This window comes from Bactrocera tryoni, unplaced genomic scaffold (genome assembly GCF_016617805.1).
Source record: "Bactrocera tryoni isolate S06 unplaced genomic scaffold, CSIRO_BtryS06_freeze2 scaffold_11, whole genome shotgun sequence".
Classification (NCBI taxonomy): domain Eukaryota; kingdom Metazoa; phylum Arthropoda; class Insecta; order Diptera; family Tephritidae; genus Bactrocera; species Bactrocera tryoni.
In genome coordinates, this window is record NW_024395824.1 from 4,180,960 (window position 1) to 4,325,138 (window position 144,179).

The 144,179-nt window shown below is 38.8% G+C and overlaps 1 protein-coding gene across 10 annotated transcripts; it reads left to right on the plus strand.

Moving 5' to 3' along the window:
* The first annotated feature begins 2,083 nt into the window (after positions 1-2,083).
* On the plus strand, positions 2,084-101,733 carry LOC120779509. 10 transcript variants are annotated; one of them, XM_040111827.1, is made up of 3 exons: positions 2,084-3,338; positions 98,724-99,935; positions 100,023-101,733. In XM_040111827.1, the coding sequence occupies exons 2-3, from the start codon at positions 98,900-98,902 to the stop codon at positions 101,162-101,164; spliced, it is 2,178 nt and encodes a 725-aa protein (XP_039967761.1). In that variant the 5' UTR covers positions 2,084-3,338; positions 98,724-98,899; the 3' UTR covers positions 101,165-101,733. The 10 variants fall into 10 exon arrangements, with proteins under 10 accessions (XP_039967761.1, XP_039967756.1, XP_039967753.1 ...); XM_040111822.1 differs by having other exon boundaries at positions 2,085-3,338; positions 98,724-98,772; positions 98,837-101,733; XM_040111819.1 differs by having other exon boundaries at positions 2,085-2,629; positions 2,909-3,338; positions 98,724-101,733.
* The last annotated feature ends 42,446 nt before the right edge of the window (positions 101,734-144,179 follow it).

Genomic DNA, 144,179 nt, shown 5'->3' on the forward strand with positions numbered 1-144,179 from the left:
AGCCCAAGGCAAAGCAAGGCAAGAAGTACTCTCAGGATGCGGTGCCCTACGTGCGGAATTATGGATATCGGTCAATCAGCAAGCGATCGTCACGATGTCACAGCACAACTTTTCAAGTAACAGTTACGATGTTTGATGGACTTTGTCTTGAAGCAACGTATACATATGTGGTGCTGTTAGATGTTAGATGTACTCTGTTGAGTGGCAAAAAAGAGATGTGCCGCACGCACACATTATTATTTGAATGGTGGTGGTTACACCAGATCAAACTGTTGAAATCATTTCTGTGGAAATTCCTTGTGTAGAGAAATATCAAGTATTATACGAAGTGATGAAAACCAATATGGTTCATGGACCTTGCGGACACTATAATCTCACTTCGGTTGGTATGTCTGACAATAAATGCACGAAACACTATCCACGTGCTTTTCTTTCGGAAACCCAAACTAGAAATGATATATATCCACTCTATCGCCATCGCTCACCAGACGACAATGGCAGAACATTCAGCATTCAATTCAGAAGAGTGAATATCGAAGTTGACAACCCACGAATCGTACTATATTCACCATTCACGCTTTGTAAGATATTTACTTTTACAATTCATGAACGTTCACCATTCACGCTTTGTTAGATATTTACTTTTACAATTCATGAACATAGAATAGAACATAGAATACAAGGGGGCAGAATGCTTGATTCTTAGAATTCCTTTGAGTTCTAACGATTTGCCATTTCGGTTCAAACGTATTCCGTTTCCAGTGAAAATTGCATTTGAGATGACAATCAACTAGTGTCCAATCATAATGTGTGGCATAAATTTGTAAATGCTATGTTTTTGACTCGGTCAGATATATGTATGTATGTACATGGCGTTCTCACGAGTTGGAAAACCATCTTTTCTGTACACCGGAACAGAAACCAAAAAATGTTGTTTATTAAACTGCGTTACATTGAAAAAAAAAATGAAATGATAAAAATAACTTTCTTTTCATTTCAAAACACATAATTTCACGCAGGACAACGGCTGCGGTGTCAGCTAGTTAATCATATAATTATTAATTAATTTATGCTTTTGAATCGCACGTTTTATAGATAATTCATATGTAGTACTTTTCCGCATAAGCATATTTAAGATTTGGCGGTTTTAAGAAAGTAGGATCGAAATTAATGCTATTTTAGAAATATTGCAGGAAATGGTGTCAGGTTGAACTGGTCTGAACGCTAGTATTAAATAACAATAATAACAATTACTCCAATATAACTAGATTCATATAACAAAAATAACGTTAGCAGCTGGTAGTGGTAGTAGTGCAACCTATTGTTCTAAATGGACATAAAAATACAAGATACCTATGTATATACCTTTGCTCATATGTATATATTACGCGTTTATTTATGTTTGTAATAACACACATCATAAATATTATATAAGAGGGCCAGAATATTGCAGAATAAGTTGTTAAGCGATTACTTATGTTTTTAAATAGCAGCAATATTAAAGGAGGCATGCCTATACCAGTACGCAGATATTGTTACGGCCAACCAAATTTCAGTTCTATCATAATAAGAGAATATACATTCTCTTTCACTCTACAATATTTGAATGCATTTATATGTAATGATAAGAGAGGCTTGAACATTAGCAGTTGTAAAATAACAACAGCACCTGTTCATTGGATAAGGCAGAGCGACAGAGAGATTGCAAATAAATATTTTGTAACAAGTGCTTCGTGAATGGTACACCACCAGCTGCTTTTCGCTTATGCTTGTAACAGTTGTCACCATTGAGAATTACGAATTTTAATGGAATACTGTACACACATATATACATTTGTTCGTTGCAAAAATATATTTGTGATAATAATTGGAGATTGAAGTTTTTTTGTAGTTTTGCATTTTATTCGTTGAGTATGATTTTCTTAAGTAGAAAAACTGATATTTAAATCTGTAAAGCGTTTTATAGCTTGTTCTTGTTATTGGGCTATTATTATACTAGCTAGGTATTAATTTTATATGTTACCAGTTATCATTAATGTTGGAGGAAACAACATTTGACGTGAATTTGATGATGCTTTTGTTTTAATTGTGTAATTGCATCAGAGCATTTAGGTTGCACACAAGCCACGCCAGCACGCAGCCTCAGTGTGCCACAAATATCGAAGTGAAGTTGACCTCTTGCACATGAGCGCCCTTTCGTAAGGTTTTCTAACAATTCATTTGATAAATACCAATGAACCATTGTAAGATGCCATTAAGAAAATGAAAGAAAATAGTTACATTATACTGTTGTACTTACCATTTTGCCCCTCATCTTTGACAATAAACTTCGTCGGCCTCATTTGAAATTCGATGACACTTTTCTCTACGGCGCCAAGCATTGATGCAATACGCAGTCAGAAACACTACAGTGCTAGTTTCACTTTCGGCGAAAGAGTATCAGCATTTCCCGAACGCATTTCGCCTACATTTGGTTTATGTACACGCATCTCACCAAAGTAGTTAACCTGCTACTCAAACGATGTCTTAAGCAGTAAAAGTAGTGCTATGCTGCTATGATGACGCGGCTACGTATGATGATGGAGGTGAGAGCTGCCGGTTTTAATACGTTATACACACTATTTAAAAAGTAAACAACAAGTTTTATGAATTCAAATAATTAATGAAATAGTGCTATGGAAAACTAAATACACAATTATCGCATATTATATGATGCAAATCAATAACTTCTCGCACAGTGAATAATTAAACCAAAGTATTACAGCACAAGTGATGTGTCAAATTTACTAAAACAATTAACAATTCGTGTTCAAATAGCAAAGGAAAATAAAAATTAATTGTGAATCTATTAAATTAATTATTTTGGAGTGTAATAAGTGTTATACATGAGTTTATCCTCTGATTTCAGTTTAAACCAAAACATAAAAGTAGGGTGTGAAACTTTGTTAAATGTTAATTATAATGATGATTCATTATTTGTGACAGAAATTTCGTTGGTGTTTTCAAATAACAAATAAGAATGAATTTTCATTTGTCAAAAAATTTGTTAGACAAATAAGGTGTTAACTTTCCCAAATATAAAATTAGTTAATTGGTAGTCTGCAACTAATTATAAAAGATCTAATATTTGGCAATGTTTATTCTTATTGAAACTTTTAATGAAATTCTGTGGTGAAAATGGTTGAAATATTTTAAGATATAACTGGTGCAAAAATGGATAACACAACTATAAACCACACCATGTTTGCATTAAATAATTAATATGTACGGGAATTGTACCGAAGTAGCTCATTAAGCGACAGGACAGAGAGACGAATTTATCGAATAATATGTTATATGTATGTATACAATTTAAATTTTATATAAAAGTATTTTTGAAAGATTCCTTATGTAAAATAACTAGTACATATTTTTCTAACAATTTTAATGTGTACGCGTTTTTACCTGTGCAAACACGCCATTCATTCTCGTATGCATATACATATTTGTTTAAATATGTTAGACTTCCGAATGTAAGCGTACATATGTATATATAATAATTGCTTTGAGTGTTTACGTTTACGTGGCGCTGTCATTGGCTGTGCCAATTGAAAGAGTAAGTGCATTTGTGTGAATAACCGTTAACAAAAATAGACACAACTATACTGATGTCATTTACAAGAATTAGCTATATTCAATATTAGTTATCAAATAACCAAAGCATACCAAAACTTTAATTCTATATTTCAACAAACATACTTTTATATTTACGCAAAATGTTCCTATAGAGTATAATAGTTTTGTTCACCTAACCGTTGTTTGTATCACTTATATATATATATTTTTATATATGTTTATATATATGAACGATCAGAATCGTATCATCGAGCTGGTATCTAAATAAAACTAGGTATGTTGCTATTGCAGATGGGATGAATCGGACCATTGCCACGCCCATAAAACGCATCTAATCGAAAACGTATACAATTCCATGACTAAGCTCCACAGTAAATTTAGGAAGGTTATTTGGTATGACGTACCGCATTAGAGAAGGGCATATGCTGTTTGAAAGATATTGAAAAATTGCGCCTCCAGAATCAGCCAAAATGTTGTCTTAGTACATCCGACAGTGTTAAATTGAACAAAATCGAATTGTAACTCCGCCCACTCCCTATAAAACAGTTGTGGTAAAACTACTAAAAATGGTATAAATTAATAAATTAATAAATAAACGTGTCAGAGGCGTTAAATGTAACACCCAAAATAACAAGAGAGAACTTTATAAGAGACGGATGCCAAAATGGAACTATGGATGTGACACCGCACACTTTTAGGGCAAACACACGTCTCCGGATCTTCTACATCACTTTTAATCAAATACGGTACGCAACATTATTCTGGCATTATAACATTACGTTTGAAAATGGGCGATATCGAATCACAAGTACACCTTCTTTCCATATAACACAAATGTTATAGATTCTCTCACTTTCTAATGAATATATCGGAATAGAACTCTACACAACTCCGGCACACTAGTTGTGCCTAAAAATTGTCAAAATCAGATCATAACTCTTTAAGCATTAGAAACCGAATATGGGGATTCCAGTGCCTATTGCTATCTGTTTAACAAACATATCGGTTAATCTGTAAAACTAGTGCTTCTAAGAAAAGTCTGTCAAAAACGAACCGTACCATTCAGACACTGAATATGGAGACCCCAGTGTACATTGCCAACTTTTGAACGAAAATAACGGTTTTTTGGTAAAATAATGTCTGTATATGGAAAACGGATTAAACCAGGTTAGCTCTCAAATGCCTAATATAATCATTTTCGAACTTCCCGTTGACTTAAGTCCACATATATAAAAAGTTGTGAGTTATCGTAATGAAATTAAGAAAGCGTCTTTTCATAATAATAGTATACCTTAGTGGCTAAAATGAAAGAGATTGGGTGAAAAATTCAAGACCAAGTCTTCACATAATCCATGTTCAAACATCCGGTCGACTGTACTCCTTATATATGGGAGAGGATATATGTATGTGGTACTTTTGCAAAACTAAAAAAAACATATTTTTCTCTAAATAAGTATATATTATATCTCACAAAAACTATATGAACTGTTATACAATACGTAGATATAATATATAAGTAGTTCGGTACTATACATATGTGAAATTGGTTCACGAATTAACCAAGCTTCAATATGCTACATACATATAATATATATGGTGATTTTATTATATTTTATTCTAATTAACCTTATACTGAATATGTCTGCCTGTGCATGAGTATACCTCAGAAATGTCAAAATATATAGAGATTTCCGATTTCCACCTGATTTTAAACCTTTGAGGTTGGTCAAAATTTGTGATGTTATAATAAAAGAAAGTGGAAAAGTTTGTTAAAAATTATGTGATCCAAGTAGAGACACTTTTTTCAAAGCTTTTTTTTTGACATATCACGTGTGTCGTACAAGTTGTCATGTTAGTTTTGTTCAGTATTGTTTAGCATTTCGTCATAGAAAGACTTACGCCTGAACAACGTTCACAAATCGTTCAATTTTATTATACAAATTCGCGTTCTGTAAGGAATGTGTTTCGTGCGCGTTTGGCCAACTTATGGTCAATATAATCGGCATACTGAGTATACTATCCGCAACATCATCACCCATGTAATAGATCCCGTCTAGCAGGCATTGAAGAAAATATAGCAGCCATAAGTGAGACTGCACACGCAGACCGTAGAGAGAAGATTCGGCAACGTTCGCAGCAACTCCAACTGACGTATGGGACAACTTGGCGCTTTTATCGTGATCTTAAATTGAAATCGTACAAAATACAGCTTGTGCAAGGATTTATTCGGACATTCCGAAGCGCCATCACTTTGTTTTATGGGCTCTTGAAAAGTTTCAAAAGCACCTGACGTTTTTTAGGCAAATTTGGTTCAGTGATGAGGCTCATTTCTGGCGCAATGGGTATGTAAACAAGCACAATTGCTGCATTTAAGAAGAAGAAGAACCTGATGAGATTAAAGAGCTACCATTTCACCCTAAAAAACAACGGTATGGTATGGTTTGTGGGCCAGTGGAATCATCGGTCCATATTTCTTCACAATTGATGTCAATGAGAACGTAACCGTCAATGGCAACCGTTATCGCGATTATTTGATGCCTGAAATTCAAGTTCGTGATTTCGGCGACATTTCTAAGACGGTGCCACTTTCCACACATCGCATCAATCATTGGATTTATTGAAAAAGCACTTCGGTGAGCAGATAATTTTACGTTTTTGACCGATCGATTTGCCACAAAGATCGTGTGATATCACACCGTTAGATTTTTTCCTGTGGGGATAGTAAGTCCATGCGGATAATGTCGCTTCAATTCAGGCCTTGGACCAAAGCATCGGGGGTGTCTTTAGCCAGTTACCAGCCGAAATGCTCGCACGAATCATAGAAAATTGGACTCACCGGATGGTCCTAGCCACGGCCAATATTTTAAAGAGATTAAAAATAATGCCTAAACATGTTTTTTCGAATGATAATAAGCATTCCCCTATAAATTTGTAATTTGAGTTTTTTCTTTAAAAATGTAGGGAACTTCGAAACCTTTATAACCGAGGAAGTTCTAAATACATTGACCCGACTTCGTGGGATCCTAGTGGAAAATAAGTAATTGTGCACGGTTTTTGATATAAAATGAACCTAATATATAGATTACTCATACGTTCATAAATTTGCCACCAACCTGTAAATTCTTTACTACATCAACAGTTCATATATCAACGCAGCAACAGCAATTCACAATTTGTCCTCACAATAACAACAACAGCAAAATTGAATAAAGATACGTTACAGCAGCAACAACAACACCAGGTGCAGTTCATTGCATCAGCGATAGTAACACCAAAATTGTGCCAAGAGTAGGGAATAGCAAATAGGGTTTATATTTTTTATTTTTAGTTCTAGTTTGGATTTTAAATAAAGCGCACGCTCCTACTGGAATTCACAATCTTTTAATAAGCACATAGTGCTGAAATCATAATTGGAGTCGAACGCGGTTTCAGTGAAAACTAATTCCTGAGGACTACAGACAAGATCTTTTATAAATTTTTCATGTGACTTGGTGTAAAAAGTAAAAACAAAGCAAGTAAGGAAGGGCTAAGTTGTTACGGAAAAAACGGTTCAAAAGGATCTAGATCCAAAGTTTTAATAGATAATAGGAAGGCTCACAAGAGTAATCTCAGGTAATAATTTTTGATTTTATTTTCCCCTTTACAGAGTTATATTACCACTTTTTCGTACTCGGGGATCCGACAGCATAATTATCAAATTTGCAAAAATCCAACTACATACAAGTTATTGACGGAAATATAGCAGTTTCGGACAAACATGACTTCTTAACGCATCGAATAAATTTGATAAATTACCTCACCGTTTTGAGAGAAACGGAAAATATATTTCACGTTTTCCTCAATCACACATGACTAAAGTTCTTCAGGCAGACATTGATCAAATTTATCGATTGATTGACACGGTGAAAATTCACAATAGATAAGCGCGAAGCATATATATAATTGACACTGCGCTAAAATACAGGGCTGGAAGTCCAGATTTCGACAATTTTAATGATCTTATATTTAAAGCACAAGAATTTATGGAATGATCGTCAACTTTTCATAAACTCTCAGATACAACAGCATATCGATAAATTCATTGAGACTGTTAACAAATTTTATTCTTCTTCTTTATTGGCGTAGACACCGCTTACACGATTATAGCCGAGTTAACAACAGCAAATATTATTGCCAATACAAAACAAACCGACGCTATCACTGGTAATCTCTTCGAATTGCTAATGGCCAGAAATAGAGCAGTTATAACAAATTTGGACAGTATCATTTACTCCGACCGATACCGTTGCGGATCGCGGCAACTCAACGTTTTCAGTTACAAACTGCAAGCTTTTGTAAAATAAGAAAAAAATTCTACAATTGTGTGACAACTATTCAACAATAATAAGGCGTCATGAAAAACTACCTCCAATAACCTTGATCCTAACATCGAAGTTGGCATTGGCTTACTTATCATAAACGACCAAACAGTCGAAGTTCGGGAAGAAGAAACTTCATCGATTACAATAACCGGCACTTATTTAGTAACATTCGAAGGAGAAGTTTGCATTAATGGTACGACGTTTTTCAACGAAACCTCCGACCTGCAATTCCTTCAACACAGTTTTTCAACTTGTGATACTGGCTGTTGCTACCATTATAGGTGAAGCATTAGTATTTTGGATGTACAGGGCGAATAAACGCATTCAGGACAGAGATAATAAGAAGAAAGCGGTAGCCAATATCATGAAAGCGGCCGCGGCCGGCCTTGATTTAGACGGGGCAGTTAACACATTAGAACGCAAATTTTTCGCTACATCAACAGTTCATATTTCAACGCAGCAACAGAAATTCATCATTTGTCCTCACAATAACAACAACCTCCAAATTGCATTAAGGTACGCTACAGCAACAACAATATTAGCAGGTGCAGTTCATTGCAGCAGCGGTAGTTACTCCAAAATTGTGCCAAGAGTAGGGAAAAGCAAGCAGGACTTATATTTTAAGATTTAGTTTTAGTTTGGAATTTAAATAAAGCGCATAGCGTTCGCTCCAGCTAGAATCCACAATCTTTTAATAAACACATAGTGCTGAAATCAAAATTTATATAATTTCATTGTATCCCATTGGTTCTTATTAATATCAACTATTTCACTTTAACTGATCGGCAAATATCTATCCCTATGTATGCTTAAATTTAGAAAACAATGTAACGGATTTTGATACAGTTTTTTTTTTTATAGATAGAGTGATTGAAGAGGAAGGTTTTAAAAATAAATTAAATCGTGGAGAAATGCTGTTATTATTGAGGTTTGGTTTTTAGGAATGTTCAATTCCATTTCCATGAATTTCAATGATGATTTCGGCTGATTTTTGATGAATTCACGCATAGTTTCGATGGAATTTCCGGTGATCACGAATCTTGATCGGCCCACATGTTAATCGTCATTTGTGTCCTCACGACCACTTTGAAAACGTTGAAACCACTCGTGCACTCTGCTACGGGATAGGCCATAAACTTGTGTCATCAACTGAAACGTTTCGGTAAAGGTTTTACCAATTCTAAAACAAAATTTAATTTTGGCTCTTTCTTCGCAGCTCATTTTCGCACCGATAACACAAACATACTGACATTTAAAACGCAATAACTTCGCTTCTAATCGTTGAAATGTTTTGAAATTCTCACTGGACAATCGATAAAGATAGCTGATTCTAACGCATCAGTGGACCTCCAAAAGGAGGCGATTCAAAGTCCTGTTTACTTCGTCGTCCTTCTGCTGAGGCGGTGTGTCCTAGGAATGTAATTTCGGACTTTCGAAGGACTGACTTTGTAGTATTGAGTCTTTGGTTATGTTTTTGTAGGCGCTCAAAGAGTTGACAGAGGTGACATAGATGTTTATTTAAGGATGATGATGCGGCGCAGATGTCACCCATGTATGGACATGTAAAATCTAGTTCTCGTAGGACATCATGTATGAATCTTTGCATGTCTGCGCTGCGTTGCGAAGACCGAAGGGTCTTCCGAAAGTCGAAATGATAGCTGCTTTCGGAATATCCTCTGGATTTACGGGAATTCGGAGGAAAGCTTTTTGCGGATCGATCTTTGAAAAGATCATCTTACCTTTTAAATTGTATATCTTTATTTATTAAAGGAAATACAATTATGAATAATTATACTGCCTATAAAACATAACAGCACTAGCGACAGGGCCTTCGGCTGAATACCTTTTAAATTATAGGTAAAGTCCAGTAGATATGGAATTGGATATCGGTCTGGATCTGTTACACTGTTGAATGCCCTGAAATCTCCACATGGTCGCCAGGTACCGTCTGTTTTCATTACCATGTGAAGATGGCTGGCCCAACTACTGTTCGATGGGCGGCAGATGCCCAATTTGATTATACTTTCGAATTCTGCTTTAGGCGCTGCCAGTTTATCTGGTGAAAGGCGTCTTGGTCGTGTAGATAGAGGTAGATTCAGCGCATTCTGCGAATTTTATTCTATCTCTTCGATCGACGGATAATGGGTTCCCCGGAATGGCAATTTCAGTTTGTTTTTTAATGGTTGCCATGAATGCGGGAGCAAGAAGGCGTTTCATACCCAAAATATCCACCAAAATCGTTCGAACCGACTCATGAGAGATGTCGAGCTCTCTTGCCATCTCTTTAACACGTGCTTGACGATTTTCTAGCGCGATATTCTTTACTTTTTTAATATTTTCATCAATTGAAGAATTTTAAGCGGCTGCTTTAAAAGTGCACTTTCTATAAGGGCGGATATGCAAAATTTTGTGGGTTTATATGGAAAAAGCACAGCCAAAAAGTCACCATTCACACAAAGGAAGGCTGCACGACTTTATCGGATAACAAAATTGGAATCAATATAATTGGCAAAAGATTATGTAGTTTGATGAAAGCAAATTTAATTTTAAGCTCTCAAATTTACGTTACGTGCGGCGTTGAGGTAGTCAGAGGTTGCATGATAATAGTACACCCAACTCTTTTTTTACACGGTAGATACGTTCCTCAGAAATCCGTGTGAAAAAACGTGTAAAAAAAGAGGCGTTTCCTATAGAAAATGTCATCTGAAAACCGTGTAAGATTAAATAAAGAAAAAGTTTTACTTCGAAAAACCGTGTAAAAAATGTTGAAAACTATGAAAAATCGGATATGCATACAAATTGTATGTCCATATGGCATTTTATTGAGCATTAAAACTTAAAATACATAATTCATACGGGTGAAAAATTGGTATATTAAGCAAAAACAAAAGAAATCTGTTAATCCAGAACTAAGAACAGAAAAATTAGAATAGAAATAAGGAAAACATATTTACATTGCTACATAATTATTCGTCGCTACTTGAAAACAATTGTTTGCGACGAACTGGAGTAAAGTCGGTATCATCGCTGGAGATATCCATTTCAGCAATTTAAATATCATATGAACAAGATGTGTAGGTAAGAGTTATCGAATAAAGGGATTTCCCAGTTACTACTATGTATGTTCATTTCAGCAATGGTGCTAAGTGTGGTAAAAACAAACATAATGACAAGACAGTGATTTAAAAACCGAAGTAGATTAAAAATTTTTTACAAAAAAAAATTTTCTCAACCGTGTAACTTCAAGTCCGTGTAAAAAGAAACCGTGTAAAAAAAGAGTTAGGTGTATAGTAAAGAAAATTAGGTTTTCAAATGCTAATGACCTATACACCTTTCTGATGAAATAGTGAATCCATAATTAAAGTGCCTTATCCTTATATCGATCACCTAATATTCCAGGATGACTCAGCGCCATGCCATCGAGCAAAATGGCCAAATTTCGATTCGAAACAAATCTTCGTTAAAACATCTGTGCAATATTGGTGTATAGTATATTAAGCTCGAGTTTTTATTTTTGGTTGACCGTTAGTGGTGAAAATTATTTAGTCGCTATAAAATAACTCCATATTTTTTTCAAGGATTAAACATTATGGTTGTTTTTTGTTATTGGTTGACCTCCATGATGAAACATCTCCGATCATGTTGTGATAGATAGACGCCAAGTCTACTGTTTCCTTGACGTGCGTACGTTACAAGGTTTTTACATTGATTTGGATCATTCTCTTGATGTAGCAAAGATACGGGCTCGCCTCTGTATAGCAAAGCACACCCGTCAGCAAACAAATGAAAGGTACGACGTTCAGAAGTTGGAATCACAACCGACATCTTACTTACAGCTGGTGCAATAAGGGATGGTCGTGTCGCAGCCTACCTCGCAATATTACGATTGACTACAACACGAGCGGGGTAGGATAGATAACGATAGTTGAAGATGTAAATGAAATGCATGCGCTCAGAAACAAAGAAAGAAGCCGAAATGCGTGAGTTTGAAAAGATGGAGGCTGGCCAACAGTGGTAATGTTCGAAATTTCTATGAAATTGCCTAATCCACAAAAAGGGAGACCCCACAATAATACGCATATAAGGTCTTATGAAACATAGTGTAAGAAAGACCGAAGCCCACCGCCAATAGGACCTTATCAGTGTGACTTTAGACCTGAAATATCTACCCTCCATCAGATTTTCGCTATGCGCCATATCTTGCACACCAACTTTTCGTCGATTTTAAGGCCGCCTTCGTGCCGCTATGTCTAAATTTGGTATTCCCACAAAGCTAATGCAGCTGTGTAAGCTGACGTTGAGCAACATCAAATGCTCCGTCAGAATCGGGAAATACCTCTACGAGTCGTTCGATATCAAGAAAGGTTTCAAACAAGGAAACTTCCTATCGTGCAGAATAGAAAAAGTACAATCTTCTATAAGAGTGCACAGCTGCTGGTGTACGTCGATGATATTGATATCATATTCCTCAACAACCGCGTCGTTAGATCTGTTTTCTGTAGAAGCGCATCTAAGGAAGCGAAGCGTCTGAATGTGAACGACAAAAAGACGAAATATCTTATCGTTGTGGACACTCATAATTTGAAGTCATAGATAATTCCGCTCAACAGCAATGTCAGCTTAGAAATTCAACTCTTGTCCACAGGTGCTACTTTGGACTAAGTACGCAATCAAAATGGAAGTCTTCTCCGTCTGTTGTTCCCCTCCTGCTATATGGTCTGATCACTTACACGGAAAGGTTCTCCTGACGGAGCTTTTGGCATTGCTCAACGTCAGTTTACATAGCCGTATTAGTTCCGTGGGGATACCAAAAGCAGAAGTCGCGGTATAAAGGCAGTTCCTTTTTGTGCTGTAAAAAGCAGCTTTGATATCGACAAAGAGGTGGTGCGTGTCGATTCTCTATTCACGGGTCTTTTCCAAGATTTGGCGTATGGTAAATAACTGGTCAGTTGTTGATTTTCCAGGCCTAAAGCCACACTGATATGGTCGAATCAGTTTGTTGACGGTGGGCTTTAATTTTTCACACAATACGCGCGATAGAACCTTATATGCGATGATGAGAAGGCTTATCTCTTGTTAGTTGGCAGAGCATACATAAATTCAAAATGTAGGACATGCTATTCTACAAAGAAGCTGATGCATGCTCCTTATCAGTTCTTCGCCGCCGTTTCTTAATGTGTAAGCAGGCAATCCATCAGCCCCCGCCGCTATGTTGTTCTGTAATTGCTATTCGGACTTCTTCATGGTCGGGCAATGGAACGTCTACTCCATTATAATCGACTCGAGAATCGGGTTCACCATCTCTTGGTGTTATGATTTCAATGCCATTCAGCAGGCTGGAGAAGTGTTCCCTCCATGATTTAAGTATGCTTTGGCCATCAGTCACTGGGTGTTCTTCAAGAGTATGCTCCAGTCTTTAAACCTTCTGTTAGTCGTCGCATCTTTTCGTAGGATTCTCGAGCATTACCCCTGTAGGTCAGCTTGTCGAGCTCTTCGCATTTACGCATTTCGGCAGCTCACATTTTTTGTCTGCAAATGCGTCTCGCTTCTTTCTTCAACTATCGGTATCTATCCCATCCCGCACGTGTTGTGGTCGGTTCTAACGTCTGTTTTCTCTCCACTGCGAGTGCTTAAGGGATCTGTCTTGAACGAATTTGGTTATTTTAGCTTGATGGTGTGAGAGATATGTAGATTAAACATCACACAGGGCGGGGCTGCGCCTATTTTCACACATTTTTTTGTGCAGGATTGTCCTTTGTTACTTTTATTTCTTGTGCCAAATTACAGTTTTGTGTCCTTATTTCTTGCTTAGTTATGGCACTGTATAAGTTTCGTTTTTCGTTCTTTCTCTTTTTCTATGAAACACTATACCAAGTTTAATTCGAGCTTCTCAATTTTTACTCAAGTTACAGCTCACACGGACAGACGTTCGAATAAAGAGTCACCCGAATTTCAACTCCGCTTTTCATTCGAATCCTACTTATATACATGTGTATATATATAACGATATATGCTCCGTACATCCGTTAGGTGATCAAAACTACTATAATCTGTAGCAACATGTTACAAAAGTATAGAAATATGACAGACTTCCTTCCCGGTCAGTGAAGTCGAAATAACATCTTTCCACAACTTTTCCCGGATAAGGGAATCATTATCTTCGTTAGTATTATTGGTGAATATTGTCATCTTAACAGTTTTTGGTGAGAGCACAACGCAAAACTCGCATCAAAAATGTTGATGCATAAGTTAAAGCGACGAGTCCCTGATGAACTTTATTACTCATAAAATTTACCAGTGCACAGTAGCCGATTTTTAAAAAAGCTGGCCAAAACTCAAAAAGTCCTTTGATCGCACCGAAACTTCGTGTATAGTAAGCTTTTTCTAAATTTCAAATATGATATGATACCAAATAGCAGACGTGGACTCTTCAAATTTGGGGTACGTGTTCCAATTGGAGCCAAACATCCGTTATTCAAACCTATACTTAATAATAAGTTGTAAGTTTTTGACGTGATTTTCTGGTAAAATTTGAATTACATCCCATTGCACATCTAAAATTCTGCATGTCAAGTGATCAAAAATTTATTGATAAATAATGTGCTTCGGCGAAAAATTAATCAACTTGGTCAGTATTTCCTTTAGCGCCAATAAAACTTTTTTGTTTGTTCTTTGTTCAATGCTTTATAAAAAGTGTTGCAGTGATCGGATTTAGTTCAAATATGCGCCGTTTCTTTCGATAATCTGTTTCCATCCAGACGGCAACTTCATAATATCCCCCTCTCCTTATTTGCGAAGAACTCGAACAGCCACTTTTCACAAGCCTCTTTTGAGTTCAACTCTAAACCAACATGGACAGGAATAGGTGGTAATCACTTGGCGCTATGTCCGGGCTATATGGTGGATGCGATAAAACCTCCCATCCGAGCTCCCGTAGCTTCTGATGAGTCATCAACGAAGTGTGAGGTCTGGCGTTGTCCTGGTGGAACACTACACCCTTCCTGTTGGCCAATTCTGGACGCTTCTGGTCGATCGCCTGCTTCAAGCGGTCCAATTGTTCGCAGTATATGGTAGAATTAGGCGTCTGGCCATATGGGACCAGCTCATAGTGCCACATGCCGATCTTATTCGAGGTTTTCCATGATTTGATCGGTGGCTGGCTTAACCATGGTGTCGTTTTCACCCGCTCTGAATCGTCGAAACCATTCTTCCGCAGTTCGAAGTGATAAAGTTCCATCCCCCAAAACACCATTAATCTCACGGAACGTTTTTCTAGCGGATTTGCCTTTAACGAAGGAAAACTTTAAAATAGCACGAATTTCGGCGTTAGTGAACTCCATGTCTACACATCTATAACTGTTGAACGCAATATCCAAACTAATCACGCATAGCGTCGTTTTGAAGGTTTTGTCAAGACCTTTCAAAGATGTATATTATTGCCAGATACGAGCTCTGTAGCGCTTTATACATAGCCGCGAAATTCAAAAGACAAAAAGGCGAAAGAGAGAATTTGACCTAATACAAGCTTATAAAATCAGTTAATGCATTACTCCAGCGTCCATGTACCACATATGTACAACAAAAAGTAGTAAGAGTTTTTAAATTTCGAGCGGAGACCCGCTCGTTCAAATGTTTTTTTCTAGGGTGGTATGACTGTCAGTGACATCTGTACCAAATAATACTCATAATTTCCTAAGTACATAAAGTGCATTTGGCGATTTTTACGATGAGTAAATTATTCAACAAAGAAGTTTCATCAAATTCTGTGTGTGGAAAAAGATTTGTGGTGACGCTACGTTCAGAATGTTGAAGAAGGCCTTCAGTGATAATTGTTTATCACGCGCTAGTGTCATTGAATGGTTCAAATTATTCAAAGAGAATTGGTTCCAAAATCACTCAATTTTTTCAGCGTCGTGTTAACGTCTGCAAAACAATGCTTTCCACCTACCAGGCTGTCAGGAAACGTAAAATAAAGGAATTGGTGCTTGAGAATCGACGATTAACAGTCGATCTAACTGACAGTGAGGTTTAAAAAAAAATTGGCCTGATTTAGCTCCGTGTGACTTCCGGCTCAAACGACCACTCCGGTAGACCACTTTAAGTCAATTAAAGACTTACGCTACGAGCATTGAATGCTATACCGGAAAATGACTTTAACAACTGTTTCAAAGATTTGAAAAACACAAAGAGTATTTAGGCCAAGGACGATTACTTTTAGGGGGACGACATGGATTTTAAAGAATAAATTAAGAATCTTGAAATTATGAACAAAGTTTTACTCTTTTCTGATCAAAGTAGTATATGTGTGAAAATCTGCGGAATTGGACTTCAACCACGCCTACTTCCTATATTAAAATATTTTAATTTCCATCTGATGTTTTCACTTTTTAGTATACAAATCAAGATGTAATGAATATATCGAAAAGCTTTTCCTTTTAGGTTTGCCACCTCAAGTGTAAATATTGTCAATAACTGTCCAAGCCTCTACATACCCAAAATATGGATCCCAGTGATTCGAGCGGACTTTTTACGGAAAATATCAATCAATGTTTGTGATAAACAAGTGAAATATAGACAGAGTCCGTTTCTGCTAATAGTACGACTGTATGTCAAAAATGGACCGGATCGGGTCAGTAATTCCCTTATCTCCTATATATATACATATGTATAATATAAAGGTTCTTGAACTTTCGGCTTATATGTAAGTTATTCTAATGAAAATGTGAACGCATGTTTTTCCAACCACGGCACATACTTGTGCATAAAATGGATACAATCGGATGAAAACTTTATCTAGCGCTAAAATACAAAAAATTAAAAATTTCGGAAAACCCGCTGACTTGACTCTTATATATTTGTGATGGGCTGTGAAGTACTTCAATGTCTCTCAGGAATACAAGTATTATGTGGTGACGCAAAAACTAGAAAAAAATGGTGCATAATACGCTTGTCATCCGTAGGTGGTTTGAAAAAACAAATCGACAGCTGACATTTTAGGCTTAGTAAAAATGGAGAGCTACGCGATGGTTTATTATTAAACAACATCTCAAAAACAAAAAAAGGCCTCAGTTCGATATTTTTAGACAAACTATGGTTAGAAAGTAATAGAGTTAAGTCCATTTAAAAAAATTTAATGAACCAGTCTTTATAATTCTTTAAAAACTTTCAAAATAGGCTCCTTCTGCGTCGATATAGCGCTGCCAGCGTGATTTCCAAGCATTGAAGGCGTCACGGAAGGCATTCTTCGGAATAGGCTTGAGAGCCGAGGTGCACGCTGCTTGGATTCCCTCTGTCGTCTCAAAATATTTGATTTTCATCGGCCTTTTAAGGCAAGGAAACAACAAAAAAAGCCGGGAGCCACATCTGGGCTGTAGGGCGGCTGCGGTAGCGTCGGAATGTCGGCCTTGGTTAGGTAGCTGTTCACAAGAAAGGCGGTGTGAGCCGGGGCGTTGTCGTGGTGAAACTTCCAATCGTCTGCGGTGTCTTGTCGTACCCGATTGACCCTTCGTTTGAGTCTCTTGAGGACTTCCACGTAAAACTTTTTGTTGACGGTTTGTCCAGGAGGAACAAATTCATGGTGAACGATGCCTTTGATGTCAAAAAAGACAATGAGCATCGTCTACAATTTGGATTTGCTCATTCTTTCGTTTTTTTGGCCAAGGAGATGCAGGCGTGTGCCACTCGGAAGATTGTCACTTTGTCTCGGGATCATACTCAAAGATTCACGACTTGTTCCCTGTAATTACAATATTCAAAAATTGGGGGTCACTTTGACACATGTTCAAATTTTCTTGGCACACTTCAACTCGCTTCACCAGCCACTCGTTCGTTAGCTATTAACGCCTTCTATCCAGTCGGTCCGCGCAAGTTCCGAAGTACAGTCGCGGCGGAATAAAATCAGTCCAATAAAAGCCCTGTAGTGTTTTAATTTCCTCAGCTGGGAAGGTAGATAGAAATAGCGGTAAATTTAAATGTTACGTTAATTTTGGGACACTCTGAGTTTTAAAGTTTCCTATTGGCTTTATACCGTATACTTATATCAGTCAATTGAAATATACTTTAGCAAAATTAGCTGAGCACATAACATTGGATATAACGGGTGATCCAAGTAGAGGTACTTTTCATTAGCCTCTTACTGGAAGATCAGTAAGGAATGTGTATCGCACAAGTAAATTTTTACATGAAGTAAAAATGAATCGAAAGTCAAAAGAATGTATTTTATGAGCTGCACCGAAATGTTTACTCTTTATTAATACTAAATAAAATGTTGACTTATTACTAATTGATAGTTTGTTTGGATACAGATGTATATTATATTATTTGTTTTGGTTTGTTTACATATACATATATTGTTTGTTTAGATACATTCCCTTTATTCTAAGATAAGGTTGTTGTGGTACTCAAACTCAAGTTTGTTTTCATGTTTGTTAGTTGTAGTGATAGTGCATTTCTATTGTTCCAACGCAAGATCGTTTTGATGCATTTCCTTTAATGCTATTTTGATAAATTCTGTTTATATCATAAGGCATACGTTCCTTAACTCGCGCTTCGCTCAACTTAAGGTCAAAATAATCGGACTACTGAGTATACTATTCGCAACACCATCACCCATCTTGAGACCCAGCATTAGGAATTGGATAATATTCGACCGAATAAACCACATTAGCACGAAGCGCGAACTAGCCGCAGCTGATAGTGTATACGAAGACCGTGGAGAGTCGATTCGGTGCTCTTCGAAGCAACTCGGACTGATGTATGGAACGACGTGCCGCATTTTACGTCGAGATTTTAAAATGAAGTGTACAAAATACAGCTTTTGCATGAACTGAAGCCGCTGGACCTTCCCAAGCGACAACGCTTCGTTTTATGGGCTCTTGAAAAGTTCCAAGAGGATCCGCCTTTTTTGAGCAAAATTTTGTTCAGCGATGAGACCTATTTCTGGCTCAATGTGTATGCAAGCAAAATTGCCTCATTTGGGACGAAAAGAAACCAGAAGAGATTCAAGAGCTGCCATTTTATGCAGAAAAAAGAACGGTTTTGTGTGGTTTGTGAGCCGGTGGTGTTATACCGACCATATTATGCTTGAAATTAAAGCTCGTGATATCGGGGATATTTGGTTTCAACAAGACGGCACCACTGTGATATTATACCGTAAGACTTTTTCCTGTAGAGATATTTATGTATAAGAAATAAATGTCAAAGACAGTGCTTTCAAATGATAATAAACATTCCAGATTAAAGGCATCACCTTTACTATAGGGTAATACCAAATAAAAGTGAAATCGATCTACAAATTAGCCCAACTCCCATATACTACAAAATATATTTATATTTTAATAAATTGCATGTTAACATCTTATAGAGTAATAGTCAGAAGTTGCTGGAATTTGCCTAGAAATTTTTCTGCTACAAAGATACCTTATATAATGATTTGCAACTTTTCATCTTACTTTAAACCATTTAGGCTGTCCGTCTTTTCGTACATTTGCCAACTTGAAATCGAGATATGTATCTTGACCTAACTAATTCTTTTGCACCCGATGGTGCTTGGTAATCGGAAGATTCCCATGCTTACAAAGTGCAACTAAACGAAAATTTATAAAAATAAGTCATGACAAGCTTGACATCTGCGGTGACAAAAATGTGGGCACAACTCCGCCCCGTAATTAGTGTAATATACATTTCTCCAAACCCTTTAGAGCTTGAACTACAAAATTCATATAATTTAGTACAACTATTTTTAGCATACGTTCTCATAGTGTGGAAATATGTAGGTGAAATTGTATAAAAGTCACGCCCACTTTATACGTAACCGTTAAAACTACTTAAAGTGCGATAACTCTCTACAAAAATATATTTTAAAACAAGTAAGGAAGGGCTAAGTTCGGGTGTCACCGAACATTTTATACTCTCGCATGATAAAGTGATAATCGAGATTTCATTATCCGTCATTTACATATTTTTCAAATACCGTATTTGTGTAAAGTTTTATTCCGCTATCATCATTGATTCCTAATGTATATATTATACAGAGAAGGCATCAGATGGAATTCGAAATAGCGTTATATTGGAAGAAGGCGTGGTTGTGAACCGATTTCACCCATATTTCGTACATGTCATCAGGGTGTTTTGAAAATATGATATACCGAATTTCATTGAAATTCATTGGTCCATAAGTGGGCGACGCCACGCTCATTTTCAAAATTTAGTGTTTCTGATGTTTTTTGTTAGTCCTTTAACGCACTTTTAGTGATTTTCAACATAACCTTTGTATGGGAGGTGGGCGTGGTTATTATCCGATTTCTTCCATTTTTAAACTGTATATGGAAATGCCTGAAGGAAACGACTCTGTAGAGTTTGGTTGACATAGCTATAGTAGTTTCCGAGATATGTACAAAAAACTTAGTAGGGGGCGGGCCACTTTACCACTTTACCAAAAAAATTACGTCCAAATGCGATCCTTTGTGCCAAATCTCACTTTCATATCTTTATTTATGGCTTAGTTATGACACTTTATAGGTTTTCGGTTTTCGCCATTTGGTGGGCGTGGCAGTGGGCCGATTTTTCCCATCTTCGAACTTAACCTCCTTATGGAGCCAAGAAATACGTGTACCAAGTTTCATCATGATATCTCAATTTTTACTCAAGTTACAGCTTGCACGGACGGACGGACAGACAGACATCCGGATTTCAACTCTACTCGTCACCCTGATCACTTTGGTATATATAATCTTATATCTGACTCTTTTAGTTTTAGGACTTACAAACAACAAAACAAACCCAGCACACACCTTTCGTAAGCCCAACTATTCAACCAAAATGCGATCAATCCAGTTCCATTTCTGTGAATTTGAAAGATGATTTCGGCTGATTTTTGATGAATTCAAACACAGTTTCAATGGAACTATTGGTGATCACATTAATTGGCCCACACGTTGATCCTCATTTATGTCATCTATATTCTCTGGGTAGCCTAAGAACATCCGTTTGAAGTTGAACTAAAATGAGACAGTGAAATCTCCCCTACATAGGGTTGTGCGCTGGGTTTGGGACCCGCCACGTAAATAACACCTCCAATGAAAAATGACAAACAGCCTCAGATTAGAGACCCCCCTTGACCCCCCTTGACGACCATGGCAAACGAAATAAGGACTACGATATCAGGGCATGCACTGGGAATGTCCGATCCATTAATTGGGTAGGTGCTGCTGCCCAGCTGGTTGATGTCCTCGCGCTGACATCACCGCCATCCAAGAAATGCGATGGATGGGACAAGGACTGAGGTGAGTAGGTCCTTGTGGCATTTTCTACAGTGGCCATATAAAGGAGCGCAACTTTGGTGTGGGATTCGTGGTGGGGGAGAGACTCCGTCGCTGAGTATTACCATTCACTCCGGTGGATGAACGCCTAGCTACAATCCGCATCAAAGCGAGGTTCCTTAACATATCGCTGATTTGCGCCCAGTCCCCAAGGGAAGAGAAGGACGATGTGACCAAAGATACCTTTTATGAACGCTTGGAGCGCGCTTATAAGAGCGCCCCCGCCACGATATCAACATCGTGCTTGGCGACTGTAACGCTAGGGTGGACTAGGAAGGTTTCTTTGGCACAGCAGTCGGTAAATTCAGCCTCCACGACGAAACATCCCCAAATGGGTTGAGGCTGATTGACTTCGCCGGGGCCCGAAATATGGTTATCTGTAGTACTGATTCCAGCTCAAGAAAATACCCAAAGCTACCTGGCTGGCAATCACAACAGATATCCGACGAGTACTTCAGCTCTCTGAGAGCACTCATCAACAACTCGGTATAAGGGAACTGTGGAACGGCATTTCAAACTCCTTACGTACAGCTGCAACCGAAACCATTGGTTTTCGGAAAATGCAAAAAGAACAGCTGGAACGTCGAGGAGTGCCCTGTCGCAGCGGGGAGAAAGAAAACTGCCTACCTGGCAACACAACGATCGACCACATCGCGTGTGGGATGGGATAGATACCGAGAGTTGAAGAGGGAAGCGAGACGTATTTGCAGACAGAAAAAGAGAGAAGCCGAAATGCGTGAGTATGAAGAGCTTGAAAAGCTGGACGACAAAGATAACGCTCGAAAATTCTACGAAAAGATACGGCGACTAACAGAAGGTTTCAAGACCGGATCATACTCTTGTAGAACCAGCAGAGATGATCTGGTAACCGATGCTCAGAGCATACTAAAATTATGCAGGGAACACTTGTCTACCCTGCTGAATAGCAGTGAATGCACGCCAGGAGAAGACGAAAACGATTCCCCAAACCATGACGATGGATCAGACGTTCCATTGCCCAACCATGAAGAATTTCGAATAGCAATCAACCGTCTGAAGAACAACAAAGCGGAGGGGGCCGATGGATCGCCGGCCGAGCCATTCAAACATGGCGGCTAAGGACTGGTAAGGAGCATGTATCAGCTTCTTTGCAAAATATGGTTAGACGAAACTTTGCCCAATGATTGGAATTTAAGAGCGCGCTTCCCAATCTACGAAAAGAGAAACCACGCAATCTGCGCCAACTGCCGTGGGATAAGCCTTCTCAACATCGCATATAAGGTTCTATCGAGCGTATTGTATAAAAAATTAAAGCCCACCGTCAACAAACGGATTGGGCCTTATCAGTGTGGAATTATACGTGGAAAATCAACAACTGACCAGATATTCACCATGCGCCAAATCTTGAAAAAAAAACCGTGAAAAGGGTATCGACACACACAACCTCATCGTTGATTTCAAAGCTACCTTTAACAGCACGAAAAGGAGCTGCCTTTATGCCGCGATGTCAGAATTTGGTATCCGCGCAAAACTAATACGGTTATGTAAACTGACATTGAGCAACACTAAAAACTCCGTCAGGATCGGAATGGGCCTCTCCGAGCCGTTCGATACCAAACGCGGTTTCAGACAAGGCGACTCCCTTTCAAGTGACTTCTTCAAGAGAAATTAGTTCGAGCTGCAGAACTAAACCGGGAAGGTTACAATCTTCTATAAGAGTGTACAGCTGCTGGCGTGTGCTGATGATATTGACATCATTGGCTTTAACAACCGCGCCGTTAGCTCTGCTTTCTCCAAAATGTATAAGGCAGCGAATCAAATGGATCTGGTGGTGAACGAGGGCAAGTCGAAATATATCCTGTCATCAAACAAACAGTCATCTCACTCGCGACTAGGCACCCACGTCACTGTTGACATTCATATATATAACTTCGAAGTTGTAGATAATTTCGTATATTTAGGAACTATCATCAAAACGAACGTCAGCCTCGAAATCCAACGCAGGATATCTGTTGTCAACAGGTGCTACTTTAGACTAATAGGCAATTGAGAAATAAAGTCCTTTCTCGACGAACAAAAACAAAGAAGAGTTTCCGAACGAAAAGTTCTGCGAAAGTTCTTTCGCGTTGGCTACGGCGAATATGGCATTCGTTGGAACGATGAGCTGTATGATATATTCGACGACATTGACATAGTTAAGCGAATTAAAAGACAGCGGCTACGCGGCGGCTAGGTCATGTCGTCCGAATGGATGAAAACACTTCAGCTCTGAAATTATTCAATGCAGTACCCGTCGGGGGAAACGGACCTCCACTCCGTTGGAAGGACCAAGTGGGGAAGGTCCTGGTCCGCTTGGAGTCTCCAATTGGCGCCACCTTGCGAAAAGAATAAACGACTGGCGTGCTGGTGTTAACTCGGCTATAACCGCGGTTTCCACGCCAGTAAGGAATAAGAAAGAAGGTCTAATATACAACCACCAATATATAAGGAGTGGAGAGAACCAATACTGCTTATATGGAGAGCAGCGCTGATCGATTTCAGGTACCACAGGGCGAATGACAGATGAAGCGCTGAATTACACGCGTATTTAGCTATTATACAGGTAGGTAGGTAGGTAAGAGTGCCGTAACTAAGGGCTGAATTACCGTTGGATTCACCATTTTGTTTTATCGCCTTTTTATTCCATTTCATGGTTGTGCTCTCAAACAATTTAGTGCTCTCAATGTAGGATGGGTTCCAAGTATTTTGTAGCATCTGTTGGCAGTGGAAACCGTTTTCGTATCATTTTCTTGCTTGCAGCTGCCGCAACTCCTATTATAACACAGGCACATTTTTAGTCCATACTCTGCAAAAGGCCAGTGCCCTGTTATAGTAGCTGTAAGTTTGTATATGATATATCTAAACTTAGATAGCTGATCTTTGTTCTGTTCCTGTCCTATTTCGCCCATATTTGTTTTTTTATCTTGTCGTATGTTGTTATGTCCCTTCTACTTTCTGAGTATACACGTCTATGGGTAGCTGATGCAAAGTGTATTCAGCGCATCTGTCGGCCAAGACTTGATTACTCCGGTAACACTTATGCGGACTGGTTCCTCTGGTAGTATCGTGGTGGCTGTGGTTAAGCCCCAAATGTGGGAAAAACTTACACTCTGTCAGTTGAATATGGAGTTGCACTGCAACGGGTTCCCGGACCTAAAATGCGGCAGAAGTTTTAGATGAGCTTTAAACCCTAGCAAGGTGGTTAGTTTGTCCATTCCGAATTGCCAATTGGTACTGAAAATGCCAGGCGCTTTTCAACGCATGGATTTGATCCGCTGTGCTTTTGAGCTTCATGGGGTAAGGCTGTCGTCAGCAGGTACCCATGTTAAACACACCAGACATTGCCCCGGTAACCCCTGCACAGGCTGCTGTTTGTATTCCTTTTAGTTTTCTGATATTGTTTTATTTGTGTTTTATGTCGGCCACCAAACCAGTGCTCCATAAGATAGAATTAGTCCAATGACGGCCGTTTACATGCACATAACTATATTTCGTTTAAGGCCCCAGTTCCTGCTAAGTATTTTTTGGCAAGTGTCCTAGACCATATACCCTTTGTTTACTAATTTTTCAATGTAGTTGTTGTACCAGGATACACCAGGATATAATACCGAAGTTTTAAATGCCGGCACATCAAAACACCGACAAAATATAAATAGGCAACTAAATCAAAATACCTACAAATCAAAATGCCAACAAATCACAATACCTTCAAAGGCTGTGTAACATTATGCCGACAATCAAAATACCGGCTAATCAAAACACCGATAAATTAAAACACCCTCAAATCAAAACACCGATAAATCAAAATACCAACAAATCACAATACCTTCAAAGGGTGTGTAACATAATGCCGATAATCAAAATCTCGAACTTTAGAATACCGACAGTCAAAATACCGACAAATCTAAACACCCACAAATCAAAATACAAACAAATCACAGTAGCTTCAAAGGGGGATACACTTAAAATACCTAAATTCAAAATGCCGACATATCAAAATACCGACAAAATTTAAATATGCAGCTAAATCAAAATACCGACAAATCAGAACACCGACAAATCAAAATACCGACAAATCAAAATACCGACAAATCAAAATAACGACAAATCGTACAAACTCCATAAAAAATAAGGATTTCAACGCAAAACAACTGAGCACGCCCAGGTGTTGGTCCGGCCGAGGGTTATTTTTTTGAAGTGCGGCCGAAGGCCGCCAACGCAAAAAGGATTTCAAGGCAAAAGAACTGAGCACGCCCAGATGTTATTTTTTTGAAGCGCGGCCGAAGGCCGCCAACGCAAAAAGGATTTCAACGCAATAGAACTGAGCACGCCCAGGTTTTCGTCCGGCCGAGGGTTATTTTCTTGAAGCGCGGCCGAAGGCCGCCTACGCAAAAAGAGTTCAATGCAAAAGAACTGAGCACGCCCAGGTGTTGGTCCGGCCGAGGGTTATTTTTTTGAAGCGCGGCAGAAGGCCGCCAACGCAAAAAAGAGTTCAACGCAAAAGAACTGAGCACGCCCAGGTGTTCGTCCGGCCGAGGGTTATTTTGTTTAAGCGCGGCAGAAGGCCCCCAACGCAAAAAGAGCTCAATGCAAAAGAACTGAGCACGCCCAGGTGTTGGTCCGGCCGAGGGTTATTTTTTTGAAGCGCGCCCGAAGGCCGCCAACGCAAAAAGGAGCACGCCCAGGTGTTGGTCCGGCCGAGGGACCTTCAAAGGGTGTGTAACGTAACACCGATAATCAAAATCTCGAAATTTAGAATCCCGACAGTCAAACTCCCGGCTAATCAAAACACCGACAAATCAAAATACCGAAAAATCAAATCACCTACAACAAATCAAGGGGGTGTATAACGTAATACCGACAATCAAAATCTCGAAATTTATAATTCCGACAATCAAAATACCGACAAATTAAAACACCGACAAATTAAAACACCGACAAATCAAAACGCCGACAAATCAAAACACCGACAAATCTAAACGCCGACAAATTAAAACACCGACAACTCATAACACCGGCAAATCAAAAAGCGACAATTTTTGTACAATATCCCAAAAAAGAAACATTACTAATCGATACAGACATTTTGGATAACAATTGAGTAATTAAAAAGAACTTTATTTTGTGAAAGGTGCTGTTGTACATTCGAGGCCCTGCGGCCTTCGGCCACGAACACGCTCAGGATCATAACCCTTAATCCATAGAATTCTCTCTCTGTGCTATGGAAGAAAAAGAAGCTTGCTTATTTTTGTTGTATACCAATATTATTCCATTAAAATAAACATAATTATAAAATTTTAACATTTAATTAAAATTTTAAACCATTACAACAAAGGAAACTGCAGACTCATGAGTCATGTGCTGAACACATAGAAAGTGACAAACTTCAAGCGACCTCTATCAAATATTAAAAAACACACGTTTTTAAGGACACAGTTATTTAGACAGCTGTACGACTACATACGTCGTTTGAAGTATGTCGCTCTCTATGTGTTCAGCACATAAAATGTATACAAATGTTTTTACAATTCAAAATTCTAGCTTACTTTAAATATTTAAAAGCAATTTGAAGTGCAAATTTTACATTCTTTACCGAGTTTGAAAATAATTTTATCCGGATGCCATTGAAAAAAGCCTTTGTAATTTTGACAAGACATCGGTCATTTTAGAAAATATATTTGAAAATTGGCAGTTCATTTTGCAACGGAGCATAGCCATGATCCAATGGCATACCAGGCCGATGTCTTAAAGACAAATACATCACTGAAGGATGATGCAACTAATTTTTTAGAAAAACCGTGCCAAATTATTGCAAGAGCTACGGCTCGATATAACAAAAGTTCTCGGAAATATTTACCCACACTGTCCGCCCAAAACCAAAAAATCAATAGGGCAAGACAGAAGCAACAGTTGAAACAACCAAAATGTGTAAAAGATTTGGAAATTCCGTGTCATTTGCAGAAAGTCGACGGGAAACAATTTCTAGTTTCATTAAAAAAGTTCGGAAATCAATGTATAGTTTTGTTGGCAACTGTAGAGAACGTCCGCTTACTCGCAAAAAGTAGCATATGGATAATGGACGGTACATTCAAAGTTGTTCCATCCTTCATGAGGCAATTGTTTACAATCCATGGTCGCATAGGTACAAACACATGCAGTGAAATTGTACCGCTTGTTTATTGCATCATGACAGAGAAAAGTGAAAAATGCTATGACGAATTTTTGTATGAATTGATGAATTTCGCATGTAATAATAACATTTCTTTAAATCCGAAAATAATTTTAACCAATTTTGAGAAAGCCAGCGTCAAATCCTTTAAAAACTTTTTCCCAGACGTTAAATACAAAGGCTGTTTTTTTCATTTAGGCCAAATTATTTGGAGGCGTATACAAAAAGAAGGGCTTCAAAAGAAATATGGAAGAAATGAAGAGTTCTCTCTTAAAATTAGGCAACTAAAGGCTCTTGCTTTCGTACCTGCTGATGAAATACCATCTTACTATAAAGCATTGAAAAGTGATAACAAGGATTTTATGAAAATTGCTAAATTTTTTGAAGAATCTTATATATTTGGGAAACCCTTAAAAAATAAAAAGCTTTTATAAGTAAATGAATTAAATCACTAAATTTATTGTTTCTGTTAAGTACCTTTTACCTTTTATGAAAATAGTTACGGGTAAATTTTAGATGATTTCGGGGTTAAAATGGGTATGTACGGATAGAGGAGATCTTCCAGATCAAAAAAATAGATATAAAGTTGCCGCTGACTTATCGTTTTTGAGATATTTGAATTTAAAGTTCAAAAATTCAACTAATTAAAACGCGTGTTTCTCCGATTTATAATTAATTTTACACTAACATTTTTAACTTTTATATCCAGTAATAATCCACTAATTCTTTTCTAACCATTTATTTTAGATTAAATAGTGCAAACATAATTTTTATTCAATATTTAACTTTTGTTCAATTATTTTTGTTCACACAATAACAAAAAGGTTGCATTCTATCTAATAATCAGTGTTACATTACGTACATATTTTACAGAAGAACCAAAAGAAATAAAGAAAACAAATAATACCTAAATGACAAGAAATAAATAACACATTCGTTTTTCGCATAGAATTCTTCATTTCGCGTTGAACTCCTTTTCGGGATGGCGGCCTTCGGTCGCGCATTAAAAAAATTACCCTGGTCAGACCAACACCTGGGCGTGCTCAGTTCTTTTGCGTTGAACTTCTTCCAAGTCCTTGGCTATAGAACTTGATTTTGCAAATATTTTTCAAAAATATTTTTTATGGAGTTTGTATGATTTGTCCTTATTTTGATTTGTCGGTGTTTTGATTTTCCGGTGTTTTGCTTTGTCAGTGTTTTGATTTGTCGGTGTTTTGATTTGTATGTGTTTTGATTGTCAGTGTTTTGATTTGTCGGTGTTTTGATTTGTCGGAATTTTGACCGTCGGAATTCTAAATTTCGAGATTTGAATTGTCGGTATTACGTTATACACCCAATCTAATAATATTATCTTTGTTATGCAGTGGCGGATTTGCTCTAAGGCCCAGTAGGCCCTGGCCTAGGGCGGCCAGATATTAAGGGCGGCAAATCGTGCCAAAAAAATCACTGATAAAAACAAGATTAACAAGAAATAACTCAAATGCAAAGTATCTTAACCGTATGCTTATATAATCTTCCTAAATCACTATTTTTGCGTATCAAAGTATAAATAGTTTCGTACATCGAACATATAAAGTATCTAGGAAGAATAGGTACTTAGGTACCTAACCTTTTGTTATTACGCGCGTGTCAGTCAAGCTCGTTCGGACGCGCATGCGGTGCGTTGCGCCGCTGTAACCCCGCGCCCCGCCGCTGCTCCTCCCACCCACGCCTTACTCGCTTGCCCGCTTGTGACTGCGATTGTCAACAATGTCGATATAGCAATTGCAGTGAATTCTAGGTAACGACATTCGCGATGTGACGTGCATGCACTGCTATATTAGACCTATTAACATAAATATTTGTAATTATCTCACGCGCACGTAAAAACTTTGTGTTACAAATACATAGTTAAATATGGACGGAAAGAAAAGGGTAAGGTTAAGTGGGGCAGAGTATCGCAAGCGAGCTAAATAAAAAGATGATAAACAAAAGGATATGATTAAAAAAACGCGGAAATTAGACGATTTCTTTGGAAAACCGTCTACAGATATTCAAGATCCTATTGTTGACCCAACACTTTACGTTCTAATTAGTAGTGGCGTTCCATCAACTGATGATTTTGCAGTGTCTAAAGTGTCTTCAAGTGAAAATACTTTGATCAATGTGGCAAGTATATCAAAAGAACAAGCCGAGGATATCCCACTCGTACCAGGAGTGGCAGGAGTAGGAGTGCAATCCTCCGGACCAGGAGCTCTACGAAATCAACGACGATCCAGCTAAATGGACAATCGACTAGTTCACGCGTGATCACATTTGTAAGAACGGAGCCAATCAAAACATTCAAAATGATTTTCCCAAGAGTGAGCGCATTTACAAAGATAAAACGCGACAGTTGTCGAGACGTTTATTCGAACGTCAGCTTCTAAATGGTGAAAAAGTTCCGCGAAAGTGGCTAATTTATTCCAAAAGTACTGGATGTGCTTTTTGTGGTCCTTGTTTGCTTTTTAATGCCGGGGAGAGTCAGTTCGACAAAAAAGAAGGTTTCAATGACTGGAAAAATTCATATCATCGAGTGTCAACTCATGAGAATTCGCCTACTCGCAAATTATCTGTTCTGCATATAAAAGATCGAAGCAACGTGTTAGGTCGCATTGACCGCTCTTTTATGTAATCAAATATGTCCTGCCTAATGGATCACCTGTAGAACGGTTTGTCAAGTTTACTCCAAACACAGGCCACAAATCAAAACAAATGACAAATGCTCTTCAACTTTAACTGAATTGGGAGTTGACATTTCAAACTGCCGCGGGCAATCATATGACAACGCAGCTAACATGTCAGGCAATTATAACGGCCTGCAAGCTAAAATAAAGGAAATTTCACCCCTTTCCGTCTATGTTCCCTGTTCAGCACACTCGCTGAATTTAGTAGGTGAATGTGCAGCTGAAAGCAGCCAAGAGGCTTGTTCGTTCTTTTCTCTACTCCAAGAGCAGCGACAACTCAGCGTTGGGAACTCCTTCAAACCCATTTTACCGTCAAAAGTCTATCAACGACTCGTTGGTCAGCTTGTGCAGACGCATGCAAAAGTTTACGCGGAATCCTGGAATGAAATCCATAAAGCGCTAGTCACAATCGAAAATGACACACAACAGAAGAGAACCGTTATATGCGAAGCAAGAGGTATTCGTTTGAAACTGGAACGTTTTGAAACGGCCCTCATGGCTGTTTTTTGGGGATGTTTACTAGGTCCTATTAACGCCACAAGTAAAAAACTTCAGAGTGTGGAAATTGACATTACCATTGTCATAGAACTGTACGAGGCTTTAATACATTTTGTTGGCGAAACAAGAGAGAATTTCGATGATTTCGAGAAAAAAGCGAAAAAACTGTGCTCCGTACAGGAATAAGAAAAAGATTTTCGACGCAATCGAAAGCGTAAGCTGCTTCCTGGCGAGACAAATACAGGTGAAGAGATGCAACAAAAAAATGGCCGTGAAAATGTTAGAATAAATACTTTTTAGTAGTAATAGATACATTGTCAGAAGAACTGAAAAGACATCGGGATGCTTATAAATTACTCTACAATAAATTTTACTTTATTACCAACCTGACGAATCTAAACATCTCAGAAGTCGAAGATAAGGCCAAGGCATTGCAAATGATTTATTCTACTGACTTAGAAGACGATTTTATAGAAGATTGTCTTCATTTTTGTTCTCACTGCAGCATAAAAAATGAGGAGCGAAAGAGTGCAGTCAGTTTGTTTGAAATGGTTACGAACCGAAGGTCTTCAAACCATTTACCCAAACGAGGATATTGCTCTTCATATGTGTGTGTGTACACCTGCCAGTAACTGTACTGGAGAGAGATCGTTTTCTTGTTTGCGGAGAGTGAAAAACTATTTACGCACAACAATGACGGTACAGAGGTTAAACGATTTTGCTTTGCTTAACATAGTAGAAGCTGATTTTTTAAGCAAATTGGATTGCGAAGATTTGATTAATGGTTTTGCTGCGGTTAAGTGCAGAGGAGTTTTGTAACACATTGTACTAGTAAAACATTTATTTTATTAAAAACAAAACCTAAATCCATTTTTAAATGTTTTATTTAAATGTCCAATCATCCCTGAAATCTCGGAAAATATTATAAACTAGCTTTATCCGCTAGCTTTTAGTTAAAGAATTTTCTGAATCAATTAAAAGTGGGAATAAAGTAAATTCATGAATTATGTTTTTAGTCTATAATGACGGGTGCTGAAAAAGGGGCGGCACATGGCCTGGGGCCAAGATCGCCTAGGACTGCAAATCCGCCACTGTTATTATGCAAGTGAAACGAAAATAGTTAGATTCTCCAGATCAAGAATTGCTTCCAGCTATATTACCGTTGAGCTCAGCAGGCACCTTAAGGGAAGTATTGACCCGATCAAACCCATATTTGAATTTAGAGAATGCTTCTCTAAAAATTTCAAATATATATTTCACACACTGTCAGATATTTTTGGTAAAAGTCAAGTGCCCATATACACTGGGTCACCCTATATCGTCTATTGAGGGGGCTGAAACAGTTATGGCCCAATTTTTACAATTTTTGGTCTTGATTTATCCGGATGTATTCATTGGTACTTGATTTGTAATTTTAAAATGGAAGTAGAGATAAGATAGATATTGATAATTTTACTTATTGAATTTGGTTGAAATTGGTCGAGTAGATCTACAGACCAGTCCCCGACTAAACCTCGTACTGAGCAGTTGAGTTAGCGTCTTTCTTTGAGTTTATAGCTATTCATATAGCTCTCTTTTGGTGTTCTTTTTTTTTGCACTGCGGTCTGCTTACTTAAGTAACGCGATGAAAACTTATTTGAAGTGAGAAATATAATCCAATACTTATATCAGTGTATTATAATTTTTCCACTACGCCCCCGGCGGGCTTCCAGTTCGGGGACAACAGGTTTGCTGCGCTGGCCCAAGGTCCCCAACCAAAACGTAAAAAATCGTATCAAAAACTGCAAGATGCTTTTCCTGACGTACCGCCAATAAAAAGTGATGACCCAAAATATATAGTGATTAAATCCGACGAGAATTCTACACCCCTTTCGAAGGTTTCTTGTTTTCGTGTTTACAATGCCTTACTTACCGTGAGCAAAGATATTAACAAAACAAGTAAGGAAGGGCTGAATTCGGGTGTCACCGAACATTTTATACTCTCGCATGATAAAGTGATAATCGAGATTTCATTATACGTCATTTATATATTTTTCAAATACCGTATTTTTGTAAAGTTTTATTCCGCTATCATCATTGGTTCCTAATGTATACATATATTATACAGAGAAGGCATCAGGTGGAATTCGAAATAGCGTTATATTGGAAGAAGGCGTGGTTGTGAACCGATTTCACCCATATTTCGTACGTGTCATCAGGGTGTTAAGAAAATATTATATACCGAATTTCATTGAAATCGGTCTAGTAGTTCCTGAGATATGGTTTTTGGTCCATAAGTTGGCGGGACCACGCCCACTTTTCCAAAAAAACTGCGTCCAAATATGCCCCTCCCTAATGCGATCCTTTGTGCCAAATTTCACTTTAATATCTTTATTTATGGCTTAGTTATGACACTTTATAGGTTTTCGGTTTCCGCCATTTTGTGGGCGTGGCAGTGGGCCGATTTTGCCCATCTTCGAACTTAACCTTCTTATGGAGCCAAGGAATACGTGTACCAAGTTTCATCATGATATCTCAATTTTTACTCAAGTTACAGCTTGCACGGACGGACGGACGGACAGACGGACGGACAGACGGACGGACGGACAGACAGACATCCGGATTTCGACTCTACTCGTCACCCTGATCACTTTGGTATATATAACCCTATATCTGACTCTTTTAGTTTTAGGACTTACAAACAACCGTTATGTGAACAAAACTGTAATACTCTCCTTAGCAACATTGTTGCGAGAGTATAAAAATTAGTGAATTACGCGACGGCAACCTATTACTGCTAGTGAAAAATAAGCAAGTAGCAGAAAAGTTTATAAAAACGAAATGTCATTTCAACATTGGCGCTGTTAGCGCTAGCTATCATCAACATCTTAATTGTAACAAAGGCACCATATATGCACCATTTTTAAACGATGTGCCTGAAAGCGAAATAATAGAAGGTCTGAGTTCTTACGAAGTTTCCGCGGCTTATAAGTTCACTCGCAAAGTTGAAGGTGTTATAAAGCCTACTGTAGTAATGCTAATATCATTCAACAGTTATTCCCTTCCAAACAAAATAAACATCGCATGGAGGATGACCTCTGTGCGACCGTACGTGCCTAATCCAATGCGCTGCAGGTCATGCCAAAAATTGGGTCATACGCAAAAACATTGTAAGGGTTCCCCAACATGCGAAATTTGCAATTTCCCTTCTGCACTTGAAAAGTGCAGTATGCACGAAGCCCTAAACAAGTATAGAGAAAATACTTCCCTCCCATCCCTCACTGCTAGCTTTGCACATGTGCTTCAACCTACAAAAGAGGTATCCTCTGTATTCAACACACCAACAAAAATTCAGATCTCAACAATTCCACAAAATCTAAAAATACTCATAGAATTGCCGACAATGACTTGCCTAGTACATCAAAACAAAACGCAGAGGTCACCTCTGCACCCAACTCATCAATAAACTCTTTAACTAAAAAAAATCACTCATCAAACGCCAACAACAAACATATTTCCATCAACAAGCCTGCATCGATCAGTTCAGACTACAACAACGTCTCACATTCAGCTAAAAATATCAGCGACAACTGTACCCAACAAGCCTCTTTCTTAAATCCCAAACTTTTCAGTCCAACAACAGCCTCCCTCATTTCTAACTTAAACAACTCCTTAAACTCGCTTAATAAATATACTGACTTCAACAAAACTACTACCAACACTACCGTGCAGTCTAATCCACCTAATCACGAAAATCTCTTTCCAACAACAAGCAATGCCAACGATAATAAATACTCTACTCAACATACTGAACAAATAGAAATTGACTCTGAATAAATACGCTTAGCCTTTACTCTCTTTTGAACTAGTACTCAATTGGTGACACTCAGCTTCAACTGACTGCTCATACGAGTTGATATTCTAGCTCTCTTCTGTTTCCCTTTTTCTTTTTTTCCTACATAGATCTTATGATTCCATTATTGCAATGAAATTTTAACGGCTACACTAATAATTACAATGAGCTTCAATTACTAATACTAGATCATGCCCCAGCTATTATACTCTTAAATGAAACTCACATCTCTTTCAACTTGTCGGCTTTTACTCCTAAGCAGTAGATTGGCATTTTTCACAATCTTCCACATATTAGCACAGGTAAAAGAGGTATTGCGATTCTCATAAGAAGAGATATTCCACACAAAATTAATGCCATTCAATCCAACTTGCTGGCTATGTCGATCGAAATTATCTTAGTTAAAAAAATCACCATTATCTGCACCTATATTGCACCAGATGAACTTTTTACCAGTACAGACATCCTGCAATTAATCAACCAAGCTTCTACTTCTTTAATTTTCGCTGGTGATTTTAATGCATGGAGTCCATTATGGGGCTCTCCAACAGCCAACAACGGCGGGAAATGCATTGAAGACGCTTTACTTTCCTCTAACTTAATATGTTTGAATAACGGATCCGCGACACACTTTTCTACTCACTCCACTTTTTCCCATGTAGATCTTACAATGTGCACCGACACACTTGCCACAGGGTGCGAATGGAGCATACTCGATCACCTGCATGGAAGCGATCACTTCCCCATTGTACTAAAATTGCACCTAGGTTCAACAACTAAAAACCACAAAATAAATAAGGTATTCAAAACTGATTACGCTGATTGGGAGAAGTTTCAGACACATTGCGAGATAAATGGCAATAATACCCCAATATCTGACAATCCTAACCAAGAAAGTGCGAGGTTAACAAAAATTATCCGTTCAGCAGCTGAATGTTAGCATTCCTCATACAGAAGCCAACAGCAAGTTCAAAGAATGTTCCTTGGTGGAATAAAGAAATCGCTGAATTGCGGGCAAAAAAACAGACAGCTTGGTATGAATACAAACGCGCTCGATCACTAGTCAACTTAATATCTTTCAGGAAAGCCAATGCTCTTTTCCGTCGTTCCGCGAAACAGGCCAAGCGTAAATGTTTTCAGGATTTCACAAACAAAATAAATCCTTCGGATAGTCCTAAGTTAATATGGAACGCTTTAAAACAATTTTCTGGAGTGCCTAGAAATCTAACCATTCAATGCGTAAAGGGGCCAACAGGTTTGGTAACCAATCCATCCGTTATTTGCAAACCTCTATTCTGAAACAAGCTCAGATATTTCATTCAGCACACAGTTTCAAACCTCTAAAACCACCACACTGTCCGACACTTCCTACTCTGTCTCCCCTCTTTCTTTTTCTGCTAAACAAATAGAAACCAGCATTTCACTGTCTGAATTCAAGTTCGTTGCATCTACCGTTAAGGGTAAGTCCCCGGGGCAAGATAAAATTTCTTATCCAATTATCAGACATATGCCAAAAAGTCTCAAGCTACGATTGGTAAAGCTTTATAACAAAATTTTCAATACTGGTGTCTACCCCCAATTTTGGAAAACGTCCTGTGTTATACCAATACTTAAACCACACAAATCCTCCGATGCACTTGCTAACTATAGGCCGATTTCCCTCCTTCCATGTATGGGCAAAATTTTGGAAAAGATCGTGGCTAACCGCTTGATGTAGTATGCTCAGCGAAACAAGTTCATATCACCCAATCAAGTCGCCTACAAAAAAGGTCAAGGCACGTTAGATGCTTTAATCCAACTAGACTACTTCATTACTAACGCTTTGTCCAGCAAAAACCACGTGTCCACGTGTCGACAAAATTGGAGCCCATATTATTATTCGACAACTTAGAAAATGGAAAATAGGCCAGAACATGATACGTTTTATTACTAACTTTCACACAAACAGAAAACTCAAAGTCAACGTAAATGGTTTTCTTTCTTCAACACTCCCGCTTTCTAATGGTATGCCGCAAGGCTCACCTCTTTCAGCCCTTCTTTTTATCATTGTAAAAAAAATCGTGCATGTCTGCAATAACGTCTCCTTCCAATCGCAATCCCATAATAGAAGTTATCAGGGACGCGGTCATTGGTGCCCCTCAGAAAATCCAAGTAATGTGGATCCCTCGCCATGCTTGTATTACAGGCAACCACTTTGCAGACCTCGCTGCGAAAAATGTAGCCAGGACTCCTGCCTTAACATACTACGTCCCATCCAAGCAAGACATTCTTAACCTTATTAAGCACAAAAGGCATCAAAAAAACGCAAGCGAAGGGAAAACATTTAAACATCACTACGCGGTCATAAACCCAGCCAGAAATCGTACAATCTACTCGTCAGCAGTTCCAACTAGCGCAATGAAAACATATGCTCGATTAAGGATTGGACACACTATCATAACACACGCCCACTTACTATCGGGTAAAAGCCCATCCATTTGTCCCCTTTGCGAGGACACCGCTACTATCAAACACTTACTCACACTCTGTCCGATGCTTCACCCAACAGCCCACAACTCTGGCAACATTGATCTCATAAAACTACTAAGTGAACCTTCAGAAAAAAACGTGATGATTGTATATAGATTCTTAAAAACCAACGATTTGTTAAAATATATTTAAGTAAATTACATCTTTACTAACCCTTAGCAATTAGAATTTTTCACCTAGCTATAATTACAAGACGGCTGAAGGCCTCGTAGCCAGTGCTGCGTTTATGTATTTATATAATAAAACTCTTTTTGTTATATGAATTATTATAAATAAATAAATAAATAAATAAGATCTACAGACGTTTCATATAATAGTATATACCGAATATGGGAGAGTAGGTGCTAGATATGGGATAATAAAAAAAATCTAGTCATGGTCAAGAGAAAGACACTAACTGCTTTGAAAATTAAAAAATTACGTTTTTAATGCAACCTTGTCGAATCAGCAAATTACACTCTAAATTGGAAGATCTGAGACAGTCGGTCGAAATTTATTTAAAAATATTGTAAATGACACAAAGTAATAAAAAACTAAGATTGTGATATAAAGCCCGAACTCAAAGATTTGTGGGGTATAGTAAATTCTAAGAATTCTCGAATTGAACGCAATTTGCGGTTTCCGAGCTAAAGGAACGAATATAAACCTGTTGGATTGGAACTGAAAATTAGTTGAAACAATGCTTAATAGAATTCTCACACTTACTACATCCAAATGAAGTGTATTTAATTATTATACTACTGGCTATTCCCTCAAAATTACATTTCTACGCTTATTTCTTACAAAAATTCATTTGCATTTAATCAACGGTCTAATTATTTTTAAGTTATTTTCTATAATAAATCATTCATATTAATAAGTTTTGATGAATGAATGAAAAATTATTTCAAAAATGATTTCTTACACATTACAACAGAAATGCAAGTGACTTCAATCAAATGTCTATGACTGTAAATTTGCATTTGTTGACAGTATATAAGATGCAAGCCCTATCGGTTATGATGTAATATTCCTCTTCTTCTTTATTGGCGAAGACACCACTTATGCGATTTTAAGCAAGTTTACAACAACGCACCTTGTCATTCTTCCTTTTCGCTGTTTGGTGCAAATTGGAACTTCTCAGTATAGCCAGGTCCTTCTCCAACTGTTCTTTTCAAAGTAGTGGAGGTTTTCCTAGGTCTAACCTAGCCAACGTGGCCGCTTTTAATTCGCTGAACTATGTCAATGTTGTCGAATATCTCATACAGCTCATCGTGCCATCAAATGCGGCAATCGATCATCATCAGATGTTGCCTTCTGCAATGCTTCTGCGCCTTACAAATAGCAGAACGGGGACTATGAATGACTTCTTGAATTTGGTCCCTGCTCGTAGAAAGAGGACTTTATTTCTCAATTGCATACTCAATCCGAAGTAGCAAATGTTGGCAAAAATAATTCTAAGTTGGAATTCAAGCTTCTGTATCCAACTTAGAGAAAGCCGAACTAATGACGCGGTTGTTATCGCCAATGATATCAATCGTTTTTCGGGCATAACATATTCAGCCTAGTGGCATAAAGGCAGCTCCTTTTCGCACTGCCAAATCAACTTTGAAATCGACGAAGAGGTGTTTGGCGCATGCTCAATATATGGTCAGTTGTTGATTTCCCAGACCTAAAGTCACACTGCGATGTTGAGGAAACTTTTCTCTCGGTAGTAGGCGCAGATTGTGGGGCCATCCTTTTCGATTATTATCTCTTTCTTTTTCTGTCTGCAAATGCGTCTCGCTTCCATCTTCAACTCTCGGTATCTATCCCACCCCACACGTGTTGTGGTCGATCGTAACGTTGCGAGGTAGGCAGTCTGTTTTCTCTCCATTGCGACACGGCACTCCTCATTGTACCAGCGCTCAGAGGTGATCTAGTAACCGCTGGTTTTAAGTTAGGCGAAATTATCTACGACTTCGAAGTTATGACTGTCAACAGTGACGTGGTCCATGTCGTAAGTGCGATGACTTTTTGTTTAGTGACAGGATATATTTCGTCTTGCCTCGTTCACTTTCAGACCCATTTGCTTCGTTTCTTTGTTCAATCTGGAGAAGCAGAACTAACGGCGCGGTTATTGAGGTCAATGGTATCGATGTAATCAGCGTACGCAAGCAGTTTCACACTCTTGTATCTTCGCTATTTCATTTTTGCGGTGATACCAAATGCGGCATAAAGGCTGCTCTTTTTGGTGCTGTCTAAAGCTTTATTTGCTACGCTGGAATAATATTGGGCTATCTGCTTTGAAGAGGCTAGCTGAGTTTAGAATACGGAAGGAAAGAAAAATCGAAAGCTTTTCGGAGAATATCCCTGCTCTACACCGCAGCCCATTTTGGACCCGTCGGTAAATATTGAGTCAGTAATGTCCTCCACTACTTTCTTCTCTATTATCGTCTAGAGAGTATTCGCACTTGGAAGTCCCTGTTAAAGTCTTTCTTTGAGAGGATTTAGTCTGATTTATTTGCATTAGTTTTGTGGTGGTTCAGTATTTCGCTATGTCTATAACTCTTCCTAATCCAACAACAAATCTCCTTAATTCTTATAGCAGAAAGTTTTTCCACTTTTCTTATAAAAATGTCTATGTGCAGTTGGTGCAGGAGCATATTTAGCGTATCATTCGGATATGACTTAAACACACCGGTAACCGCTGCTCAGACTGCGATGTGAATTCCATAAAAGTTTCGGATGTTATATGGTTTCTTTAATGCTGGCCACCAAACCATATGTACGGCTTAGTCTAATGATTGTCGTATACATCCGAGTGACTACATTGGAGTGTTTCTTAAATATTTTGCTGAGTGGAACAGAGAAATTGTAGTTTCACCGACTCAGGAAAGTTAAAATTGAGGTAGTTCAGTTTTACTTGTGAATGGTATCAGTTCCGTCCCAATAGTGAACGCCCAACCTCACTGATAGAACCAGGAAACAGCCCATTAACACTATATAATCTGCATTAGCTACTGCTTTCACTTCTCCTCCATGGAATTGGAATAGTATATAGTGTCTCTTCCCATAGAAGCGGGAAAGATCACGTCCTTGAGGAGTTCCTCTGCTTACATAGCTTCTTCGTATGTATCACTGAACCGCGATAAGCTACCCTGATTTAAGAAGGTTATCAGACTATATATAGTACTTATCGAGCTCTGGAGATTTATCTATACGCATTTTATGTGTTTGGTCATCTATTCTTAGATGACGACTTCTTTTAGCAGCTGACTGTGGTCGGCGATCTCTTCCGTCTCATCTTCATAGCTTAGATTTGTCTGCAGGTTTGTCGCCTTGCAATGCATACATACGTCCTAGGCTGGCGTAAACCAAAGGCAATTTTGTTGGTAGACTTCGATAGAGTCTGTATTGACTTTCCGGAGGTAGCCCCTGGGGTGGGTCTGCTTCCTTAATTTGGCTTCTCCTTCTCAATTTGCTGCCGTCTTTACCAGGAACTAACCTGCTGTGCAGCTTTATATACCGGAGGAGTTTTTACCAGGCTCCTCTAGGGGTGCAACCAACTGCAAGCAGGAAGTATCTTTTGGATATCCTTAACGGGAAAGCTTCAGATTGATGGCTTCAAAGGGGTCGCTAATTTTAGCAACCCTACTCATACAAGTACAAGGAAGCCTGGTCCGCAAATATTATAACTCTGTAGCACTTAGTGGTTTCTCAAGAGTTAAACACGATCACTCCTAAAGTGCGTTAGGCACCTTATCTCTTCGACATCAACAAGAGCTGGTGGATGGGTTCAAATTACGCAGTAAGATTGATGCCGTTTATTACCTCCTCCACCCTCACCTAGGCATCCGAGAGGACTATTCGCGATCAACTATTCAATTACCGTCCGCTTTTCACTCAGCTATCAGTGCAGGTGAAGGTGCTCTTCGGAACAAGAGCTTAGAGTGAAGTTGGTGCGGGTATCCTCACAGTTCTCACAGTAGGTGATAAGCGTAAACCGAGAGTTTTTTCATCCATATCCCTATACTAAGTGAATTATGAGGTACCCTTCCTAGCTCGTAGGAATAATGTGCGTTCCCATTTGGGATGCATCCATTACTATTATTTGAACCATTTCGCCATCGGAGATAGAAGTTCCCCCCACCGTGTTTTCTGCTCGACTCACAGTCCTGCTCTTTGAGAGCACACAGCAACAACTCGAGATTAGTTGGACTGAATTTCCAGCTACTTACGTACAGCTGAAAACGAAACCGTTGGTAGGCAAAACAGCAGGTGCGATGAGAAGAGCCATGTCCCATTGGAGAGAAAACAGACTGCTTACCTCGCAACGTTACAACCGACCATAACACGTGCGCGATGGGATATATACCTAGGGTTGAAGAGGGAAGGGAGAGCTTGACGAGGTTGACAGAAGTAATGCTTGGAAATTCTTCGGAAAGATGCAACAACTAAAGGAAAGTTTCACGACCAGAGTATACTCTTGTTGAACCCCCAGTGAAGTGAACAAGCGACTGATGCCCAGACCATAGTGAAATTAAAGTGTTCCCTCCATTCTCCATCCACTGAGTGACATGAAAACGAAACATCTGGAAAGGGTAAAGCCATGACCATGAAAAAGATCGAATAACAATCACCCGTCTGAGGAACAACAAATCGGTGGGGTCGCATATACGCCCTTTTCGAGCAAAGTTTGTAAAAGACTGATTGGACTTTACCAGTGTGGCTTCAGGCCTGGAAAATAAACAACTGACCTGATAGCCACCATGCGCCAAGTCCTGAAAAAGACCGTGTAAAGAGGATCTATACAGCACGAAAAGGAGCTGCCTTTATGTAGCTATGTCTGAGTTTCGTACTCCCGAAAAACTAATACGGATGAGTAAACTGACGTGGAGTTCACGTTCGTTCACGCAAGTGAGGAAAGTTCTCTGATCGCCATTCACTTGAGAGTGGCCAGAAACGATTATTTTACATACGGCTCAAGCAGCTCAAGACTTCCGGTTTTAGTCCAAGTATCCTGTGGGTCGCATTCGTTCGAAGGCGAGCAAAACTGAGAAGGCGAAATATCCCCTACACAAGTTTGTGCGCTGGGTTTAGGACCCGGCACGTAAAAAACGCCCCTCATAAAAGTTACCAACTGCCTCGGATGAGAGACCCCCCTTTTGATGACGACCACAGCAAACGAAAAAAGGATTATGATTTGCTGGTTGATGTTCTTGTTAGAGCGAAGGATGGAAGGGACAAGGACTGAGACGAGTAGGTCCTTGTGGCGTTTACTACAGTGGCCATATAAAGCAGCGCAAGTTGGTTGCGGGATCCGTGGTGGGGGAGACACTCCGTCGCCGAGTACTATCATATGAGCGCTTGGAGCGCACCTATCAGAGCTGCCCCCTTCACGATATCAAAATCGTGCTTGGCGACTTTAACGTGAGGGTGGGGAAAGAAGGTAAATTCAGCCTCCACGACGAAACATCCCTAAATGGGTTGAGGCTGATTGACTTCGCCGGGGCCCGAAATATGGTTATCTGTAGTACTAGATTCCAGCATAAGAAGATTCATCAAGCTACCTGGCTGTCTCCGGATCGAAAAACTACCAACCAGATCCATCATATTGTGATAGACGGAAGACACGTCTCCAGTGTCTTAGATGTGCGTGCGCTCCGAGGTCCTAACATCGACTCGGACAACTATCTTGTTGAAGCCAAGATTCGCACCCGCCTCTGTGCAGCAAAAAACGCACGTCAACAAACACGAGGAAGGTTCGACGTCGAAAAGCTGCAATCACAACAGACTGCCGAACGATTTTCTACTCGGCTTGCACTCCTGCTCTCTGAGAGCACTCATCAACAACTCGGTATAAGGGAAGTGTGGGACGGCATTTCAAACTCCTTACGTACAGCTGCAACCGAAACCATTGGTTTTCGGAAAGTGCAAAAGAACAGCTGGTACGACGAGGAGTGCCGTGTTGCAGCGGAGAGAAAACAGGCTGCCTACCTCGCAACGTTACGATCAACCACAACACGTGCGAGATGGGATAGATACCGAGAGTTGAAGAGGGAAGCGAGACGCATTTACAGACAGAAAAAGAAAGAGGCCGAAATGCGTGAGTATGAAGACCTTGATAAGCTGGCCGACAGTAGTAATAATCGAAAATTCTACGAAAAAATGCGGCGGGTAACAGAAGGTTTCAAGACCGGAGTATACTCTTGTAGAACCCCCAAAGGTGATCTAGTCACCGATGCCCAGAGCATACTTAAATTATGGAGGGAACACTTCTCCAGCCTGCTAAATGGCAGCGAATGGACAACGCCAGGGAAGGCGAACCCGATTCCCCAATCGACCACGATGGAGCCGACGTTCCATTGCCCGACCATGAAGAAGTTCGAATAGCAATTACCCGCCTGAAGAACAACAAAGCGGAGGGGGCCGATGTATTGCCGGCCGAGCTGTTCAAACACGGCGGCAAAGAACTGATAAGGAGCATGCATCAGCTTCTTTGTAAAATATGGTCGGACGAAAGCATGCCCAACGATTGGTATTTAAGCGTGCTCTGCATCCCCTACAAAAAGGGAGACCCCACAGTCAGCGCCAACTACAATAGGATAAGCTCCTCAACATCGCATATAAGGTTCTATCGAGCGTATTGTGTGAAAGATTAAAGCCCACCTTCAACAATCTGATTGGACCTTATCAGTGCGGCTTTAGACCTGGAAAATCAACAACCGACCAGATTTTCATTATGCGCCAAATCTTGATTCGATTCAAAATCGATTTCAAAGCTGCTTTCGATGTCTGAATTTGGTATCCCCGCAAAACTAATACGTCTGTGTAAACTGACGTTGAGCAACACCAAAAGCTACATCAGGATCGGGAAGGACCTCTCCGAGCCGTTCAATACCAAACGATGTTTCAGACAAGGCGACTCCCTATCGTGCGATTTCTTCAATCTGCTGCTGGAGAAAATTATTCGAGCTGCAGAACTTAATCGAGCAGGTACAATCTTTTATAAGAGTGTACAGCTGCTGGCGTATGCCGATGAAATTGATATCATAGGCCTTAACACCCGCGCCGTTAGTTCTGCTTTCTCCAGACTGGACAAGCAGGCAAGGCAAATGGGTCTGGCAGTGAAAGAGGGCAAGACGAAATATCTCCTGTCATCAGACAAACAGTTGTCGCACTCGAGACTTGGAACTCACGTCACTGTTGACATTCATAATTCCCGTCCTGCTATATGGTGCAGAGGCTTGGACGATGACAACAACTGATGAGTTGACGTTGCGAGTTTTCGAGAGAAAAGTTCTGCAACAGATTTATGGTCCTTGGCGCATTGGCCACGGTGAATATCGTATTCGATGGAACGATGAGCTGTACGAGATATCCGACGACATTGACATAGTTCAGCGAATTATAAGACAGCGGCAACGCTGTGTAGGTCATGTTGCCCGAATGTACGAAAACGCTCCAGCTCTGAAAGTATTCGACGCTGTACCCGCCGTGGGAAGCAGAGGAAGAGGAAGACCCCACTCCGTTGGAAGGACCAAGTGGAGAAGGACCTGGATTCGCTTGGAATATCCAATTGGCGCCACGTAGCGAAAAGAAGAAACGACTGGCCCGCTGTTGTTAACTCGGCTATAATCGCGGTGTCTACGCCAATTAAAGAAGAATACCAGGTTGTTCAATAAGTTTTGTCATTCGATAAGAGAGTGCGTTGCTACTAGCCCAAATTTTTTTGTTTTGTTGGTACACTCTTCATATGAACGTATCTGAATTTTCATTTCAATCTGTCAAACTGTCTGGAAAAAATTGAATATCGTGCAGTGATAAAATTCTTATTTTTGGAAGGTGTGTGCTGAATTTAAACTTGGTCATACCAACCTTGAAGACGATCCACGTGAAGGACGTCCGAAAAGCGCATCAACACCAGAAATCATAGCCATAGTAGAGGCTCTGCACAGCTCATTAAGCAGTGTGAGCCATATTTTGAGTGAAAGTTTTGGCTTTAGGAAACAGTGTGCACAATGGGTGTCGCATTCGGTAACAATGGAACAAAAACACATTCGAATGCGACTTTCTCAGCAACATTGGGAGCGTTCTAAAAAGGATAAAGTGGATTTTGTGCGTCGATTCGTCACCATAAAAAGATGAGATTTGGGTCTATTACCATGATCCTGAATCAAAACAAGATGCTAAAGAGTGGTGTGAACCTGGTTGTTTGGCTTCGAAACGAGCTCGTGTCTGGAAATCGGCCAAGAAGGTTATGGCATCAGTGTTTTGGGATGCGATAGGAATTTTGTTTGTGGATTACATGCAAACTGTTAAAACAATTAATTCGGAATATTATTGCAACCTTTTGGAGGAAAAAATTCGTGGAAAAAGACCCGGTTTGCAGAAGAAGAAAATCTGTTTTCCTCAGAACATTGCACCTTGTCGCAAGAGCATTTTGACTATGGCAAAAATTCATGAATTAAAGTTCGAATTGTTGGAGCATCCACCTGAATCACCAGATTTGGCCCCCAGCGACTTTCCTTTGTTTCTAGAACTCAAAAAATTTATGCGTGGCAAGCGTTTATCATCAAATGAAGAGGTCAATACAACTGTTGAAGAGTATTTTGCAGACCTTCCGGATTCTCACTTCAGGGATGGGATCCACACATTGGAGGATCATTGGAGCAAGTGTACTAATGTTCAGGGAGAGTATACTGAATAATAAAGTATATTTTGAATCATAAAATTGAGATTTTCTTATCAGACGACAAAACTTATTGAACAAGCTGGTAAATGTGTTTTAAAATTATAGTCGGAGTCCTCCTGTCTGACAGTTGATTATGTGTTTGCTTTTCCTTCTTATGTTGCATTCGTTGCAGCATTCCTTGTAATCTAGAAACAGCTTACTTGGTGTTGTTTAAAAATTTATAAAGAGTTGTATTGACTATCAAGAAAAAAATAATAATGCAATAAGTGTTCTTCACATAAATTCCACCAGTTTACAACTCTTCATCATCTTACTCGATAAATAATAGAATGAACAACGAAAAGAGAATTAAACAACCACGATTAGCTCAGATATGAGTCTATTTATCAATCAATTCCCATCTCATAATTTTGCATTACAGGAAATATCCTCCAGTAAACAAAACAAGATACACCTTTCACAATCTTCCTGAAAGTAAAGAAGCTTAACAAGTAATTTCAAATATAAAATTAGTACCAAACCAACTTGTAGAGATATTAGACCAAACCAATTTTTTCGAAAGCTTGATGCCTGAATAAAAAAGTTATTTCTAAATTTTTCGAAGTTAGATTCGAAATTATTATGTTGTTGAAAAAACAATACCAACACCATACCACATTTTGAACAAGCCTATAGGGAAAATGCTATAAGCTAAACATGAGGAAAAATCCGGATGTAACCGGACAATTTATATTCTCATATTTTCCAAAGATGAAAGCCAGAAGCATATCTTCCGGTATTGGCAAAACATTAATTTAAGCAAGTTAGTTATAAACTGTATAAAATCAATAATAGGGACTCAATTTTGTATAATATGGGGAATATGAGGATTCGGAAATCAGTATATTGGGGTATGAGATTTAGACCAAGGTCTATTCAATTTCCTGCATATTCAGCGCTAAACAAGCTAAAGACATAAAGCCTGCAAAAATATAAGAAATTGTCGAAAATTTTATATATATGTATATTAGGGTGTGTCATTCTGAGTCAACCTTTTTTTTCAACTGAAAAACAGGCTAAAAACTTTCGAAAATGTGAAAAAGAAAGTCACTCAAAAGATGAGCTCTTAGTATTAATATTAAGAGGTGCCTGTTTCAAATTTTCTGTTTTCCACATAAATAACATGGAATAAAAATCATTTTTTTTGTGGTGGTTATTATACGGAGGTTATTATATGTGCACGCGATGGCTGGCAGTAGGGATGGTAAACTCGATTCCGATTCTACTTGATTTTTCGGAATCGATCTTCAGTAGTCGAAGTCGATTAAAAATCGATTCTTGAAATTCGAAAAATCGATTATTTTACGAGAAAACTCGATTCTCGAGTAGAATTGGAATCGAGTTTACCATCCCTACTGGCAGCCATCGCGTGCACATATAATAACCTCCGCACAATAACCACCACAAAAAAAATGATTATTTTCCATGTTATTTATATGGAAAACGGAAAATTTGAAACAGGCACCTCTTAATAATAATATTAAGAGCTCATCATCTCATATCTGAGCTGCTCTAATATCCCCAATCGACAGCTGATGCAGGGTTGCATTTTCTCATTCCTAATTTAAAATATTTTTAGAATTCTCAACAAACATTTCAAATTAAATTTTTTTTATTTTTCTTTATTAAAATGATAATAATATCTGAAATAAATATTAATATTATCTGATAATTTAAAATATATTATAAAACAAACATTTGTTTTCACATATTATATTGGATTGTGCAGGTCGCCTTAAACGCATAAAATACATACATATGTATGTATTTATTTCTGCTTATTATATTAGACTGCGCAGTCCAATTTCAAACAACACACACTTACTATATTTTCACATACTTACTTAACAATTTTTATTTGCTGCTTCTGATGATGTTGCTGGCACCTCTTAATAATAATATTAAGAGCTCATCTTTTGAGTGACTTTCTTTTTCACATTTTCAAAAGTTTTCAGCCTGTTTTTCAGTTGAAAAAAAAAGGTTGACTCAGAATGACACACCGTAATGTATATACATTTAAGCTTCTCTTAGTCAAATTAAATAAGAATTTAAATTACACAGGAAAGCGTTACATGAATTTACGATGGCCTCGTTGTTTTGCATGGCGCTACTACACATAAATTCATCGCTGAGTCTGAAATATTCGATTCTACAAGTACAATATCCATCTCGATTTTATCTGTAATTCGTGTATTATGTATAAGTTATGTCATATTAACTTGATTGATTGATGACTAAATTTAATATGTAGTATTGAGGTGATATCAAAAACGTCAACTAGAGGATCGTAATTCCTTATATTAGTGATACTAGGTCTAGTTCAAGGTGTAGACCCATTCTACTCTAACTCACCGCATTTTGACCAACCCGAACGGTTTAAATACAGATGGAAGGACGAAAATCTTTTTATTTCTTACCTCGGGGTAGAGAAAGGGACAGACTGATCGCATTGATTTTGACATTGCTAAGGTATACTTGAGAATATATTTTGAAGCAATTTTATGTATAGATAATACTCACTGATCGATATGTTCAGCATAAAGCTTGTTAGAGTAACGAAAATCATTATAATTAGCATTTGGGAGAACATACAACTAAAGTGCCACAGATTAATAAAATGCTCCCAGAGTTTCAGGTTCCTCGAATTCAATCACGAATTATATTCGAAGTTCAATTAATATAACTTCTTGATTTGTATATCGTAAAGTGTAAGAATCAAAAGAAACTTGAAGTTGTTTTTATGGGAAGAAGGCGTTGTTGTAGTCCGACTTCGTCCATTTTCATACTGTGACATAAGAATGTTAAAAAAATGACACAAGCTCATGTTCCATTTTTCGGCAAGGAACAAGAATACCAAATCTCACTACGATTTCTTAATTTTTACTCAAGTTACAGCTCGCACAGACGAACGAATGGCCAGACAGACAGTCGCTCGGATTTCAACTTTTCTCATCATCCTGATCATTTATGTATATCTATACTACCGGACCGCTAGTATTTAAGTGAAATAATAAAAAAAAAAATTATTTTAACATAAATTCCTTCATTCAAACAAAAAAAATATATTATTGATTGCTGTGTTTTTTAAAACTTAATTGTAATCATTTGAATTTAAATGGCATATCAGTTGGAATCATAGGAATACTCGGTATCAAAAATTTATCCTTTTGATTTAGTAGTTAAGATCATAGCTTCAATCAAATTTCGCAACAACTTTTTCACTGCCAACAGCAAACGGTTATAAGAGTATACTACAAAAATTATAGCACCAAAAAATGTCATTTGAAATGTAGAAATATATTGTTGTATATGACTCAAATAAAGCTTCGACGCATGAGATGTCCCAAAAATTAATGAATACAATGGTTGGGGTGAAGTTTTTTAATGCTGGCAATATTTTTGCCATTAGCACAACACATCCGGGCATTACACCTTGAAAGTTAGTCGGATCAGAATGTGGATAAGTAGTGTATGTCATTCCAAAGGATCCATACATACAATCCAATCCATCAATCCAATTGTCGTAATTAAAAACAGTAAGCATTCGGCCAAAATAGTACGACGCATTCGTGATTGCAAAATTTAGTACAGGCACAGGATCAGCAGATCTATTTCGTGCATTACCTTCACGATGCGATGTATGTATTAGCTTGGGCACGTTCATCTCCAGTCTGTGGTCGTCTTAGTAATGTTACATCATTTGCAATACGCGTTCGCCGACCTAAGTATATTTGCTCGTCTGGTTCGTGACGTCCCTTCATATAATAAAGAATAAATCAAATTAAAACAAATAGCATCTATAACAAACAAATAAAACACCTGTATGCACATATTATGTTTGCTCAAATCCTGCCTGTCAAAAGCGGTGAAAAAACAAGTGAAACAGTAGGTTTTCAAACCCTCAAAGAAATGGTGATCTTGCCATAGGCCGCGTGAAGATTGTAACCACTTTTCCCCTCACACGTACGTATACATGTGATCATACATCTCTGTTGCGCTCATTCAGCAGTGTCATATAAAAAATTATATCTGAGCTGCTCTAATATCCCCAATCGACAGCTGATGCAGGGTTGCATTTTCTCATTCCTAATTTAAAATATTTTTAGAATTCTCAACAAACATTTCAAATTAAATTTTTTTTATTTTTCTTTATTAAAATGATAATAATATCTAAAATAAATATTAATATTATCTGATAATTTAAAATATATTATAAAACAAACATTTGTTTTCACATATTATATTGGATTGTGCAGGTCGCCTATACAAGAGCATAAAATACATACATATGTATGTATTTATTTCTGCTTATTATATTAGACTGCGCAGTCCAATTTCAAACAACACACACTTACTATATTTTCACATACTTACTTAACAATTTTTATTTGCTGCTTCTGATGATGTTGCTGCTGGTGCTGTTTCCAATTCATTCTGATTTCCAATGCTATAAAAATAAATGAAGTAATTATTTGCAAAATATTGTTAAAAAATCACACAAAATTCATTCACTTACTTTTTTGTTGTACGAGCACGGATGACATACGTCTTTCAATTGTTTTTTTATTACCCTTTTTGGGATTTTCTTTTGGCACTATTGACAATTATGTTTTTTCATTCGCATTCAAAGAAATCAAGAAATTAAAAAACCTTTTTTTCATCGCATCTAGGTTAACAAAAAACTAATCCGAACATGTGCGTTGGTGTTAGTGCGAAGAGAAAAAATGTGTAGTTGAATTGAAATATTTGGAAAAGTGGTTAGCCGTGACTGGCAGGGAATAAACAAACCCATATGCATACATACATATATTTCACTTCAACTTTTCTAAATATACCGCTGTTTGACAATTTAAAAAATAACGCCATTTGTAGGAATGCACAAAGCAGTAATTAGCTGGCAATTTGACAGCACAATCCCCATTTAAAAAAAATTTTCAATTTGACACAAAAATTTATTGAATTTATTTGTTACAAAAAATGTGATAAAAGAAGAACCGCTAATCCGATTTTGTGCAAACTTTACATAAATTATCTATTAAATAGTCCAACCATAGCCTGAAGATTTAGTTTGGATAGGTGAACCCGTTCTTAAGTTATAAAATTCCAACGAAAAGTGGCATTTCTTTATACATATATATGTACATATGTATGTATATACTAGTGAATCCGGCCACGCGTTACTGTGGTATACATTTTATACTATTCATATAATAAAATATTGTGAAAATTTCATTTACGAATAAAGGCGAAAACGTTTTTGTCGGTATAAGAATCCAGGGGATTGTACTTGAGGTTTAATTTTGAATATGCTCATACAAATAAATGTCAATGGAAACAATAACGAATTTAAGGCTGTTTACTCAGTTAGGTTAACAGCATCTGCCAGTTCTAGTAAAAAAAAAAAAGATTCATTACCGAAAGAAAGAACCTTGGTTAAGGTAAGTAACAGGCAAATGACTGCTAACCAAACGTTGAGATTATGGCCCTTAAGATTTGCATTTTACTGAAAATTATATAGATATTTACTGTTGAAATAAACTAACTCGAATCTCCATAATCCACGAAAAAACTTTGAGTTATGGCAGGAAATTTGCATGTAATTTGATATCTATTGCTAATTCAAGAGTTCGAGTTATGGAGAACTTCGAGTTATAGAAGTTGGAGTTGTGGAAGTTCTACAGTTCTACAGAATACATGCGTATGTTTATAAATATATACAGTAGATCTCCCATAAACAGACACTGACGAACCCGCCTTTCTGTCCAGTTATTAGAGTTGTCCTCTTAATAGAGCGCCCACTTAATACAGCTTTCACTATATTTTTTATTTTTGAATTGTTTTAACTATCTTATCTTCTAAGTTTCTTCACAGTGTGCTAAATTTTGCTAAAATCGGTTCAGTAGTTTAGGAGTTCATCGCAGATAAACAACGTGACACGTAATTTTTATATATAAAGATAGATAACCCTATATCTAATCATTAGGAGAACAAAACTATTATACTCTGTAGCAATAGTTGCGAAAGAATTCAAAATTAATTAATCGATTAGATTCTTATTAACTTATGTTATACACACTTTTGTATATTTTCTACATAACCGAAATATTGGAATCTATTCAGCTTAACTGATGTTATGTATCTATATGTGATACAAACTGAACGAAAGAGACTAAATTTAATATTTCGGGTATATGTGGAAAAAATCAACTATTAAAACGGAAAAACGTATACTAGACATAAGGGTCTTAGACCTCGGTCTAGACCAATTTCATTCGTATTCAGCAATAAAACACATTATGTTGGCTTAAATTCAGCCAGAAAGTCGGCAATTATTATATCCGATGTATTGGGCTATTACTAAAGCATTTTAGTCTACAAGTTTCCTCGTCATTTAATGAAACTAGCACATACCGTTATATTTACATACATATGTGGCATAACGTGGGCTAGAATAAAAAATATTATTATATGTAGTACATGGTAGCTAGTAGCAGTTTCACATACTCTGCATCAAACTATAACACATCTCATACTTTACATTCCTTAAATTTTGTTAAATATTTCATATATTGACTGGTAAAAAAACACACCCAATGAAAAGAAACAACTGATAAGTATATCTATATACATATATAAAAGAAAGTGACGTTAGTTACTACGCTTATAACTGGAGAACGCCTGGACCGATTTCGGTGATTACCACCAATTCGGACAGGTCTCCGCCAAAGCAAAGAGAATACTTAAGAAAATTCTTGAAAATTTTCCGAAAAAAAATTATGAAGAAAATAAATTTTCAAATACGATTTTAAAAAGGAAATAAAAACGAACATGATTTTAAATGCTGGCGCATAACTCAAAAACGCCTGGACCAATTTTGCCAATTCTTTTTTTAAATGTTCGTTGAGGCTCAAGGATGGTTTTTATGGCGAAAAAAATTCGAATAACTGCCGGAAAACCCCTAAAAAGAGCCCTTTTCTTTTTCCCACACAAACGAATGAATGCTGTTAGTAACGCTAATGCTCGAGAACAGCTGAACCAATCTTGATGAAATTTTCAGAGATTGTTCGCTGTGGATCGAGGAAAGTTTAAAAATAAAAAAACCGTATGCTTTTCGTGAGGAAAAGTCGGAAAGTTGGACAATTCCAAAAAAATGACTTTTTTTCATACAAAATTTTTTTTCAACTATTTTCCTCTTGTTTTTCAATTGTCAAATTTGTCGTTTTCTTTCTTTATTCCGGTTATTCAAAAAAAAAAAAAATGATTGAAATTTATTCCATGAAAACGTTATGTGTGTTTCACACAAAGTGCTCAATTACAGATTGAAATTTGTTACGATGCCACGAAGAGGTCGCGTTCGTTTGACCGAGTATTCCCAGGATGCGATGACATACGAATGAAATTATGGATCGCGGACAAATTATCGTAACTACAATTCCTTAAGTGCACGCGCAATGTTAGCTGCCACAAATACCGATGTTGTTGACTTAAACTGGAAGATTCAAAGTCAAATTCCGGGAGACTTGCGCTCATACAAATTGATCGATCGTGGAATTTCTAAATTTTTTGAATAGGCTTGGTATGCCACCGCATCATTTGCGTCTCAAAGTTGGATCTGTCGTTATTATGTTCCACAATCTTCAGGCGCCGAAACTGTGTAATGGAACCTGACTGATTGTGACGCAGCTATCGAATACAAAGGGGCAGAATGCTTGATTCTACGAATTCCTCTGAGTTCTAACGATTTGCCATTTCAGTTCAAATGTATTCAGTTTTCAGTGAAAATTGCATTTGAGACACAAGGATAGTCGCATAGTGTATGGTATACATTTGGAAATGCTATATTTCTCACTCGGCCCGATATACGTGGCCTGCTCACGAGTTGGAAAACCATCTTTTCTATACACCGGAACAGAAACCAAAAAATGTTGTTTATCAATTCAACTTTTTCATTTCTAAACACATAATTTCACGCAGGACAACGACTGCGGGGTCAGCTAGTACTGTATAAATGCAACACGACTCAAAGACACACTGCTACGAAAATATTATTTCTAAATTTTAATAATATACCTCAGGCTTTTGCTTATATTTTCGGCATAAAATCAGCTATAGCACTCTTGTCCACATATTTAGTGTTTTGGGACTTGAAAGGCTATGGGTCTATTTCGACTACTGTTGAATGTTAAATGGTATACTTCAGAAGCGCTACTTGCTTATCGTTTTTATACTCTCGCAACAATGTTGCTAACGAGAGTATTATAGTTTTGTTCACATAGCGGTTGTTTGTAAGTCCTAAAACTAAAAGAGTCAGATATAGGGTCATATATACCAAAGTGATCAGGGCGACGAGTAGAGTCGAAATCCGGATGTCTGTCTGTCCGTCCGTGCAAGCTGTAACTTGAGTAAAAATTGAGATATCATGATGAAACTTGGTACACGTATTCCTTGGCTCCATTAGAAGGTTAAGTTCGAAGATGGGCAAAATCGGCCCACTGCCACGCCCACAAAATGGCGGAAACCGAAAACCTATAAAGTGTCATAACTAAGCCATAAATAAAGATATTAAAGTGAAATTTGGCACAAAGGATCGCATTAGGGAGGGGCATATTTGGACGCAATTGTTTTGGAAAAGTGGGAGTGGCCCCGCCCCCTACTAAGTTTTTTGTACATATCTCGGAAACTACTATAGCTATGTCAACCAAACTCTATAGAATTGTTTTCTTCAGGCATTTACATATACAGTTCAAAACGCCCACCTCCCATACAAAGGTTATGTTCAAAATCACTAAAAGTGCGTTAACCGACTAATAAAAAACGTCAGAAACACTAAATTTTACGGAAGAAGTGGCAGAAGGAAGCTGCACCCAGGCTTTTTTTTAAAATTGAAAATGGGCGTGGCGCCGCCCACTTATGGACCAAGAACCATATCTCAGGAACTACTCGACCGATTTCAATGAAATTCGGTACATAATATTTTCTTAACACCCTGATGACATGTACGAAATATGGGTGAAATCGGTTCCCAACCACGCCTTCTTCCAATATAAAGCTATTTTGAATTCCATCTGATGCCTTCTCTGTATAATGCGAGTATAAACATTAGGTACCAATGATGATAGCGGAATAAAACTTTACAAAAATACGGTATTTGAAAAATATGTAAATGACGTATTATGAAATCTCGATTATCACTTTACCATGCGAGAGTATAAAATGTTCGGTGACACCCGAACTTAGCCCTTCCTTACTTATTTTTTTTCTATTTCCACTGCGATACCTTGTATGAAATGACTGCGTTTTGGAGTTATAGTTTTTATACATTTTCGTGTAACGGTATTTTGTGGGTGTGGAAATGGTGTGATTGCGCCTATTTGCAGTACGAACTCCTCTCTCAATACGTCTACTCCATATATAGTATAACAGTTAACTAAAATAAATTTTACACTCTCGATATTACAAAGAACTTCATTGAAACGAGTATAAAAATGGGCAATAGGCGTGGAATCGCTCACTTTTTAGATCTCATACCTCAGCAACTTCGTGACCAATATCAACCAAATTTATTGTATTACATTAATCTGACGAAGTCCGAAAGCAAAACTAAATCGGTAATAAGCGGGAGCACGCCTATCGAATTACTTGCATTGAGAAGAAAGAAAACGTGGATGCTGAAGGAACACCGAAGAAATTCCACCAACTTAGAAGTGGAATTAAATAACGATATCCGTAATCAATGACAAATTCAATAAAAAATAATAAAACAAGTATTTTTGCGGACATTCCACATATTGGTGATCCCTACAAAGGGAGAAATTACTGAAGAAGAAGCGCAGTCGAAATAAGTTAAGATAGCAACACCTCTTATGTACACGTGGTCGAAACTCCACGCACATACACACAATCAATCCAGCATCGAGCAACAATTAACCGAAACTACAATAGAGATAGCTTCAATAAAAGCAAATATAAATCGTAGGCCTAAAAGTCGAAGCAGAAAGAGTCCTCTGTCCGTTTGTGCAGTTACCACTACAAATTTGGTGACGATCCCAAAAAATGTCGATGTCCCTGCGCAAAGAAGGTACACTAATTAGTCAGCCGTCAATGGCGGTCGGCGACAGGCTCAACAACAAAAAACGCCGCTTCATTTTTCAAGACAAAGAATCCACAATGAGTTTCCTTATCGACATCGGAACTTAAGTCATCATAATTCCAGTGACGCAACAACAGAGCGGACAGCCTGACAAAATACACTATCTCTACGTAACAAACAGATCCACCATAAAAACTTACGGGGGAAAAGTCATGTTTCTTAATATGGGTCTACACCGCCAATATTCCTGAAATTTTATTATTGCCGACGTGTTACAATATACATCGGAGCGGATTTTCTCTCGCATTTTAACCTATCAGTCAAACTACGAAAACGCAAACTCATCGACGAGATCCCAAACATCAGCAAACTTTGTTCAGTATCAGCTGATAATAAGGTAGTTTTAAATTTATCACACACAAACGAAAATAAGTCGTTCCAGGATTTATTGAAAGAATTAAAAAAATCGTTATCAACCCTTCGAAGTGTATACAAGGTAAGCAGCAATTAAATTTTTTGTATTCAAAATAAATAGCTGTGGAGTCTCACCCCCAGAAGAAGTACAGGCAATTCAAAATTTAAGCATACCTTCTAGAGCATGTTATTTGCTAAATTTTTTGGTACGGTAAACTTTTTTCGCAGATTCTTGCCTTACCCTGCAGAAATGACTTTATTCAACCTTTTGAAAGGTAACAACAAAAACGTTACATCGCTAGTTGATTGGGTAGACAAAGTAGGCATTTCAACAATGTAAAAACGACTTAGTATGTAAAGCAACTTTACTTCCTTAGCTGCTGTAGGCGCTGTATTACAATAACATGACAACGACTCGAGGCAACCACTAGGTTTTTATTCCGTACGCCTTACCGAAACACAATCGAGATACAGTACTTACGATGGTGAGCTATTAGCGGCATACAAAGCTATCAAATATTTTCAATGCTAGAAGGAAGAGAATTTTCCATTCTCACTGACCACAAGCCAAAGCACTATGTATTTCAGCAAAAGCTTGAAAAGGCATTTGATTGATAAAACAGACACTCAATACATACCCGGAAAAGAAAACATGGTAGCAGATACAATGTAACGTATAGACGCCATACATACCCCAAGCACTATCGACTTTGCCAAACTTGCGAAGAGCCAAAGTCTGACTCAGAGCTCAAAGTTTTACTAGATTCCTAGCCTAATAAGTAAACCTTCTACGATTCCACCAGAAGTCTATAGTGGTCACTTCTTTTGTGATGTAAACACCAGCCAATTCCGACCATACTTAACTCATTCGTTTCGTATAACAGCATCCATACACAACATGGCACGCACCGGCGTCGCTAAAACAACAAAATTGATCGCAGAGAAACTCGTGTGGCATATTTTCCAAGTGAGGAGAGTTTTCTGATTGCCATTCACTTGGGAGTGGCCAAAAACGATTCTTGTACATATGGCTCAAGCAGTTCACTACTTCCGGTTCTAGACCAAGCCAAAGAACATCCGTTTGAAGGCGAACTAAAGTGAGAAGGTGAAACCTCCCCTCTACAGGGCTGTGCACTGGGTTTGGGACCCGCCACGTAAAACACGAACCGATTAAAAAAGCACTAACAATCTCGGATGAGAGACCCCTTTTCGATAACGACCATGGCCAACGCACTAAGGATAACGATTTAAGGGCAAGCACCTGGAATGTCTGGTATTTTAATTGGGAAGATGACGCTGCCGAGCCGGTTGATGTCCTCGTTAGAGTGAAGGCTAACATCACCGCCGTACAAGAAATGCTACGGACGGGACAAGGACTGAGGCGAATAGGTCCTTGTGGCATTTACTACAGGAAGAGAAGGTCGACGTGACCAAAGATGCTTGGACAGCACCTGTGAGAGCTGCCCCGCCACGATGTCAAAATAGTGCTTTACGACTTTAATGCTGGGGTGGGCAAGGAAAGTATCTTTTTCACAAGACTCGGTAAATTCGGCCTTTACGAGGAAACATTCCCATTGAGGCCTGGAATATGGTTATCTGATTATAGCATAAGAAAACTCACCAAGCTACCTGGCCGTGTCCGGCTCGAAAAGCCTCCACCCAGATCGATCATGTTGTGATAGACGGAAGACACGTCTCCGGTGTTTTAGACGCAAAAAAGCAATAGCACAGCTGGTACGATGAGGAGTGCCGTGTTGCAGCGGACAGAAAGCAGATTGTCGACCTCGCAAAGTTACAATCGACCACAGCACGTGCGGGATGAGATAGTTACCTAAAGTTAAAAAGGGAAGCGAGACGCATTTGTAGACAGGAAAAGAGAGAGGCGGAAATGCGTAAGTATGAAGAGCATGACAAGCTGGCCGACAAAGGTAATGCTCCAAAATTCTACGAAAAGATGCGGTAACTAACAGAAGGTTTCAAGACCGGAGCAAACTCTTGTAGAACCACCAGATATGATTTGGCAAACGAAGCTAAGAGTATACTACAATTATGCAGGGAACACTTCTCCAGCCTGTTGAATGGCAGTGAAAGCATAACGCCAGGAGAAGGCGAACCCGATTCCCCAATCGACAACGTTCCATTGTCCGACCATGAAGAAGTTCTAATAGCAATCATCCGTCTGAATAACAACAAAGCGGCGTGGCCCGATGGATCGCCGGCCGAGCTATACAAGCACGACGGCGAACTGATAAGGAGCATGCATCAGCTTCTTTCTTTCAAAATTTGGAAAAGACTCATGAGAAGGGAATTGGCACAAACCACCTGTTCGTCGATTTCAGAGCTGCTTTTGACAGCACGAAACGGGGCTGCCTTTATGCCGCGATGTCTCCCCGCAAAACTAATATAGTTGTGTAAACTGACGTTGAACAATACCAAAAGCTCCAAACGAGGTTTCAGAGAAGGCGACGCTCTATCGTGCGACTTCTTCAATCTGCTGCTGGAGAAAATAATTCACGCTGCAGAATTTGATCGAGAAGGTACAATCTTCAATAACAGTGTACAGCTGCTGGCGTATTTATAGCATTGACTCAAACATCCGCGGCGTTAGTTGTGCTTACTCCAGACTGAATAAGAAAGCAAATGGGTCTGGTAGTGAACGAGGGCAAGACAAAATATCTCCTGTCAACAAACAACCAGTCGTCGCACTCGCGACTTGGCTCTCACGTCACTGTTGATATTAATTACTTTGAAGTTGTAGATAACTTCGTCTATCGTGGAACCAGCATTAGCAGCAAGAACAATGTCGACCTCGAAATCCAACGAAAAATAACTCTGTGCAGGCAATGGAGAAGTATAGTCCTCTCGACGAACAAAAATAAAACTCTATAAGTCATTCATTATTCCCGTTCTAATATATGGTGCAGTGGCATGACGATGACAAAATTTGATGAGTTGACGTTACGAGTTTTCGATTGAAAAGTTCTGCGAAAGATGTATGATTCTTTGCGCGTTGGCCACGGCGAATATCGCATTCGATGGAACGATGAGCTGTATGAGATATACGACGGCATTGACATAGTTCAGCGAATGGCTGGGTCAAGTTGTCCGAATGGACGAAAACACTCCAGCTCTGAAAGTATTCGACGCAGTACCCGCCGGGGGAAGCAGAGGAAGAGGAAGGCCTCCACTCCGTTGGAAGAACCAAGTAGGGATAGACCTGGCTTCGCATGGAATATCCAATTGGCGCCACGTAGCGAAAAGAAGAAACGACTGGCGAGCTGTTGTTAACTCGTGTATAATAAAGAATAATTGCAAAGAGATTGCCCCTTTTCGTCCAGGCAATATATTCCGTGCCAAAGAGCTAAAGTGTGGCGCCACAACGGACCACTATTATCAAGTAAGAGTAGGGTATCATCGGATCAAGGTAGGCAATTTGAAACTACACTATTCCGACAACTTTCCATGCTTTTAGGTGACATTTGCGTACCCTCGCGTATCAACCAGCGTCAAATGGGATTTTTTGGCGGTGGCATATATCGTTGAAAGCAGCCATAAAATGCTACGTCACAAACAATTGGGTCGAAGTAGTGGGAGAACTTTTTTATAGGTTTTCATTCCTCATGGAGAGATGATTTAAGAGTGACAACCACAGAAATGGTTTAAGGAAAAACTTTTCGATTACCTGGTCAGTTCTTTTCCGAAAAATATTTGCACAATGGCAACGAATGTGAGTTTGTCCAAATTTACGCATACGCTTGCAGTCACTAAAGCCGTCACGAACAACAAACAACTCAGCGCACGTTTATAAATCAAGTATTTTTTTGGACTTCTCCCACTTTTATACAAGCATTATTTAAATATTTATTTATTTTTCTAATAACAGTATATCTTTGCACCTAATATGGATAAGATCGGGTGAAATCTAGCCCATATAATATTTGTAACTGATACTCGTATTCACGATTTTGAAACATCCGCCTGATATTATTCCACATTTGTAACATCGCCTAGATACAGGCTTTGCTGTGTCGAAGGTCTACATTAATTATTAACTACAGTACAGTAAGATTGTATTTATGAATAAAAGCGTAAAAGTTATTAACGCTATTAAGAATAATCCTGTGGAATATTTCTAAATTTTAAAATAATTGATTTTATTTTTCTTCGATTGTTTTGTTTGATTATTTGTTCATCAAAAGAGGACTTTACTTACTCAATTGCTACTCAGTCCGAAATAGCTCCTGTTGGCAAGAGTTATTCAGCGTTAGATTTAGAGGCTGACGTTGTTGTTGGGGTTCCTGCTGGTTCCAAGATCGACGAAATTATCTGCGACGACTGTTTGTTTCACGACAGGAGATATTTTATCTACCAGACGCATTGGCTTCGTTTCCTTACCCAATTTGAAAAAAGTAGAACTGCCGACGCGGTTGTTGATGTTAATTATATCAACATCATCATCGTAAGTCAGCAGCTGTACTCTCTTATAAAAGATTGTGTCCTCTCGATTCTGCTCTGCAGCTCGAATTATTTTCTCCAGCAGTAGATTAAAGAAGTCGCACTATAGGCAGCCGCCTTGTCTGAAACATTAATCCTGATGGAGTTTTCGGTATTGCTCAACGTCAGTTTCCGGAGCCGTATTGGTTTTAAGGGGATACCAAATTCGGACATAGCGGGATAAAGGCAGCTCCTTTTCGTTCTTTCAAAAACAGCTTTGAAATTGATGAACAGGTGATGTGTGTTGGTCCTTTTTTGACGTTTTTTTCTTTGAATTTGGGGCATGAGGCATCCCACAGTAGTTGGCGCAGATTGTGGGGTCTCTCTTTTTGTGGATTGGGCAGAGCGCAGTTAACATCCAATCGTCGATCCCGCTTTTGCCCGATCATATTCTACAACGAAGCAGATGCATGCTCATTATCAGTTCTTCGCCGCCGCATTTGAATAGCTCTGCCTGTAATTCATCGGTCCTCCCCGCATTCTTGTTCTTTACACGGGTATTTGCTATTCGAACTTCTTGAAGGCCCGGCAATGGGCTCACCATGCCTTTCACTGACATTCAGTAGGCTGGAGAAATGTTACCTCCATACTTCAGTATGCTCTGGGCACCAGTCACTATATCACTTCGGGGGGTTCTACAAGAGTAAGTCCCGGTCTTGAAACCTTCTGTTAGTCGCCGCATCTTTTCGTAAAATTTTCATGCATTATCTCTCTCGGCTAACTCGTATTCACGCATCTCGGCCTCTCTCTTTTTTTGTCTGCAAAAGCGTCTCGCCTGAATCGCTTTACCACAGTTCCCTTATACAGAGTTGCTGATGCGTGCTCTCAGAAAGCAGAGGTGTAAGTCGAGTAGGAAATCGTTCGGCGGTTTTGATTGCAGCTTTACGTCGTCGAACCTTCCTTGCGTTTATTGTCGTGCGGTTTTTATAGCACAGAGACGGGTTCGTAACTTCGCTGCAACAAGATAGTAGTCCCAGTCAATGCTTTCTCAACATGATCGATTTGAATGGAGGCGTTTCGATCCGGTGACAGCCAGGTTTGTTGGTGAATTTTCTTATGCTAGAGTGTACTACTACAGATAACAATGTTTCTGGTTCCGTTGGAGTCATTTAGCCTCAACCCATTTGGAGATTTTTCATCATGGAGCCTTAATTACCGACCGTTGTGCTAAAGATATCTTGTTTCCCACCCTGGCGTTAAAGCCACCATCGGTGCGCTAATATAAGACATAATTGGTCACATCGTCCTTTTCTTCCGCAAATCAGCAATATGTTCGCTTTAATACGGATTGCGGTAAATGCAAGAACAAGGCGACGGTGTCACTTTCCAACCACGAATCTTACACTGAAGTTGTGCTCCTTTATATGGCCTCTGTAGTAAGCGCCACAAGGACCTACTCGTTTCAATCCCTCTTTCATCCATCGTACTTTTTAAATGGCGGTGATGTCAGTCTTTACTTTTATAAGGACATCCTCCAGATGGGCAGCGGTACCTTAACTTCTAAGGGACCGGAGATTTCAGGTTCCGGGAAATCGTAATCCCTAAAACATTTGCAATGTTCGTCATCAAAAGGAGCTATTTGGCTCTTTCAGTTGGGGTTAAATGATGGAGCTACGTTTCATCTGTATACAAATACCGTCTAACAGTAACAGTTTTCAGTTAAGGCAATGACAGATATGAATAACTATTACAAAAACAAAATTGTGCTATCCAAATTTCGTTGGCGTCATACTTGATGTAGATTGTAAGCGCTTTTTTAATTCGGGAAATAAATGTAATATACTTGTATTTTATAGGATAATGGTGTGGAAAAATATTTTTTTCATTTTAAAATAATACTTTTATCTACGGACAACATGACTGTCAAACGTATGGTGATTGCGATGTATCCAGCAGTAGTTTCTTTTAGTGTACACAAATTGGTACACACATACAGTATGTTCAACAAGAAATCAATCGGCTGCAGTCACTGAAAAAATTGTGGTATCTTAAAAAAGTCCACAAAATTAAAAAATAATTACTACGAAATTATATTAATAGGGCGTTCAGTCACTACCATTTTTTTATAATTTCACTAGCGGATCCGACAAACGGTGACCTGCGTGATATTTTAAGCTATTAGGATATTAAACAAAGTATGTAATAACAAATATTAAAGTAATTTCCTTATTCTTTAATATGTAATAACTTCAATTTTTTTAGAATCAATTCGTTATAATCAATAATGTTTCCTTAATTTTATCTTAATGCGAGTGTAACGGGAAATTCATATGAAGTGCCAAATCTGTACGAACTGGATGTCTAAAAATGTAAACAAAGAGATATATGTTCCACTTGTTACTGGACATTTTGCTCGAACCTTTCAGAATTTAATCTCTCTTATCAGTGTGTTGCAGCTTAGCGAAATGTTAAATAACATTCTCTGTCTAAATTTAAAATTCTCTGTTATTTTGTTTTTGAAAAATGTCAATCGTAATAGACAAATTTATGAAATTTTTTTGTAGCTTTTAGTAATAAAAAACAAAAACAAGAATGGAATACCTCATTAAAAAAAAAATTAATTTATATGAACAAAGTGTTTGTATTTCGGTTTACATTAAAAAAATTATTTGCATTGCGATTAGGGGTTTCGCTGCCCCAGTATCTATTTCTTGTGTGTGATCAGAATCACAATTTTGAGGGTCATAACTTATTTTAAATTTTATGCAGATGTTATGTTATGCCGCTTAAATGTTAGCTTTTGCCATATCCTAAAATCTTCCACCGTCTTTTTAAGATTTCAATGCTTCTTTCAACGATACATCTATAAAAGAAAATTTTATTAATGGGCTTTCATAATTTTTTTTTACCAACGCTATTACTACGATCTCTTAGCTACCTCCGCACTATTTTTTCATTCCTATCACTTTCACTAGAGCTCAAATAAAAAAAACAAAGTCGGATCCATTTTGTTATTTAATTAGCTTTTTTTAGTTTACTGAAAATTTGCAACAGTTTCGACAGTTCCACATCTATTGTGACCTAAAAATACGATCCAGAGCAATGTGGATTTTAAAAGCTATTGTGAACTAACACCAAATTACGATCCGTTTGCTATGGTATGTCATAATGGCAATCACCGTATACGATTGACGTATCACGGAATTTTCTTTCGTATGTTTACCGATCTGTGCACGGATGTAACGATTCGACCCCTGGATTATTTTCGAAAACGCTTTTTATAACCAAATCGTCTTGTTCTAAGGCAGCTCTGCAAATGCCGCGAATCGGTAATTAGTCCACATTTTTGTGTAACAAAATATCTTGGTTCAAAAGCTTTTGACCTTATTAAGTACTTGGCATCACTCTCGGGTGACATTTTGTCACCTTTTGGTTAGAAACAAAGAAATACTCAGTTTTAAATTACACTGATTAATTTTTTTGCCACGTGAAAACTCGTTTTCGATTGTATATTAATATACAATAGGGTCATATAGGGTATTATAGGGTCACTGAATAATTTTTCTTTGCGACATCAAAACATTTTTTCTATATATGCATCTTAAAACTAAGGTACCCGTCCACGCTTTAATGTGGCTGACACATAGATAATACTACTACTCTACTACAAGTACTACCATCTATATGATTTCTATTAGTTATTAATGAAATATAGCATTTTTGTGAAGCAGCTTGTGTTAGTTTACAAAAAAATTTCGTTTGTTAATAAAGCATTGCGTTTTGAGGGAAAACACTTTTGAATTTGGGCTCTGCACCAGAAAAATCAGCCGTTGAAAAGAGATTTGCTAAGTTGAAAAGAGGCGAAATGAGCACCGAGAAAAATCAGCAATTCGTTGTTTTTGTTAGATTATGAACTTGCGAAGCACCCACGTTGCACAGAGCTTTCTCCTCATTAGTGCCTGTGGCCCGCACGCGTTAAATTGGAGTAAAACAATTCCTCTTTCCCTATACCATTGAGATTTTCTACTGTCTTTAGAATATCTAGATTCACACACTATATTTCGACCTATTTATTTTACTTTTACAACATTCAATATATTACAGAATGTCCTTATATAAGTTAAAGTACACCCGTTGTCAAACACGAGGTGTTGGAGCAAGAAGGGTTTTTCTTGCTTTATTTTATTATTTTAAAAATGTGGGGGTGTAAAACAATTAATGTGCAATGCGCTCCTATTCACGGTTTATTAGCGAGTGATTTATTTGCAAAGTTGTTCTTATGTATATACATAATTTTTCTTAAGAAGATTTGAGCATTCACTTATTATATATTGAGTTATTAACAAGCAATGAGATAAAGAGATTTATAATAACAATGTATTACTTTTATCCGGAGCACGGGTCACTGTCATTAGGGTGACCCACCATCCCGGCCCCCGCTGAAAGAACTATCTTTCAAGAAATTGGAAGAATGGCTTATTTATGTATTGGCCTGCAAAGAGCTCCATTGGCAGTTCGGAGATTCACCACTCTAACATGGCCATCTCGTCCAAGCACGGTTGATTTGACCCGACCTAATTTCCAACGTTGCGGTGGCAGATTGTCATCATGTACGATCACTAAAGCACCCTTATTGAGATCAGGTGAAGGTGGTGTCCACTTTACGCGGGCTCGTAGTTTGTTTATATAGCCGACACACCAGCGACGCCAAAATCTTTGCTTGATGGCAGTGATTGTGTTGTAGCGATCAAGGTGTGAAACGGTCTTCAGCTCCAGTGAGCGCTCAGGCAAGCTACGCAAAGAATCACCGACCAAAAAATGACCAGGTGTCAGTGCACCAAAGTCGTTAAGATCTGATAATATTGAAGATAGCGGACGTGAATTAGGAAGGGCTTCTACTTCTACAGCAACGGTGCTTAACTCTTTGAATGTCAATTTAGTGTTTGCCAATGTGCAATTTAACAACCCTTTCGCGCTCTTCACCGCAGCTTCCCAAAGGCCGCCGAAGTGAGGTGCCCTGGGTGGAATAAAATGGAAATTAATAAAATCAAAGGAACAATATTTATAGATTTCATTTAACGCTTCAGTCTTGAATAAGAACTGTTTGAGGTCCTTTAACTGGTTAGATGCGCCCACAAAATTGGTAGCATTGTCGCAAAAGATATCACATGGCATTTTACGGCGACCACTCATTAGCTTTAATGCATTTAGAAATGCGTTTGTTGATAGGTCGGAGACCACCTCGATGTGCACAGCTTTAGTTACGAGGCACACGAATACAGCTAAATATGACTTGGTGGGTGGTTTTCCTCGAATTCGAAGATATGTGTTTATTGGTCCACAAAAGTCGATTCCGCAACGTTCAAATGGGCGTGCAGGTGTAATACGTGTAACTGGTAGTGGGCCCATTACTTGTTGTAACAGCACAATGCACACAGGAACGAACGATGCGACGAGCAACATCTCTAGCGTTGACAATCCAAAACTCTAATCTGATGAAGGCGACCAATGCCCTTGGGCCCGCGTGAAAATTTCGCAAATGTAGGTGTCAAAGGTACTTTAGTACAAATTGGGAATCGCTGGGTAATAGAATGGGATGTTTCTGCGAGTTGGGTAAATCTGCATAATCTAGACGTCCACCAACTTTTATGAGTGTGAGAAACTTCAAGTTACGTCTTAAAGCTTTGATTTTTCGAAGCAATTGAATATCGTTTGAAAAATGTTGTTGCTGAATGTTAAAAATAATGTAATATGATGTACGTCGTAATTCGTCAGGAGATGGCGAAATGGTGTTTGTCGCAGGCTTTCGTCTGCATTTATCACTGAACCGAAAAAGCCAGGCGATGAGACGCAGGCAATGGAGATACGAGCTTATGCCATCAATGACATCGATCAAGTAATTTACCTCCTTAACTACAACAAATGTCTTCTTGCATTTCTCTCTGTTCACAATATCCATGTCAAGCTCAATATTGCATGTGTGCGTTGGCCATTGTCCACCTGCGGTCAATTCCTGTATGTCAGCTACCCTGCTGCCCACGAACGTTGACAGCGTAACAGAGTGTTGTTTTACCCAATGTAGAACTAGTTGCGAGTCAGTCCAAAAGAAAGTAGTTATCCTAACAGAGGTTAATATGTTCTTTATCTTAGCATACAGGCAAGCGAGAAGGTGGGCACCGCAAAGTTCGAGTTTTGGAAGAGACTGCTTTTTTACTGGTGCGACCCTTGATTTCGAAATGAGGAAATGTACAGCAACCTTTCCGTCGAAGTCTTCTATGCGTAAGTAAATCGCCGAACCGTATGCTCGAACTGATGCGTCGCAAAAACCATGTAACTGTATGTCGCGAGCATTTGGTAGCGGACAATAACGAGGCAGGCTTAGTGATGAAAGCGAGTTAAGAGATGCTAAGCAACAATTCCAGGCTTGGTGTATATGTTGGGGAACCGACTCGTCTCAATCTAATTTTGGCAGCCACATTTCCTGCATAATTATTTTTGAGGTTATCACGAGTGGTGAGAGCACTCCAAGTGGATCGAACAGCGATAACGCGATAGACAGTATTGTGCATTTTGTGACAGACTTGTGAACTTGCTTTGGTGCGAATGAAAACAACAACGTGTCGTTGAAATTATGAAATTTACGATAATTTTTATGCAAAGATACTATTCTGTACATTTGAGTGACATCTGCGGTGATAGCGTAACGATACAAACGGAAGCGCGAAGCAACATAAACAGCTCTGTTTGGATGGTTGGACCAACTAAAAGTAAGTCATTTAGCGATGTTTGTGTCGCAGTTTGGCAAGAGGCGTCGAACACCACTCGTAACTTTGTTGATGTGCTTGTAGGTTTCAGTACGCAGTGATGTGGTATGTAATAGTGTGGTTCATCTAATTTCGGCGCTTTTACTACAGACATGTGACCAAGACGTTCGTATTCTTCCATGAACGAGACGTACTGCGAATAAGTGTCTGGCGAATGCGACAGACGGCGATCGATTGCTAGGAATCGGCGACGAGTGATGTCGAATGAATGCGTCCAGTAGTTCCTTGATGTGTTGTGGCTATGAAATGACGTTCACAAAGCCGATGATCAGGGGAAATATCGGGTGATTTTTTAAGAGCTTGATAACTTTTTTAAAAAAAAAAAACGCATAAAATTTGCAAAATCTCATCGGTTCTTTATTTGAAACGTTAGATTGGTTCATGACATTTACTTTTTGAAGATAATTTCATTTAAATGTTGACCGCGGCTGCGTCTTAGGTGGTCCATTCGGAAAGTCCAATTTTGGGCAACTTTTTCGAGCATTTCGGCCGGAATAGCCTGAATTTCTTCGGAAATGTTGTCTTCCAAAGCTTGAATAGTTGCTGGCTTATTTCTGTAGACTTTAGACTTGACGTAGCCCCACAAAAAATAGTCTAAAGGCGTTAAATCGCATGATCTTGGTGGCCAACTGCCCATGCATCCCGAAAAATGCACTGTTTGGTGTGGTTTGTACGCTGGTGGAATCATTGGACCGTATTTTTTTCAAAGATGCTGTTGGACGCAACGTTACGGTGAATGGCGATCGCTATCGTTCGATGCTAACAAACTTTTGTTGCCAAAATGGAAGAACTGAACTTGGTTGACATGTGGTTTCAACAAGATGGCGCTACATGCCACACAGCTCGCGATTCTATGGCCATTTTGAGGGAAAACTTCGGAGAACAATTCATCTCAAGAAATGGACCCGTAAGTTGGCCACCAAGATCATGCGATTTAACGCCTTTAGACTATTTTTTGTGGGGCTACGTCAAGTCTAAAGTCTACAGAAATAAGCCAGCAACTATTCAAGCTTTGGAAGACAACATTTCCGAAGAAATTCGGGCTATTCCGGCCGAAATGCTCGAAAAAGTTGCCCAAAATTGGACTTTCCGAATGGACCACCTAAGACGCAGCCGCGGTCAACATTTAAATGAAATTATCTTCAAAAAGTAAATGTCATGAACCAATCTAACGTTTCAAATAAAGAACCGATGAGATTTTGCAAATTTTATGCGTTTTTTTTTAAAAAAAAGTTATCAAGCTCTTAAAAAATCACCCGATAGGATTGGGTTTGCAGTCAACAGTTTCGAGCTCCCAAAGGCGTTGCATGTTTACGTCGATAGAGTCTTCGCGAAATAGCAGACATGACTTTGAAGGCGTATAGTGCTTCGATTGGTATCTTCCAGAAACCACCCAGCCAAATAATGTTTTTTGCAATGTAGGTAACTTTTAGCCAAGCTTTATTTGACCAACAGCGAGAGCTTCAAAAAATGCCTCTGTTCCAAGCAATAGATCGATGCATCGAGGTTTAAAGAAGGTTTCGTCAGCCAAAGTTGTGTTGGCTGGCAAATTCCAGTTTATTGTGTCAATTTCAGCGTCAGGTTGGTATGCAATAGGGTGGGTCGATTCCGGACTATTTTCGATTCGGGATTTCTAATAGTGCGGAAAAGTTGCCTTAGTACTTCCTGATTCCAATGCAACTTTTTGTTTTGAGATCGGATTGCATATTCAACCCCAACTCCGGCCTTGAAATTTCGGAAATTCGCCTAAAATCGTGAAATTTTCTACCTAGCGCCTGAAACACGCATCTCATGGCAAAATGTATAAAACAAAAGTTATTTGTCACGTCATTTGCTACCGAAATGGTATACGTGATCATGGCCGTAGGACGAACCGTTCCCGAGATACGAGTGAAAATGCGGCGCGCCACAGCGCAATGCAATGAAGTTTTTGTATTCTGCGTAATTCCCGCTGAAAGTAGGCAGGGACAACCTTGGCAAGAATAATGGCGTGGAAACAGGAGATGGAGCTGTTGCCTCCGGGTAATTAATTGTAACGTTTCCTTCGTCCCCAAGTTGTGCTTGAATGCAAAGTTTGGCTGTGACATAGCCATCCTCTAAATCTGCTCGACCTGTGTCTGATGGATCCAAATCTTCAATGTCAGCTTGAACTGAGAGTGATTGCTTAAAGTATGACTCTAGTATTCCCAGTCGGCATTGCAACTCCGCATGTGAAGGCATCACATTCATCAAAGCCTTTTGATCCCTCTACAATAGATTTAATACGTGATATATTGTGTTTTATATTAGCGCGTTTGCGTTTGGAGTGTTCAAGAGACATTATCCCTTTATCTCACTAAACATTTAGTGCAGGCAGCAAAAAATGTAGAAAATGCATGTAACTAATAAAGCGCGATAATAACTGCTGCTAGCAGCAGAGCTCTCAAAATAGATGCGTTGACAGAATAGCAGCAACGGTGCAGCGACCAAGCGGGCGACGCTTTCAAGTGCCGGCAGAGCTATGAACGTTCAGCTGAGCAGAGCAGTAAAGGCGCTAACTTATGCTAAGTATGCGATGATCTGCTAACAAAAGCAGCGAATGCAACTCCGTTAACCAAAATGTTCCAAACGGTGATTTAGTGAATTATGTATGCATTTAATTGGATAAACGTATGTATGTACATATGATGATAAGTAATTTGTTTTTATACATACGCTTTCCAATGAGCGGTAATTTCAGCAACAGTAGAAATTCTTAAAATCTCACCAGACAAATCATCCGATTGCAAACCATTTATGTGCAAATAAACTGAAATCAGTCCAGGGACCCACCAACAACAGCGAATGTATTTTAATTTATATTACTTCAATAACTATTTGCTAAACATGTATATTTTTCAATACAAACCACCATCAAGAACCACCATTAGGGTTTTCAGAGTTTTTCAAACTTTTGCACAAAAAGTAAACTTATTTTACACTGCCCCACGTTGGGCGCCAAAATGTTGGAGCAAGAAGCGTTTTTCTTGCTTTATTTTATTATTTTAAAAATGTGGGTGTGTAAAGCAATTAATGTGCAATGCGCTCCTATTCACGGTTTATTAGCGAGTGATTTATTTGCAAAGTTGTTCTTATGTATATACATAATTGTTCTTAAGAAGATTTGAGCATTCACATAAGTAAAGAAAATTATGAGTACAATATGTATATGTATATTGAGTTATTAACAAGCAATGAGATAAAGAGATTTATAATAACAATGTATTACTTTTATCCGGAGCACGGGTCACTGTCATTAGGGTGACCCAGCACGAGGGTTAATAAAATCTGACACAAAGCTATAATCTGAGCTAAACCTATTCTTGCACTCAATTCTCAATATGTACGGTATGTGCGCATAGTTCTGTTTTCTCGCCAAGATCTGCAGTTTGAAAGAACAACAAAGAACCGTTTCTCCGTGGAGCAAGACAAGCAAGTCAGGTCAGGTCGAAGTAGAATGCTAGAATTATTTAAGCAATGAAGAATAAAGCGAGTAACATCGTTGTAAAAGTGAAAAAAAAGCATTTTTACTAATTGGCGCCCAACACCGTGGGCTTCTTAAAAATTTCTATCAACTATTCAAGGATATTAAAGAAGACCACTTATCTTGCGGAAAGGACTAATTGCCCTGAGGACAGGATTAATAATAATTTTTTAAATTCGTACGAAAACATGTAAGTAACAATTCAAAATCACAAAAAGTAATAGTTTTTTGTTTAAAAAATACTTAAGAGTCAAAAAACATTGTTAAAAAAAGATCGTGGAAAGTGTGAAAAATAATAAAAATATTAATTACAACGATAAAGTTTTCGCTTTTCTAAAAAATCATAAACGAGAAAGGGTTAAATAACAGTATTAATACAATTCTTTGAGAACTTTTTTTCTTTCAGCTTAGAATTTTTATCTGACTAAAATTAATAAAATGAAATAAAATCAATAACACATATGTGTGTTTGTAGTTTATGGAAATATTAAACGCACTTTTCGGATCTCAAATTTGCATAGAAGGTTATAATCTTCGTTCTGGCTTAGTAAAATGGTCTCTTTCATTGTTCGTTTATCCCATTGAATAATTTACTTTTTCTCCACTTTTCAAAGTAAGTTTGTTTCTTAAAACAGTAATATCTCTTTATATTTGCTACAAACTACTATTTGAAGCTTATAAAAAAGAAAATTTAAGAGTTTTTAGATATCAGCATGGGCGGGGAACAAGTTCTAAAAATAGTTAGCATTGCTACTGAGCGGATTAGACAAGCTTTTTCCGATCAGCTTGATCAATTAACCTCACAATTGAATCGATTAACGTTTCCCACCGTTCAGACTTATGCTCCGGTATCTATTGATCCTTTAGTTGCGGATAATAATGCTAGCTTGGACTTAATTAAGTCGTTGCCTGAATGCAAAGGCGATTCGTCATCATATCCGGCATGGCGCACCGCTGCCCAGTTTGCAATGAATTATTATAATGAGGGTTCGGAAAAATACTCCATTGCAACAGGAATATTTCGAAACAAGATTACTGAATCTGTTAATTCTATTATTTCGTCGTTCAATACAGTGCTTAATTTTAAAGCTATCATTGCAAGGTTGGATCAATCGTACTCCGACAAAAGACCATTGTATGTCCCAAAGAATGAACTTAGTGTGTTAAGGCAGGGTAGGATGTCAATTTTCGAATATTATAACAAAGCGGACAAACAATTAACTTCTATAACTAACAAACAAATAATGACCCGTAGTAGTAATAGGGAAATTATTGCAGCTCTTAACGATCGAGCAAAAGAAAACGGTTTACGGGTATTCAATTCGGGGCTTCGTCGTCCACTATGCGACACTCTATATTCGGCAAGGACAACGCATTATCTAAACCTTTCAAAACGCTCACACTAGGCCAATGCCGATGGAAATCGACAATAATACCTCATATTACCATAAACGCGCTTCTCCTCAAAGTCAGTATAAGCCGCATTACCAGCAAATAAAAATAATTTTCAACCACTTCAGTCAATACGAAATGCTCCCCCACAGCAGCCTTTTACGATTCATCCTACGATATTCAAGCGATCACGCGAGCAATCCTCCTCAAATCAGACACCCCTAAATAAAATGCAAAAAGTTAACTTTCTGCCTGAAAAAGAAATCTTGGATCAAGTAGATTGCGAAGGATATAATGAAGAGATCTCAAGGCGATAATTTCAGAAATTATGCTGAAAGTTGTTACCTTGCTGATGATACTAATAACTATAGTCAAGTTGATAGCGATAAGAAACAAGTTGAAGAAATTAATTATTTAAACTAAAGTCGCTCCTGCCGTTAATATAAATATAAAAATAATATAAATTTAATAAATAAATGCCTGATGAATGTTCTCGATCATAGCTCAATATTTTACTTACTTCCCAACTTACAGACACTCGAAGTTTAACCAATTAAAAAAGCCATAAATTCGGTTTGGAAAATTATTTTTTTTTTTATTTTAAAGTACAAAATATGTAAAAATAATCATAAATTCAGGACCAATTCACTTTTGCTCGTTATGACCATCTTTTGCCTTTGCTACGGCCTTGAGACGGTCAAAAAACGAATCGCAAGCTGCCCGAATGTGACTTGCGGCATTTTGGCCCACTCACGGACAATGGCTTTCTTCAGCATCTCGAGGCTGGTGTATATTTTACATCGGACCTTGCTCTCCCAAACGGCCCAGAGAGAATAATCCATTGGATTCGCATCTGGTGAATTCGAGAGTCATTTTGTGGTCGTAGTTCGTAAGTTCGGAACATTGTTTTTCAGCCATTCTTGGTTCACTCGCGCTTTGTGAGACGGTGGTGAGTTGGTTGAAACGTCCATGGTTTGCGACAGAAATGTTAGTTTGCCCACGGCTTCAAAGCAGCCTCCTGAATACTTTCCCGATATATATCACATTTACTTTACAGGCTCGATGAAAACAATTGGAGAGCGCCCATCTGCGGTCACAGCGGCCCAAACCATTATTTGTGGCGGGTGCTGCCTCCTGGTGGCCAACCGATGACTTAGATTCTCGTATGAACGGTCGGTCAAGTAAACCCTATCGTTTTGAGAGTCTTTGAATTGCTCAATTTGAAAAATTTTTTCGTCAGAACCTGTGTTCGGAATTTGACCGCTTTCGGCCAAGCGAAGCAACTGCTTCGCTCTCTCCAGTCTTACTTGTTGCTGCTTCAGTGTGAGATCATGGGACTTTTGGAACTTGTAAGGCTTGAGGCTGGGGTCGGATATTTTCAGTTCTTTAGCCATTTGATTGGCACTTCGTCGTGGATTTCGCTCAAGCCGCTTCATCACTTTCCGAACCATCTCACGTGACGTTGCAGTCTCTTGATGACCACCTCCATGGCGTTTTCGATACTACCAGTATCATTGTAATGAGTGATGGTGCGACAAACAAAAACTTTATTCACATTAAGATGTTTGAGCTCACGAACAATTGCTGGCTGTGATTTTCCAGCTAAAATATAAAGCAGTCACACTATTACGTTTGAATTCCATCGCTGATCACTTTTTTTTGCGTTCACTTTTGGCAAAACGCTTTTGTACACTTGTGAACAATCCTCCGAACTGTCATTCAGCACATTTATAAACAGCTACATCTAGTGCGACAGCTGCACGAAAGGTCCGAAGTTGGTTACACTTCGGACCCTGTAAGTACATTTGATGGTATCATTGGATACGATTTTCTTAGAGAAATTGAGGCAAATGCTGATACTGAAAATTGATACTTATTTTACCGTAACGGTAAAGAGAAACTACAGCATCTCTCATGCAACCAAAGCAATTTGATTACGATAGAAGAAGATTCTGTTCCATTTCACATTAAAACTCCATTTCGGGATGTGATTAACACACACATAAATGCATTTGCTGACCCAAATAGAGCACTATCATTTAACACCAATGTTAAGGCTAGGATTCATACTCAAACAAATGATCCAGTTTGTAGCAAAACCTATCCGTATCCGATTTCAGTTGAGCCGTTCATTAATAACGAAATAAGAGCACTCCTCAGAGACGGTATAATTAGAGAATCATGTTCTCCATATAATTCCACCGTCCATGTTGTATTCAAAAAGGGTTTAGATGAAAGTGGTAGTCCGAAGCTACGACTGATAATCGATTATAGGAAAATTAACGAACAACCAGTTCTTGATCGATATCCGATACCCGTCACAACTATAATTTTAGCCAATTTGGGAAACTCAAAATATTTTGCCACCTTAGATTTAAAATCTGGTTTCCATCAGGTTGTTATGTGCGAAAAAGATAGAAAAAAACTGCATTTAGCATTAACAATGAAACGTATGAGTTTTGTAAGCTACCCTTTGGTTTTAAAAATGCGCCAGGCATATTTTAGCGAGCGATAGACGACGTCCTGCGTGAAGACATCGGAAAATGTTGTCACGTTTACATCGATGACATAATTATTTATTCACCCGAGGAAAACTCACATTTGGCTAGCATCGATAGAATCTTAGGCAAGTTTAAAAAAGCGCGAATGAGAAAATCGACAGAGAAGTCAAAGTTTTAAAAAACCGAAGTTGAGTTTCTGGGTTTTTTAGCTTCAGAAAAGGGTATGAGAACTTGTCCAGATAAAGAACACAATTTTGAATTATAAACTTCCAACTATGGATGCCTCGTCGACAGCTTTAGGTGCAGTTTTGTGTCAAAATGGCCGCCCCATTACAATGATATCGAGAACTCTTTCTGCTACAGAACAAAATTACGCCACGAATGAACGAGAGCTTCTTGCTATCGTATGGGGCTTTGAAAACGTTGGGACATTATCTTTACGGTATAAAAAATATAAGCATTTTTACCGACCACCAACCCCTTATTTTTTCAATATCGGAAAAAATTCATATAATTAAAAAAGCACCCATTTTATCTAAATCGAATACTTTCAATAAAAACACTAGAATTTTGTTCCAGAAATTTATTCGACACATTTTTTTGATACTGTTGAAAAATTGATAAGCACTTTCATTTCACTTTTTGTTTTAATAAATAAACAAACAAACGCCCCTAAGTCCCAAATCCCAAATTTTCCAGGGTAAATTTTTCATCTCGATATTTTTATTACTACCAAACAAAATTTTTTGACATGCGTCGACAAATTTTTAAAATTTGCCGTTGTGAAGCTAATCGCATCAAGATCCACTGTTGATGTTAAAGATGCTCTTCTACAAGTTTTATTAATTTTCAACAATACAAAAACCGTTGTTTCCGACAACGAAAAGGCTTTCACCTCCAATTTAATAAAAACATAAGTGATTCCACTTTTCTATCGCTCAATTCTTTATCCCCACACTTCACAGCGAAAGCAACGGCCAAGTGGAAAGGTTTCACTCTACCTTGCTTGAAATAGCGCGTTGTACAAGGTTTGTCACAAAAGAAACAGAACTTTTTAAATATAACTGTTTCTGGTGGCGCCACCCATTGGTGGGTATATGAAATAAACATTTTGATCTCTTGTTGACATTTCGTAAAAATTCTAAGACAATTGGATAACTACAGTCGATGTTATCGGTCAAAAAGTGACAGCAGCTTTAGGTCATCGGTCGTAAAATGCATTTTGAACAAAGAGCAAATATTAAATTTTGTTTTAAACTTGGGAAAACGTTTACTGAAACATTTCAAATGATGAAAAAAGTTTATGGTGGATCAGTGCCTATCCCGTAGTAACGTAGCTATACAAATTTAAGGTATATAGTATATCCATATACATTCATTATAGACAATATATTCTAGCAAATTTTATTTAATTCCGCACACGACTGTTGCATAATAGAACGACCGCGCGACTCAGCTTTTATAGCGGTGGCATTTATACATATACAAGGGGTTTTTGCCTGATAGCGAGGATGCGTAGTAGGTATAAACCATTTTTAAATTATCTTGTTTATTTCTAACCATATTCGAAACTTAAAAATATATGTTGGCTCATGCAAATTATTTCTCCAATCCATTTTTCAGTTTATACAATTAGATAACAAAATGCCAAATCTAATTCGTATTTCCAGAGCGCGTCATATTGAAATTTACATAAATTATCTCATTATCCGCGCGTTCATCACAAATGTAACGGGAAATTCATATGAAGTGCCAAATCTGTACGAACTGGATGTCAAAATATGTAAACAAAGAGAGACATGTTTCAATTGCTATTGTACATTTTGTTGGAACCTTTCAGAATTTACTCTCCCTTATCAGTGTGTTGCAGTTTAGCTAAATGTTAAATAACATTCTCTGTTATAAGTAAGTAATGAATTTTTCTTTAATTTACACTAGTAGGCCGGTTAAAAATTAACATTTTCTAAATTTTTTTACAAACCATCCTCATTGGATCCCCTTCATAGTGGTTCAGGCCATTTTTCATTTCATGCAACGGTTTAGTCAGCTATATCGAACAGACAAAAACCCAACTTATGGTTATATATATATAAGACTAGCTGACCCCGCAGGCGATGTCCTGCGCAAAATTATGTGTTTTGACATGAAAAGAAAGTTGAATTTATATTGTGTTGGAAATCATTTATTAGCGATTTTTCTACATTTTTTTCAATGTAGCGCAGCTTGATAAGCAACAAATATTTTGGTTTCTGTTCCGATGCGTAAATATACAGAGAAGATGGATTTCCAACTCGTGAATACGCCACGTATAGCTGGCCGTGTGAAAACATGGCATTTCCAGATTTATGTAATACACTAAAGACTATTCTTGTGTCCTGTTGATTGCCATCATGCAAATGCAATTTTTTTGGAAACTGAATACGTTTCAACTGAAATGGCATATCGTTGGAATTCAAAGGAATTCGTAGAATCAAGCATTCTGTCCCCTTGTATTCGATAGCTGCGTCACAGTTTCGGCGCATGAAGATTGCGAAACATAATAATGACGGATCCAACTTTGAGGCGCAAATGATGCGGCGGCATACCAAGCCTCTGCAAAGAATTTACAAATTCCACTGAATAATTCACGTCTTCGTTTTCATTGTCAAGACGATTGATCGATTTGTATGAGAGCAAACCTCCCGGAATTTTACTTTGATTCTTCCAGTTTAAGTCATTAACATCGGTATGTGTGGAAGCTTAAATTGCGCGTGCACTCAAGCAATCGTAGTTACGATAATTTGGACAATGTTCGGATGAACAGTCGTGATGAGCCCATCTTTCGTTGAAGTCAATTGACAAAAGCAGGTGGAATTGATATCAAACCACTGGAAGTATCAAACGAATTTTACCCATTTCCAATTCTTAGCGAATACGATGTAAAATGTCTTCGCCAATATAATTTGTGTTCGCATCCCATAATTGACGCGGATTTGCAGGCTGATATGTCGAAATAATCATCGCGAAAGGTATGCGAACTTCAGTGGCATGCGAAGTAGCTATCGTATCGTCCATCGTATCACAATAATATTTACTGTAATCTTGTTGATTACTAAACGCATACAGTTGCATAACTGAGGAGGATTGAAAGTACGCTGAATAATGATAGTCGAACAATTTTCCTTTGTTGTCATCAAGAACAGTAACGAACATCATCATATCGTCCAATCTCACTGCTGCCTATTTTGTCCAAACTACTGCAAGTTGTAATTATAAGAAGATTTCAGAACACAATTGAAGAAAAGGACCGTATACCAATTCATCAATTTGGATTTACTTACATCGCAACATTCCACAATCGATCAAGTTCATCGAATAACAGATATAATTGAGGATGCGATGCAAAGCGCTCGTAAACTCCCGACATCTGTGCCGCAAGAAAAGCATTAGCACATTGTGCAACGATAAATGTGCCATACCTTTTAAGGGCGATAGGGGGACAAAATATGCAATATCTTTGTAATTATTAATTATCTACTACTTCGAAGTTTGGAATGTTAACAGTGACATGGTAGCCAAGTCGCGAGTATGACGACTGTTTGTTTGATGACAGGAGATATTTCGACTTGCCCTCGTTCACTACCAGACTTCTTTGTCCAACCTGGAGACAGCAGAACTAACGGCGCGGCTTCTATGGCCAATGGTATCGATTCATCTGCGTACACCAGAAGTTGTACAGTCTTGTAGAAGGTTGTATCTGCTCTGCAGCTCGAATTGTTTTCTTCAGGAGTCTGAAACCTCGTTTGATATTGAACGGCTCGCAGAAGTCTTTTACGATCTTGACGGTGCTTGACCTCAGCTTACACAGCCGTATTAGTTTTGCGAAGTCGATCAGCCTCCACCCTTTTGGGGATGCAGAGCTCGTGGAGGCTAAATTAGCCCATCCTGCTGTTAAAGTTGCCAAGCACGAAGTTGACAGCGTGGCAGGGAAAGTTCTCAAAAGAGCGCATCTTTGGTCACATCATCCTTCCCTTTCGTCGAGGAGTAGGCAAAAATCAGCGATGAATGTAACATAATAGGCTGTCAAAAAAGTCTTGCGGTATTTGCGCTAGTTGGCGTTGAAAGCGCGTAGTTCTAGTTTTATTCGTTGCATCGAGTCATGCTATACCTTTTTGGAAAGCTCATTTCACGCGCTAACACGTGTTGTATTGATTGTCGTTTCTTTTAAGTCGTTCGTGAGTTATAGCGTCGCAAACATGGAGCAAAATAAAGAGAAAATACGGCATATTTTACAGTACTACTACGATAAAGGCAAAAATGCATCTCAAGCTGCCAATAAAATTTGTGCAGTTTATGGACCCGACTCAGTTTCCATTTCCACCGCACAACGATGGTTTCAACGTTTTCGTTCTGGTGTAGAGGTGGTCGAAGATGTGCCACGCTCCGGAAGGCCTGTCGTCGAAAATTGCGATAAAGTCGCTGAATTGGTCGAAAGAGACCGGCATAGTAGCAGCCGTAGCATCGGTTAAGAGCTGGGCATGAGTCATCAAAAATTCATTTCAATTTCAATAAAAAAAAAAATCAATAAAATTACCGCAAGATTTTTTTGACAACCCATTATTTTGGAGATATCTAATCCAATCTCGATCAGTTGGCTGTGCAAGACTTGAACACCCCGTAAATGGTTATGTATCTGGATCTGCAATAAAATATATTTACAAAAATGTGTGAACATCGGATCGAAGTGGTAGTGGTAGCTCCCAGTAAAGAGGTACACTTGGCCTTGAGTTTTAAATGTAGGCATGGACCCACGTTCTATGATTTGCTTACTCTTAAAAGAGGTAATTTCAAATGCGGTATTACAACGGCGTATGTTGCGCATGAATTGTTTGGATTCCTAATGATCACCTGTAAGAAGATAGTAAGGTGGTTCAGGTGGAGGGAGAATTTCTTCTAATTTTCCTTGTAAGCAACACATTCCTGTCGATTCGTCTTTGAATTTCAATGCCAAGCATTGATACTATTATGCTCTACTGAAGATTCTTTATCTCTCTCAGCTCTTTATCTATCCCGAGCCTGACTGAGACGAGCCTCACTTTCCGTTGATCATTTTTCATTTCCAGCTGAACGTACTCTTATGGCATTCACTATACTACGACCTATGTTCTACGACGACGTCTTCCAGACTTGACTTTATAGTTTCTGCTCAAATTTCCATATTATTAGTATGTGCCGCAGTAAAAAATATCTTAATACCTACCATTAATAAACAAATGATAACACTGGTAGACACATAATTTGTGGCACGAAAATTCGTAGGTGTTTGTAATGCAGTTTGATACCAAAGTCAAATCTGAAAACATAATTTCTCTATCACCCACACATATTCAGTAACCTGCGGCTTTAGATTTTACAATACATAAAATTTCATTATTTCATCTATAATATTTTCATATTATCAGGGATTTATCCGGTTTAGACCGGTTCTGCCTGCTTGTTTGAATTAAACAGCGTATTTTACGATCATTTTATTTTACAAAATGTATCAGTAGACTAACGGTCCCCGAATCGGCTACGTGTTCTATATTTGGATAGCAAAACGTGTTTAAGTTCACATTCTTTTACGTTTTTAAAATCACTGTGCTGTATATAACTATGACAAATGATCCAGTAAACTTCTTATTAGCTGTCCGAATTTTTTGGAAATAACAAACCAAATAACTTGCAATGAAATAAGGTATTGAAATGATTTGTTTGTTTTAGTAATAACACAAACATTTTTCATGAATCAACACGCATAGTAACACATTCAGCATAAAGTTTTCTGGTTATAGCTTAGTATCCAGCTCTCAAGAAATGTAAAAACTTCATTTAAAAAAAAGCTTAAGAAATGGTCCATCCATTTGGAAGTGCTACCCATGACATTTTAGAGTTTTTATTTGTGTTATGAATTATGAAGGCGTAGTTAGGACTTTGCGGATTATTTTAATAGTCGCTCTATACGGACAACTGTTTCTGTGTATCTTCTTATAACAATTTCGTGTATTGTTTAAAATATTGCTGTCCCTTTTTCTACTGTTAAAAATATCATATTTTTGTGAGTTATCGCCTTTTTTGGTTAACACGGCAGTGGCGTAGCTAGGGGGAGTGGCGAAGAGGGCCGTCGCCCCGGGCGCAACGTCTTGGGGGGCGGCAAAACGATCTTCGCTGTTTTTTAATATTCAGAAAAAAACTTCAACAAATTTTTTTACAAAATTTATTATAAAAGATAAAGAGTTGTACACTCACAATGAAATAATCTGAATAACAATGAAAAATATAAAATTTTACTCGAATACTCTTCAGTTTTTGAATTTGTCTTATATCTTTTGACTTATGTACATCTTTCTTAAAAATAGTGATAGAATTTAAAGATGCACTTTTCTAGCTTTGTCTAGCGACGTGTCACTCTTACAGTTACCCTATGATTTGAATGTAACAAATACTTCTATTTCTCCAAATTTTCAAAAATGATATTTAAAAACTCCAATTCGGGCAAAAATTCCTGAAAATTGTGTCAAAAGTGTACAAGATATAGGGCGAAAATGGGTTTTTTCTATGTCTTTTAATAAGACATAGTAAATTGTAAATTTACTATCAATTTCCTCAAAAAACGTATTGCGAGAATTTTAGAACTTCAGAATTTGCGTGGCTTCTAGTTCCTAAATTTTATATACTTAATATCGAAGATATTTTGTAAAAATTCACTTTTGTTCGAACCACCTCATGAAACTTGTAGGTAGGTAGATAAAGGGGGGCGGCAGAACATCCTTGGCCCCGGGCGCCCGAAGTTGTAGCTACGTCACTGTAACACGGCATTATTTAATCTTCCTTAACTATCTCCTTATTGTAGGGTTTACTTAAATTTGTTCCTAATCTCCCATTTTTCTTAACCAAAATTACTCGTCCTTGTAGATTAGCCTTAATTTCCAACTTACTCTTACTTTTACGGTACTTTTATGGTATTCGATATCCTTCTTTTGTTTCTTTTGTTTGTTTGTTTTGTTTTGTTTTGTTTTGTTTTATGGTATTCGATATCCTTCTTTTGTTTCTGAACTAATTCTTGTGGGTTACTTTGTATAGTTCTTTCTATGTTCTCGGGGGTAAATGTAACATTTCTATAAAAAATATAGTAGGTCTACCAACCATTTAAATATTGTGGAATGAACTGAATGATTATATTGAGACACTGCTCTTTCTTAAACTTCTTTGAAATTTCTGTGTCCATCGTTTTTTTATGAAACGCATTATTTCGATTAATCCAGAATGGAACCCTTCGACTTGTTGATTATCTTGACTTTTGGATGGGAGAGTAGTACAAACTTCTATTCTTAACTCGTCTACCATCATAAATATGAAAGAGACTGAATTTAAAAATGGCTCATTGTCAATAACTGTTAATTTTCGTACTCCGAAGAAAAATATAATATCTCTTACGGATCTTCTAACGTCTTCTATTGCTTTGCTAAGTATTTAGGTTTTTTGTTACTGCGTGTTTTGTAAATCTGTCTAAAGCTGTCATCACTATTTTCCTTCTGTTAACAAAATATCAATATATGTAGACTGTGTGTCCTGGATATTTTGGTTATGGAGTTGCTGCAAATTTCGGTTGGTTGGTTTTTTTTTCTTTACAACGATACGGTTGGCTACTATTCATTTCGTTTAATTTAACAAACCGGGAAAATATTTTCCTTCGAGAATTTGAGTTTTATTTTCAGTAGCATTCCTATGTGCTCTTAGAAGTTTGTTTAGTATCACGTTCTCTTGTTCTTGTTTGTTACTAATATTGTCAACTATTTTTTGGTTGTATCGGCTTTTAATATTACTAAAGTGAAAGGATAAGTAACTTGTATCACACCTATATATGTATGAATTTCGATTTGTAAAAGATGGGTTAAGATATCATTTCATGTAAAAAATCATTTAATATTCGGTGTACTTTAGTTCTGTAATTATATATCTACTAGCAGCTAGCCGGCTTCACACAGGTATTAAACACTCATTTCAAAAGTTATAATTTTGTGCCTCCCACACATACTTTCTCGTTTTTGCGTGGGGTCGTTAAAAACGAGTAAAATGAAGGAAATTCGAACATGAAAGTTTATTTTTTTGTATTATTATTACTATTTTTTTTTTGTAAAAAAGCCTTTTCTATATATTTTATTTTCTCTGCTCCTCAAAAATAATTTTTTGAGTCAGATCTTCCCTGTAAACGATATTTGATGTTAATTAATTTTGTGGCTCCGACCCGCGATAGACCAAAATACAGTTAGCCATGAATAAGCAATTATTTTCGTTGGTCAATCCTTACTAATTCGAAAGTTTGGCCTTGGGACATGTTTTTTGTTAGAGCGAAAGAAGTTTTTACCGGAAATTGAAGCCGTTTAAATGGGATATACAGGTCACTTGGGATCATCAGAGTCCTCGGTATATGAGCTAATTGACCAGCTGCTGGGCCGGTGATAATGGTTGCTACAATTAAATTGTTCTTTAATTTCTTAATAAGCAGCCTCGTTCCGTAGCACATGTTTGGAGGGATTAAATTCCTCAAAAGCATAATTGGAATTCAAATTTTTCATGTGGTGGCAGTCCAGAAATGTTTAATGAATTTAAAAACTCCTGGAGATAATAAACTGGGTCTTCGATATTAGTCACGGTGTCTATCGGTTTGGAATATTTTATTTCTCCGGGAACTTTGTGAATAATAAGATCGTTTATTTGTTTGACATCATATCATATCGGTGACACTACTTTTCTACTCAAAACTTTTTCACTCGAAAACTCGTAACGTCGACTCATCCGTTGTTGACATCGTCCAAGACCCTGCACCAAATGGCAGACGGGAATTATGAGTAACTTATACATAGAGTTTGGTTTTTGTTTGTCGAGAGAGGACTTTGCTTCTCAATTGCCTACTCAGTCCGAAGTAACACCTGTTGGCAAGAGTTATTCTGCGTTGGATTTCTAGGCTGACATTGTTGGTGGTGTTTACGCTGGTTCCAAGATAGTCGAAATTATCTACAACTTCAAAGTAATGAGTGTCAACAGCGACGTGAGTGCCAAGTCGCGAGCGCGACGACTGTTTGTTTGATGACAGGAGATATTTCGTCTTGCCCTCGTTCACTGCCAGACCCATTTCTTTTGCTTCCTTGTCCAGCCTGGAGCAGAACTAACGGCGCGGGTGTTGAGGCCGATGATATCAATATCATCGGCATACGCCAGCAGCTGTACACTCTTATAGAAGAAGGTACCTTCTCTATTTAGTTCTGCGGCTCGAACTATTTTCTCCAGAAGCAGGTTGAAGAAGTCGCACGATAGGGAGTCGCTTTGTCTGAAACCTCGTTTGGAGAGGTCCTTCCGGATCCTGACGGAGCTTTTGGTGTTAGTCAACGTCAGTTTACACAGCCGTATGAGTCTTGCGGGAACATCAAATGCAGACATCGCGGCATAAAGGCAGCTCCTTTTCGTGCTGTCGAAAGCAGCTTTCAAATCGACGAAGAGGTGGTGTGTGTCGATTCTCCTTTCATGGGTCTTTTACAAGATTTGGCGCATGGCGAATATCTGGTCGGTTGTTGATTTGCGAGGTCTAAAGCCACACTGATAAGGTCCAATCAGTTTGTAGATGGTAGGCTTTAATCTTTCACACAATACGCTCGATAGAACCTTATATGCGATGTTGAGGAGGCTAATCCCACGGTAGTTGGCGCAGATTGTGGGGTCTCCTTTTTTATGGATTGGGCATAGCACACTTAAATTCCAATCGTTGTGCATGCTTTCGTCCGACCATATTTTACAAAGAAGCTGATGCACACTCCTTATCATTTCTTTGCCGCCGTGTGTGAATAGCTCGTCCGGCAATCCCTCGGCCCCCGCCGCTTTATTGTTCTTCAAGCGGGTAATTGCTATTCGAACTTCTTTTCACCGTCGTGCAATAGAACGTCTGCTGAATCGTCGTCGATTGGAGAATCGGGTTCACCTTCTCCTGGCGTTGTATGTTCACTGCCATTCAGCAGGCTTGAAAAGTGTTCCCTCTATAATTTAAATATGCTCTTGGCATCGGTGACTAGATCACCTTTAGGGGTTCTACAAGAGTATGCTCCGGTCTTGAAACCTTGGGTAACCGCCGCATTTTTTTGTAGTCGCGCTTCCCTCTTCAACTCTCGGTATCTATCCCATCCCGCACGTGTTGTGGTCGATCGTAACGTTGCGATGTAGGCAGTCTGTTTTCTCTCCACGGCGGCACGGCACTCCTCGTCGTACCAGCTGTTCTTCTGCACTTTCCGAAAACCAACGGTTTCGGTTGCAGCTGTACGTAAGGAGTTTGAAATGCCGTTCCACAGTTCCCTTATACCGAGCTGTTGACTAGTGCCCTCAGAGAGCAGGAGTGCAAGCCGAGTAGAAAATCGTTCGACTGTTTGTTGTGATTGCAGCTTCTCGACGTCGAACCTTCCTTGTGTTTGTTGACGTGCGTGTTTTGCTGCACAGAGGCGGGTGCGAATCTTGTCTATAACAAGATAGTGGTCCGAGTCGATGATAGGACCTCGGAGCTTACGCATGTTTAGAACACTGGAGACGTGTCTTCCGTCTATCACAACATGTTCGATCTGGTTGTTGGCTTTTCGATCCGGAGACAGCCAGGTATGTTAGGACCTCGGAGCGTACGCACGTCTAGAGCATGTTCCGAGGCTTTTGGTAATTTTTCATTGGTAGTGTTTTTTACGTGGCGGGTGCCAAACCCAGCGCACAACCCTATGTAGGGGATGTTTTGCCTTCGAACAGATGTTCTTAGGCTACCCAGAGGATACTTGGCCAAAGACCGGAAGTCGTGAGCTGCTTGAGCGATGTATAAAAGAATCGTTTCTGGCCACTCCCAAGTGAATGGCGATCAGAGAACTTTCCTCACTTGCGTGGATTTCTACACATGAGTCCTCACCCCGTCATATTGATCTCTATTAAATAAACAATGAATTTAAGGTATTTAATTGGATAACGATTAATACTGTGTTGGTTTAAATAGCTTCGAAAATTGTCCATTATTTATCGTAAAAAGTAAATGACAAAAAATGTTGTTGTGGGATATCCGTAAGAGGTAGACATATAGCATCGCGAAGTTTTGTGCAGACCTTTTCAATGTGTACAATAATTATTGCATTATTTTGGCAAATCTCGTAGGCTTCACTCTGCGTTTGCAATATAATGTAAATGTAATTAATTACGACATCACATTAGAAACCTCAAAAATAACAGTATTTTTCCACTATTTAATATTGTACACATAAACGTTCCTCTTTAATCCCACAACAACACAACAACAATAGCCCTACAATTCTTTCATGCTCTTCAAAGATTTAAACGGTTCAAGAGCTCGAAACTACTCGCCGTCATTTTGAAAATGAAATATCAAGATATCAAATGCCCACATAAAGAATTTCCCAACTGCAATAGGAGTCGATTTGACTGTTAGTATGCTGTAAACTTTTGCCTGTCGAGTTGCCCCGTTATGGTGCCGCCTAACCTAGCAGTTTGAGCGGCAACCGTGGGACATTTTTCAAATAACTTACAATTTTGAACTGGTGATATCTTTCGAACGGAAGGTCTAAATTGAATAATTCAAAATTTTATAAAATGGTATTGAAGCACACTTAAATAAAAAGTCATTTGTGTTGATAAGGAATAATTCCAAAGTATAAATAAAAAAGTTTTTATAGCGGTGACATTTGTGACAAAACTATAATAGTTAGACATACGCTGTCGCGACATTTTTTATAGATAACTATATGTGACCTGGTCTACGAAAAGGGAGCTAAAGTGCGAAAACTAGTTTTCTGTGAAAAACTGTTAAAAATAATCGTCAGTTTCTCGTTATCTCATTAATTGTTCTCCTTTTTTTTGACACCTAAGCCCCCTTTCCGTAGACCAGGTCACATATAATCTGCAAATGCGTAGTACGTTACATGGTTCTATAACCAATAGTTTTCGCGGCACACGCGATTTAAGAAAGTTTTTTGGTAATTTTTTCACACTTTGGGTTACATAATAGGAGTTTTAGTATGAATCCCTAACTTTTTCGAAAATTTAATATAGATGCACAGATAGTATATCCGTAGCTTCCCAACAGCGAAAGAAATTTTTCAAATCGATCAAGTAGTTAATCTTGTAAATTTTTTGCAGTACCTTTACTCTACCGGAGATTCGATTTCATTAGAGCCCAATATCTCTCAATAGGTCGAAGCTCTGGGCAATTAGGTGGTTTCGCTTTTCTTGGAACAATATTGACATTATTGCTTTCATACCACTCCATGGTAGCTGTAGAAAAGTGAGAGGTTGCTAAATCAGGCCAGAACATTACAGTACCCTCATGTTCGCGAATAAATGGCAAAAGACGTTTTTGAAGGCACTCGCTAATATAAATTTTTGAATTGATTGTGCCCTGTGTTACAAAAAAACTGCTTCTCAAACCGCAAGCACATATCGCTTGCCAAACCATATACTGCTTGGGAAATTTGGTAATTTTCTTTTCCTTAAATTTTCTCTGTACTTGCCCCTTCTTCATACAGGTATAATATTCATGCCCCGGTAACTGTTTGAAATCTGTCCATCACTCCATCACGCAACAGCAAATTTTGTTAGGTATCCTTCATAAAAATTTTGAGCTCGTTTTTGAGCAACCAAATGCTTTTCATCGGAACGATCTGGCACTCTTTGAACTCTATATGTCTTTAGCTTACTATCACTCTTTATTCTTTGTACAGTACTTTTAGAGGTACCTGCTTTAACAGCAACATCTCGTACTGAAGTGTTGGGATTCTGCTTAAAAACTTCCTTCACTCTTTTTGCAAAATTACCTTCTGCACCTGCTTTTCTACCTGAACCTTTTTTTCGTATAGTAGGTACACCCGTTTTGTAATTCGAAACAACCCTTTTAACAGAACTTTCCGATGCTCCAGTTTTTTTTAGCTATAACTGAATATTTTAATTCTGGATTTTCCAGGTAAGTGGACAAAACCAATTCGCGCACTTTTTCTTAATTGCTAGACATCTTAATAGTTTGAAGTGTTGACACCAAATGTTATACATTTTGTTAATCGTCAGATTATAGAGAAAAAAACAAGACCCTATTGAGACTAATGCCATAAACAGTTACGTCATAATCTTAAGGAATAAAAAGGTCAATTTTTTACGGGACAGTCCTTAGATGGGCGTAATCGGACTACTGCCACGCCCACAAATCGCCATTAACCGAAAACCTATAAAGTACCATAACTAAGCACTAAATTAAGATATGAAACTCATATTTGGCACAGGATATTGCAGTGGCAAGGGGCACCTGTGGGAAAAAAATTTTGGAAAGTGGAGTTATATATATATCCTAAACGACTTAAGCTGCAGCAACCAAATTTGCTCAGGACGAAAATTAATAACAATATTGTGAAAATGGGCGAAATCAAATGAAAGCCCCGTTCTCTCCTTATATAACGGTACTGTTCAAAACTACTAAAAAAGCGATAAGTCAATAACTAAATGCGCCAGAGACGCAAAAAATTGCCAACGGGATGGTATGATAAGGCTTAATAGGGACCGGGGTAAAAATTGGACGATGGGCGTGGCTCCGCCCACTTTTTGGTGAACCTGGGAAGTATTGGTCCGAATCAACCCATTTTTGACATACAGACATACCATTAAAAGAGAAGTCACACACATTGACCGATATTTGAGGTCAAAAGTCAATTCAAACGACAGCACCGGAATTGACTCGGATTTTGTCCGACCAAGAGCTGTTTTTTCGGCGATCTAACCCCGTTTGGATCGGTAAGTGTTAATCTTTGTTTGTCGTCATTGGAGCAATGCCTTGCAGCAGGCTCCGTATCCTCCTGACTCGTGCTGGCATTGAGTCCAACCCAGGCCCGGAGGAATTTTTCTGCTGCGTTTGCACAAAAAGGCTCCATTTAAACTCCACCTCGGTCAGGTGTAACACATGCAATGAATGAAGCAATCTTAAGACCTGTCCAGGCCTTAAGACTCACAGGGAGTGGACCGTAACTCGTGGCCCCATGTTGTCTATGCAATACTGCGACCCTAGCCTCTACGACTGTGCAATCTGCACATAGTTAACGCGCCGAGCCGCGCCGCCGCTCTCCCCGTGTGGCCAAAAGAGTACCTCCAAGCTCCCTAGGAGCTCAAACAGACATCATAGCTGACTTGTCCCTCCCCCCAACCTTCATCCCGATCCAATCCTCGAGCGAGAACCAACCAGCAACTCTAGGTTCCTCGCACAGTCTGTTCCGTGGGACAGACCATCATACGTCGGAACGTCACATCAGTTAAGTGCAATTCATGTCGTACGTTGCCCCATGCTGCAGGAGTCTGCCCCACAACACACAACTGTGGCGTCTCCAATCAACACCGTGCGACAACCGCCCCTGCTGGTTCTGCAGCTGCAAGAAACACCTCCTACACGCCACTCCCTCACCCCTAGGATCACCCACGGACACCAGCGACAAACCTGCGTTCTTCAATTTAACTGCAACGGACTCCAGAGTAAAATCAAATAGATAGTTGCACTTATGAATCGGGAACACGTATCTATAGCTGCGGTCAAAGAAACCAAGTTAAACAGCCGGTTTCAACGTTATACGTAAAGATCGCGAGCGAGATAATGGTGGTGGCCTAGCCTTCATATTGCACAACACCGTGCAGTATTGTCTAATCGATGAAGACATCGACCGCAGGGATACTACCTTTGAATATCAGGGTATAGCTATCCGGCCAGTCAATGTCGAGCTCGAAATATTTAATATATACATCCCCGCAGTTACAGGTTGACCTACAGGATATCACCCGAATATAGGTACAAGGCGACTTTAACGCGCACTAAGATCTTTAGTATTCCTGCCTGTCAAACGATCGCCGGGGGATGGTGCTGGCGGAACAGATTGACGATTGGTCATTCTGCACACTGAATGACGAAGCCTCCACCAGAGTTATGGGCACCTGTAATAGCTCGCCCGCTATTACCATTGCTAGTGGTGCTCTGATAAATAGCATAACCTGGCGACCTATGCTAACTCTCGCAACAGACCATCTGCCCATAATTATCTTGATCGAGAAACCTCCTAATTCTTCCGAATTTTCATTAACTTTAGCAAAGCTAACTGGGTCGGCTTAACAGAATTTACTGAGAGCACCATTGCTCTATCCATTCCTATGGGCGCATGCTTTGGCGAATGTCGATTCCGCAAGGTGATCGCAGCAGTTACCGCCCGCTTCATCACGGCTGGAAGAATAACACGCTACAATTTCCCAGCCGAAGCAGCAGTTTAATGAGCGCGACACCTTACGCTATTCCGATCCAGGGGATCCCCGAATAAGGGATCTCAATTTGGTGATTCGGCGAATGGTAAAACGGACGAAATGGATAGAGCACGTGAAATCCTGCAACCTCTCCACCGGTGTGAGTAAGCTTTGGGCTACTGTCAAGGCTTTGTCTAACCCGAAGAGACATGACGACCGAATTGAAGTTCAATTCAATGGTCAGGCCTCTACGGACCCGAGGAAGTTCGCGAGCTATTTGAGCCGCCAATTTACACTGCACCCTTCGGTAGACAAAACCAAGCGATGTGTTAAGCAACTGCTGCGCTCAAGTGCTACTTCCTCAAGTCGCTAGCCTTCACATAGGGAAAAGACAAAGAAACGTTGTTGGCAACATACAAGGCGATCGACCGGCCGGTCCTCAATTACGCAGCACCAATATGGTCGCCTGGATGCAGTGGTGCGTAGATGAGGAATCTCCAGACTTGCCAGACCACTGCACTCCGGAGCACGACAGGATGCCTCTTGATGACTCCCATGGAACACCTACATAGTGAGACGTTTATGCTCCCAGTTAAGGAGCATAATTAACTCCTTTCCAAGCAGTTTTTGCTGGGATGTTTTCGTAGAAATCACCCTTGCAGCCACCTGCTTGGAGCGAAACCGCCTCCTAGGAGCATCAAGGTCTTTCCTTGACTACGTCGACGACGTCGTACAGTACGCCGATCGGACTTCGGACGCAACTGACTTCCGACAGGTACTGATCGTCATTCACACCTTCACCGACTCCCTTCCAGTGAATGGCGTTCTTGGAGTCAAATCACCACCCATCGCTGACGAAGAGCTCGAGTTGCCGCGAGAAACGCGATTGACCCTAGCGCAGCTTCGTTCTGGATATTGTAGCAGGTTAAACTCTTACTTATCCAGAATAAACCCCGATATATACAATATATGTCCTGCATGCAATTAGTCTCCGCATGACATTGACCACCTCTTTGCACGTCCTGCCAATCCTACTCATCTAACACCCCTTTCCCTTTGGTCTGATCCCGTCGAAACAGCACGTTTCCTGGGCCTTCCGCTAGATGACGTCGACGATAATATGGATAACCCTTACCATCCTAATAACCTAATAATAACGGGGATTGATAACCGTTAAAACAGCAACAACAACCACAAAGTTTTATCCCGTTATATTTCTTCTTGATTTGTGTACTGGATACTGAACGAATCAAGTAGAATTTAAAATTGTGCTATATGGGCAGTAGGAGTGGTTCTGGTCCGATTTCGACCATTTTAGTAAGTAGTTTTTAATAGGACCGTTATATGGCGAGAGAGCGAGGTTATCTTTCGATTTCTTAAATTTTCGCACTGTCGGTGGGAGTTCATATAACATTTGCGCTGAGCAAATTTGGTTATTGTTGCTTATTTAGTTAAGGAGGTACGTACATTAAACTTATTAGAGGACGGGGCCATGGCCACTTCTTCAAATTTTTTGTCCATAGGTGGATTTGTGATTTCCTGTACTAAATTAGAGTTTTAAATCTTGATTAAGTGCTTAGTTATGGCACTTTGATTTCGCTTAATGGCGATTTGTATGCGTGACAGTGTTCCGATTTTGCCTATCTACGAACACGTAATGTTGTTTGTACTTAGGAGCCCGCATACCAATTTTCATCAAGACATCACAATTTTTGCTCAAGTTAAAGTTTGAGCGAGCAGACATACGAACGGACGGACAGACAGACAGACAGTCACCCGGATTTCAACTTTTCTCGTCATCATATTCATTTAAATATATATAGTTTCATAGTTATCTCGCTTAGTTTTAGGTGACACTCTACGGCAACAAGTTGCAAGCGTATAAAAAATTACAGAATATGTGCGGTTTTGATAAGAGGTTCAACTGTAATTTAACATAAGTGCAAACTCACTAATATTCTTGAAGCGCTGAACAGAACAACATATTTAAACAGCAACTTTCGGTGTTACTATTTTACTATTATTTGAATACGCTTATTTTATGGCAATGAGATGAACGGATGTTTGAGCAATTTTTATGGTAAAATGTTGAAACACTTCAATTAATCAAAATCAGGAAAAAAGCTTGTTTATTTGAAAATACGAATATTCCAGTGTTACAAAGCGTGTTTAGCTCCAGCCACGTAATCAAGCACCCCATCAATGAAAAGAGCAAAACAGTCTTGGATGAGAATCCCCCTTTTTATGACGACCACGTATTAAGAATTACGATTTAAGGTCAATCACCTGGAGTGTACGGTCTTTAAATTGGAAAGGTGTTGCAGACCAGTTGGTTGCTGTACTCGTAAAAGAACGGGCTGATACCACCGCCATCAATAAAGAACGATGTATGGGAAGATTGAGACGAGTTAATCCTTATGGCATTTACTACAGTGGTCATATAAAGGATCGCGAATTCGGTGAGAGATTCGTGAAGGGAGAAAGACTCCGTTGCCGATGTGACCAAAGATGCCTTCCATTAGCCCTTAGAGCGCACTTATTCGACCTCTCCAAAGATTTAGAAATCGTGCTTGCCAACTTTTACGCCTGGTTGTGCAAATAAGGTCTCAATGATGAGACATCCTCAAATGTGTTGAGGATAATCGACTTCATAGGGCACCCAAATATGGTTATCTTTATGGTACCAGGACCAGATTTCAGCATAGGAAAATTTATCAAGCCACATGCTTCTTTGTAGAATATGGTTGGACGAAAGCATGCCATTAGCCAAGTCCTGCAAAAGACCCGTGAAAAAAGGATCGACACACACCACCCTTTCGTCGATTTCGTTCTTTTGACAGCACGAAAGGGACCTGCCTTTATGACCCTATATCTGAATTTGGTATCTCCGCAAAACTAACACGAATATATAAACTGGCGCTGAGCTCCGTCAGGATCGTTAAGAAGCTGTCCGAGCTGTTCGCTACCAAACGAGGTTTCAGACTTGTGGAGAAAACAGTTCGTGCTGCAGATATTTATAGAGAAGGTCCACCCTTATACAAAAGTGTACAACTGCTGGTTGGTGAATCGATATCATTGGCCATGGCAACCGCCCCGTTTGAACTGATTTCTCCAGGTTGGATAAGGAAACGAAAAAAATGGGTCTGGTAGTGAACGAGGGCAAGACGAAATGTTTTCGGTCATCAAAAAAACACGTCACACTAGCGACTTGGCTCCCACGTCACTGTTGACATTCATAACTTCGAAGATGTTTTCTATTTTGGAACCAACATTAACACCAACTACAAGAACTGGTGCTACTTCGAACTGAGTAGGCAATTGAGAAGTAAAGTTCTCTCTTGACGAACAAATTCTACAAGTTTTTCATTATCCCCATCTTGCTATATTGTGCAGATGCATGGACGATGACAACAGCTGATGAGTCGGCGTTACGGGCTTTCGAGATATAGATTCTGCCGAAGATTTATGGTACTTTACGCATCTGTAGCTGCGAATACTGCAGTCGATAGAACGATGACCTGTGTGAGATATACGACGAATTGATATAGTTTAGCAAATTAAGAGACTGCGGCTACACCGGCTGGGTCATCAAAATATAATAGAAAATATTATTGTAGCAACCATTTTGACAGGAAAATTTAAAGGAGAAATTGTTCTCTTGCTTCTTCCGGAATTAAATTGAATTTTAAAATGTTCATAATTAAAAACTGTAAGTATTATTTTTAAAACTGTAGAATAATTAAATCTCTTTCATTACCTCAAATGTTATTGACTAACAAATTTGAAAATATTTTGAAAAATTGAATATACAATTAATCATATATAAATATAAATATGTGTATATAATGTATATATTGTGTTTATTTGTGCTTAATAAGAAATCAAAGAAAACTAGTATCAACAATATTCATTAATATAATTTTACTGTATTAAATAATTCGCCGGGCCCGAAATATGGTTATTTGTAGTTAAAGATTCCAGAATACTTTCAGACCTGGAGCGTTTTCTTCTATTCGGACAAAATGATCTAACCAACTTAGCCGCTGTCTTATAATTCGCTGAACTATGTCAATGTCGTCGTATGTATATCTCATATAGCTCATCGTTTAATCAAATGCGATATTCACCGTGGCCAACGCTCAAAGGACCATAAATCTTTCAACAGCTCGTAACGTCGACTCATCAGATGTTGCCATCGTCTATGCCTCTGCACTATATAGCAGGACGGGAATAATGAGTAACTTAAAGAGTTTGGTTTCTGTTTGTCGAGAGAGGACTTACTTTTCAATTGCCTTATTAGTCCGAAGTAGTACCTGTAGGCAAGAGATATTCTGCGATGAGTTAAGAGGCTGACGTTGCTATTGGGGTCGATGCTGGTTCTTTGATAGACGAAATTATCTAGGAACTCGAAGTTATGACTGTCAACAGTGACGTGGATGCCTAGTCGCAAGTGCGACAACTGTTTGTTTGATGACAGCAGATATTTCGTCTTGCCCCCATCAGACCCCACTAACGGCGCGGTTGTCCAGGCCAATGATATCAATATCGTCCGCGTTCGCCAGCAGCTGTATACTGCATTCCTATAGAAGGTGGTACTTTCCCTGTTAAGTTCTGTTGTTCGAATTATTTTCCCCAAAAGTATGGTGAAGGAGTCCCATGAAAGGGAGACGCCTTGTCTGAAACTTCATTTGGTATTGAAAGGCTCGGAGAGGTCCTTCCCGATCGTGACAGAGCGTTTGGTGTTACTCAACGTCAGTGTACACAGCCGAATTAGATTTCGTGCTGTCAATAGCAGCTTTGAAATCAACGAAGAGGTGGTGGGGGTCGATTCGCTTTTCACTGGTTTTTTCAGAAATACGGCGCATGTGGAATATCTGGTCGGTTGTTGATTTGCCAGTCTACAGCCACACTGATAAAGCTCAGTGGGTTTGTTGCCGGTGGGCTTTAATCTTTCGCACTATCCGCTCGATAGAACCTTATATGCGATGTTTAAAAGACTTATCCCACAGTAATTGTCGCAGATTTTGGGGTCTTCCGTTTTGTTGATTAGGCAGAGCTCACATAAATCCTAATCGTTTGGTATGCTTTCGTCCGACTATATTTTACAAAGAAGCTGATGCATGCTCCTTATCAGTTCTTCGCCGCCGTGTGTGAATAGCTCATCTGGTAATCCATTGGCCCCCGCAGCTTTGTCAATCTTCAAACGGGTAATTGCTATTCGAACTTCTTCACGGTCGTGCAATAGAACATCTGCTGAATCGTCGTCGATTGGAGAATCGGGTTCGTCTTCTCTTGGTGTTATGTTTTCTCTGCCAATCAGCAGTCTGGAAAAGTGTTCCCTCCATAATTTAAGTATGCTCTTGCCATCGTTTACTAGATAACCTCTTGGGGTTCTACAAGAGTATGCTCCAGTCTTGAAACCTTCTGTTAGTCGTCGCATTTTGTCGTAGAATTTTCGAGCAATACACCTGTCGGCCAGCTTGTCAAGCTTTTCATACTCAAGCGTTTCAGCCTCTCCCTTTGTCTGTCTGCAAATGCGTCTCGCTTCCCTTTTCAACTCTCGGTATCTATCCCTTCCCGCATGTGTTGTGGTCGATCGTAACGTTGCGAGGTAGGCAGTCTGTTTTCTCTCTGCTGCGACACGGCAATTCTAATAGTACCTATCCTTTCGGCTGCAGCTGTATGTAAAGAGCTTGAAATGGTTCGCTTATACCGAGTTTTTCATTAGTGCTCTTAAAGAGCAGGAGTGCAAGTCGAGAACAAAATCGTTCGGCTATCTGTTGTGATGGCAGCTTCTCGACGTCGTACCTTCCTTGTATTTGTTGACGAGCGTTTTTTGGTGCATAGAGGCGGGTGGGAAACTTGGCTGCAACAAGATAGTGGTCCGAGTCGATGTTGGGACCTCAGGGCATACGCACGGCTGGAGACGTGTCTCTTTGGTGAGCGCAAATCAGCGATATGTTGAAGAACCTAGCTTTGATGAGGATTATGGCTAGACGTTCATCCACCGGGGTGAACGACAGTACTCGGCGACGGAGGCTCTCTCCCACCATGAATCCCGTACCGAACTTGCGCTCCTTTATATGGCCACTGTAACAAATGCCACAATCACTTACTCGCCTCATTCCTTTTCCCGTCCATCGCATTTCTTAGACGGCGGTGTTGTTAGCCTTTATTTTCACGAGGACATCAACCAGCTGTGCAGCGGCACTTTCCCAATTGTGAGACCGGACATTCCAGGTGTGTGCCCTTAATCGTAATGCTTATTTCGTTTGCCATGGTCGTCATCGAAAGGGGGTTACTGATTCGAGTCTGGTTTTGCCTGTTCGTTATAGGCGTTTTTTACGTAGGGGGTCCCAAACCCAGCGCACAACCCTACGGAGGGGATGTTTCGTCTTCAAGCGGATGTTCATTGGCTACCCAGAGAATATTTGATCAAAGAGTCGAAAGCTGCTTGAGTCATATGTAAAAGAATCGTTTCTGGCCACTCCCAAGTGAATGGCGATCAGAGAACTTTTCTCACTTGCGTGAACTTCTACACATGACTCCATCTTCTACTTAATTAAGATGTAAAATTATAATTAGATAGAGGGGATTGCCGTAGCTCAATGCACTTATGGGCAAAAAATTTTTAAAATTTGGCGTGGTTTCGCTCTCTTATAAGTTTAAGGTACATATCTGCTAACTAATATAGCTTCTACAATCAAATTTGCTGAGTGCAAATAATATAAGAATTCCTACCGTCAGTGGAATCAGAGGATAACCCAATTCATTCCCCATATATCGGAACTGTAAAAAACTACTAAAAGCGTAATTAATCAATAACTAATTCCACCAGAGACGTTAAAGTTTACCTCCAAAATGGTATGAGAGGTTTCTATGGGAGACAGTGTGAAAATTGGACAATGAGCGTGGTAAACTTTTCATATCTCGCGACCCGACTGAGAATCTCGATTTCGACTAAATTTTGTAGGTAGCATTCTTCTCTCATTCTTATGTCTCTTATTTACAGTGTGAAAATGAGCGAAATCGGACTACAACCTTCCCTTACTTCCCATAGAACACAATTTTTATATCCATTTGATTCTTTCATTTTACAGTACAGAAATCAGGAATTAATTAATATCACGGGATACAATTTAGCTTTAATAATTCCTTAAATGTATGCCACCTTATGACCAAAATTTGTCCAAATCCAAACAAAACTGTTCAAGCCTCTAGATACTGAATATTTGATACCCAGTACTTATAGTTGACTTTTGACTGAAAATATGGATCACTGTGTGCGATTTACGATTGTAATTTCGACAGAATCATTTACTGACAATATTAATTCGGTGCATCGAAAATGGGTTGAATCGGGTCAATACTTTCCTGATCCCCCATATACTTAATATAAAGATTGTCGAACTTACAGGTGATTTTATGCTGGATATATCGGCCAATATTTGGGTTATCTCAATGGAAATTACAGCGCAAGATATTTGTTATCTTACATAATATGACTTATGCATCAAGACGAAATTAAGTGGTCATATTTTGTCAATATTTTCTTCTAGCCCCATATAATTAGTTTTGAGATATTCACCGCTCTTTCCAATTTTTTGCATAATTTCGTGCAAAAATGAATGCTGATTTTATACAATACTAGTGAACTCGTCCACACTTTACTGTGGCTGATACATTCATATTATATATATTAGTTAATGAGAAGGTGAAGTAACTTATGTTAGTTTACAAAACAACAATCAAAAAGCATTTTGGGGGGAAAAATACTGTTGAATTTAGAGTCCAATCGAGCGTCTGCCGAGTGGGATTATGAAACGGTTCTCAAGCGTGGAAAGACAAAAAAGTCGGCTGGCAAGGTTATGGCATCAGTCTTATTTTTATGCTAAATATCGCATTTGGTTTGTTGTAAGCGCATTTGCGTCCTTCGCCCATAATCTAGCAAAGTATGTCAATGCCATTTTTTTTGTGATACTAAATATACATATCATGATCGTCCTAAAAAAACTGCCTCTTTCGGGAGCATCAATCAGTATAACCCATATACCAAGCAGGCATGCATACGAAAATTATTGTTCTCCCACATTAGCTCTGTGCCATTACTTTTTTACTTATTTCTTTTTATTTTTGAAGTCATAAAATTTTCAGATGATTTTTTCATGAATTCAGAACAATGAATTCTATTGAATTTTAACATAAGAAGATAAAGAAATTTCCAAGCTACCTCCCCACCAAATTTCAGCCAATTCGGTTCAGCCGTTCTTGATTCATAATTAGTGTAACTAACACGACTTTCTTTTATATATATTATATATTTTTTTATTTACATAATTAATAACATTTTGCCTATATCTACAAATATTTCAACGCCTATATTCTTGAAAATTGCAAAAGTATGCGATGTTAGGCTGCAGCCGAATTTAGGTTTCCTTTACTTGTTTTCATCAATTGATTATAATATGTAACAGTTTATATATTAATATTTGTCGCTTTTTCATATTTACTTGCAGTTACATATTCAATAAAAACTGGCCTGGAACATAATATTTCGCATTCCGAGTAACTGAGCTACATAACGCAAATAACTTTTCTTATATGGTCATAATATGATTTATATTTCAAGTGCAACATCGGTCCGGACACCATATATACTTTAACGTTGAGCTGAAAAGATTGCTACTAGTATATGTATCAGCAAAATCTTCAGTCAGTTCAGTATACTGCATTAGTTCCATTTCTGAAACCATTCATTCATTTCACGCCATTACCCTTCGTAAAACTGCAAGTATCACAAACCTTTTATAATCGTATTGAACATAACAACAGTTCAAAATTGCAAGTATTCAACAAAGCAAGAACTATAGTTATGCAACCTATGTGGTCTTCGGCTGCTGTTGCTGCTGCGCATATTCAAGCTGCTTTGGTAGCCGCTGCTGCAGTCGTTAGCAGTAGCAATGGCAATAGTAAGATTAGTCCTATTAACTACAAATCCGCCAATTGCAAGACTATAATAAATAGTAATAGTGTTAGAAGTAGCGGCGCAAATAGGAGCGTCAAAGGAGAAACGCAATCAGCAAAACATTGCGATAGTATTGCAGGTGATAACTTTTCATTGGCTTCTTCTGTGCCAATATTCTTATATTCTACCGATGGTGAAGTCACTCCTCCAGAATCTCCCATGACTCATTTGAATTCGATTTATCATAATAAATTTCGTGTATCACAAGTAGATATCGATAACACTGTTAGTTCAAATGAAAGAGGACAATCAGAATTAAATGAAATAACTACATTTAATGCAATTGAAATGAATGAAGAATCCAATGAGCAAGGTATTTCGGTAACAGATACACCGCTCAATTTATCTAAACATCAATTTTCACCATGTCCTTCACCACCATCTTTTACATCCAGTTCTCCCGGATTACAGAAACAGCGTGAAGTATTGGCTTTACTTACGTCTTCATCTCCGATATCTTGGTCAACGCCAGCAGAAACCTCACATGCGGAAATTGAATGTGATGACAATACGCGTGGATTGAAATTAAAGAACTCAATAGAGGTAACACCTGTAGCAGCAGCAGGTTTACCTGGGATGTACTTTCCATATACAACCAAAAATCGGATCCAAAAGCATATCACAGTTACAAGAACTTCAAGTACTACATCACATCGGTGTTCATCCCCTTGCAATGATCAAAGGCGAACAAGTTTAACTAATGGTGAGTTAAGCGAATCTGGTGCAAATTTATTGGCATGCCGTATGTGGAGCGCAGCCGTTAATGAACCGGATACTATCTCAAATCCAGATCCCTTAAATCATCAACAGCAACATTTGTTTCAACCAACGTCGAACTTAGGATCAATTGTTCAAATAGCCTACCGAAGCAGCCCTCAAAGAAGCAACCCTGAGGATGATATGCCTACAGAAAATACCCGCTTTTCAAACACAATAACAAAGAACTGTGACTCTATATTGAAATGCGTAGAAAAATTGGAAGAAACGAAAGCAGTCGTTGATAAATTTCGACCTTTAGCAGTACCCCAACAGCAAGAACAAAACCAAAATGACCACCATCAACACCTTCATAACCAAAATGATCATGCATTTTCACCGCAAGCACACTCTTTACGTCGAAAACACCAAGAACAACATCTGCTTAAGCCCGATATTCTCAGTGTTTCTGAATCGATAGAAATTATGTACGAAAATAACCATAAAAACAAAAATCAATCCATAGTGGCTAATAACTCTAAGGGAAATATCGTACACGCTACGCCTCACATAAAAAGGCCCATGAACGCTTTTATGGTATGGGCGAAAGATGAACGGCGAAAAATATTAAAAGCCTGTCCGGATATGCACAATTCAAATATTTCAAAAATTCTTGGTGCACGTTGGAAGGCCATGACCAATGCTGATAAACAACCATACTATGAAGAACAGTCCCGACTATCAAAACTACATATGGAACAACATCCTGATTATCGTTACCGGCCGCGACCGAAACGCACATGTATCGTAGATGGAAAAAAGATGCGTATATCGGAATACAAGGTCTTGATGCGGAATAGACGTGCTGAAATGCGCCAATTATGGTGCCGTGGTAATGCCGTTACGGGTGGAGTAACAAACACTAACACATCGAACTGTGCGGCGGGACAATTACTTAACGATACGGATGTTATCGTTGGCTGCAATATAAAAAGTTCCATTGCGGCAGCTTATCATCTTCAAGATATGGATCATTCAATTAATAACACAACGGCAGCAACATTCGGAGTGACCCAAATAGATAATTCAAGTGTGGTTATGGAAGGAGTGGTCACTTCAAATGAGGTGACATCACTTTGCGGAAATTATTTTTACCCGCCTGATAGCATGTCACCGCACTCTGGTTTTTCTTCAGAAGGGAACACCCTCAGCTTCAGTTCTCGAGAAGAGGATTGAAATTATTCGTACAAAAAATATATATCAAATATTATCAAATAGTACCATTATTAAGTTATGTAAAGCTAATATTGAGAAATAATAATTATGTACTTAAGCAATTTTATTGAACAATGTGCCATTCTCTTACGTATACAAAGATCTTAAATAAAATGCATATAAGTATATACATGCTTATGACACACTCTTAAGCTTGTGAATATATTGAGTTTTAACACATATTCTAGAATTTTGTCCAAAGTTATGTTATATATAAGCTAACGCCTAAAGCGGTGAAATATTGTTAGTTAATTACATTTTTGTACACGTTTAAACATAAATATTTTCATGGTTTGATATGTTTTATGTACAAATTATATAAGAATAAATTTAAAAGCGAGGAAGAAAGTAAATGCTTCAAATTCCCAACTCGCATCCAATGATATATATTGTGCCATATGCTAAAGGTAAATAGTACATAAAATGATTCATAAAATATTCGACATATTCGTGTGTACACATTGGGTAGGCTATAACTATGTTCTTTAAACAATGATTGAAAATAAAGATTATTACGTCTTGAATACGAATATCTCAGTCAATTTTCATTAGATGGTTTAATACAGGTTCATAACAATTACCTGCTATAATCGTATTTCTAAATTCATAAACTCGTAATATGCTCTGGTAAAGAATAACTCTTAAAAATATTAACATTGGGAAAGCTCCAAGTTCAGTTGCAGCCGGACATTCTCGCAGTTTCCAATCAATTTCTAGGTAACGTTTTTAAATATGAGGTGTGTTCAAAAAGTATCGCGACAGTTTGCTGACAGTTTTCTTCGATTGCAGGGGCGTGGTGCATCATGAATTTTTGCCACAGGGAAGAACGGTCAATAAGGAATATTACCTGCACGTTATGCGCGAAGCAATCCGCCAGAAACGCCCGGATTTGTGGAAAAACAAAAATTGGCTTTTGCACCACGATAACGCCCCTGCTCACACATCGTTGCTTGTGCGCGACTTTTTGGCCAAAAACAACACACTAATGATGCCGCAGCCATCGTATTCCCAAGTTCTAGCCCCCTGCGACTTTTTCCTGTTCCCTAAACTGAAGAGGCCCATGAAAGGACGACGTTACGCTTCTCTTGACGAGATAAGGACGGCATCGAAGGAGAAGCAGGAGAAGATAAAAAAACATGATTTTTTGAAGTGCTTCGAAAATTGGAAAAACCGTTGGCACAAGTGTATAATATCTCATGGGGATTACTTTGAAGGGGACAAAATAGATATTCATGAATAAATAAATAATTTTTGAAAAAACACAAAATTCGCGATACTTCTTGAACACACATCGTATGTCTGTAAAACGTGATTATAATAAGTGAGGAAGGCCTCAGATGACATTTTATACTGCAGCAATTTGAAACTGTTAAATGCGCCGGTTTTGACAAAACTTCATATTAAGCAAGTAAGGAAGGGCTAAGTTTTGGTGTAATCTTAAATTTGCTCCTCTTACAATTTATGTACGAGGTGTGTTCAAAAAGTATCGCGAATTTTGTGTTTTTTCAAAAAGTATTTATTTATTCATGAATATCTATTTTGTCCCCTTCAAAGTAATCCTCATGAGATGTATAATATAATATAATAAACATGTGCCAACGGTTTTTCCAATCTTCGAAGCACTTCAAAAAATCATTTTTTTTTTATCTTCTTCAGCTCCTCCTTCGATGCCGTCTTTATCTCGTCAAGAGAAGCGTAACGTTGTCCTTTCATGGGCCTCTTCAGTTTAGGGAACAGGAAAAAGTCGTAGGGGGCCAGATCTGGGGAATACGGTGGCTGCGGCATCATTAGTGTGTTGTTTTTGGCCAAAAAAACGCGCACAAGCAACGATGTGTGAGCAGGGGCGTTATCGTGGTGCAAAAGCCAATTTTTGTTTTTCCACAAATCCGGTCGTTTCTGGCGGATTACTTCGCGCAAATTGCGCATAACTTGCAGGTAATATTCCTTATTGACCGTTCTTCCCTGTGGCAAAAACTCATCATGCACCACGCCCCTGCAATCGAAGAAAACTGTCAGCAAACTGTCGCGATACTTTTTGAATACACCTCGTATTTGAGAGGCGATGAGATATTGTCAGTTCTTTACAAATTTGTGTATTAACAAGTAAGGAAGGGCTAAGTTCGGGTGTCACCGAACATTTTATACTCTCGCATGATAAAGTGATAATCGAGATTTCATTATCCGTCATTTACATATTTTTCAAATATCGTATTTGTGTAAAGTTTTATCCCGCTATCATCATTGGTCCCTAATGTATGTATTATGTATACAGATGGAATTCAAAACAGCGTTATATTGGAAGAAGGCGTGGTTGTGAACCGATTTCACCCATATTTCGTACATGTCATCAGGGTGTTAAGAAAATATATTATAATTTCATTGAAATCGGTCTAGTAGTTCCTGAGATATGGTTTTTGGTCCATAAGTGGGCGACGCCATGCCCATTTTCAATTTTAAAAAAAGTCTAGGTGCAGCTTCCTTCTGCCATTTCTTCTGTAAAATTTAGTGTTTCTGACGTTTTTTGTTAGTCGGTTAACGTACTTTTAGTGATTTTCAACATAACCTTTGTATGGGAGGTGGGCGTGGTTATTATTGGATTTCTTCTATTTTTGAACTTTATATGGAAATGACTGAAGAAAACGACTCTACTCTTGGTTGACATAGCTATAGTAGTTTCCGAGATATGTACGAAAAACTTAGTAAGGGGCGAGGCCACTTCCAATTTTCCAAAAAAATTACGTCCGAATATGCCCCATCCCTAATGCAATCCTTTGTGCCAAATTTTACTTTAATATCTTTATTTATGGCTGAGTTATGACACTTTATAGGTTTTCGGTTTTCGCCATTTTGTGGGCGTGGCAGTGGGCCGATTTTGTCCATCTTCGAAATTAACCTTCCTATGGAGCCAAGAAATACGTGTACCAAGTTTCATCATGATATCTCACTTTTTACTCAAGTTACAGCTTGCACGGACGGACGGACAGACGGACGGATAGACGAACGGACGGACAGACAGACATCCGGATTTCAACTCTACTCGTCACCCTGATCACTTTGGTATATAAGTTAAAAAACGTTTCGTTATTTTTACTAAAAAATGCCCCTTTATTTGGGAGCTATGCTCCTTTATTGAATTCTGTACAAGAACTGAATTTTACAATTATTTACGCTTAACTCTAAACCTACGTTTGCCGCTGCAACGGGTATGGAGTTTGCTGACGCTGCGCTTCCCACAGGTTGGCACTTCGCTGACGTTGCGCTTCCCACGAGTTGCCACTACACGTGTCGCACTCTCAGCGATTTAGTGGTGTCATATTATATTGCTTTGTATCATATGATATTAATGCATCATATGATACTTTTTAAATATATGGGGTGCTAACTTATATAACCCTATATCTGACTCTATTAGTTTTAGGACTTACAATCAACCGTTATGTGAACAAAACCATAATACTCTCCTCAGCAACTTTGTTGTGAGAGTATAAAAAAGTAAGAAGAGCTAAGTTCGGGTCTAAGCGAACGTTTTTCAATTTGTAAAGACCAAATACTTTTAATACCTTCTTTATTATACCTCACAGGTTAGATATACTTTTAGTAAAATCTTAGCCATTGCTATTGAGAGCCACATATTCGGTATATGAAGAACGTGAACAGTTATAATGCGATTTTGACTATTTTTGGACGCGAAACATGCTTTGTATGCATAGTTTTGTTTCGATATCGTCATTGGATTTACTGGTGTTAGCTATAAATTGAAGTGGAAACTAAAATTTAAATGTATATGAGAAGAAGGTGTGGTTGGTGCTTAATTTCGTCTATTCTCTTATTAATTTAAGAAACGAAATATACTCTTACGCATCAAGTTTTGTTGAAACTGAATGAATAGTTCCTGTGAGATTTTATCTATAGATGGTTGGCCCTTTAAAGTGCTTTGCTATATTCTTCAAATAAACATGGTTCAACTTCTTGACGAAGAATAATGGGTTGCTAGCACGTCCTCTGAAACGCAGAATTCTCCGGGCATACGCAACGTACAAGGTCAGAAGGTGAGGCATTCAGGTCTTCCTTATTGCACGTGCGAAGACCTAGAAGTAACGTGAGAAGACCTTCCGGCCAGCTCAGAGTCTTGATTGGAGAGACACCAATCAGCCGCAGAATCAACCGGGGTGCAGAACTGAGCAATCCATTAATTTCAATTGAGTAGAAGGCACTGTAAGCGATGTCAGCTGAAATGTTCTTTAGAGAAACAGCAACTAGCCATCTTGAAAATCTAAATTTGAGTATTAAACGGTACCCTAGCTGATTGATGACTATAAATTTGATGAGGTCCCTGAGGTTGTGATGCTAAATCTTTGAGTGCTGGCACGGTTTGCAGTTGCGGAACCAGTTTAGTGCGTCCTTCTTGATGTCCTGTCAGATGTATTTCTGCTTGAGTGTGCGAAAGCTGACTTAACCTTTGGGATAGGAACCAAACATTTTTTTGGTTAAAACGTGAATTAGCTGATGGAGCTCCTCATAATCTCATTGGCCGTATTGAATCCTTTCGGCGCTCTGGAGGGTCAGCATGCTAATGATTCTGGACAGGGCGTCAACTAAACCTTCTCTTCACTTGTTTTACGCGCTGTACTTAACCTCTGTTAGGATTAGCTTCGCAGATGAAAATCCAAATTGCTTCCAGATGCCATATTCGAACTGTTTCAGCTATGCCTATATAGCTGCATTGGATGCTTCAGCTGTTCAAATTACAGCTGCTATATTCTGCTTGCAGATGAGTTAAAGAAAGCGCTATGAGGTCTTCAAAGTCGAAGCCCTTTGAGTTGTTGCCCATGTGTCGCTGGTCTGGGTTCCATTGCGTAGTCCAACAGGCATTCCTACCATCTCGAAGGAGGTGAAGGGTGTTGGGACCGCTGCATTACCGATGCCTCTGGAAACTCTGGAATCTGATGATACATGCCAGTGAGATTGATCTGGGAAATGGTTTTCTTACTGTGGGGACTATAAAATAAACCTTAAGTGACAGGTAGTTGTTCAGGGCCCATTTGCGCGTTGAATCGCCTTAAGCTTACAGTAATTCGTGAACCTCCAAGCTTTGTGGGTACCATGTAGATGAGACCGGACGCCTGCAGTGCTATAACAGGCAGAAGTGACGCCGTGCTTAGTGGTATCAATGAAACGATAAAGAAGCTGTACGTACACGTTATAAGTATGGATGTTGGAGAGAGCCTGCTGATCCAATGTCGAAATACATGGTTTCAGAAAATTCTCCAATCGTTGTGAGTGATGTTAGCGGTTCGATGTGCCGATGTTTCTTGCGATCTATCAGTAGGCCATAGTGTAATATTCTTGGCTGGTAACAGACTTGTAAATACAGAGTTGAAGCCATCGAGGGGCTTTCTCACCGATAAAAACAGGGGCCTAATGGTGCTGAAGTTCGAGATGGTGCTCGGAACCCTTTTCAAGTTGCTTAGCTTCTGCAAAAAGGGTAATGATCAAGGGAATCGGTGAAACAATTAATGCCGTTAGATTTTATATAATATATTTATATTGTACTAGTGGTGCCCTGAGGATATCGGAAAACTCCTTGAGTACTTCAGCCGTTAAGGCACCGACAGCTGGCTGATTTATGGCGTTGTCATTCCCTATGTTACGCGGGCTTAACTATTCCTCCACCTGGATGAACCAGTGCGCGGAGTCGTTGGCATAATGTGTGCATCGTTGTTGGGCTGGACGTTGAGGTATACATAGAGATTTTTGCAGTTGCCTGGTACTGCATTGTCGTTTGCCAATTTTATCGTCTTATGCCATGGTTCCACTGTTTGTAATGAATGCAATATTTTTTATTATTTATTAAGAAGAAACGACCACGTCAGCTCGTTCAACTCCCTGCGGTGGCACCGTGGTGGAAATCGTTGAAGACGGAGTTGTCGCAGCTCATTTAACAATTTCGCATCGCTCTCTTAACACCAGAATATGTAATCTTAGCTGCAAAATTATATGCCTAATGCAAATTTATGTACCGAGCTATCGCATTATAGGCATTTTTCAACGTCACTGCGTGGTTATCTACCAATTTTCTATTATTTGTTACACTGTATGAACAGGCGGCAATAGTATTCCTACTTGGTACATTAAAACTGAAAGGAGCAGGACCATGTCCAATTATTAAAAATATTCAGCCCAGAGATGTCCCTCAATAGAGTCTTGAGTCATGTGTAGAAGTTCACGCAAGTGAGGAAAGTATACCGACTGCCATTCACTTGGGTTGGCCAGAAACGATTCTTTTACATATGGCTCAAGCACCTCACTACTTCCGGCCTTAGACTAAGTATCCTCTGGGTAGCCAACCGCGACCTTAAGTGAGAAGGCGAACCATCCCTCGCCCAACGTCGGATGAAAGAACCCGCTTTTGATGATGACCATGGCGAACGTATTAAGGATACCGATTTAAGGGCATGCACCTGGAATGTCCGGCCTTTTAATTGGGGATATGCCGCTGCCCAGCTGGTTTATGTCCTCGTGAAAATAAAGGTTGACATCACCACCGTCCAAAATATGGTTATCTGTAGTACTAGATTCCAGCATAGAAAAATTCATCAATCTACCTGGCTGTGTCCAGATCGAAAAGCTTCCAACCAGATCGATCATCTTGTGATAGGTGGAAGCCACGTCTCCATGGTTTTAGACGTTCATATGCTCCGAGGTCCCAACATCGACTCGGACCACTATCTTATTGCAGCCAAGATACGCACCCGCCTCTGTACAGCAGAAACCGCACGTCAACAAACACAAGTAAGGCTCGACGTCGAGAAGCTGCAATCACACCAGATAGCCGAACGATTTTCTACTCAACTTGCACTCTTGCTTTCTGAGAGCACTCGTCAACAACTCGGCATAAAATGAACTGTGAGACGGCATTTAAAGCTCTTACGTACAGTTGCAAACTAAACCATAAATTTGCGGCAGCTGGTACGATGAGGAGTTCCGTGTCGCAGCGAAGAGAAAACAGATTGCCTACCTCGCAACTTTACGATCGACCGCAACACGTGCTTGATGGGATAGATACCGAGAGTTGAAGAGAGAAGCGAGACGCATTTGCAGGCAGAAAAAGAAAGAGGCCGAAAGTATGAAGAACTTGACAAGTTGGCCGACAGGGGTAATGCTCGAAAATTCTACGAAAAAATGCGGCGGCTAACAGAAGGTTTCAAGGCCTTCTCTTGTAGAACCCCAAAAGGTGATCTAGTGACCGATGCTCAGAGCATACTAAAATTATGAAGGGAATACTTCTCCAGCCTGCTGAATGGCAGTGAAAGTATAACGCCAGGAGAAGGCGAACCCGGTTCGTCAATCGATGACGATGGAGCAGACGTTGCATTGTCCGACCATGAAGAAGTTCGAATAGAAATTACCCGTCTGAAAAACAACAAAGCTACGGGGGTCGATGGATTGCCGGCCGAGCTATTCAAACACGGCGGCGAGGAACTGATAAGGAGCACGCATATGCGTTTTTGTAAAATATGGTTTGTCGAAAGCATGTCCGACTATTGAAATTTAAGTGTGTTTTGTCCAATTTAGTAAAAGCAAGACCCTACAAGCTGCATCAACGACCAAAAACACAAACAACAAAGTGACAAAATAATATTTATATGCTACTAGCTGACCCCGCAGCCGTTGCCCTGCGTGAAATTATGTGTTTTGAAATGAAAAGAAAGTTAAATTTATCATTTAATTTTTGTTTTTTTTTTCAATGTAACGCAGCTTGATAAACAAGATTTTTTGGTTTCTGTTCCGGTGTACAGAAAAATGGTTTTCCAACTCGTGAGCACGCCACGGCCATGTGAAAAAAATAGCATTTCCAAATTTATGCCTCACACTATGCGACTATCTTTAGGTCCTGTTGATTGTCATCTCAAATGCAATTTTCACTGGAAACGAAATACGTTTGAACTGAAATGGGAAATCGTTATAACTCAAAGGAATTCGTAGAATCAAGCATTCTGCCCCTTGTATTCGATAGGTGCGTCACAATCAGTCGGGTTCCATTACACAGTTTCGGGGCATGATGATTGCGAAACGTAATAACGACCGATCCTACTTTGAGACGCAAATGATACGGTGGCATACCAAGCCTGTCTAAAGAATTTAGAAATACCACTGGATAATTCACGGCATCGTCTTCATTGTCAAGACGATCGATCGATTTGTGTAAGCGCAAGTCTCCCCGAATTTGACTTTGAATCTTTCAGTTTAAGTCAACAACATAGGTATTTTTTGTAACATTGCGCGTGCACTTAAAAAAATCGTAATAACGATAATTTGGCTAATGTCCGAACATTTGTGATGAGTTTATCTTTCGTGAATTGATAAAGGAATGATGGAATTGATATCGAACCACCGGAAGTATCAACCGAAATTTTACCATTTCCAATTTTTAGCGAAGGCGATGTAAAATGTCTTCGGCAATGTCATTTTTGTTCCTATCTCATAACTGAGGCGGATTTGAAGGCTGATATGTCGAAATGATTATCGCGAAAAGTGTGCGATCTTCATTTTGATTCCAGTGATTAATGTGTTCCAACAATTGTAATTGCTGGCTTACTTCTCCAAAACTTGCACACACCGTACCATTCATAGTAAGCAATGACTCAAATAAAGTGGAACCGCTTGCATTAATCAATAGCAACCGAAGGTAGAAACAATCGTCGTTTTTCGGGTGGATTGTGTAAAATTGTCCTAATGCATTAGTTGAGAACACATCTGGATGACAATCTACTGGTTGGCCTTGCTTTTTGCGCAACTATTTCTTCGACGATGCATTCCATGTATAATATCAAGGTATTTCCGAATAGAGCAATGTTCTCGCAAACGGATTACTGACGAAAGTTGAGAAAAAACTCGTCAATGTCAATTTTGTTCTTGGAAGTGTTTCCGCTGGTGTACTGTATTCTCTGAGTTGAAATACACTCTTCTACACCATTCTCCAATTTAACTGCGAGACGCACAACAGTCGGAAAACGTTCAAAAGTAAATATCCTACAAAGCGCTTTATTGCAGTTCACGTATAGACCGTATCGTTCAAGACCAATAACACTGTTTTGCTTTCTTTGGTGACGTACTTGCAAACGTATTTGATCGATTTCACCAATCTGCAATATTCAACATTGACATGAGTTTTGAATGTGAATTAGACAAAAGTGGCGAATATGGTACGATCCATGTGTTGTCAACTTCGATGTGTTGTTAACGTCGATATTCACGCTACTAAATGCTAATGTTGCTGCCATTGTCGTCTGGTGAGCGACGCCGATACAGTGAATATCCATCATTTCCCATTTCCGTTTCCGAAAGAAAAGCACATGAGTACTGTTTCGTGCATTTGTTGTCAGACATACAAAGGTCACCACTTCGTATAATTCTGGATCTATCTCTGAATCAGGAATTTCCGCTGAAATGATTTCATCAATTTGATCTGGTGTAATCACCATCGGCATCGAAAGAAGAATGTGTGAGTGCGGCAAACCTCTTTTTTGCTACTCAACAGAGTACATCTAGCATCTAACAACACCACATATTCGTTGCTTCAAGATAAAGACCATCAAACATCGCAGCTATTATTTAAAAAGTGGTGCTGTGATATCGTTACGATCGCTAGCTGATTGCCGCGATCCATAATTCCGCACGTATGTCATCTGATTTTGGGAGTACTTCTTGCCTTTCCTTGGGCTGCCATACGTTGATGGCAAAAAGAACGCCGACCTATATTAGCGCGACCTCTTTGTGGCTTCGTAACAAATTTCAATATGCAATTGATCACATTGTGTGAAACACACATAAAGTTTTCACTGAATAATTTTCAATAATGTTTCCTTTGGATAGCCGGAATAAAATTGTTGGAATTGTCCAATTATCCGACTTCTTCTCATTAAAAGTATAAGGTATTTTGTTTCTAAACCTTTCCCGAACCACAACAAACAACCTTTCAATTTCAAGATTGGTTCAACCGTTCTCTTAATGTTACTAACAAATAAACATTCATTTTTATACTCTCCCAACAAAGTTGCTAAGCAGAGTATAATAGTTTTGTTCACATAACGGTTGTTTGTAAGTCCTAAAACTAAAAGAGTCAGGGTTATATATACCAAAGTGATCAGGATGACGAGTAGAGTTGAAATCCGTCCGCCCGTCCATCTGTCCGTCCGTCCGTGCAAGCTGTAACTTGAGTAAAATTTGAGATATCATGATGAAACTTGGTACATGTATTTCTTGGCTCCATAAGAAGGTTAAGTTCGAAGATGGGCAAAATCGGGCCACAAAATGGCGAAAACCGAAAACCTATAAGGTGTCATAACTAAGCCATAAATAAAGATATTAAAGTAAAATTTGGCACAAAGGATTGCATTAGGGATGGGGCATATTCGGACGTAATTTTTTTGGAAAATTGGAAGTGGCCTCGCCCCTTACTAAGTTTTTTGTACATTTCTCAGAAACTACTATAGCTATGTCAACCAAACTCTACAGAGTCGTTTCCTTCAGACATTTCCATATACAGTTCGAAAATGGAAGAAATCGGATAATAACCACGCCCACCTCCCATACAAAGGTTATGTTGAAAATCACTAAAAGTGCGTTAACCGACTAACAAAAAACGTCATAAACACTAAATTTTACAGAAGAAGTGGCAGAAGGAAGCTGCTCCCAGGCTTTTTTTAAAAATTGAAAATGGGTGTGGCCTCGCCCACTAATGGATCAAAAACCATATCTCAGGAACTACTATACCGATTTCAATGAAATTCAGTTTATAATATTTTCTTAACACCCTGATGACGTGTACGAAATATGGATGAAATCGGTTCACAACCACGCCTTCTTCCAATATAACGCTATTTTGACTTCCATCTGTATACATAATATATACATTAGGAACCAATGATGATAGCGGAATAAAACTTTACACAAATACGGTATTTGAAAAATATGTAAATGACGGATAATGAAATTTTGATTATCGCTTTTTCATGCGAGAGTATAAAATGTTCGGTGACACCCGAACTTAGCCCTTCCTTACTTGTTATTGTAACGTTTGTATGGGGAAAAGAAAAGGGCTGTTTTTAGGAGTTTTCCGGCAATTATTCGAATTTATCTCGCCGTAAAAACCATATTTGAAATACTTCAGCGAACATTTAAGAAAAGAATTGGCCAAATTGGTCTAGGCGTTATTGAGTTATGATATATATATGATATAGATAGCCAGAGTGTACACTGCACGACATCATGTTAGCACACTTTGATCGGCATTATGCAATTGCTGCTGATTTTTTTGTTATTAACTTGCAACTGTACGTTTGTTTTCTGGTTTTCTCATCTTTGCAAGAACAGTCACTGGTAAAACATGGAAAACGATTGCAACCGAGCATTTTATACCCTTGAAACTTGAAAGAATTAAAGACAGAGGATGTTCATACATATGTATGTAGCATATGCGAGTTGAGGGAAGCATCGACCCGATTTTACACTGCATACTATTAACACGCCATATACCAATAAAATCTTTCCAATCACCTGGGGTAAAATTACCCGGATGTTATAAAATTATTATGGAAGATACACTGTCCTCCCGTTATATGGTTTTTGCTATTTTTTATTCCTTACAGAAGAAAAATGAGCTTTATTTTTTGTCATCAGGTCAGCATATGCAAATGCATTTATTTTCGAAGTTCGAAAAAGGATTACTAGTTGGAACGGTAACATAGTCATGCGAGCGGTGTAACCTACTCTACTATTGTATGTGCGAACTGCAATTTTTCAAGGCTAAAATTAATAAAAATATATGAAAAAACTATGCAGCTTTTCGCCATTTCAAAAATTTGTTAGGAAATTCGCATGACACCATCATGCACCGATTTATACTGCCCGGAAGCTTAAATCTGGAATTGAAGGTCGCACTCGGGACTTGGCCCTCGAATTACTGTTGACAGTCATAAATAATTTCGTCTATTTTGGAACCAGTATCAACACCAACAACAATGTCAGCCTCGAAAGCCAACGCAAAATAACTTATAGAAAACCCACTTGATGGAATCCGGGGTGAGTTTATTTATGCGCAGCACTGACTTTAAGAAAACGCTATGAGGTCATCAAAGTCCAAGCTGTTGCCGGTCTGGCTTGCATTGCGCAGTCCAACAGGTATTCCAACCATCTCGAAGGAGCTAAAGTGTGTTATGACCGTTGCATGCCCAATGTCTTCTGGAAACACCGGAATCTAATGATACACACGAATGAGATCGATCGAAGAAATAACTTTCTTCCTGTCGAGACGATGAAATATGTAAATCTTCAGCGAGAGGTAGTGGGTCAGGGGATCATTTGCGCGTGGAATTGCCTGAAGCTTACAGTAATTCGCGAACCTCTAACCTTTGTCGATTCCATGTAGATGGAACAGGACCCGCTGTAGGGTCAAATAACCACAAACTCCAGGAATGAGTTGATGTCAGCGGACTAGTTCAAGCACCAGACGCCTACTGTGATATTAGAGGCAGAGCTGATGCCTTGCTTGGTGGTATCAATAAAACGATGAAGAAGTGGTCCAGGGACCACCTGCGCGTTGAATCGCCTGAAGTTTGGAGTAACTCGCGAACCTCTAAGATTTGTTGGTTCTATGTAGATGGGGCAGGACCTGCTCTATGGTCAGATTACCACAAGCTCTAGAAGTGAGTTGATGTCAGCGGACTAGTTCAAGCACCGGACGCATCCGGTGACATGAGAGGCAGAGCTGATGCCTTGCTTGGTGGTATCAATGAAACTATGAAATAGTGGTCCAGGGACCACTTGCGCTTTGAATCGCCTGAAGTTTACAGTAACTCACGAACATCTAAGCTTTGTTGGTTCTATGTAGATGGGACAGGACCTGCTGTAGGGTCAGATTACCCAAAGCTCCAGGACCGAGTTGATATCAGCCTGCTGTGCTAAGAGAGAAAGAGGCGACGCCTTGATTGTTAAAGGTGTTGTGACCGCTACATTCCCGATGTCGTTTAGAAACATTGAACTCTGATGATACACACGAGTGAGATCGATTGGGAATTTTTTCTTTTTATTACTATAGAGACGACGAAACAAGTTTTCAGTGACAGGTAGTGGGTCAATGACCATTTGCGCGTTGTAGCTCCTCAAGCTAATAGTAACTCGCGATCCTACAAACTTTTTCAGTACCATGTAGGTTAGAGTGATTGGAAGCGAGATACAAATTTTTCTATCTGATAATCAGAAAAAATAGAAAACTGTATGTAGGAGAACCTTCCCGTTACAATTAAAAACTCATATTTGGAGAGGCTTTCTTAGAGGTGTCTAGGAACCTATTTTTCCGAGTACCAAACGAAAAAAAAAATTTTTTTTTGAATCACTCTAATGTAGGTGTTAGGAACCTGCTGTAGGGTCGGAGTAGATGCCAGCGGACTAGTTCAAGCACCGGACGAGCGCTGTGATATGAGAGGCAGAGCTGACGCTCTGCTTGGTGGTATCAATGAAACGATGAAGAAGTGGTGCAGGGACCATTTGCGCGTTGATTCGCCTAAAGCTTACAGTAAGTCGCGAGACTGCAAACTTTCTGGGTACCATGTAGATGGTACTGGATCTACTGTAGAATGGGATTGCCCCAAGATCCCGGAGCGAAATGATTTCAGAAGACTTTTTGAAGCACCGAACTCCTGCTGTACTATGAGAGGCAGAGGTAGCGCCTTGCTTGGTTGTTTCTCTAAAACGATGAAGACGCTCTACGTACATGTTATAAACATGGATGTTGGAGAGGGTTTGCTGATCCAATGTCCAACTGGAAGGAGCTGAGCGGTGTTCTTAACGCTGCATTCCCGATGTCTTCTGAACTAGAATCTGATGATGCACGCAAGTGAGATCGATCGGAAAAATAGTTTTCTTATTGTGGAGACGTTGAAATAAATCTTCAGAGAGAGGTAATGGGTCAGGTACCATTTGCGGGTTGAATCGCCTGATGCTTACAGTAACTCGCGAACCTTCAAACGTTGTGGGTTGCATGTAGGTTCGGAATACCCCAAGCCCTGAGAGCGAGTTGATGTCAGCGGACTAGTTCAAGCGCCAGACGCTTGCTCTGCTATGAGAGGCAAAGGTGACGCCTTGCTAGGTGGTATAAATGAAGCGAAGAAGAAGCTGCACCTTCATGTTATAAGTATTGATGTTGGAGAGGGTCTTCTGATCCAATGTCCTAAAGGGATTCCTACCAACTGGAAGGAGCTGAAGGGTGTTGTGACCGATGAGTTATTGATGTCTTCTGGGTACACTGTAATCTGATGACACGCGCGAGTTAATTACAATTGAATCAAATTATTGTATCTTTTGCATAGTCAGGGCAACTTCTTTTATTAATACAAAAACTAAGGCTTACAACATTTTAATAACGTAGTGCTATTTATACTATTTTGTGGTACTAGAGTCTATTTACTGTCTGCTATGCTATTTGAAGATGGACTATCTACGGTCGATTGTTTGTCTTTACAAACAGTCGCGAGAGGATAGCGTGTAGGAGATAACACTCGTTATGTGTGATACCATTTCTATTTCACACCATGTGTGCAGCATATATTGGACTTACTAATTACTATTTTTATACTCTCGCAACAAAGTTGCTAAGGAGAGTATTATAGTTTTGTTCACATAACGGTTGTTTGTAAGTCCTAAAACTAAAAGAGTCAGATATAGGGTTATATATACCAAAGTGATCAGGGTAACGAGTAGAGTTGAAATCCGGATGTCTGTCTATCCGTCCGTGCAAGCTGTAACTTGAGTAAAAATTGAGATATCTTGATGAAACTTGAAAGTAAAATTTGGTACGAAGGATCGCACTATCAAGGGTCATATTTGGATTTATTTTTTTTGGAAAAGTGAGCATGGTCCCGCCCCCTACTAAGTTTTTTGCAAATATCTCGTAAACTACTAAAGCTAAATTAACAAAACTTTCAGAAGTAATTTCTTGAAGGTACTATCCTAAAACGGAGGAAATCGGATTATAACCACACCCACCTGCCATTTATATTTAAATCTACTAAAAATGCTTTAATTTAGTAAGGAAAAACACAAGAAACCTTAGATTTCATGGCAAAGATGACACAGAGGGATTACATTCGAATTTAAAATGGGCGTGTCTCCGCCACTTATGGGTCTAAAACCATATCTCAGAAACTATTCGACTAAATTCAGCGAAATTTGGTTCGAACCATTTCCGTAGCATCTATGGTTCGAAATTGGGCAAAATATATTCACAACCACGCCCGCTTCCCATATACCACAATTTTGAAGTCCATCTGATTCGTTCACGTTAAAGTATATGAGTTCAACACCAGTGAAGATAACGGACCAAAACTTTGCACAAATACTGTATTTCTGGTGTAGCATAGCCCGAATAAAAATCACCGAGATCAGACCATTTTATTGAAAATATCGGTAAATATCTCAGATATTCTAAACATAGGCGATGTGTTCCTTCCAACAGTGTTCGTCTGTGCCAAAAATGGGCAAAATCAAGCCAATATTTCTTCTTGCCCCCGCATACCTCTTATTTGATTTTCACAATTCTAGTGGACTTTGTGCCGAATATATTGGTCAAATTTTGAATTACCTTAATAAAATTGCATGGAAATACATATGTTCATACTTAAGTCAACGTGTTGGCCCCCATATACATATGTAATAACACGATTTCTGCCTTTACTTTTTACTTTACGCCGAATATATTGCGTACTTCCTAAGATATATTTAAAATATTATAAGAATATATTATATATATAATTTTTTAGGCGCATGTAAAATCGAATTATATTTGGAAATCAGTAAGAAATACTAACGTAAATTAATAGTAGTCTAGTATCAAAGGCACGCAATTAGAAAACCTGCTTTTCAGATGGACCAAATGCGACGCTTAAATGTTAAACTGTGGTTTATGCGAAAAAATCGCTATTTACAAAGCACCATAGATAGCTTATGGAAGGTTTAGGTATTAAGACACAGATGTGTACATAGACGTAATAATTTACAATATTTAGCATATACATATGTATATTTAGTGGGAATTAGTATTTATTCTTTAAAATTGATTTCAATGTATTTGGCTGCAAATCCCCTTACTCAAATGTTATTGAATTTTTACAACAAAAATGGCTTGCCTACCTGTGTCTATTCATAACAACTCAAACTTTCAACCTTGATATATGGTATACTTAAAAATTGTTTTCACAAATTTTCTACCTACATACATAGTTTAGCCTTCACGATCGAACATTTGCGGAAGATGAACTCCTTTGTTTCAGAAAGCATTAAAAAATGCAATTTACGTAGGAGTTTTCCGTGTAAATACTTTCAAGGTTATTAAGCATACCATACGAGTATATGTATAATTTATATATTATTATGCTAGATGTTTATACTTTCAGTTACACTAAATAACTTGAGTAGTGAAGTCTACATTTTTAGCTGAAGTTTTAATTAATTAAGTGAAAATTTATCATAGTAGTGTTAGCATCATCAATCATATCAATATAATAAAATACAGAACGAATCTATATCATCATCCACTTGAAAAGAAGACTGAAAGAAGACTGAAGGAAGACCAGCAAGTTACCCTAAAAAGAGAACACAGGAGTCATTCGGAAGAAAAATCAGAAAGTATTTACACACTTGTTTTAATAGATTAAGATTTATTATTATCTTTTGTAAGATTGAATTTTAAGAAATTATAATAGATTAAATAAAACATCTGTGGTACAAAGTCGACTTGAAAATAGAAGACGTATGCAGATTCTTTGGGCTAACTCATTATATAGAGCTAGTGAGCAATCACATAATACTCAAAGCCATGCTAATCACAGATTAGATCCAGAAGTCCGCTTGTCAGAACAAAGTACCAATACATTTCAACATAGGACAAGGCGACAAAATCAAGAGGTTCGGTCTGCTGAGCAAAGTATAAATACTGTTCAGCATAGGTCTCGGCGGGAAAATCTTGAAATAAGGATAGCTGAACAAATCGTAGATACGAATCAGCATAGAACCCGGCGACAAAATCCTCAATTTCACTCTGAAGAGCAAAGTAGGAATACCCGAGAACATAGGTCTCGCCGGGACCCAGATCTTCGGTCTGCTGAGCAAAGTATAAATACTGTTCAGCATAGGTCTCGGCGGGAAAATCCCGAAATAAGGTTAGCTGAACAAATCATAGTTACCAATCAGCATAGAACTCGGCGACAAAATCCTCAATTTCGCTCTGAAGAGCAAAGTAGGAATACCCAAGAACATAGGTCCCGGCGGGAGAACCCAGATCTTCGGTCTGCCGAGCAAAGTAGAAATTCAAGGCAACACGACGCCAAAACCCTATTTTTCGGTCAAATGAGCAGTCTCATAATACCGTAGTACACTGAGAACTTAGAAGAAATCCTAACTATAGACATTTAGAGCGCATACGTGATCAAATACAAACAGAACTTTCAAGAAGAAATCTTGAAACAAGGAGTGAGGAACGTTATGGAGAAACGCAACGACGACAGCTTATTAGGAGGGGTGCAAGGGAACAAATTTTAAATCAGAGACGTCAACAACAAAATCTGGTCGGTATTCATAGAGAAAACTTGACAAATAGGCAAATTCAAAACGAAAGGCAGTCCCAACGAAATATATTAAACAGAGAAAACAATGTCTCTGATATTTTTGCAAATGGTGGCATTTCAAGAGATTTTCGAAGCATTTATTTTGAAAATATAAAGAAAGGTCCCACCGAAATATGTATTTGCTGTGGGGGATTATGGTTTCCACATCAAGTACGCAAGTTAAATTTCGAAACTATAACTCAAGTTCACCCAGATGCTACATCTGTTTTCTTTTTAAAGCAAAAGTTTCCTTCTGAAGATGGAAACTACAATTTTTGCTTAACTTGCAAAAATGGGATTGCCAAAAATAACATACCAAAAATATGTTTGTTAAATAGTCTAGACTTTCCGGATATACCAGATTGTTTAAAAAATTTAACCCCTATTGAAGAAAGGCTAATAATGCCTCGATTGCCTTTTATGACCATTCGTCCATTGGGATATCAATGCCAAAGTTCGATTAAAGGTGCCGTTGTCAATATACCTATTTCTGTTAATAATGTTGTGACATCTCTACCGAGGACTTTTCATCAAACTCATGTGATACAAATTCACTTAAGAAGACGTATGGAATACAAACATGATTATATGACTGATACCATACGGCCTGCGAAGGTTATGGAAGCTTTGCGATTCTTAGTGAATACTCCTCTGTATCGTGAGCATAATATACACATAAATGAGAATTGGATTTCAGGCTTTAATAACCAAGAAGAAGTTCCCTTTGTTGCATCTCCTGAAGATGATAGATTGGTTCAATCTCTTTATGAGGAACAGACTTCCCATAATAATCACACACACATTCCCATAGCACCCGTACCTGCAGAACTGAACCCAGGTAGTCTTGAGACTCTTTTAGACAATATTCCTGTAGAAAACATAGAATATAACCGTTTAGTTATAGCGCCAAGGGAAGGGCAAAGGCCAATTGACATAGTTCAAAATAATAATTCGGAAGAATTGTCATTTGGAACAATTTTCTTCTTCTTCTTAATTGGCGTAGACACCGCTTACGCGACTATTGCCGAGTTAACAACAGCGCGCCAATCGTTTCTCCTTTTCGCTACGTGGCGCCAATTGGATATTCCAAGCGTAGCTAGGTCCTTCTCCTCTTGGTCCTTCCAACGGAGTGGAGGTCTTCCTCTTCCTCTGCTTCCCCCGGCGGGTAATGCGTCGAATACTTTCAGAGCTGGACTGTTTTCGTCCATTCGGACAACATGACCTAGCCAGCGTAGCCGCAGTCTACTATGTCAATGTCGTCGTATATCTCGTACAGCTCATCGTTCCATCGAATGCGATATTCGCCGTGGCCAACGCGCAAAGGACCATAAATCTTTCGCAGAACTTTTCTCTCGAAAACTCGCAACGTCGACTCATCAGTTGTTGACATCGTCCAAGCCTCTGCACCATATAGCAGGACGGGAATTTTGAGCGACTTATAGAGTTTTGCTTTTTTGACGTGAGAGCCTAGTCGCGAGTGCGACGACTGTTGGTTTGATGACAGGAGATATTTCGTTTTGCCCCCGTTCATTGCCAGACCCATTTTCTGTGCTTCCTTGTCCAGCCTGGAGAAAGCAGAACTAACGGCGCAGGTGTTAAGGCCGATGATATCAATATCATCAGCATACGCCAGCAGCTGTACACTCTTATGAAAGATGGTACCTTCTCTATTAAGTTCTGCAGCTCGAACTATTTTCTCCAGAAGCAGGTTGAAAAAGTCACACGATAGGGAATCGCCTTGTCTGAAACCTCGTTTGGTATCGAACGGCTCGGAGAGGTCCTTCCCGATTCGGACGGAGCTTTTCGTGTTGCTCAACGTCAGCTTACACAGCCGTATTAATTTTGCGGGGATACCAAATTCAGACATCGCGGCATAGAGGCAGTTCCTTTTCGTGCTGTCGAAAGCAGCTTCGAAATCGACGAAGAGGTGGGGTGTGTCGATTCTCCTTTAACGGTTCTTTTCCAAGATTTGGACCATGGTGAATATCTGGTCGGTTGTTGATATTCCAGGTCTAAAGCCACACTGATAAGGTCCAATCAGTTTGTTGACGCTGGGCTCTAATCTTTCACACAATACGCTCGATAGAACTTTATATGCGCTGTTGAAGAGGCTAATCCCACGGTAGTTGGCGCAGGTTGTGGGATATCCTTTTTTATGGATTGGGCATAGAACACTTAAATTCCAATCGTTGGGCATGCTTTCGTCCGACCATATTTTACAAAGAAGCTGATGCATGCTCCTTATCAGTTCTTCGGCGCCGTGTTGGAATAGCTCGGCTGGCAATCCATCGGCCCCCGCCGCTTTGTTGTTCTTCAGGCGGGTAATTGCTATTCGAACTTCTTCATGGTCGGGCAATGGAACGTCGGCTCCATCGTCGTCGATTGGGGAATCGGGTTCGCCTTCCCTGGCGTTGTCCATTCGCTGCCATTTAGCAGGCTGGAGAAGTGTTCCCTCCATAAATTAAGTATGCTCTGGGCATCGGTGACTAGATCACCTTTGGGGTTCTACAAGAGTATGCTCCGGTCTCGAAACCTTCTGTAAGCCGAAGCATTTTTTCGTAGAATTTTCGAGCATTACCCTTGTCGGCCAGCTTATCAAGCTCTTCGTACTCACGTATTTCGGCCTCCTTCTTTTTCTGTCTGCAAATACGTCTCGCTTCCCTTTTCAACTCTCGGTATCTATCTCATCCCACACGTGTTGTGGTCGATCGTAACGTTGCGAGGTAGGCAGCCTGTTTTCTCTCCGCTGCGACACGGCACTCCTCGTCGTACCAGCTGTCCGAAAACCAATTGCTTCGGTTGCAGCTGTGCGTATGGAGTTTGAAATGCCGTCCCACTGTTACCTTATACCGAGTTGTTGACGAGTGCTCTCAGAGAGCGAAGTGCAAGCCGAGTAGCAAATCGTTCGGCTGTCTTTTGTGATTGCAGCTTCTCGACGTCGAACCTTACTTGTGTTTGTTGGTGTGCGTTTTTTGCTGCACAGAGGCGGTTGCGAATCTTGTCTGCAACACGATAGTGGTCCGAGTCGATGATAGGACCTCGGAGCGCACGCACATTTAAAACACTGGAGACGTGTCTTCCGTCTATCACAACATGATCGATCTGGTTGGTGGTTTTTTTATCCGGAGACAGCCAGGTGGCTTGATGAATCTTTTTATGCTGGAATCTAGTACTACAGATAACCATATTTCGGGCCCCGACGAAGTCGATCAGCCTCAACTCATTTGGGGATGTTTCGTCGTGAAGGCTGAATTTACCGACCGTAGTACCAAAGATACCTTCTTTGCCCACCCTGGCGTTAAAGTCGCCAAGTACGTGTTTTACATCGTGGCGGGGGCATCTCTCATAAGTGCGTTCCAAGCACTCATGAAAGGCATCTTTGGTCACATCGTCCTTCTCATCCGTCGGGGCGTGGGCGCAGATCAGCGATATGTTGAATAACCTCGCTTTGATGCGGATTGTAGCTAGACGTTCATTCACCGGAGTGAATGATAGTACTCGGCGACGGAGTCTCTCTCCCACCACGAATCCCACACCAAACTTGCGCTGCTTTATATGGCCACTGTAGTAAATGCCACAAGGACCTACTCGTCTCTGTCCTTGTCCCGTCCATCGCATTTCTTGGACGGCGGTGATGTCAGCCTTTATTTTCACGAGGATATCAACCAGCTGGGCAGAGGCACCTTCCCAATTAAGGGACCGGACATTCCAGGTGCATGCCCTCAATTCGTTGCCCTTATTTCGTTTGCCATGGTCGTCATCAAAAGAGGGGTTTCTCATCCGAGGCTGTTTGTCATTTTTCATCGGGGTGAGCTTTTTACGTGGCGGGTCCCAAACCCAGCGCACAACCCTATGCAGGGGATGTTTCGCCTTCTCACCTTAGCTCGCCTTCGAACGGATGTTCTTAGGCTACCCAGAGGATACTTGGTCAAAGACCGGAAGTAGTGAGCTGCTTGAGGCATGTGTAAAAGAATTGGAACAATATACGTTGGGCAAAAACGTACATGCTCTGAAACATATAGTAAGATAGTACGTTCCGAAATTCACCGCTTTGACCGCAGAGCGTGTTTCATTCCGAAGTTGTTCTACAACTATAAAAAATTAGAACTACTGAAAATTAAGAATAGTACATCCATATGCCTTCGAAAGTTTTCAGGTCGTAACCGTGTTACGGCTCAAAATGTATTAAATAAAAACTTTGTTCAAAACTTGATTCAACATGATCACGGTTACAAAGTTTTGAAAGGTGTTAGATCCTCTCCTGCTCACTGGGAAGCTGAGAAAAAAAAGCAATTGCAATGATTCGCCAATTTGGGCTTCCAACCTTTTTCATAACTCTATCGGCTGCTGAATCTCAGTGGGTTGAGCTGTTGGTTATTCTGTCGAAAACTGTTGATTCAAAAGATATTTCACAAGAAGAAGCCAACATTTTATCAACCCAAGATAGATATCGCTTAATCCGCTCAGATGCGGTTACTTGTGCTAGATATTTTGATTACCGCTACCGGCAAATCCTTAAACTTTCTAAAGATAATACCGGCATTTTTGGAACACATTTTGTAAAAAACTATTACTGGAGAGTAGAGTTTCAACAGAGAGGTTCCCCGCATATACATGGCATGTATTGGCTTAATAATGCTCCCGAGATCAACCTTCAAAATCCTGAGACATTCTCCGAAGTCATTGATTTCATTGACACTTATGTTTCAACAGATGGTTCAGTAAGCCGCTTGGAATATTATTTAGATTATCAAAAGCATAATCACAGTCGGTCGTGTACTAGAGAAATAAGAGGACAACAATTTTGTCGTTTTGATGTACCATATCCACCAATGCCTTCCACACAAATATTGCTTCCTTTTCCAGACACAACCCAAGATTTGGAAAGGCATAAGGAAAACTTTTCTAGAATTCAAAATGTTTTAAATTCAACTCTGACTACAGAAGATATATCGAATTTAGATAATTTTGAAAATTTCTTGAGCGATAATAGAATAATCATGTCTTTTGATGACTATTTGCTAGCTCTGAGATCAAGCTTATCAAAACCTAAAATTTTTCTGAAAAGAAAAATGCAAGATCGTTTTATAAATGCTTATAACCCTCTTATTTTGGAACTCCATAGGGCTAATATGGATATCCAATATATACTGGATGCATATGCTTGCTGTTCCTATATAATTAATTATATTAACAAATCGAACAGAGGAATTTCTAGGCTCTTAAATGAAGCTATATCAGAAGTAAATGCCGGAAATTATACAATAAAGCAAAAACTTCAACATATAGGTCATAAATTTATATCAGGCACGGAAATATTTGCACAAGAAGCTGTTTATTGCTGCATTGGGCTTCATCTTTCGGAAGGTAGTAATGGAGAAATATTTATAAATACCTCACGACCGGAGGAACGTGTTCGAATTCTACTGAAATATTTGTAGCTGGTATTTTAGACCGTTATGTGCAGCGGCCCGATCAGTTAGAAACTGTTTGCTTAGCAGATTTTGCATCTATGTTTAAATTTGTGAAATCCAATAGAATAGTGCAAGACAGTGATCATGAAGAAGAAGTGAGGGAAGATAATAACGTACCAGATATTGGGGTACCCATTGCACTTAGAGACGGTAGCGGTTTTGTTAAAAAACGTACCAAACCAATTATTATTCGGTACAGAAGGTTTAGTCCTGATGTGACCAAAGTTGAGTATTTCCGCGAAAAGGTAATGCAGGAAGATCTTATTGAAAATGATAATGAGCTAACTTGTATAACTCACCGTATTTTAATTGAGGGAAATCGAAAAAAATATGACGTTTTTGATCAAAGAGAACTGGAAAGTGTCTTAGAAAGTCTTTATAATGAGACAGACTTAGAAGAAGCTGTGCAAAATGAACTACCTGTTGTGGAAATTGAGTTTCGGGTGTTAGCACTTCCAGAAATAAGCCCTAATATTAATTTACTGGATTTGCATGGCGAACATACAACAGATAATGGTACTGAATCTGATTGCAATATTAGGCTTATTAAACTACCCCCTTTAATTTCGGTTGAGGAATTATTTTCTCTAGTTCAAGGTTTAAATATTAAGCAAAGAACATACTTGACTTGAGCATCAGATTAAAACAAGTCGACCATTTTATGAATTCATTGGGGGCGGAGCAGGTGTTGGAAAAAGTCGTTTGATATCTGCAATATATCAAGCTCTTAACCATCGCTTCAATTCTACACCTGGATCCATCCCAAGTTCTTTAAAAGTTCTCCTTTGTGCACCTACGGGTAAAGCAGCATTCGGGATAGGTGGACTGACACTTCACTCAATATTTTCTCTTCCTGTAAATCAGCTGAATAGAGAGTTGAGGCCCCTAAGCAGTGACGTAGTTAACTCTTTGTATTCCAAACTTGATGATTTAAGACTAATCATAATTGATGAAATATCATTGGTGGGCGCTCGAATGTTTAGCTATGTTGATGCTAGGCTTAAACAAATTTTTAAAACAAACAACCCATTCGGTGGCATACCGATTATAGTGCTTGGAGATTTGAAGCAACTCTCACCTGTTGGAGATAGGTGGATATTTTCTTCTAACTCTAATGATGCTTACAGCACTTTAGTTGGTTCTCCTTTGTGGGACTTGTTCAAATATTTTGAATTAACAGAAATAATGAGACAAAGGGACGATCAAGCTTTTGCTATTGCGTTAAACCGTATGGCATCTGGCACTATGACAAATGATGATATATCATTAATTCAAACTCGGGTAGTTAATTCTGAAGAAGTCCCTGATGATGCGATCCATTTATTTTGGTCAAACGAAGAGACAAATAATTTCAATGCCCTTAAGCTCAGTCGAATTACAACTGAAGCTATTTCTTCAACTGCCAAAGACTCTGTAAGAGGAATGGGTATAGGTGATCAACAAGGGAATATTTTGGAACGAGTTCAACTTTTCAAAACTTCTGAAACACAGGGACTTCCTTATCAGTTGACACTAAAAACCACTGCAAAATACATGATTACAGTGAATATAAACACATGTGATGGTTTAGTTAATGGGGCAACTGGAGAACTAATGCAAATTGATTATCCAGTAATTCTTTGGATTAAATTCTTGGAACCTTCTGTTGGTTTGATAGCACGATCAAAAAAGCCTCATCCTCTAGAAAGCTCTTGGACCCCAATTGAAAAAGTTATTAGATCTTTTCAATATTAAAGAAAAAAAAGCAAATTATAATTGAAAGAAATCAGTTTCCAGTTGTTCCAGCTGAGGGAATAACCATTCACAAAAGTCAGGGTGCTACATATAGTAAAGTTGTCGTTCATACTAGACCCAGAATGACTAGAGCTTCGATATATGTCGCTTGCAGTCGAGTTACTACGGCAGTAGGTCTCTTTATTGTCGGAAATTTTATTCCTCCTAATAAATTTTCTGAATCGGATCCAGTATTTAGGGAAATGATGGAATTGAGCACATCTAAAGCCCTGATTACAAATTTCGATTTTATGATTTTTCGATCATCAGCACTTCAAATTTTATATCATAATGCTCAGAGTCTCCACGCTCACATTATCGATATAAAAGGTGACTGTCTGATGCTATCTTCAGATATTTTATGCTTCGTAGAAACCTGGAGCATTCCAGTTGAACATTTTGAGATACCAGGATTTACTCTTATAAACGAGCTGAGGATAGATATCACTGAGACAAGCAACCGAAATAAACGGGGCCTTATAATTTATGCAAAGCATAGTGTTGCCAGCTCTACAGAACCGAAGATTATAAAGAAAATTTATTCAGGCCGCAAAGTTTTAGAAGCAGTTTTGTTTAAATGTTTCAACAACAATATTCTGGTTCTTTACAGAAACTCAGTTTTTCCCCTCAGGCTTTTTATTGTAGAACTTCAAGAAATTCTTACTACAGAGTTGTGCAATCAAAATGTCTTAACTGTTGGAGACTTTAACATTTGTTTAAAGTCTACAGGGTCTACAATAAAAAATCTTCTTCAAGATAAAAACTTTAGTTCCCTGCTTAGTGTAGAATATTCAACTACACCTGAGGGGAGGCAAATTGATTGGGCATTTTCAAACATGGATCATTCTCATGTTGATGCTATCACTTATGAGACAGTGCATAGCTATCATGATGGTATTTGTGTCTCTATTTCGGACTAAGGCTATGTACAATAGTATCTTTTTCACACATAAGGGCATTAGAATAGGTAATAAATAAATATTTAAACTGGTAGAAATTTTAAAACATTTGTATAATTTGTTAATATATAAGAATTTGTATAAAAAAATAAATTAAAAGTAAAAGTAAATATTTTAAGAATTAAATAAAATGTACGTAGAATACATTTTGCTATTTATAAAAACACATCTTTAGAATTTAAAAATAAACATGTTAATTATTAAAATATATAATACTTATTACTTCTAAGTCAAACCTGTATAATCTTATTCATGTCAGAAATAAAATGTACATTAACTTCGAAAAACGATGTGATGATGATACATAGTCCTCAATACAGTCAAAATAAATAAAAATACAATTAAATACTCAAAGTACACAAATTGATTTAATCTTATTAATTTTACAGCAAAATAAAAAAATATGTAAATGACGGATAATGAAATCTCGATTATCACTTTATCATGCGAAAGTATAAAATGTTCGGTGGCACCTGAACTTAGACCTTCCTTACTTGTTATAAATTGGGAATGGGCGTGGCGTCGCCCACTTATGGACCAAAAACCATATCTCAGGAACTACTCCACCGATTTCAATGAAATTCGGTATATAATATTTTCTTAACACCCTGATGACGTGTACGAAATATGGGTGAAATCGGTTCACAACCACGCCTTCTTCCAATATAACGCTATTTTGAATTCCATCTGTATACATAGTATGTACATTAGGAACCAATGATAATAGCGGAATAAAACTTTACACAAATACGGTATTTGAAAAATATGTAAATGACGGATAATGAAATCTCGATTATCACTTTATCATGCGAGAGTATAAAATGTTCGGTGACACCCGAACTTAGCGCTTCCTTACTTGTTGATCTTCTAGATGTGCTCGATAGCATTCACATAATTTTACAGCAGCATAGATGATTAAAGCTAAAGGTATTACAATAAGTATTAGGTACAATATGAACTTTCCTGGTTGTTGTATGTATGTATTTATACATTTTTTGAATATTTGAAAATATATAATCACATCTCCAATTTCCTTATCGTGATTGAAATATACCTTCTTATCTAAATTAGTATTGTGATTAAATTGTAACAGGTTTGGATAGTTAACACGTTGTCCGTTCTACAAATGTTCTCCATCAATAATTATATTTCCGTGCTCTAATGGTCTTTTATTTTCCTGAATAACACTACATTTTGCCTTATTATTTTCAAGCAATGGGATGGTACAGTTGTCAGGAGACTCATGTTTACTAATATTTAATCCCAGATAATTTTTACATTTGGAAGTTTTTTTGAAATTCGCTTCACATTTTGCGACTTGAGTTAGAACTTAAGATTTTCTTGAATGTCTTTGAGGTTTAGAGTACCAGAACAAAAGTTTCCTGTTTAAGCAAAATTAATGCTATATGTGATTGCTTCTACAAGGTGGGTTCTAAAGTAAACAGGAATCTAGCGCTCCCTGGTGGCGCCATCAATATGTCGACTGGTGCGTTAGAATTTGCTATTTTTATCGATTGACCAGTAAGAATTTCATGACATTTCATAGATTGGATGTTGTTTAAATGAGTTAAGCATCCATCCACTCTACCCGAGAAAACTGGCGCACCCTAGCAAGACACAGCTAATATACCACAGCCGATGACACCATAACATTACACAACACCAACACAATTCACCACACTTGTACACCAACCTACTAAACAAAAAGGATGGACAACGGAATAGCAGACACAATTCGATCTACACATGCCGCACATCAACATTCCTTTGATACACCTTCCGGTTGCAACACCCATCCCCAACATTAAATTTTGTTTTAACATTGGTAAAACTTTTACCGAAACGTTTCAATTGATGAAACAAGTTTATGGTGATGATTGCCTTCACCGGAAATTCCATGGAAACTGTGCGTGAAATAATCAAAAATCAGCCGAAATCATCATTGAAATTCATGGAAATGGAATTGGACATCTACAAAACATCGATTTATCGCATTTTGACTGAAGGTGTGTGGACGGTTTGTTCCGCACAAATTGACTGACGACCAAAAATTGCTCAGAATCCAACATTCGAAGGACATCATTAAAGAGGTAAAAAAAGACAAAAACTTCCTTAAAATATTGTGACTGATGACGAAACGTGCTGCTTCCAATATGATCCCGAAACGAGACGCCAGAGTACTGAATGGAAGGCACTGGTGGAGCCGAACCCCAAAAAATCGTGCATGGAGAAGTCAAAAGTAAAGACAATGCTGATTTGTTTTTATGATTCCAAGGGTATTGTCCACAAAGAATTTAAAACGTTAATGTGGTATTCTGCCTGGAGTTTTGAAGCGCTTGTTCCACTCCTGATATGGCACCGTGCGACTTCTTCTTTTTCGAAAAAATGCATTTTCCCATGAAAGGAAAGCGTCATGCAGACGTGGAGGCCATTCAAAAGTCTTCCACCGACATACTGGCGGCCATACCGGCCAACGAGCTAAACACTCGTTCGACATGCTTTTGGACCGAGCAAAAGGCTGTATTGAAGCAGAAGGAGACTATTTTGAATAAAATTAATCGATTTTGCCGAAAAAACCATATGTTCTGTTTTTTTTCTTTAAAGTCCTGTTTACTTTGGAACGTACACACCTTGTATACTTCTGTAATAATTAATTCTTCAGTAATTGACTTTGGATATAATGTTTCTAGCATTTTTTCAAATTGACTGTCAATCTTCCGTTGTCGACTCTTATTTTCTATCAACTGATTGAGTCCTGTCTTGATCTCTATAAGGTCGTCATGGTCAGGAGTACCGGTGACAAACTGGAGAATAGAACCTAAAAAGTTTAATGAGCGTTGGTGTCTACGATTAGAAGGTATAAGCTGTGTCTTAAGTGCCTCTATTTTATTAACGAGAATATTTCTTCTTTGTTTTCTTCTGCAACGTTTTTAGATTTCATGATATTCTCGTATGGATCTAAGATGATTGACAAGTTTGATGCGTGGTGGTAGAGTCGGTTTTTCAAATAGGTAGACCGGATCGGTCTCTGTTAAAACATATGTACTTCTTGAATTTAAGATATGTGATTAGATCGGAATAGGATGCAATAAATAATAAAAATAGATAATTAATACCGTGCCGGATCGCATTGTGTGGCTTGCTTGCGGATGCTGCCTTTATGCATTATTTTCCCTCTCGTTGTAAGGATCGTGTCCCCGTGATCTTCCTTAACTTTGTGCTGATTATATCGTTTAGCAATTGTATTCCTACAATCTGTTTTGGAAAATATGATATCTCCTGGTTTTAATCTCTGGGTACTTTTCGCTATTAAAGAAAACCATTTCAAGTTTGAGTCCCGTTAACGAGTGAATTGTAGAATTATACTGTCGGATGGCGTTAAAAAGTTCTTCCCCTGGAGACGTATTAATTTCACTAGCTAAACTTGACTGATTTCAATCAACGTACTGAGCAACCGTTCTACTTGAGCATTAGTTGCCGAGTGACTTATTGGTGTGGCAGTATGGTGTCTATGTAGTCGAGTATAAACGGCCCTTGCCATGTTGCTGATAAATACATTTTCGTTATCAGTCATTCAATGTTTTGCATTTGGATACACTTCTGTAAGTATTTCTAGTATGTGTTCGTGACAGTTTGTTTTGGTATGAATTTTTCGGAGATAGCAATACTTCGAATATTTCTCGGTAGTGCTTATATATATACAAGTATTCATGTGAAATATGTACATCTGTATATATTCTCCAGTTTTTGTTGGTATTGGTGTTTTTCCAATAGGTTGTCTATTTGGTTGTCGTTCGTATTTGTTTGTCAAACAAATTTGACAGTCTATCGCTTTTTTCTTGCATATTTCTCTGATGTTAGGTCAAAAGTAGTTAAGCAATATTTCTTGCACATTGATTTTATAATTTCGGTGCGCAAGTCTGTAAGTTTTTTCTGCTAATTCTATTTGTTCGTTTTGGTTGGTAATGTCAATTAGCAAGTTTGGTGCTATCACAAAGGTGCAATTGGGAAAGTGGGAAAGAATGTCATCCTTAAAGTGGAATATTAACTCTTCATCTATTCTTAGCGCGTTAGTTATCTACATTGGGTTTAGCTACTTGTTGTAGCTTTGTTAAAAAATCTTGCTTATTTTTGTAATAAAATGTATGACGCGTCCTACCTGGAAAAGTGGTTTTGGAGTCAATTACATCTTTTGTGGTGTCTAGAATAGGTATTATTTGATTTTTGAATGAGTTCAAATGCCGTTTCTCCATTTTTTTTGGTCAGTTGGAGAGCTCTGTGTTGAACGTTGAGAACAATCTGTTGAATTGTTTATTTGTTGACGGGAGAGTGCGTCAGCTACTACATTTTGGTGACCAGCTTTGTAGACAAGTTTGGGACTAAATTCCTCAATAAAGTTTTTCCACCTTTTTAGTTTAGTATTCGGGTTGTCTTCCGAAATATAATGAGTGAGTGATTGGTGGTCAGTATAAATGGTTACATCAGTGATGCAGTATAAAAAATTGCTGAGCTTCTGTAGCGCCCACACGATTGCAAGAAGTCCTTTTTCGTTTTTGCTGTAATTTTTTTCAGTGTCGGTTAATGTGCGAGGAATAGAAGAAATAGCTCGGCGAAATTGGGAAAAAACTGCTCCAATTGCTTGGTTACTGGCATCGGTAGTTAGTTCAAATGGTTTGGTAAAGTCAGGCTGATAAAGTTTTACCTGTTCCTGCAGAGCATCTTTTGTTTTTTCTATGGCAGTAATTGCCGCTTCATCGAGCTTTACTTCTACTAGCGCACTTTGATTTTTGAAATCATTTCTGAGTCACCTCGTAGGTGTATAGTTAGTGGTTTAGTGATTTGTGCGAAGTTTTTTTTAAAAATTTCCTATAGTAGTTAGCCAATCCTAAAAATGATCTGAGTTCTTGTGGCCACGGTACTCTACAGAGTCCTGGAAAAAATGCGACTTTTCGTCCGAAATTTTCATTTTAGCTTCATGTAGTGTATTGACTTTGGTTCGAATATGTCCTATGTGTTCTTCAGGCGTAGAAAAAAATATTAAAATATCGTCTATATAAACGTAAGCAAATTTATCGATATATTGTCGCAAAATGTCGTCTTCGCACCGTTGAAAGATTGAGGGTGCGTTCTTAAGGGGGGGGGGGGGGGGGGTAAGGCTTGACAACTTTTGTTTTCCATATTTTTACTTTTTTTTTCTGAACCACCAACATCTCAAGAATATTGTGTTAAAGTTTTAGGTCATTCGGAGAAAAACTAACGAAGTTACAGCAGGTTGAATAACGGTACCTCTAACTACCTGCGCTGAGTGTACAAAACTTTGAATCGATTTTCCCAAATATGTCATTTTTAAAGTCGGTGACCAGCCTACAGAAAAAACTACCGCATCGAACATTTTGAAATTTTGTACAAATATTCTACATATACATAGCTCCCAAATGACGTCGAGTTTTTCCGAAAATTATAATTTCTGAGAATTTTACAATAACAAATAGGTCGATTTTTTCGTCTAAAATCGTCATTTTGGCTTGAAAATGGTACCAAAAATTGAAAAATTAAAAAAAACTCGACGTGAATTGAAAGATAAACTAATAAATTAAAGAAAGCATTTTGATTTTTCGATTTCAGATGATCCAGTGATGCTGTAGGCTGGTCACCGCACAACAACTTTTTTTCGAGGTGCCTGCAGGGATCGACGATAAATCCGTTATTCCTTGCTACTTTTTGATAAAACTTTTTTTAAGCATCCTTCAAATGTTGTACTTTCATATAACAATAAGTAAAATAAACCTACAGTAATAATTTTTTCTAAAAAAATCCCGAAAAAAGGTCTTTTTCGTCGAAACAAACCTTACCACGACCACCCACCCACCCCCCAAGTCCAATCAGCATCCTAACAAACTCATACCTTTCGTCACTCACCGCAAATGCGGTTTTTTCGCAATCGGATTCCTTTATTAAAATTTAATGGAATCCTGATTCTAAATCAATAGTCGAGAAAACTTTAGCTTTACCTAAATTTTGAACTGTCATATTAATGTCAGATATAGGGTAGCGGTCGTTTGTAGTATGCGCGTTAAATTTTTGGTAGTCGACCACCATTCTCCGTTTAGGTCTACCATTTTCGTCTAATACTTTCTTTCTAACAGTCCAAATAGGGGAATTGTGTGGACTTTTACTCAGCTGAATTATTCCATTTTCTAAAAGCCTATCTATTTCTTTATTGACGAAATCATGGTCTGCCACGGGGTAAGGGTATTGCTTTGTCCAAATAGGATTTTCTGTTTGCGTTCTAATCGTCGCTTGGATAGTGGTTGTGAATGGTAGGGTGTCACTAATATTTTCATTTGCTTTCATTACTTCTTTAATTTCCTCTTCATACTTGGCATTATCTACAGTATAATTAATGAAAGGTTTCTTTTTTCCTGCTACTTTGTTCTGGTACTTTAAACTATAATCAAAGAGGTTAATCTCTCCCTTAATTAATATGAGACCTTATTCACCTATAATCATGTCGAATTCATTTAATTCGCCTATTTCAAAGAATACTAAGTGATGCTCGTACATTGTGATCACTTTTTTTGAATGTATAATCGAATAGCCATGTAGGGTTTTTGTTCTAAATGGTTTTATTGATACTGACTTACCTATGTTACAGTTCTTACTAATGTAGTCATTTATGGATCCAGTGTTCACTAGTTAAGTCACGGGTGTGCCTGTTAGTCCGCATTTCGTCTCGATGCATGGCAACCCGTTTATTCGCCTAAAAAAGTACTGCCAGATTCAACATTTTTCTCAGATTTTTCGGTTTGGTTGATACGCTGTACTTTATTGTGGTTAAAGTTATGGGATGATACGTTTCTCTCCCTTTTAAACGGATTTTGTTGGTGAGGCGGATTTCTTGGTGAGTTTTGATGCATTTGCTTCACGAATGAAAAGTCCACTTCCATAGGAATAGGCTTTGATTGCTGTTGGCCATTTCGCTGGATGCAGCTACCAGAATTATGTTTCCTTCTCTCTTCATACGTTGGTTGCCGTTGAGGATTAACGCGATATGCTGGACTCAGTTGACGATCATTCCTTTGGTGATGAAAGGTGGTCTGACCTTCATATCTCGAGTCATGTCGACGGGGAATACTGCTCTCGAAGTGTAGATCTTGATTGTCATGGTAGATGGTGCAAGCAATCGCATAAGCTTCACCAAGGCTTTGGCTTATTTGAATAAAGTATAACTCTGGTGTAGTTGCTCCGGAGTCCCATAATAAATATACGGATGGCGTCATCACTCACGTCTCATCATCTTCCAGCTCGCTTATTTTCTTCCATTGTTTCTATTTTTTGTTGAGTCAAAGTAAAGGCTTGATGTATTTCGTCGTGGAATTCGGTGAGAGTTTACTTTCTTGCTTTTTATACTCTCGCCACAAAGTTGCTAAGGAGAGTATTATAGTTTTGTTCACATAACAGTTGTTTGTAAGTCCTAACACTAAAAGAGTCAGATATAGGGTTTTATATATCAAAGTGGTCAGGGTGACGAGTAGAGTTGAAATCCGGATGTCTGTCTGTACGTCCGTCCGTCTGTCCGTCCGTCCATGCAAGCTGTAACTTGAATAAAAATTAAGATATCGTGATGACTTGGTACACGTATTTCTTGGCTCCATAAGAAGGTTAAGTTCGATGATGGGCAAAATCGGACCCCTGCCACGCCCACAAAATGGCGGAAACCGAAAACCTATAAAGTGTCATAACTAAGCCATAAATAAAGATATTAAAGTGAAATTTGGCACAAAGTTTTCTGTACATATCTCGGAAACTACTATAGCTATGTCAACCAAACTCTACAGAGTCGTTTCCTTCAGGCATTTCCATATACAGTTCAAAAATGGAAGAAATCGGATAATAACCACGCCCACCTCCCATACAAAGGTTATGTTGAAAATCACTAAAAGTGCGTTAACCGACTAACAAAAAACGTCAGAAACACGAAATTTTACGGAAGAAATGGCAGAAGGAAGCTGCACCCAGGCTTTTTTTAAAAATTGAAAATGGGCCTGGCGTCGCCCACTTATGGACCAAAAACCATATCTCAGGAACTACTCAACCGATTTCAATGAAATTCGGTATGTAATATTTTCTTAACACCCTGATGACATGTACGAAATATGGGTGAAATCGGTTCACAACCACGCATTCTTACAATATGACGCTATTTGGAATTCCATCTGATGCCTTCTCTGTATAATATATACATTAGGAACCAATAATGATAGCGGCATAAAACTTTTTACAAATACGGTATTTGAAAAATATTTAAATGACGGATAATGAAATCTCGATTATCACTTTATCATGCGAGAGTATAAAATGTTCGGTGACACACGAACTTAGCCCTTCCTTACTTGTTTTTCATCATTATTTCTTTCAGGACATGTAGTGGTCGTTTATCCGAATAGGTATAATCCAAGCGGTTGATTATAGAATCGAAATTAAGTTGAATTCCGTTAACTGATAGAACTTTACAAGCGGCTCCTGTTATTTTTGCTCTGATTATTCATACACAATTGTAATACTCAGGGCTGTATATAAATTCTTTTATATTCTCCATCTGTGTCCACACCTGGGTGCGCCAAGGGTTATATTCACCCTCTGCTCCGTCAAATGTTTGTAGGCATTTAAAAATGTCTGCATTTATTTAGATTGCCTGTGTGATTTGTGGTTTCAGAGCAGGTATGGTTGGTACCCTGGTCATCGAAAACTGTGATTATGTCCTTAATGCATCGAAGTCGGTTTTTAACGAATTAAGTTGAGCCGTAAGGTCATCAATGGGTGCTGTAAGTATTTCTGCTTCAGTCATCTTAATAGATTTCGCTTCCAGTCGGGATATATATAATTTTTTGTTGTCGTTCTTTGATAGCAAGTATAAATTTGCTATCCCGGTTGAGCCCCCAGTTAATTACAATTGAATCAAGTTATTGTATCTTTTGCACCGTCAGTTCAAGTTCTTTTATTAATAAAAAAACTAACACTGACAACATTTTCATGCTATAGTGCTATTTATACTACTTTATGGTACTAGTTTCTATTTGCTGACTACTATGCTATTTGAAGATAGACACACTATCAACGGTCGATTGTTTGGCGTTACAAATTGTTACTCGTTATGTGTGACAGCATTTTTATTTCACACCATGTTTGCAGCATATATTGCAATTGCTTATCACTACTTGTTTATGCGTGGTTCAGCATAAACAAGAGATGTTTTGGTTATTTCTGTTTAACGAAACGTTCCTGAGGCTTACAGTAATTGACGAACCTCAAAGCTTTGTGGGTACCATGTACATAGGAATGGACCTGCTGTAAGGACGGATTACCCCATGCTCAAGGAGCGAGTGATTGCTTATTGTAATTCGCGAACCTCCAAAGGTGATGCCTTGCTTGGTGGTATCAATGAAACGATGAAAAGCTTTACCTACATGTTATAAATATGGATGTTGGAGAGGGCCTGCTGATCCAATATCCAACAGGCATTCCTACCAACTGGAAGGGGCTGAAGGCTGCATTCATGATGTCTTCTAAAAACACGGGAACCTGATGATACACGCTAGTGAGATCGATCGAGTAAATAGTTTTCTTACTGTGGAGACGATGAAAAAATCTTGGGCGACAGGTAGTGGGTCAGGGACCATTTGCGTGTTGAAGCCTACAGTAAGTCGCGAACTTGCAAGCATTGTGGGTACCATGTAGATGCGACTGGAGCTGCTGTATGGTCGGATTACTCCAAGCTCCAAGAACGAGATGATGTCAGCGGACTAGTTCAAGCATCGGACACCTGCTGTGCTATGAGAAGTAGAGGTGCTACCTTGCTTGGGTTACATGTTCTTAATATTGATGTTGGAGAGGGCCTGCTGATCCAAAGTGAAACAGACATTCCTATCAACTCGAAGGAGCAGAAAAGTGTTGTGACCGCTGCATTCCCGTTGTCTAATGGAAACACTGGAATCTGAAGATACATGCGAGTGAGATCGATCGTTGAAATATTTTTCTTACTGTGGAGATGATGAAATAAGTTTTCAGTGATAGGTAGCGGGTCAGGACCATTTGCGCGCTGAATCGCCTGAAGTTTACAGTAATTCAAACAGGCACTCCTACCAACTCGAAAGAGCTGAAGGGTGTTGTGACCGCTGCATTCCCGTTGTCTACTGGAATCACTCGACTCCGATCATGCACGCGAGTTACATATTGTAATATTTACCCTATTATTTTTAACATTACTTTTTGTGCCTAACTTTTATTTCTCCTTTCATCAACATCCCTTCTTAAAATAACTTTGAAATGACCTCTAGAATTAAGTACTCTCATTAATACGTACTCTCATTAATTTATTTACGGTTATATATTTCATATTGCTATTCTTATTTATTACTCATATCCTCATTCTTGTATTGGACTTGAAAGGAGAAACATCATAATTTTTAAGCACTGTCAATTAATTTATAAATTCTTACAAAATGTATATATATTTCTAAAATATAAAATCGTTTATAATTTATACTTATTATAACTGACGCAGTCTATTAAGGAAGAACATAGGTATGTGTATACAAAAGTAAATTAACTCCAGTTAAAATTTAAAGTAAAGACATTAATAAATAATTTAACCAAAATTAAATTGAAATAAAAACCTATTGTACAATTTTGTGGCATAAATAATAATTTGCTATATATAATAGTGCTCTGGGTGAGAGAGTTAAGCCAACGGATTTGGTAAAATACTGCCAACAAAAACAGCATTGCAGCCAACTGTGAGCGACATCATCAAAGATGCTCAGTCAATTGTCATATTAAAAGGCGACAATACATATGCATTATCATCATGTATAAGAAAAGTGGAGTCAATACAATCTCTAGTGGGAGAGCAACCTACTCTCCAAACGTACATTTATCAACCTGTAGTTCTCAAAAATTTACAAGGTCCTGCTATCCACATTTTACGAACGTTTGGTGCATCGCCTACGTGGGAGTGTGTGAAACGAGCGCTAATATAAAACTTTGGAGTGAAGGAGATATATGACGAGCTATTTAAATGTGCACATACAATTATCAACAACAATATTGTAAGTTATTATACACAGCTTTGTAATATTTGTTGTAAAATCAACGAAAAATTTTAATTTGACGATGAGAAGCCAGTGGAGTATGAACCACAACGGGATGGATTGATAAGTTTATTTTACGTACTTTGCTAAATAATATTGATATAAATCGAGCTTCGGTTATAATTAATTCTAAAGTACAAATATTAGGGCTGGCTTTCAGATATTAGAAGAAAATGATTTAGTTCGTACTGAAAGTAAAACTAATTTAAGAAATTCTGATAAGTTTAATACTAATCAGTGTAATCAAAACTTGCAATATCCTAATTCAATGTTTTCTTGCAATTTTCCAAGACAAAATCAAGTTTGTAATAAAGAACCTTCTCAAACATTTATTAATCAAAATACGAATAGATATACAAATTTTCGAAGATTTTCTAACTCTCACCACAATAATGCTTTTTTAAACCAATCCTCTTAAACGAGAAATAGTGGTAATTATCGCAATAATAATGCACAAGCTCTCGCCGCTCAATTTCGCAACAGAAACACTGACGTGAATAACATGTCTCCTATGGAAGTAGATCATTTACAAGCAGATGCACAGTGTGGATCTTGGGTTCCCGATAATAATGACAATTTATATTTTTTTACAACAATCTCAAGAAATCATTACCATTAATAGAATCAACTATTGAGAAAGAAACAATTTTCTCATTGATAGATACTGGTGCAAGAACATCGCTACTTGATACAAATAAATTGGTAAAATATAAAATAATATACGTACACCTTATACAAAACATTTGCCTTAATTCTTACATTACAGAAGAAATAATTACAAATGTTCCTTTAGAATTTAATGAAAACGCAACTTCTTCTTCTTCTTAATTGGCGTAGACACCGCTTACGCGATTATAGCGGAGTTAACAACAGCGCGCCAGTCGTTCATTCTTTTCGCTACGTGGCGCCAATTGGATATTCCAAGCGAAACCAGGTCCTTCTCCACTTGGTCCTTCCAACGGAGTGGAGGTTTTCCTCTTCCTCTGCTTCTCACGGCGGGTACTGCGTCGAATACTTTCAGAGCTGGAGTGTTTTCATCCATTCGGACAACATGACCTAGCCAGCGTAGCCGCTGTCTTTTAATTCGCTGAATTATGTCAATATCGTCTAGTATCTCATACAGCTCATCGTTCCATCGAATGCGATATTCGCCGTGGCCAACGCGCAAAGGACCATAAATCTTTCGCAGAACTTTTCTCTCGAAAACTCGCAACGTCGACTCATCCGTTGTTGACATCGTCCAAGCCTCTGCACCATATAGCATGACGGGAATTATGAGCGACTTATAGAGTTTTGCTTTTGTTCGTCGAGAGGGGACTTTACTTTTCAATTGCCTACTCAGTCCCGAAGTAGCACCTGTTGGCAAGAGTTATCCTGCGTTGGATTTCCAGGCTGACATTGTTGGTGGTGTTTACGCTGGTTCCAAGATAGACGAAATTATCTACGACTTCAAAGTTATGACTGTCAACAGTGACGTGAGAGCCAAGTCGCGAGTGATGACAGGAGATATTTCGTTTGCCCCCGTTCACTGCCAGACCCATTTGCTGTGCTTCCTTGTCCAGCCTGGAGAAAGCAGAACTAACGGCGCGGGTGTTGAGGCCGATGATATCGATATCATCAGCATACGCCAGCAGCTGTACACTCTTATAAAAGATGGTACCTTCTCTATTAAGTTCTGCAGCTCGAACTATTTTCTCCAGAAGCAGGTTGAAAAAGTCACACGATAGGGAATCGCCTTGTCTGAAACCTCGTTTGGTATCGAACGGCTCGGAGAGGTCCTTTCCGATTCGGACGGAGCTTTTCGTGTTGCTCAACGTCAGCTTACACAGCCGTATTAGTTTTGCGGGGATACCAAATTCAGACATCGCGGCATAGAGGCAGTTCCTTTTCGTGCTGTCGAAAGCAGCTTTGAAATCGACGAAGAGGTGGTGTGTGTCGATTCTCCTTTAACGGGTCTTTTCCAAGATTTGGCGCATGGTGAATATCTGGTCGGTTGTTGATTTTCCAGGTCTAAAGCCACACTGATAAGGTCCAATCAGTTTGTTGACGCTGGGCTCTAATCTTTCACACAATACGCTCGATAGAACTTTATATGCGATGTTGAAGAGGCTAATCCCACGGTATTTGGCGCAGATTATGGGGTCTCCTTTTTTATGAATTGGGCATAGCACACTTAAATTCCAACCGTTGGGTATGCTTTCGTCCGACCATATTTTACAAAGAAGCTGATGCATGCTCCTTATCAGTTCTTAGCCGCCGTGTTTGAATAGCTCGGCCGGCAATCCGTCGGCCCCTGCCGCTTTGTTGATCTTCAGGCGGGCAATTGCTATTCGAACTTCTTCATGGTCGGGCAATTGAACGTCTGCTCCATCGTCATCGATTGGGGAATCGGGTTCGCCTTCCCCTGGCGTTGTGCGTTCACTGCCATTCAGCAGTTTGGAGAAGTGTTCCCTCTATAATTTAAGTATGCTCTGGGCATCGGTGACTAGATCACCTTTGGGGGTTCTACAAGAGTATGCTCCGGTCTTGAAACCTTCTGTAAGCCGCCGCATTTTTTCGTAGAATTTTCGAGCATTACCCCTGTCGGCCAGCTTATCAAGCTCTTCGTACTCACGAATTTCAGCCTCTTTCTTTTTCTGTCTGCAAATGCGTCTCGCTTCCCTTTTCAACTCTCGGTATCTATCTCATCCCGCACGTGTTGTGGTCGATCGTAACGTTGCGAGGTAGGCACCCTGTTTTCTCTCCGCTGCGACACGGCACTCCTCGTCGTACCAGCTGTCCGAAAACCAATTGCTTCGGTTGCAGCTGTGCGTAAGGAGTTTGAAATGCCGTCCCACTGTTCCTTTATACCGAGTTGTTGACGAGTGCTCTCAGAGAGCAGGAGTGCAAGCCGAACGGAAAATCGTTCGGCTGTCTGTTGTTACTGCACCTTCTCGACGGCGAACCTTCCTTGTGTTTGTTGGCGTGCGTTTTTTGCTGCACAGAGGCGGGTGCGAATCTTGGCTGCAACACGATAGTGGTCCGAGTCGACGTTAGGACCTCGGAGCACACGCACATTTAAAACACTGGAGACGTGTCTTCCGTCTATCACAACATGATCAATCTGGTTGGTAGGTTTTTTGATCCGGAGACAGCCAGGTGGCTTGATGAATCTTCTTATGCTGGAATCTAGTACTACACATAACCATGTTTCGGGCCCCGGCGAAGTCAATCAGCCTCAACCCATTTGGGGATGTTTCGTCGTGGAGGCTGAATTTACCGACCGTAGTGCCAAAGATACCTTCTTTGCCCCCTCTGGCGTTAAAGTCGCCAAGCACGATTTTGACATCGTGGCGGGGGCAGCTCTCGTAAGTGCGCTCCAAGCGCTCATAGAAAGCATTGTTGGTCACATCGTCCTTCTCTTCCGTCGGGGCGTGTTCGCAAATCAGCAATATGTTGAAGAACCTCGCTTTGATGCGGATTGTGGCTAGACACTCATTCACCAGATTGAATGATAGTACTCGGCGACGGAGTCTCTCTCCAACCACGAATCCAACACCAAACTTGCGCTCCTTTATATGGCCACTGTAGTAAATGTCACAAGGACCTACTCGTGTCTGTCCTTGTCCCGTCCATCGCATTTCTTGGACAGCGGTGGTGTCAGCCTTTATTTTCGCGAGGACATCAACCAGCTGGGCAGCGGCACCTTCCCAATTAAGGGACCGGGCATTCCAGGTGCATGCCCTCAAATCGTTGTCCTTATTTCGTTTGCCATGGTCGTCATCAAAAGGGGGGTCTCTCATCCGAGGCTGATTGTTGATTTTCATTGGTAAGATTTTTTACGTGGCGGGTCACCGGAAGTAGTGAGCTGCTTGAGTCATATGTAAAAGAATCGTTTCTGGCCACTCCCGAATGAATGGCGATCAGAGAACTTTCCTCACTTGCGTGAACTTCTACACATGACTCCATCCTCCAACGCAACTATGTCTTGGAAATGAGTAGATTTTAAGGGTCAATATTTCAGTGTAATTATTGGACAGAATTTACTGACTCCAATGTGTAGCGTTACATTTTATGGTAATAAAATAAATTTTTTTAAACCATTCATTTTTAGTGAAATTCATATTTTAGAAGAAATCAATGTGGATAAGCATGTCCTTCACAATTTATTTCGCGGCTTACACAAACAAGAAAAGTTAGTTTTAAGAAAAATTCTAAATAAGTATAAAGACCTAGTTTTCATAGAAGGACAAACTCTAGCAAATACTATTATAATAAATCATGAAATTAAAACTGTATCAGACAGGCCGGTATATTCGAAAATATATCGTTGTACTCAAATACATGAATAAGAAATACTCGTATGTAGGCAAATCGACGACATGCTTAAACAAGGTATCAGCCGAGAAAGTATTTCGCCATACAATAGTCCCTTATGGGTCGTTCCTAAGAAATTAGACAGCTCAGGAAAAAATAAATGGAGCCTTGTTGTCGACTACAGGGCATTAAACAGTATTATAATCGATGCTAAATTCCCCTTACCAAACATTGAAAACATTCTGGATAAACTAGCGCGAGCGCAATATTTCACTACAATTGATTTGGCAAAAGGGTTTCACCAAATTCTTGTTAAACAAGAAGACTGGTCGAAAACTGCTTTTCCCACTCCAAATGGACATTTCGAGTTCAACCAAATGCCATTTGGACTAAAAAATGCGCCTGCCACATTTCAAAGATTTATTAACAAACTACTGAATGATTTTATTAATAAAATATGTGTAGTCTATTTAGACGATATTTTGATATTCTCAGCAAGTCTTCAAGAGCACTTTAACGATATAAACCGAGTTCTAACAAAACTTCGTGAGGCAAATTTATGTAAAGATCTAAATAAATTAATGCAAGTTCTTTTCAAACGAAACTTTGTACTTAGGTCATATATTAACCCCTGAAGGATTTAGGCCAAATACTAGTAAAATCGATCAAATTATAAATTATATAAATTCATTTGAAAAGCTAAAGAGAGTAATATCAGAGTCCGCGGTGCTTAAGTACCTAGATTTTGAAAACCAGTTTCAGCTCGTCACAGATGCGAGTTCAGATGCTCTCGGCGCTGTTTTACAACAGGATAATCATCCACTATGTTATGTGAGTAGATGTGAAACGATGACAAAAAAAAATTATTCAGCTACTGAACGAGAACTGCTTGCTATTGTTGGTTAATCAAGTTGGCGAATTTAATATAAATATTTCTTACATTAAAGGTAAAGACAACTTAGTAGCGGACTTTCCTAGATTTTTATAAACCTACATAAACCTTTTCGATTTAGAAAATAATTTAGAATCAGTTTTAAGAGAACATTTAACAAAAGGAAAAGTTGGAATATATACAGAGTTAGACGACAATCAATATAATATTTTACAAAATAAATTAATACAATTATTTGCAGGATTTAGAAATATCAGATTCGTTCATTGTTCATATCATGCAAAAGATATTGAAACAGAAGAAGAAGCTTTTAAACTAATCAATAATTACCATAAAAATGGAAAGGTTCTTACCGGTATTGATGAAAATTACTTTGGTCTAAAAAAGATAATTTATATTCCTAATTTGAAACTTTTAATCCAGAAATACATTAATAATTGCTCCACTTGAATCAAAACTAAATTTGATAGAAATCCAATTAAAGCCAAATTTCATTTAACTGAAACTCCAACTAACATAAGACTAATAATACATATGGATGTCTACACAAATGCAAATTCAAATTTTCTGACATTTATTAATCGTTTTTCAATATTTGCTAATGCTTATTATCTTGAAGACAGAACCAATCAAATTATAATAGAAAAACTTAGACTTTATAAATCTCAAAAAGGACATTTTAATAAATTAATTTGCGATAATGAATTCAAAAGTGTAAACATTGAAGATTATTTAAGAACCGAAAATATAAGTATTCATTTAGTGAAGCCTA

Excerpts from the sequence above, each read along its gene's own strand:
- LOC120779509 (XM_040111818.1), top strand. The coding sequence starts at position 98,900 with ATGTATCAGCAAAATCTTCAGTCAGTTCAGTATACTGCATTAGTTCCA.